Below are 144,179 nucleotides of genomic sequence, written 5' to 3' on the forward strand. Positions count from 1 at the left end.
GAGGGGATGTTAGGAGGTGTGCTTGGGCGGGGAAGGCTTCCCCTTACAAAATATCATTAGGCCAGCTTCTTATTCCAGATTTTATTAAACTCAAGTTTTACCATTTGCCATTATGTGAGTCTTGACATAAAGAGTCAGCACATCCTTTAACTGGCGTGTCATCAGTTCTAGATCTCATATAAGAGCTGTACTCTTCATGGAAGTGCAGGTCACCTGATAGAGACCTCAATGAAGAGACCTCATTGATTTCTCAACATCTCCTTCTACCCTACTTGAGGAGGTATAACAAACTGTACTCTCCTGATTGTCGTCACATTGTTAGGTCTGAAATCTGTTACTCGGACTGTGAAAAGTTGTGCTGGCGTTTTGAACGTATCTAGCTTAATTGAGGGGTGGCTGCTAATTAATAAGAATCGATCCGTATTGTCTCATGGCCCTGGCTTGATCTTGGTCATCGGGAAACAGTGATGTACAGCAGGAGCATGCTGGTAAGGGACTTCTGATTTCCAGATGCTTAGCTAATGTTTCCGTGCTGTATGACTCTTTAAAGGCTCTGTTTTATAGGCCATCACCTGCAATAAATTACTGCATTACATTTAGCTTCCTAATCACTTGCTATACCTGCAGATTAACGTTTTGTGATTCATGGACTAGAATTTTCGGATCCCTAGATATCACAGAGTTCTGCAATGTCCCTTCATTTGAATGGTATGGGCTTTTTTTCTCAGTCTTCCTTGCAAAATGGACAAATTCACATTTTCCTGCAATAGATCAAATTTTTGTCCAGTCTCCTAACCTATCTATATCCTTTGGCAGACTCCTGGATAAGGACCGGATAGTTGGTTTTTTAGTGAAGTTATTTGAAGTATAAACACTAACGAGGATGGCAAGGTGAATTTCCCTGCTTTTCCTTCACAGGGTCACAGCATCCCTTACATCCAAAATCCAGTTTAACAGCATGGATTCTCTGTTCAAGTTTCTGAAGTGGAATTTGAACCTATGATGTCTGGTTCAGAGGCACTACAAAGAGTGCCAGCTGAGGTTGAGGAAAGGTAGAGCACAGACATGTGAGCACCAGGGCCCACAAGTTACCAGTACTGGGTCGATGGGTCCAGATTCATTGTCATTTCATATTCAGCATTGCACGTTTCACAATAATTTGGTGCGTTATATTCAGAATCTTCAGTAAAAATGTTTTTGACGCACCTCTCAAGTGGATGCAAAAGGTTCCACAGTGCAATTTTGAAGTAGATGTTTGACTCCAGAAGTGAAATTGTTAAGACAGATCATCTTGTCAAAACCATAGTGGGAGCTTAGATTTACACAGATTGGTTGAAGTACTTTCTATTTTAGTCAATGATGTGAATCATTAAGGGGTGATCCAACACCATGAAAGACACTATATAAATGCATGTTCATTTTTTTTTCTTGTGTCTTTCTTTCCCACCTTCTGTGAATTTACCCGATCTCAAATGTAGGAAGATGGCATCTTATAATTTTACTTCTTCTGAAAGCAAATGACAGTAAAGGTTGACAAAGTGGCTCTGTGGTTAGCACTGCTGACTAACAGCACTAGGTACCCTTGGGTGACTGTCTGTGTGGAGTTTGTATGTTTTCCCTGTGTCTGCATGGGTTTCCTTTGGGTGCTCTGGATTCCTCCCACAGTCCAAACATGTCCAGGCTAGGTGGGTTAGCCATGGAAAATGCACAATTACAGGGAATGATGTCAAGGGAATGGACTTGATGGGCTGAATGGCCTGCTTCTGCACTGTAAGGATTCTGTGATTAAATTCCTGCACATGAAACTCATTGTGTAAAAGGCAGCTTCCCACGGCACTATGCTCTCTCTGCTGGTTGCATTTAGGACATTACTTGCAGAGATCATTTCATTTCCTACTCGAGTTTTCTTCATTTGGAGGGCAAGTCTTTTAACTTCATTTTAAAACATGCCATCAAAACACTGGTATTCATTTCTAGATGAACACAATGGAAAACCTGAGGAGATACATTGAACTTTGGCTAGTCCACACGTGTAGTGTAGGGTACAGTTCTGGTCTTGCTATTGCAGAAAGAAGGCACTGGAGAGGTTGAAAAGAAGATCTATAGACGAGACCTGAACCCAAATGTTATACCTATCAGAGCAGACTGGGTGCCTTTTTCTCCTGGGAACAGAAGGTTGAAGAAAAGATTTTTTTTATCATATCATGAAGTAGTTTGGTCAGGTCACCTTGAGGAAAGCTGTATGTTTGAAATAATCGCAAATAAATCCAATAAGGAAGACTGAAGAAATACCTTTATCCATAAGACATAGGAGTAGATGCAGGCCGTTCAACCCATCAAGTCTGTTCAATGAGTGGTTAAAATAAGAATAAGGTAGGAATTTACTACCTCATGAGGTGAATAGCGTAAAGTGAATTTCATGGAAAATTATCCATACTAAATACTTTGGAGGAGAAGAGATTTGAAGTCCTTGTGCATAAACCATTAGAAATCATAGGTACAAAATATAACTAAGAAAAGCTGCTGTCCGTTTCCCAGTGGGGCTGGAATGTCACTGGGATGTGACATTGTCTTTTCGCAATGGGATGGGAGCCTTTTCTGTTCCTGGTTTCAGGCTAGTTAAAATATTGGAAGGGATAGGTAGTAGGTGGTGCGATGTCATCTGGTACTCCTTGAGCCCACTTCCCTTTGCACCGTTCCAAGGTGAGTTAAAATTGTTGCTGATAATTTCCCAAAGGGTTTTCAGAGCTAATGTTCTGGAACCTGATCAGCTTTGGTCATCAACATCTTATTCCAGCTTCTAGGTAAAAGACTCCTCCAGAATCAGAACATGATGCATCTCATAACTGTATGGGAAAGAACAGGAGCCCAGCATTGACCCTCTTCCTGCTAGGTATGCCCCTCCATCAGCCTCACCCTTATTTATAGTCAAGGATATCTCAGTTTCTGGTGGAAGCTGAAAAAAATTGCACAGATGGTCATCAGAATCTCTTTCTAGATTTATTCTTGGCATTGGTGAGAAGCGAGTGGTAAGCCACCTTGTTGAACTGCTGCAGCCGTTTAGTAGTGGTTTCCAGAATAGTGCTGTTAGCCCGTTCCAGAATTTGGGCCCAGTAGCAGTGAAGGACTTTTCTAAAGATGTGTGACTTGAAGGACAATTTGGAGTAGGTGATGTTCCCATCCTTTCAAGTGTGAGAATGTGCCATTTATTAGCCTCCATTGGATTGCACACACTGCTGTCATGATACATTACAGGGAGGTATCTAATAGGGATCCCCAAGGACCAGAAGCAGGACTGCTCCTTTCTTTGATTGATTAAATGATTCAGTCTTGATTGTTCAAGGCATAGCAACACCATTATGTACCTGGAAGCATTGTGAACTGTGAAGAGGATAGTGACAGACTTAACTGGACATAGACAGCCTGATATATTGGACAAACATGGCAGATGAAATTTAATACAGAGATGTGTGTTGTGATAGGAGGATATAATTCTAATGTATATGCAGATAGAGAGACCCGCGTGTGTATAAATCATTGAAGTTGACAGAGTAGGCTGAGAAAGTGGAGAAGAAGGCATTGGAGATCCTGTGTTTTGTAAATAGAGCATAGGGTCCAAACATAAAGAGTTAATATTAACCTCTTTTAAACACTTTTTTGGCCTGAAATAGAGTTTTATGTCCAATTCTGGGCAAACGGTTTAAGAAGAATGACAGAGACGTAAGAGATGGAGGTGATGGCCTGATGGTATATTACCACTAGATTATTAATTCAGAGACCAAGGTGATGTTCTGGGGACTGGGTTTGAATCTCCACCATGGCAGATAGCAATTTGAATGCAATGTCTAAAAGAAAATGGAATTAAGAATCTAAATTTGTCATTAGACTGTAGAGGAAAATGCACATTAGTTTCTTTCTGTGGAGAAAGAAACTAATGTGACTCCAGACCTACAACAATGTGATTGGCTTTTTACTGCCCTCTGGACAATTATGGATGGGCAATAAATGCTGGCTTAACAGCGATGTTTACATCTGTGAATGAAATTGAAGGCAGGTATAGAAAATATTTGCAAGCATGGTTCCAATTGAGGAATTTTAGTTACACTGATAAATTGAGAGAAGTTTCAATAGATGTGTTCAAAATCATGAGGGATCAGGATAGAGTGGATAAAGAGAGAAATTGCTTCCATTGACAGGACAAGAACCAGGGGATACCAATTAGTGGCAAAAATGATTGGCAAAAGAACCAGACGCAGCAAGAGGAAAATAATTTTTTATGGAGTGAGTGGGTAGGATCTGGAATGCACTGCCTGAGAGTGTGGTGGAGGCAGATTCAGCTGAGGCTTCTGAAGGCAATTGGATAAAGGCCTGAAAAGAAATACATTTATAAGGCCTCGGACAAATGGCAGGTGAGTGGGACTAGTTCAATTGCTCTTGCAGACAGCCAGCATAGACACAACAGGCCAAATGGCCTCCTTCTGTGCTCTAACTATTCCATGACTCTCCAAACCTATTACAGACACTGAGATGTTGATCAAAAACAGACATCTTTCTTCTGAACGGTATCAATCTCTTGATATCAATATGAGCGGGATTCTGACAAGTGCATTGTGTATGGCAGAGAGGCTTAGGGGAGATGGTAAGTGAGACATTGATCACAGAATTCCTGAGCCGTATTTATGTGGGCTGGTCTATTTGAGTATCTGATCAATAGTGATTCAAGAATGTTGGTGATGGACCTTTGATGAAGGAATATAGTTGAATGTTATGGGTAGATTGTTATATTTTTCTTGTTGAAGATTGTGATTGATTGACAGTTGTGTAGACTGAATGCTACTGAACCAGTCATTAGCCTGAAACAAAAACAGAAAGTACTGGAGAAATTCAGCAAGTCTGGCAGCAACCGTGGAGAGAAAGCAGAGTTAATATTTCAAATCCACTGACCCTTATTTAGTCTAAGTCTGATTTAAACCAAATGACCCAGCATATATTATCAATTTTGGACTAAAAGTTGAAAGTGGTTCAAAATGATGAAGGGTTTTGATGAAGCAAATCAAGAAAAAGCTGTTTCCACCAACCATTGGGAGAATCAATGAGCACTGTTTAAGATAATTGGGAAAGGAACCAAAGAGGAAATATAAATTATTTTTCCATAATGAGCTACTGTGACCTGTTATGCCCTGCCTGAAATGATGGTGGAAACAAATTTGAGAGGATACTTCAAAATGGAAATGAATTTATATTGGAAGGGGTAGGTTGTGCAGGTCTACGGGGAAAGTGAGGGAGGAGTCGGCCATATTAGATAGCTGGCTAGGCACAATGGGCTCTGAGTGCTGGATGGTTCTAGGGAAACCACTGCAATGGACATAGTGAAAGGACAAAGGGTGCATTACCATCAAATTGCAGAAAGTAACTCCTGCCTTTTTCTGCAGTTTAGTAACTCCTGAGGGGTGGTTAGCTCAATTGGCTGGATGGCTGGTTCGTGATACAGGCTGACACCAATAGTATGGGCTCAATTCCTGCACCTGCTGAGGTCAAGATGAGGGTCTCATCTTCTTGCCTTTGCCTGAGGTACGGTGACCCTCAAGTTAAACCACCACCAGTCATCTCTCTCGAGGGAGAGAATGGGATAGTTGGGGGATTAACCATTCAATCAGGTAATGTAAGAACGAAAATGAAAACATGGCCGGCCAAATGCTTGAGTGTAAGGATGAATACTGCGTTCTCTCTGTTGTGCCTATATCTGTGAATGACCAAAAAAGGGTTGGTTACTGTCGGTGGATTACTGTATTACCACACAGTTTGGGCCTCCTTGAGGTTAACCATTGATTTTTTTATGACTGCATTGCAGTGTAGCCAGATTCAACCTGGAAAATATGCCCAATTGATTCTTTGCATAAGCCCAACCCAAAATTAGTAGCAGTAATTTGCATTTTATAACCCCAACATTATAATTCTGTGTATGTTAAGCACTAATAAGCAAATCCTCAGCAAAGTTACACCGTTCAGTAAAATTCTATGTTCTAAAATACAGGGGGCGGGGGGGGGGGAGACGCAGTAAGTGAGCTGTATTATTGGTGTGGGCAACAGTGATTCTTTTATGGTTAATCTGTAGATATTTGATTTAAATTTAAAATCTAAAATTACATTTTATAATTGCTTCAGGTTTTTCTTTTCTTACAAAGTTGTACAGCATGTGTTCAGAAACCAACTTTCACCAGTATAATTTGATGTGAACACAGGGTCAATGCCTCAGTTTTGGGTAAACCTCCAGTGTGTTCATCAGCATGTGAAAAACATCCATCCTTTTCGCATCGCCAACCCAGTTTCAACTATTCACACTTCCCCTTGAGCACCCAATCAGTGCTTACTTGAGTCCCAACTTACTGTCAACAATCCTTTTGTCTGATTCCGTTCTCTCTCTCTCTCTCTCTCTCCCTCTCACTCCATCAGTCTCAGGGCACCATTTCCAACTATTCAACTCAATCCTTCTCTGCTTCCCACTGCAACCCCTAAACCCAACTATCAACAGAATAAATACCACCATTTCCCAGCTGCTTTAAATTCTGAGGAATGGCCGCTGAGAGTTGAAACGTTGACTCTATTTCTCTCTCCACAGATGTTGCCTGACCTGGTGAGTTTCTCCAGCATTTTCTGTTTTTGTTTCAGATCACCTACATCTGTAGTCCTTTGTTTCATTTTAATTTTTTTTTGTCTTCTTCGTGTTTCAGATGCTTTTTATAATTACTTATCAAAGTGTTGAGGAAGGTGTCTTTAAAAATATCTGGTAGATTTGTACCCTCCTCATTCACAGGTGAGTTTCCCACCGTTTATCCACCTGCTCCCACCCTTGCTGGGATTTTGCAGGCAGCTGATATGGCCTAGGATGGCCAACCCTCACTTGCCCTAGTTGAAATCCCATTGGCCACTTGTTGCACTGTTCGCTACTCTGTGGCCAATAGGAGAAGGTCAGAGATGCCGGGCTAGCCGCCTACTTTGTAGCCTCCTTTTTGTAATAAAGTCATACAGCATGGAAACAGATCCTTTGGTCCAACTCATCCATACCAAGTCTCCCAAAATAATCTAGTCCCATTTGCCAGCATTTAGCCCATATCCCTTCCTATTCTCATACCCATCCAGTTGCCTTTTAAATGTTGTAAATGCACCAGCTTCCACCACTTCCTCTGGAGCTCATTCCATACACGCACCCCTCTCCTTGTGGAAAATGTTGCCCCTTAGGTCCCTTTTAAATCTTCCTCCTCTCACCTTAAACCTATACCCTCTAGTTTTGCTCTCCCCCAGCCTGGGAAAAAAGATTGTGGGATCGAAACACTCTCATCACTTCCCCTTTATGCCCTCTTACATAACTCACCACTTGCCTCCCCAGGCCCCAACCCTCCCAACGCACCCAGTCCTGGCCCCACACAGGGCACAACTTCATCCAGTACTTTTCTGTGTCCAGCTCCTGACTCCTCCTTATCTGTTTGCCCTGGTGACCACTCCCAATGGCATTGGTAGGAACAGGGACCAACTGGCCAATATAATGGCTTGCAGCTACGAGAGGCAGACCTTACCCCAGGTGGGGTGAGGAAGGGTGTGATGCTAGGGGTGGAAACCCATCTCCAGCTAAATCATGGGTCCTCAGATGGCCATCCATATAGTGCAGTGGTGACATTCCTGCCAAATATTTAGGTATGGTAGCAGAAATTCCTGTGACCAGTCAAATGTTGCCTGTAGTTTATTTTTAATGCCCCTGAGAATATGCTCCTGACTTGGCTCCCAGGAGTGTCCTTTCAGTTACACTTGATTTCTGGGAGACTCTGGGGTACTTGTGGAGATCCGCAATCAGATTCCAGTCTGACAAAGGCCATATGAAGGGGTTTAGGAAATAAGGGGACTCTTCATGATTAGAGATACCAGCCAACAACAGATGAGCCAAGAGAGGGAACGCTAGAGATTTTGTGACTTTCATTTCTTTCTCTTTAATTTTAAAGCAAGAAGTAAATGGAAAGCACAATTCCCTCGAAAGCGTCCCCATCAAACATTACAAAACGTGCTCTGTAAAATGTGATAGCAATTTTAAAAATCAGTTATCAATTTGAGTTATTGTAACTAGGAGAAAGTGACAACTGCAGACACTGGAGATCAGAGTGAAGAGTGTGGTACTCGAAAAGCACAGCCGGTCAGGCAGCGTCCGAGGAGCAGGAGAATCGTTGTTTCAGGCATAAGCCCTTCATCAGAAAGCCCTCCTGATGAAGGGCTTATGCCTGAAACGTCAATTCTGCTGCTCCTCGGATGCTGCCTGACCGGCTGTGCTTTTCCAGCACCACACTCTTTGACTCTGAATTATTGTAACTTCAGGCCAGTGGAGTTAAATGTTACCTCTGTCTACTGGTTGTAAAACGCCATTTGAAATCAGTTCAACAACAACTTGCATTTGCACGACACTTTTTACTTGTAAGCAAACTCAAAACAGCAGTCAGTCGGTGAAAGAAAATTGATACTGAGCTCAAGAAAGAGATAATGGGATGGGTGGACAAAAATCTTCATTAAAAATGTAAATATTAAGGAGTGTTTAAATTGAGGAGATGGATGGGAAAGGATGGAGAGGTATACGGAGGGAATTCCACACCTAGACTGCTTACAGCATGTTCATCAAAGGTGAGGCAAAGGAATTGGGAAAGGAAAGGCAAGCTGGGATTAGACAAATACAGAGGGTTACAGGGACAGAGCGGGGGGGTTACAGAGATAGGGAGAGGTGAGACCATGGAGTATTTAAACACAAGGCAGAACATTTAAAATTGAAAAGTTGTTGAATGGGAACTGTGCAAGTCAGCAAGCACAAGGACTCAATGGGAGTCAAAGTATAAAGTTTTGGGTGAACTATAGTTTGTAGAGAATGAAAGGGCTGGCCAAGAGACCATTAGCATAGTTAGGACTCTGTAGGTAACAAAAGCATGGGTGAGACTTTCATCTCAGTTGTATAAATTAAGGTCAGGTAGAGGGTAAGTGGTCTCCTCCAAGATATACCAAATGCCTCACTAATGGCTGCTGTTTGGCTAATTTATTTGTAAAGTGACAGGCAGACACGGATATACGAAAGAGGAAAGTGAATTGGACCTGTGGAAACAGGCCTCATTGGCATCACTCCAGCTTTGCAATAAGCCATAGAAACTGCTAGACATAGCCTCACCACAGACTGACACCACTCCAGCTTGTTCATCAGAGAAAGAAAGGAACTGAAGAAAAATAAATGAGACCTTCAGAGGCAGACTTTATGGCACTGTTCCAGAATCCTTCTTAGAGAGAGAGAGAAAGAGAAAATGAGGCCTGCAATGACAGGCCTCACTATGGGGTTAGCTGGCCTTCCCTTGATAGATTTCAGCATGTTTTGCATAAGAATAAATGGGAACGATGGTTTAAATGAATGCTTCAATGCAAATGGACTAAAACCATTGGAGAAGGCCTTTTAAATGCACTGTAAGCCATTGATCTGTAATGACATTTAGGTTATCATGTGGGTCCTAATCAGCCAGCAAAATAGTTTGATGACTTCTCTTTATGCACAATATAAACTGCAGGCCATTTCTGACGTATCCCTTTTTTTGTCCCAACATTTAGATATTTCAAAGTGGATTATATGCAACTTCGGCAGTCTTTCAGTTTCTCCTTCTTTCAACATCTCCCTCAGCCACAGTAGTTTTGATTATTTGACAATTCAGAATTCAAAATGGCAGACTGCGTCATATTGGCAGCATCATTGTGGCAGGAGAGAAAGTGAGGACTTCTTCACTTGGCTGGTGAATTACAGAAAGTAACAGCAAAAGGGACATGCAGATGATTCAGTTCAACAATTTTACTTTCTCTAATTGAAATGTGAAGCCTCAGCCTGCACACTGAACCTTTTTAAATTCTCTTGTTGTAGCAATTGTTAATTTTCCTTGAAAGGAATTGGTAATGGACTCTGCATCAATACAGTATGTGACTTTTTGTGTACCGGAATTTTTCCTAATTTCCAATCAAATTCTTCCTATTTGTGATTAGCTTAGTTTCAAGCTCGTAAACTAATGGAATCAACCTCTCACATGACCCTGCTAGGATCCTTGACTACTTTGAAGTCCTCTACAGATCGTATATTCTGTCTGGCTCTGTATTTACACAAAGTTCAATTCCTAGCAGGCAATAAGATTTTGCTTTTTATCTATTTAGGTACATAGGCTGTTAATCGTACTTGAAAGTAAGAGAATTATTTGGAATTTTACATTAAATGGAATATGCGGCACAGTGACTGTGCATTTGACTCAACAAGATCCATACAAGGAATTACACTCTAGCCCAGAGCCCTCCCAGCCTTCCTCATGTAATACATATACACGGCTAAATCTTGCATTCTTTTGACTAACTGTGAGTTGCATCAAGTTTTCAGTAGCAGTTTTCCAATGAAGACAAATGAGTTTTTTTGCTGAATCTTACCAAACGCCCCACACCTATGGAAACTCTCTTATCCAATTCTAGTCCCATCTTACTACACGTCATTGCTGGAACAACTTGGCACTGCTGAGATATTCTGGAATTTTCTCCAATGCCCATGAATGTGCACCCAAATGAGCCCTGAAAGCCTGGAGTTGCCCTGCTTGCTTGCCAACATTTACCTCCAGCAGGGGAATTTGGTGCCCTGGTATGTGGACAGGGAATGGAGCTCCTGTTGGAGAGGTGTGGGTAGGGGTGGGGGGGGAGGTGGTGGAGGGTGGGGTTTTGGTGATGCATAGATGAAACTTTCTCCACCCTGGTACCAGAAGCGGAGACCATGACACCAGGCCATGCCAGCCTTATCCAAGGTTGCCACCAAGGTTAGAGCTACCATTCTCATTTATTGTTTGCAACATCGCCCCTCACTTATGTCGCCCACTGCAAACTCAACAGGATTTAACCTTTGTGCTGCCTATTCAGTCACTTGGGATCCCCCCCCCCCCCCCCCCCCACCACCCCTTCACCAGCACTCAACTGTGCCACCTAATTTCACAGATATTAATAAATGCCTGTCTAATCCCAGGAAGAAAACAGCCCTCAAGAGGGCAGAATGAGGCGATGTCCTGCCCAACATTCAGTTCCTGACCCTTTACATGGAGAGGATCCTGATTGTGACCAGCTCAGACTGTCTGATTAACCTAGGTAAAAACAATGACTGCAGATGCTGGAAACCAGAGTTTAGATTAGAGTGGTGCTGGAAAAGCACAGCAGGTCAGGCAACATCCGAGGAGCAGGAAAATCGACGTTTAGAGCAAAAGCCCTTCGTCAGGAATTTTGTCTGACTGACCTTGTCCAAGCACCAGGACTGGTATCAGAGGCTGTCCTTGGCTTTAGTGCGCTGGGACTCCCTGAACCAAGCCTGTCTTGACTCATGAATGCTGACATCTATGACAAAAGTCTTGGCTTTGCGCTGAAGGACAAGGCAAGACTGATGTAATATGAGTCGAAAAGTGTGGCGCTGGAAAAATGACAGCCGGTCAGGCGGCCTCCGAGGAGTAGGAGAATCAACGTTTCAGGCATAAGCAGCCAGCTATCTCCTTCTGAGGGTCAATGCACAAAAAAGACAAGGCAAGGCGATCTCAGAGTGAGTGAGGAGCCTGGAATCCAGCCTGGAGTAATCTATGAGCTGGGTGTGTGTGTCCCTGAGCACACAGTGTCCTTGCTGCAGCATCACCATGAGAGTTACAATGAGGTGCAGCACTGAAGTGTCCTAGAAGCGGGTTGGAAATGTGCCGCGAGGATTCTGAGGATATTGGTTAAGGGTAGTGCCTGAGAGTGACCCTAAGTTTAACTCAGAAAGTTGACACTTACGACAGTGCAGCCCCTCACTGTACTGGAGCCTTAAGTTCTGGGATGTGATCTGATCTTCTGACTCCGATGTGAGAGTCTAAGCCTCAACTAAAATCCCGACACAACCAAAATTTGAGTCAGCAGTCATAGTAACTCACTAAATCAGGCAGGTTATTGATGTTTTAAATAATTCATGTTCTCTTCCTCCAGCTTTTCCTGCTTTCAGACACTTCTATCCAAGATTTGCTTTTCCTTCTGCCTCTGACTCGCGCTCTCTCTCTCCGCGCCAACAACAAATTACATTTGTACAGCACCTTTAATGTGGTCAAGTGGCTGCAATCTGACACCAAGTTACTTAACGATGATGGAGGAATGGGTGGCAAAAGGAACTCGCGCAAAAAAAGATATGCTTTAAGGATGGTCTTAAGGAGGAGAGAGATGGGAAGCAGAGAGGCTTAGGGAAGGAGGTCGAGGCAACAAGATAGGCTGCTATTGGCAGAGAGAGGAGAGGGCAAAATCCGCAAGAACTCAGTGACCGAACATGTACAGTCACAGGAGTCTACAGAGAAAGGGAGGGTAAACACCAGAATGAGAATTTTAAGACGGATGTGATCCGAAGTATTAGTCTGGGCCTTCAGAATGATGTTCTTTCTACGCCAGTGCCACACCCAATTGCACGCAGAGTGGTAGCGGGCAGCGATATTAATTGATCAAAGAGCCGTCACAAATGTATTTCTTGTGGTTGTTTTAAAGTATCCACTTCTTCTACACGTTTGTTTTGTTCAATTTTAAACCGTTGAAATGATTGAGAGTCTGGAAACTCTGTACTCCAAGGGTTAACTGCTCTCTCGTTCAGCGCTGGCTATGATTTCACTGGAATATTTCCTCCTCTCGTACTTCGGGGGAATTCCTGGATTGTACCTCGGTGTCTTCACGCAAATGTTTCATGACTGTAACATTATGGAGCTGGTTTTGAGGGGTAGTCCGAGGTAAATTAATGGGAGTTTTGTACAAAAGGGCATTTCCTGAGCAGGGAGGTTTGAGGGACTGTGCGCCCGTCCTTATTTTTGAACCAACGCTTTGATTCACTATTTAGCTCTGGATAAAAAAATTTTTGTCTTCCTTTGATGCCATTTCTTGAGGTTTCCCCATCACATTTTAAGAGTTGGAATTTTTCGAAGGTCAAATGAAGCAGAGGCGAAATATCTTGGTGACGTGAACACAGTTTACTTTGGAGAAATTGAGTGCATTCAGTAGGTTTTATGTGGCTCGAACTAAGTTAGTCAGTCAGAGCTGGATTTGAGGCTTTTGTTTGAGGTGACTGATAGGAGCTCAAAGACCCATTCTGTTGTTTGTTTTACACTCATAAAAGTGACGTTTTAAAAACACAAATGGGTTCCTTGTTTTATGCCGAGAGAGATAAACTCTGTGTGTGCGAGCTGCATTGGGATGGGGTTGGGGTAGCCATATCCCCTGGGAAATTTCAGCGTGTTTGTCAGTACATATTAATGAAGTCAACTTATTATCATTACATCTGGGTCTGCTGTCAATGGGGTCACAGCAGGCGTAATGGGGAGCCTCAAAATGTTATTTTCGCATCAGTGAAGGGCCAATCGAAATATGGATTTTGGAAGAGTTTGAGTTAAGAGCAATACTGGATTAGGAATGCAGAACTTGCGGAACACGGAGAGAGCCCGAAGTGATCTTACGTTGATTTTTTCAGTTCAGAACTGGAGAGCAGCAGCTCCTGCAAATCGCTGACCTAATGTCTTCTTTCAATGGTGATGGAACGATCCGGCTAATGACACATTACCGTTCTCACCTTCCTCCTTCAGTTCTTCCACCTACTCCTCAGAATTACTGCAGACATTCTGTGCTCTCTGGGTTTTGTAATTCCTACAAATCCAGACCTGAGTGTTCTGCAGCACAGTATAGGGCGCAACACATAATGGCCACTCTAGCTGATGCACACAGAACAACACTTTCTATCTATCTAGGCATCTTCAGTGTGCCTCTGGCTTGTACATTTATCTGGTGGTTATTGCCATTTGCTGGGAAACTCTTGAGCTTCATTTGTCAGCATTCGAAGGGTGATGTTAGCCAAGTTTGAAGTGGGTATCCCTCATCCTGTCGCAACCGCCCTTATGTCAAAGAATGTGTGGGCAAGGCTTTCATTGGCACCCTCCACCAGCTGACGCTGTGAATTTGGTGGATCCACTTTCCCAGCCTAGAGTCACGGCACAATTTGGTGAGCACATCTCCGATACATCTCGAGCAAGAAACACCCATGTCTTTGACAGGCAGAGGACTGTCAGAAACCGAATACCAGCTCAGCCCCAGGCAGAAGGAAAGTCCCTTCCTCAGCAATAAATGACTTAATCAAACACGGAGACAGGGACAGGAACATCAGACCTTCATCCACAGAAACCTGTTGTCACTCCCCCGATGTCTGCATCCCCCCCCCCCCCCCCACTTTGTGCTAGTTGTGAAGGGCACATAATGTCATAATAATGGGGGACCTCTTTCTGGGTGATACTTGAAAGCACCACTTGAGTAGTACAGGTATCAAAACATCATCTTCAGGAGGCCTATAGTTTGTCCCAGCATGGCCCTGGAAGTGTGAGTAGCATTGTGTCTCCATTCTGTATCAGTTGTAGGTTTTTGTTTAGGCATTATGACTTACATTTGGAGGGATGTATCTTTGTTTCCCAGCTCGCATTCCTTTATGAGGCTGCGGACCTCAGGCAGGAGCTTATGGGTTTTCACTATGTGCACATCAGGACAAGCTCCTGGGATATCTGGTGCAGAATCAATGGTCACATACAATTTGAAGATTCGGGGAGTGAAAGCCTTGTCTATTGACTAACGCCTCAGGTTTTGAGGGAGGGTGCTTGCAAAACAACGCGGATGCAGTTAGTAGGCTTTACATTTGGGGAAGCTAGGAGTAATGGAGAATCCCACTATCCAATCCGCTTGAGTCTTCTCATCATGGGGGTATGATGCGAAGAGCTTTGCTGTGACGAAAATGTTAGTGACATCCTGAATGTACTTATGGGTCAAGGATTGGGAGATAATGCACAGCTACTCCTTGAAGTGATCCATTTCTATAAAAATTTGGAGAAGCTTATCTTGACAGCCACCGGGAGGGTTTACCATCCAGTCCTTCTGAGCATGTTCTCTTTTCACAAATGAAGCCATTCAGAAAGGATAGGGTGGGACATCCTTAATCAATACCTGCACTGCCTTTCAGATAGTTGAGAAAAATGACAATGTGACCTGTAAATCTGGGATCTCATTGTTCTTTCTTGGTAAATGCTCACCTGATACTTCTCCCTGTCCCTGTGAAGGTTGCTGTGTTTGCTGAGCTTGCTGACAAAGTTATGATTGCTGTCTCCTTTGACATTGTCTTTAGAAACAAAGACTCCAGTGACAGGGTTGTCCATCTGAGATCCATGAGTAAATAATCTGCGGGGACTGTCACAATGGAAACACAATTATATTGAAAGAACTCCTGAAACCTCGCATCCGTCACAATGAAGCTTCATGTTATGCCCACATACAATGTGGCAAGGGGCTTCTCAAAGAGGTGAATGTCCTACCACCATAAGGAGCTCTGAGATATCTGACCTTATCCTGGTGTATGTTGCACAACCAAAGTTTCCATACTATAGCGGGAGTAGAATTATGCCAGTGAGTCATGGTGGTAATATCACACCCTAGTACACCATCACAATAATCCCAGCAAAGAAAAGACACCTTACTGCATTATACACCCTTTTTAGTGTCTTTGCGGTGTCTAATCTAGCAGCTGTGATGCTATATGCAGAGCTGAGTCTACGTGGGATGATGTTTGGAGGGCTGGTGCAGACTTGATGGGCTGAATGGCCTATTTCTGCACTATAGGGATTCTATGATTCAAACTTCAGATTCTGTTTCTGGTGCCCTGTTTTCATTATGATTTGACAAAAGCTGAAATGGTATGTAAGTTGGTCCGAGAACAGGTACAATGAGTTAGAGAGGCTGGTAGTTTGCCAATGAAGGGTCTGGAGGATTGTTTCCATGGAGCACAACAAAACATTGTTCTGAAGAAGCTGTTGGATGGTGTCCAGGATGAGCTGCAGTTGCCAGGTACCTGCTCAGATTTACCTGTCAGGAATTTTCAACTTTTAGTTTCTCAGTGGAGGATATAAATAGGATGACTGAAGATTTTGATGAGCTGCAAATGCATGGAAATACGGTAGTTACTGCTCAATGGCGAGATTTTGAATTCGCCATTTAATACTTGATTGGAAAGTATTTCTTGACATCGAGTATCTGACTTTGTTTATTGTCACTCTATTTCTCGCCATTATACAAGCTGCAAGGGAAAATTCTACCCTTAAAATGTATGATGCTCAAATAATTGTTTTACCATAAACTAAATTAGGAATTGTTCACTATTAATATTTGATGGTAGTCTGCCTACTGCATCATTGATTCGAATGACCGTTCAAAAACCAGCAGTGGTAATGCATTGCCTTTGTCCTGTAAGTGTGTCACAGTGCAGCTGCACATTGTGTAACTGTGAGTTCTGTACCAGCATCACAGTTTGTAACATTGAATTGTATCGTCAGTGTGTCTCAGTTCATTTACACACGATGTAACCAATACAGTTCTTCTTATCAGAGTCCCAGACAGTTGCTACTCTTTGATATTCGCAATTACTCATGATTAGCTCGACACTTTCCAGAGTTTTCAGGCTGTGATGAAAAATGCCTTGACAAGTTCACAATGTACTTAAGATTTTTAAGCATTTATCGTGGATACTTAACTGTTATTGTGTCATAATTAAATGTGGTTAGTTCAATGTTACATCACAGATCATTTTAATTGTTTTCTTCTTGCTCAGTTTAATGGAACCCCTTGCATTTATTCAATCATAGAATCCCTATGGTGTGGAAGCAGGCCTTTCGGCCGATCGGGTCCACACCTACCTCAAAGAGCATACCCCACTCAGGGCCAACTCCCTACTCTATCCCTGTAACCCTGCATTTCCCATTGCTAATCCACCTGACCTGCACACCCCTGGATATAATAGGTAATTTAGCATGACCAATTCACCTAACTTGCACATCTCTGTGGGAGGAAATTGGAGCACCCAGAGGAAACCCACACAGACTTGGGGAGAATGTGTGAACTCCAACAGACAGTCACCCGAGGGTGGAATCAAACCCAGGTCCCTGGTGCTGTGGGGCAGCAGTACTAACTGGTAAGCCACTGTGCTGCCTTGCTTCCTTGACTAGTGCTTACCTTTCCATACATGAAGATCCCAATGGCAATCTAAAGGCCCCATTGCACAAGAGAATGGCAAATACTTTTAAATAATTATGGAACAGAAGGATCCATACATATGGATCTGTTTGATCTCTAACAACTGTGGAGAATTGGATCTTTTCTCTCCCATCCAACTGAATGATTGAAATAAAGTATTGATTACTGGGGGATTGGTGATTTCCTTCAAAGTACATGCTCTTTTACAATATAAAAGTATTAAAAGCTGCTTGGACCAGTTATATTTATTCTGGTCTTTTGTCAAGCAAAATGTCTTTTGCATTGTTTATTTCCCCAGTGCTGGGGCAATATTGGACTCTGTGGAATTGGCTTCTCTAAATTAGTGGAAGAAAATTGAAATGTGACTCCAGAATATCCAGATTTTGTTTTTGGTTTCAGGAAATTGTTCAAAGTAATAGTTTAAGCATAGCTAAAGTACAGTCAAATACATTACTTGATCTGATGAAGGAGAAATGATATGAATTCCACAGGGAGGAGAGAATGATTGCCTTTGGCATCAAGTCAACATTTGACCAAGTATGCCTTCAAGGACCTCTAGTGAAACTGGAGTCAATGGGAATCAGGGGAAATGTTCTCTGCTGTTTGGAGTCATATCTAGCACAAAGGTAGATGGTTGTGATGGTTGAAGGTCATTCATCTCAGTCCTGGTCCATCACTGCAGGAGGTCTGCAGCAGTGTGGCCCAGGCTCAACCATTCCAAGCTGCTTTAGCAATGACCATTGTAAGGTCAGAAGTGCTGGTGTACACTGGATTGCACAATGTTCACCATTTGCAACTCATCAGATACTGAAGCAGTCCCTGTCTAAATACAGCAGTACCTAGAAAACATTCAGTCTAGGACCAATAAGTGGAAAGCAATTTTTGAACTACACAAGTGCCAGGCAATGACCACCTCAAACAAGAAGAAATCTAATCAGCGAACCTGACATTTAATGGCATTACCATCGCTGAATCACCCGCTAACAACATTCTGGAGTATACTATTGACAGAAAATGAGGACTGCAGATAGTGGAGAGTCAGGGTCAAAACATGTGGCACTGGAAAAGCGCAGCAAGTTAGGCAGCATCTGAGGAGCAGGAGAGTCAATGTTTCGGGCATAAGCCCTTCTTCGGGAACATACACTATTGACCAGAAATCAAATTGGACAAGCCATATAAAGATGTGTCATAGAGTCATACTGTATGAAAAGAGACCCTTTGGTTAAACTCACCCATGCTGACCAGATATCCTAAACTGATCTAGTCCGATTTGCCTTTGTTGGTATATATGCTCCTAAATCTTTCATATTCATGCACGTGTAAACAGAGTTAGTTCCTCACTGAAGTGGGTATTATTTTGCTTTTTGCTGGGTTAAATATTACTGTTCCCTGACTGTAGTAAACAATCTCAGATCGAAATGAGCAGATATTTGCAACTGAGGTACCAAGCTAAAGTGAGCAACTTTTAGGGAGGCATAAATCAGCGGTGCTGAGAGGATGTGGTCTGTGAAATCCAGACCTGAAATGAGCAGGAAACTGAGGCTTTGTACTTTTGCTTGCATTTATTTATGTATTTACCCATCTTTCACAAGATGTCTGTCAAGACCAGAATTCATTATTCATTCCTAGTTGCCCTTGAGGAGGTAGTGGTTAACCACCTCCCTAAATGACTGCAGTCTATGTGGAGAAGATACTCCCAAACTGCAGCACTTTTAATCTAACTGCAATGAAAGAATGGTGAAATATATCTTGGTCAGAATGATGTGAGAGTTAGGGAACAATTTGGAGCCAGCTGTGTTCCCACTAACTTGTTGCTCTTGTTCTTCTCGATGGTAGAGGTCACAGATTTGGGAATTGCTGTCAAAGAAGCCTTTAAGTGTTGCTACAGTGCAAACTCTGGATGGAAGGCACTATCTGTAGCATATTGCTTCTGATATTTAACAGAGATTTATGTGGTCCTGTGTGTAGCTCCAGGTAATCACTTTACTTTCAGGTAAAGAATGGTTTTGTTTCCCATGAATTTGCTGGGAGCAGAAAGAAGCTATAAGAGGTGTAGGTGAAGAGAGTGAAGCTGCAAGGAGGGTAGGGGAGAGGGGGAGGCTGATGAGCATTGAGAAAGACTGCAAAGGACAGAAATTGATTTTAAACCTATCAACAAAGAAACACTCAGCTAAATAGAAGTCAGGAAAACTTAAAGTGACAGAGGTAATTTGGAATCTCTCACTGAAGGCTGGACTCAGACTGTATGACATAAACCTTACTTCTGGTTTAACTTTACAACAGTTGCTGTGGTCCTTATTAAATCAGAGTCAACATACAGAAGGAATGGGGAAATGAGGAACAAGTGTTTCAAAAGGGGGAAAAGTGAAATCACAATCCTCTGTGGACAGATGGTGAAAAATATGGAAAATTGTTTTAAAGCTTGCAATCCATCTGTAATACTCATTTAGTGGAAGTCAGATAGATTACATTCCTCACTGAATAACAGTGAATCGAACCATGTTCCTCATTAAGTTGAGGTTAGTCGGACTGTGTTCTTCCTGACGGAAGGTGAGTCGTACTGTGTTCCTCACTGACTGGTGTTTAGGAAGACTGTTCTAAATTGACTCTGCTTATCACTAAGATGGCTACATATGCATGTTTGTGTCTGTATATGTGTATGTGTGTGTCTGCATCTTTGAGTGTAGATATGTGATTTTTCCTATCCTCTGTGAAATGTAACAATCATTCACCATTAATCCTTTTATATTTTAGCTCAACAATCTGCATCAATGTAATAATAAATTTACAGTCTCCAGAATTCATGTGGAGCTCCCAGCTTTTACCACCAACAGTAATTGAAGTGATTATACTTCTCAACATGTTTTTTTTTCAGTCATAGAACTTCAGACAACGGTTTAATAGCTGTGATCAAAACACAGACTGATAGAACCTAAGTTACTAAACATTCCATGCTGATTTATGCCTTCCCAAATGTTGCTCATTTTAGCTTGGCACCTCAGTTGTAAATATCTATTCCTTGAGCATCTGAGATTGTTCACACGGTTAGAAAACAACAATATTTAACCCAGCAAAGAGCAACATAATACTCACTTCAGTGAAGAACTAACCTTGCTTACCTAAAGCACATCTTTATATGGCTAGTCCAATTCAGTTTATGGTCTGCTCATTTAGGCAGGTTATATTTGCTTTGGAGGTAGTACAATGAGGGTTTACTACTTTGGTCTCTGTGTTAAAAGAGATCAAATTGGGGTAATATTTTATTTTAGAAAAATTAAAGGAGAGGGTTTTGACATGGTAGACAACTGAGTGGTTGTTTTTCTTGGCTTGGGAATTTAGAACACAGGGATACAATCTCAGGGGAAGATGCCAATCAATTAAGATTAAGAGAATGAGATGTTCCTTTTCTCAGAGGGTTGTGAATCTTTGGAATTGTCTGCACCAGAGCATTATGGATATTCCATTACTGAATACGCTTAAGGTTAGGGTAAACAGATATTTGGTCTCTTAGGGAAGCAAGGGATACGAGGAGTGGGAACATGGAGTGAAGCAGAAATCAACCATGATCACGTTGAATGATGGAGTAGATTTAACAGGTCATACAGTCTACACTTGCTTCTACTTCTTAAATTCTTATTTATCCCATCATACTCTTTCAACCACTGTATTATAACTTCATGAGTACTATCTTAACCGGGATCATAATTGGGAGCTATTGTAATTTCGGCAATTTACTTCCTGTAAAGTGATTGGCATTCTGACCTTAGCTGTTCCAAAAGGTGTCATCGGGTAGCAATCTCTCTTCTCCCAGTTTATTACATTGTCTAACAATGGATCAATTACTCTATTACATTCAAGGGACAAAGTCAAGTGGTTCTTTAGGAGATCACTAATAGTTCAACTGTGTCCATAGGAAGAGAATCAAATAACTCCAATCAGTGGACATAAGGTAATCAGAAAGAAGAGAGAGAAGCTAGGAATCACAAAAGGTATAAGATTGATGCACACAAACCTTTCCTTATTACCTGAAGGCTCACAATGTAAAACTTGTGTTTATCTATTTACAAGGCACAAGTCAGAAGGATCATAGACTACTCTCTATTTGCTTGGAACGGTATAGCTCCAGTAACACTCAAGAAGTTTAATGCCTACCAGAAAAAGGCAGTCTGCTTGATTGGCACCCCATCTACCACATTCAACATTTACTCCCTCTACCCCCGATGCATAATGGCAACAGTGTGATCAAACTACAAGATGGACTGCAGTAATTCACCAAGACTCCTTTGCTAGTAGTTTCCAAACTTGTGACCTCTACATTTAGAAGGTCAAAGGCAGCATATAATTGGAACACCACTAGCTGCATGTTTCTCTCCAAGCTACACATCATCCTGACTCCCTCCCTGTCACTGGGTCAGAATCCTGAACTCCCTTCCTAACAGCATTGATGTAAACCTACATCACATTGACTGCAGTGGTTCAAGTGGTTACCATCAGCTTCTTAAGGCCTTCTAGGAATGGGCAGTAAATGCTGTGAAGCCAACGATGCTTAAATGTGAATGCATAACAATTATTAATTTATTTACTTCTCTTTTTTTAAGCAGGAGCAAAGGGCAAGACAACTGTGGGTACTCTGCTTAATATGTGTATAATTTTGAAGGACTGACTTTCTTGAAATAATCTTGAAATGGTAAAATGCAACCAGATAAGGGCTACTTGCCTTTGTGTTTACTTCAGTGCTGCTGAAACCCTCCTCCAGGTTTGGCCATGTCAACACCTTCTTTGTCTTTCTCCAATTAGTCTAAAACTCTGTTGCTCATAGTCCCTACGATTGCTGTCTTTGATGTCTTTCAATGGCTGCCTATGTCCAATATAAGAGGTAAAAACAATGACTGCAGATGCTGGAAACCAGATTCTGGATCAGTGGTGCTGGAAGAGCACAGCAATTCAGGCAGCATCCGACGAGCAGCAAAATCGACATTTCGGGCAAAAGCCCTTCATCAGGAATAAAGGCAGAGAGCCTGAAGCATGGAGAGATAAGCTAGAGGAGGGTGGGGTTGGGGAGAAAGTAGCTGTTGAAGTCCACATTGATGCCCTGGAGTTGAAGTGTTCCGAGGCGGAAGATGAGGCGTTCTTCCTCCAGACGTCTGGTGGTGAGGGAGCGGCGGTGAAGGAGGCCCAGGACCTCCATGTCCTCGGCAGAGTGGGAGGGGGAGTTGAAATGTTGGGCCACGGGGCGGTTTGGTTGATTGGTGCGGGTGTCTTGGAGATGTTCTCTAAAGCGCTCTGCTAAGAGGCGCCCAGTCTCCCCAATGTAGAGGAGACCGCATCGGGAGCAACGGATACAATAAATGATATTAGTGGATGTGCAGGTAAAACTTTGATGGATCTGGAAGGCTCCTTTAGGGCCTTGGATAGAGGTGAGGGAGGAGGTGTGGGCACAGGTTTTACAGTTCCTGCGGTGGCAGGGGAAAGTGCCAGGATGGGAGGGCGGGTCATAGGGGGGTGTGGACCTGACCAGGTAGTCACGGAGGGAACGGTCTTTGGGGAAGGCGGAAAGGGGTGGGGAGGGAAATATATCCCTGGTGGTGGGGTCTTTTTGGAGGTGGCGGAAATGTCGGCGGATGATTTGGTTTATGTGGAGGTTTGTAGGTTTGTAGCTTCCTCATTTCCCCTTCCCCCACCTCATCCTAGTTTCAAACTTCCAGCCCGCACTGTCCCCTTGACCTGTCCGGACTTGTCCGACCTGCCTATCTCCTTTTCCACCTACCCACTCCACCCTCTCCTCCCTGACCTATCACCTTCATCTCCTCCCCCACTCACCTATTGTACTCTATGCTACTTTCTCCCCACCCCCACCCTCCTCTAGCTTATCTCTCCACGCTTCAGGCTCTCTGCCTTTATTCCTGATGAAAGGCTTTTGCCCGAAACGTCGATTTTGCTGCTCGTCGGATGCTGCCTGAATTGCTGTGCTCTTCCAGCACCACTGATCCAGAATATGTCCAATATAATCCTACTCTTCATTTCCAATTACTTTCACAGCCATAGCTCTTTTGGAATTCCATTCGTTTCTTTTTGCGAGCTGGCTACTATCATCACATCTATTGTTGTTGAGTTCTAACAGTACCAATAAAAAGAATCTGTCTGCTGGCAGGAGTCTTGGTGATAGGAATGCAAATTTAGGGAAAATGCAAGAGTACAGAAGTGAGGAAGTTACTCTAATGCTTTGAAATCAGTGATTAGGCCACAGTTGTACCCTTGACTCTAATTCTGAACACCACTTTCAAGAAGAGTGTCAAGAAAAAGTGTAGAGCAGATTATTGGAATGATGTTGGTCTCCTCATTTAAGGAAGGATGTAACTTCATTGAAGGCGGTTCAAAGAAAGGTTACCTGATACCTGGAATGATTGGGTTGTCTTTTGAGGATGGATTTAATGCTGTGCCTGTTTTCAGTCGAGTTTAGAAGAGTGAGAAGTGTATAAGATCCTGAAAGCTCTTGACAAATCGACATAGAAAGGATGTTTCTTTTTGTGGGTCATTCCAGAACTAGAGAGTAATCTTTTAAAATTAACTAATAATTTCTAATTGACTGAGCAAAATGATTTACTTCTGCTCCTAATTTGTGTTTGTATATATCAGGATTTGTATATTTGAGGAACTTCAGTTTAGTGGAGAGAGAAGAGAAGCTGGAATAATTTTCTTTGAGCTGAGAAAATTAAGGGGATGGCTTAATAAAGACATTCAAAATGTATCTGTCAAAAGATGTATTCTTATTCCTAGACTTTTATGGCAATTTTTTGTAATCTGGAATGCACTACCTGGAAGCTCATTAATCAGTAACTTTCAAAATAGAATCATATAAATACTCAATAAGTATTTATCGGTAGGGAGAGTAGGGTGATGAGACTAATTGGATAGTTTACACTGAGTCAGCATGGGCATGATGGGCTGAATTGTCACCCAGTGCTGTAAGATTCTGTGAGGCCGCAAAGTCAAGGTGGGAAAAGAGATGAGCTCTCAGGAAAACAAAGAAAAACAGCATTATAGATTGTTGGTGGCTTTCAGTGTCATTTCCTAACCTTTTGGCAATCTTCTGATTAGCACACATTAGGTAACTGGTTAATTGTTGTTTTTTATGCTTGATTAGCGTACAGAGCCGAGAATGTTTTGCAGAAATTAATTAAGTTTGAAAGAAGCCTCATTAAGGTCTCTGTGGAAAAGACTATGTTCCCTTTCTCCTTGAGGACTGCTTGTGAAGTTTATTGTATTTGTTGCAGAAGAGTAAATAATTCTCTGGACCATCCTGTCTTTGAAATTTCCCAATAAAGCTTCAATTCTTTTCATTGTACGCTGCTAATTCTGTTATTCTTTGGCCTGGTAAGTGGAACCTCGGGGGTTCCTCAAGCTCCAAACAGTGGAGTATGTAACTATAGCCAAATGGCATGTTGGACCTCAGAAGAGTACTGCTGCTAGTGAGTTTTGAGAAGATGTGTAGCTCAGGTTGAGGTTCTGGACGTAGGTTTGCTTACTGAGCTGGAAGGTTCAGTTTCAGATATTTTGTCACCATACTAGTGAGCTCACTGGTGATGTTACCCAGTATGGTAACCTACATCCAGTACTGCTGCTCTTGTCTAATATATGTGTACTTGCAGCTGGAATCAAAGATTGGAATTGGAAACCCCAGGTGATCTCTTCCACAGCCTGATTTCATCAAAGTCAATCCTGTGTGTAGAACCCTCATAGACAAACTGTGAATCAGTAACTCAAAAATGGTGTTCACACCTAAGACATTCTTGGATGGAGTGGTTTACAATATCACTCTAATTCATTAAATTTAGACTTGTATTCAAGTACTTTACAATGTGTTATGTGTCCTTTAATACATTGTTGAAATGCAGCAGCCAATCTTTCGACAGCAAGATCCCGTAACGTTATATTTAACCATCAAATTAGTTTTCAAGATTTTGGTCCCGGTATACATGTTGGCTGAGATGCTTGGGATAACTCTTCTTCAAATTATTGCCATGGTAAGACGTTACCTCAGTTTAATGTCTCTTCAGTCCAAGGCTCTCTTTGTTCAGATCTACACCCTCCAAGTGGAAAATTATTTTAACAAGTATCATATCACACATGAAACATTAATATGATAGCTTTCAGCTCAAGCTATGTTTCAGCCTGAAGTCAAAAGTAAATCCTCTATCAGTGAGTTATTATTAAAAATCATCACCAGAAGAAATGTTGTTATCAGCCCATTATGCCTCTTGAGACAGAAGCCTGGCTTTATTCCCTGCATCATTAGAAAATAAATATTACAGATTCTGTTCATACTTACTATCTCAGAAATCTAGCATGCCTGAATTTAGCACTTTCAAAATATATTATTTTTATGGTGTGCTAGGTATTGGGTGTCATAACTGCTCTCTGCAATAGATCACAAACTGATCATTTTCAACTTCGTGAAAAATAGGAAATAGTGGAGGGACTGGAATGGGGGAAGATGGGGAAGCAGCTGGGAGAGCTAGTATTAGATTAAGTTAGTACCAAAAGTTTACTGCCTACTACTAAAGATGTGTTTGTGTTAACATTTCAACTCAGCTTTACCACACACATTCTACTTTCTTTCATCAATTCTCTTGAATTATCTCCATCTAGCTTCCTCTGGTGTTTAATCCAGCTTTCTGCTTCATCTTCGACTATTGTTACCTCGTTATGAATATCTTTTATTTTTCTCTTTGTCTGTCTATCTTTACCTTCATCCAACCTCTTTCTTTTATTTTTTTTCCCACTCCGGATGTTTCTCTTTCTCTGTTATCTCATTCCTCACTCTATTCCTCATTGTCATTTCTTTTAAACTGCTCTCTCTCAAACATGGATTAGCTTTAATATTTTTGTGGAAGCAGGGAGGGAGGTGAAGAATTGTTTGGTTGGAGGAAAATCTATTCTTCCAGAGCCTGATTTCTATTTTGTCAGACTGAATTGCTGGCAGGCAGATGAGTAGTCTGTAGCACTAGGCTGTGGACAGGCAGCAGAGAGGAGGGAGATAGAAATGATGGATCGGGAAGGGCCATATGAGAGAAACAGGAGATGTCTTGAAAATGATCAGTTTGTGATCTATTGCAGAGAGCAGTTATGACACCAAATACCTAGCACACCTTAAATTTGGAAAGTGCTAAATTCAGGCATGCTAGATTTCTGAGATAGTAAGTATGAACAGAGTCTGTAATATTGTTTTTTAATGATGCACATTGATGAGATTGCCGGGATCAGAGGAGGGGAGAAGATTGAAGAGGGCTAGTTGAGTATACCATGGGAAGATTACACGAGTCACATAGAAGGAAATAAGAGGGGTGGAGGAAATCACAGGCTGTGGAGGATTTTAAGAGGGCATCAGATTTCAAGATTCAGAATTAGAACTTGGTCTGATTGTTTGGGGCATTAATAAGGTAGCTTGATTGACTGGGAGAGTGAGGAAATATTCCTTCTCCTCTTCGCCCACAAGTAGTGTGGGAAAATTATTGTTTCATGTGACTGTGCTCCCCTCACTTTAGCTATTGAGTTTCCTAATGCAATGGAAATCCTAGCCACCTGTTTAGCTTAAACAGAAATAAAATCATAAAACACACAGCATTATTAAATATTGAAATGAGTACTATGCTTTCTGAGAATGTGTTGGGTGCCTACTGTAAAAAGCTCCACCTTTGCACACCAGCTTAGTTCTCCCTCCACTATGATCAGAAATAGGTGGATTTAATTTTGTTTCAAATGTTTTAACTTGTTTCCCACCTGACCCAAAGTCGCATGTTTTGGTAGATTAAAATTAATCTCAACTCCTTTCTTAATTTCCTCAAAAGTCAATAACTCTTTAAAACAAAATATTTATTTCTTTGACATATGAATAAACTCCAGAAGTATCTATACTATAGAGATGCCCTCCCCATTGTCATTTGTTAGGAACAAAGTTTAGATGTGTCAGATATATAAATGACATTGCCAAGCAGCTCAAAGTACTCTGTGAAAAATAAAATGTGAGCCAATCCAGTGACAAGTCAATTCCAGCCATGTATGCCCAATTTTATGAATTATATTTACACACAAATCCCCTAGAAATGCCTACATGTACAACCAGGAGAGGAAAATGTACTTAGAGCTGCAAGACTCAGGTGGTGTCCACTGAGGGAAGTTTGCATTGAACGATGGGTAATGAGGGGTCAGTCAGTGCAGCACCCATTTTTGGTGGAATCATGTGGAATCCCGCTTCCCTGTTGCTTGCTGAAGCAATTCAATTGCAAGAGACATTGCAATGTGTAACTTAAATAAGGTGTGTAGTTGGAGTGAATCAGTATTGGTCAGTCTGAGGTTGTTAATTGGTAGGGAAAGGTAATTGTAAGGTATTGGTTAAAAGCAGAAACAGACTACTTGATCATCTAATACATAAAAATTAGGCGACCATCAGAATGTTGTTCTACTTTGATTGAATAGAGATGATTCCAAGAAGGCAGCAAGATTTTAAGATGAGACTTACAGACTTAAAAGCCTTCGTTGACAAAAGGGAGCAATAATGGTCAATCTGGGTGTAATTTGAACTGTAGATGCAGGACTAAAGGCCACAACTTAAATGTCAATAAGTCCAAGGGAATACCAGAGATTACAGGCTTGTATCACAATGAGTAGTGAAATAAAATTCCCATTGTTTAACCTCTTTAAAGAGCTTCATAAATAACTTTAGAATGGGGTTAAAGGTTAAAGGGACTAATCTTAGATGCATATGATCTTTGGATTGTGATGTGGCATATGGTGTTGAGGACATGTGATGGAAGCATCATGGATGCAGATATTATTTTTTTTTTAATCTTTTCATGACCTTATGATTCTGTGATTCTACAATTAAGATGCCCAAATATTTTTCAACTGGTGAAAACAGATTAAAATGCAATCATTGTTGTTGAGTAGGAAATATAGCCTACCAGGAGCAGAGAGAAATATTAGGACAGGTGACCAAGAGGTTAGTCAAAGAAATGGGTGATAAGGAAAGTCTTAAAGAGAGACAGTTGGAGAAGTTTATTGAACAAATTCCAGAAACTAGTTTACTTGCATGGCAATTAGCACCCTTATATTAGCAATCTTTCATGACCTAAGGAGATCCTAAAGCACTTCACATTTGAAGTATACTCACTGTTGCAGTGTGGAAAACAGAGAACATAATAGTTTTCCTCAAGGCACCACTGGCTAGGCCAGCATTTATTGCCCAGAAGGCAATTAAGAACCAACCACATTGCTGTGGGTCTGGATTCACGTGCATTATAAAATCCCTATAGTTTGGAAGCAGGCCATTTGGTCCACCAACTGCACACTGACCCACCAAATAACAACCCACCCACCTATTCCAGTAACCCTGCATTTCCCATGGCTAATAAACCTAAACTGCACATCTTTGAGCTGTGGGAGAATTGCAAATTGCACACAGTGTCTGAGGCTGGAATCAAACCTAGGTGCTTAGCACTGTGAGGTAGCAGTGCTACCCACTGAGCCACTTTGCCTCGTCAGCCACGCCAGATAAGGATGGCAGTTTTGTTCCCTTAAGGACATTCGTGAACTAGATAGAATTTTCTGAACAATCAAGAATGGATTCATGATCATCATTAGGTTCTCAATATACAGGATTACCTGGGTCTCTCGTAATGAGAAAGTGAGAACTGCAGATGCTGGAGATCAGAGCTGAAAATGTGTTGCTGGAAAAGCGCAGCAGGTCAGGCAGCATCCAAGGAACAGGAGAATCGACGTTTCGGGCATAAGCCCTTCTTCTCTCTTGTAATGGTCCAGTGATAATGCCACCCCGAGACTGTCACCTCCCCTAATTTGTTCATGACAACTCCTACAAATAGTAATATGGATGATGATCAGTCAATGATTTTGTGCTGTTGGTTGAGGGATGAATATTGGCCAACACATTGGGGATAATCCCCTGCTATTCTTTGAAATAGTGTCACATTTAGTCACAAACATTTTCAGAGAGTAGAAAAGTTTAATGGCTCCTGAAAGAGGACACTCCTGGCAATGCAGCCCTGGGCGTCCTTGAAGAAGCCTAGATTTTTAAGCTCACGTCCTGAACTCGGAACGCACGCAAGGAGGCGAAAGTGCTAATTAATAGACGTGACAATGTTGGAAACAGGACAATTCAGAAAGATTGTAAGTTTGGAAGAGATAGGGAAAGATCATGGAAAGAAGTGAACATGGGCGATAAAGTGAAGGTAGAAGTAATAAGGTTTAAGCAAAGAAGAGGATACAGGTTCGGAAGCTCAGTTTAGAGAGAGCCAAGGCAATGGACTCTGGTTCAACTTCAGGCAGTAATAGCTCCATAACCGGGGGAGGGGGGAGTGGAGGAGAGGAGGAGAATGAGTCAACATCGAAAAGTCACAGTGGACACGTTATGTAAGCTCTATTTCTCTGTCCACATATGCTGCCAGACCTACTGAGTTTCTCAAGCACTTTATGTTTTTTAAATTTCATTTCTGATCTGCAGCGTCCGCAGTACTTTGCTTTTGTTTTAAAAGATATGTAAATACACACACATATACAGCAGCTAATAGAGTTGCTACAGGGATGGGGAATTCTATCAGTCTAGACAATTCCTGAATTGCCTGGAGGTGAATATGCGGCGGTGGGGACGGGGTCGCTAGGGTTTTCATATCTCAGCAGTTATTTGTCTGTGTTTGTGCGCGTGTTGTTTTTTCTTATTATTATTTGCGCCGGCTCCTTCATCGTGAGTCACTTTTTTTTTCTGTATCACGGGTTGATGTGCGAGTGACCACCAGGACGACGATGTGTTGCCACACGCGGTGCGCTCCAGAGGAGAGAGCCAGAGCGGCCAGGCATCCGCTCTGTCCTTGCAGTTGGAGTTGACCACCCGTCCCTCAGTGCCTCCCCGCTTTTGTTTCTGTTTGTTTATTTCTCAACAACAGAAACCCCCCCGCCCCCCACACCCCAAAAACAAAAAGAGAGAAGAAAGTGTCGTTCGTTAAGACCGCCGTCGATCGAGAAAGGAGCAGGGGCTGGCCGCACTGGATCGAGCAGGTGGAGACTGGTTTTTTTTTGTGTGTGTGTAAATGTTGACAGCCTGGTTTCACAAGCACAGAGAGAGAGAGAGAGAGAGAAAGAGTGGGCATCCTGCTCTCGGACCGTGGCCGTGCTTTGTCCAGATTTTTCCAGGTAACCGGACTCCCCTTCCCTCCCCCTACCCCTTCCCCACCCCTACTTATTCCTTATAATCGGAGCAAGGAAAGGGTGGGGGTGGATGGAAATATAAGAGTTGCATTTCCCCGACGAGCCCTCGTTAGCACTTTATTTTCTCTCATGGTTGCATTCTTTCTCTCCCCCCCCCCACCCCCCCAATACACTTCAGTCGCGTCCAACCACCCCCTCGGAGTGTGCAGATCCTTCGCCGTTGCCGCGATCAGGGATTTTTAAATTATTATTATTTGCGTTCGAGTGATTTTTTGTTGTTGTGTGTGTTTTTCTTCTGCTGAATGTGACATTCCAGCTGCCGGAGAAGTCACGTTCCCGGAAGCGGAGTAGGATGACATGTTCCCCCCCCCCCCCAACCCCCCTCTTATTTTTGTTTTCGAGGACTTGGGGAAGGAGGAGGTGAAGGGAAGGGAAGGGGGGGGGGGGGTGTCTGGGGTCGAGGCTGTCCCCCGGGGAGAGTTGAGCGGAGGGAGGATGTTGCCCAGGTCTGAAGGAGCCGGCCTCGCCGCCGCTGATGGCGATGGCGGCTGTGAGCAGCGGCGACCTTCCAGCGCCAGGTACCGCACCCCCCCCCCCCCCCCCCCGCAGCTGGGAATCCCTCCCCGTTTGCAAAAAAAAACACACACAAACACCCCTTTGGAAAATGCCAATTATAAAACTGACCCGACACACACACACACACAAAACAGGAGTCATCTTGCCGCTCCCTCCCCCACCGTCTTCGATCCAACTTTTCCCCCACTCAAGTGCGGAGCAAGTGGACACGCTCGGCCCCTGTTAAAACACCAAAACGGCCAGCAAAACAAAAACGGGGTGTGTTGGTGGAAGAGAGAGAGAGAGAGAAATGTCGTCTCCTCATCTCTGGAGTACGGGTTGGAAGTCGATTCTCGGAATCGATCGATTATGGCACACGGGAAGTACAGTCATCCCACTCAGTCTTGTTGCCCGGCTCCGCATTTGTGGTTGTTGTTTTTTTTTGTGGGAGACGCCAGGGAAAGCGATCTTTTCATGGGAGGTGTCAAAGTTTATCTGAGCCTGACAAACCACGGCGGAATCCCCCTCGACACTCATTTTGTTTTGAAGAGGGGGAGGGTGGTGGGAAGAAGGGGGTGTGGTGAATGGTGTACTTTTCGCAAATCCACTCCCTTTGCCCACTCTGTCTCCGCCTCCGTCATTATTTATCCATTACCTCGGCCCATATGGCAACCGTTACTTTTACTTTTGTTATGCAAATTTTAATTCCCCCCCCCCACCCCACCCCACACCTCTCTGGCGCACGTAATATTACCCACCACCCTCCAAAAAAAACAACATGGCGCGGGGTAGAGTGCTGAGCTGAAAAGTTGCTGCTTTCACACCAACAACACCCCCCCCCCCTCCACCCCCACCTATTTTTGCTTTTCGGAGAGGAGGAAGATAAACCACCTCTCGGCGAACGGGGAGAAGCAAAAAGAAAGTGCGGGCGTTTGAGGTTGTGCGTTAGCCCCGCTGCTTCGATGTGTGGTCTGCACAGCCCCCCAGGTAAGTTGTCCTCCTGTCAATCAGCGAGTCCCCGGGGCTCGCGGCTGCCCGGAGATCTGTGCTCGGCGCGCGCGGCGCTGGCCGGACGGACGGACGGACGGTGCTGTGCCACGGTTGTTGTTGTTGCTGCTGCTGCAGCAGCTGCATCGGCCAGAAAAGAGAGAGGGAGAAAGGGCAAGGATGCACCGTCTACGGCGGCAGGCGGGCACGATGCAGCGGATCGCGGCTTCTGCGCGTAGTTTTCTTGCAAAGGGGAAGGATGCGATTTTGTTTGTGTGTGTTTTTTTCTCTCTCTCTCTCGAAGAACGCGCACACGCCTACACAAAATGATGGCCGGTGGTTCAAGGACGGGCTTGGGGGGGGGGGGGTGGGGAGTGATTGACACTGGGTGGCCGCGGCGCGCGCGGTGCCTGCTGCCGCTGCCGCCTCCACCTCGCGCCGACCCGCGAGCCCCTGGGTCTTCAACCGTCCGCCGGCAGGGTTAACCTCCGTCCCTTGTCTCCATCAACCATCGGCCCGTTGCCGACCGCCTCCGCCGGGAGATTCGAGGGCAGAGGCGGGGGAAGTTGGACTATAATATCCGAGCACACGGGCGGAGAGGCGCGAGAGCCCGCAAGGCCCGCCTCAGACACTCAGCCCACCCCAACTTTTGTGGAAGACGGGCTTCGATGGCCATCCTCCGCAGCCCAATTTTTGGAGGGGGTTGGGGGGGGGGGGAGGTGACGAGAGCTGTCACGGGTGTTAGGAAGGATGAGAGTTTTTATTTCAAGCAAAAAAAAACTTGAAGGGGTGGGGAAAGGAGGTACCATAGGATGGAGGAAGTGTAATGGGTTTGTGTTTTTCTTTGGTAATATAAATGGTTCCAGAGGGATGGAAGGAGGTGAGGGAGATACCCCCACCCCACCACCAGAGTGGGAAAATGAAACGAAGTGGGAGAGCGATCCTGTTTTGTTTCAAAAGATTGTGGGACGGGGTGCTGGGGAAGTAAGGGGGAAAGTGAGCGAATGTGAAAGCGGATTGAGTAGAGTGGACAAACACACTGGAGGACGTGGTTAACAGGGCAAAGGAAAAGTGCAAATTTAAAACAAGGAAATGGAGGAGAAAAGGGGGTAAAGACAGTGAGCCAAGAGAGAGGGAAGGAAAGTGATGGAATGGAAAGAAATGTAGCAAGGGGGTAAGGGGAATGGATGTGGAAGAGGAGAGAAACAAGGTGGTAAAAGCAAATAAGTGGGGGATAAAGGGAAGAATGAGATAATGAGGGGAGAAGAAAGATAAAATCATAGAATCAATACAAGTCTGCACTGACCCTGTGAAGAATATTCCACCCAGACTCATTCCCCTACCCTGTTATCTTATATGTACCCTTGACCTACACATCTCAGAACATCACCTGATGAAGGAGCTTCGCTCCGAAAGCTAGTGTGCTTCCAATTAAACCTGTTGGACTATAACCTGGTGTTGTGTGATTTTTATCTCGGAACACTATGGGCAATTTCGCGTGGCCTAACCTGCACATCTTTGGATTGTGGCAGGAAACCAGAGCATCTGGAGGAAAATCACATAGACACGGGGAGAATGTCTGTGCGGAGTTTGCACAGTTGCCCGAAGTTGGAATTAAATCTGGGTACCTGGCACTATGAGGCAGTAGTGCTAAACACTGAGCCACTGTACAGCCCCAAAGTCGGATACTGGTAGAGGTTGAAGGGGAAAATTGAGTGGATGGGGAGAGGAGGAGACTTTGAGGAAGAGGTTGCCTGACTGAGTAGTTTAAAAAAAGTCAAGGGGAAACGGTAGGCTACATAGTAAAAGGAAAACGGTAGATACAAGAGATGTGAAGAGAGTTGACACAATGAGAAATTGGAAGTTCAGGATGAGGAAAACCATGAAAGATGGGAAAATAAGAATAGGTACAGTGGAAAGAGAATGAGTAAAATAGGAGGAGGTATAGTAGAAAAGCAAGAGGATGTGATCAGTGAGAAAGAAGGGCAGGCAGAGAAGAATTCAGAAAGTGGGCAACAAATAAACCAAGGGAAAGAAGAATTGGTAAATGAATGATGGAGGTGTATGACGAAGGGAAAGGGAGACTTCATACAGAAAGGAACATGAATAAAGAAAGAGGAATATAAATTCATGGAAAATGGTAGAGGAAAGAAAAGTGAAGAAGTAGAAGTTACGAGGTGATCATAGAATCCCTACAGTGTGGAAACAGGCCCCTTCACGCCCAAGTTCACACTGACCCTCTGAAGAGTAACCCACCCAGACCCATTCCCCTACCCTATATTTACTCCTTATGTACCTACCCTATACTGTGGGCAATTTAGCACGGGCAATTTAGCACGGCCAATTCACTTAACCTGCACATCTTTGGATTGTGGGAGGAAACCGCAGCACCTGGAGGAAACCCACGCAGACACGGGGCAAATGTGCAAACTCCACGTAGACAGTCACACAAGGTTTGAATTGAACCCAGGTCCTTGGCACTGTGAGGCAGCAGTGCTAACCACTGAGCCACCGTGATATTGGGGAGAAAGATGGAAATGGATTCAATGGGTCATGTCGAGTCGAGAGGAAATTAAACATTAGGAGAAAGACTGTGCAGAGCAAAGGCATGGAAGAGGAAAGTAGATTGGAGAGAAAAGTGAGTGAAGGAGGAAGTGGGTAGGGAGGGGGGAAATGGGTAATATGAATATAGAAGGGAAAGAGTGAAATTGTTGAATATATGACCAATAGAGAAATGAGAGAGGAGGAGAGATGATGAGGGAATGGATTAAGGAAAGGAGATGGAAGTGAGAGAGAATGGGTTTAATGGAGAGGAAAGTTGAAGAAGAGGTAAAAATTAGTGGTGAATGCGAGGGGGACAGGAATAAAGTGAGAAAAGGAATACTGGAAATGTACAAAAGATACAAAGCTGAAATGATACCAAGGAGGAAAGAATACTGGAAGAAGTGCAGAAGCAAGCTAATAATTATGAGTTTGAGAAAAGTCAGCACAGTACTGAGTTTTGTAGCCTGTAAAGCAGTCTGGAATGTTGTTTTGTTAGAAGCATTTGGTAGTTGTATTGAATAGGGGAATCTGGTAAACTACTTTAAATTATGGAGAAAGAAAGCCCATAGCTGGATAGGGAGCTGAAGTGAAGGAGTTAGAGATGGGTACATGTACAAATGTAGTATTATTTGGAAATACGTGAATGAGAGATTTGGAAGGGTGGGAATGTGTGATAGAAATGGGGGTGGAGGCACTCGTTTGATGTGGCATAGGGAATGAAGGGCAGTGTTTGATGGGGAAAGGAGAATAAAGATAATACAGTATAGGAGGCCACAGTAATGTGGAGAAGGAATCATACAATGTGTTGACGGTAGGGTGAAGAACATTGTGGTTTGTTTCCAACCAGAACAATATGCTTTTTACTTTGTATAATTAGATGAAGATGGAGAATTGGATGCAGGGCAGAAGGGAAGGGAGAAAAGGATTATTTTTATTCTCCTAGTTTTTGCCATAATAGGAGTGTGTGTCAAAGTGGTTAATGTTATTTGAGGTGGTGGAGCTGTGTCTGATGGTGAGTAAACAGACTAGTCATATGCTGAAGCTGGCGAAGCCTTTGATTTAAAGGCATGGAAATGGTTATTATACCAGCACAATGAGGTAGATAGGAGATTGTGATCTAATAGAGCTGAGGGTATTGAATGCAGAAACTGGATAGAGGGCAGTTCTGTGACTGAGTTGAGGACCACAGCAGGAGTTTGTGAGGGAAAGATCAGCTGAAGCATGAGTATGCTGGGTTAAAGGTGAGTTTAGAGACTAATTGCTCAGGTGAAACATTTGGATGGTAGGAAATGGCATTATGCTGAGGTAAGAGATGTGCTCATTAGGAAAATTGTGGGTAGATATATAGAATAATGACTGTGGGAATGCAGGGTAGTGTTAATGAGGATGAACCACTGCTTAGTGGAAGGTTAAGTGAGCATATTGAAAGATTTCTGGTAAGAAAGTTTCTGAAATGGTGTGGAGGTGAGGACTTTGAAGACCTCCAATGCGAAGTTAATGATGGGATATGAAGATGAGTCTAGATACAACCACAGTAGTTTAATTGTGTGTGTGGGTGGGGGGGAGCTTTATGTTGGTGGACCAGGCAACTTTGTGTTAATTCAGCATTGAGAACAGGAACAAAAGATTGGAGGATGGGGCAGAAAAGCTCAAAAGTTTGTTGCTGAGTTTTAAGCGGGGCTTTAAAGTGAGGAATTGGCAAGGTGTTTGTTTCTTTAAGCATCTAGCTTCAGTGGAAGAGTGAAAATAAGTCGTAAAAGTGAGGTGAGGGGAGAGTGCAATTGTCAAGTGGGGAAAGAACAAAAGTTTTTTTACACTTCTTCCTGACTGACACATTTTACATGGAAGTGTTTTATCTTTACTAATTTGTATGAAGATTTGCTAGTATTTTGCTTTACCCTTTACTGCTCCAACCTCCACTTGTCTTCAACTTAAATAACAAGGTTTTTGGGAAGAAAATGAAAAGTGATGTTCAAGGTAATAAATAGGGGAAAGTCAGATATGTCCTTTACTACTTTGAGAAATCTGTGGAGATAGAAGAGTATGAAGCAAGATGGAACTGGTGACAGCAGAGTGACATAGTGACTCCACGGAGTGGATCGTATTTGTGAAAGAGGATGGTAGAAGTGGGAAGAAAGGGTATGAGACAGAATGAGAGAAAACCAGTAGAGGTGAAAATGTGTAGAAGCAGAAATGTTGTAGATGAAGGGGTTTGTGATGCATTTTAAAGTGGTTCAAGGTGAATTGAGGTTGAAAGGTGAAACTGATTTCGATGCTTTCGAGTTCCACGCTAGTTTGGCCCCCTGGGATGAAAGTGAATTTATGTTGGAGAGGAAAACAACTGGAATTGTGTAAAGTAACAATAGAATAATACTTGAAAAAGACAGAACAAAGACTTGTATCTCCTTTTTTGGAATGAGTTATTGTGCTACACTGATTCAGACAGTGACAACTGAATGCACGTTTGTATTTTCCTGATACCTAATTCTGGTTGGTTGTACTTTTGCTAGTGAGTGTTCTATTGATTGAATGCATATTTAAAATAAGTGGGTGGTGCGAAGGCAAAGGTGATTTTGAAGGGCAACATGTGAAGAAGTGATGACATTTTAATTTCCCCAAAAATGAACCAAAGTTCACAAGTTTGAAGGAAAGGAGTGTTTTGAAAAGGGACCATGCTGGATGTCTTAAAACACATAAAAATGGATAAATCCCCAGGACCTGATCAGGTGTACCCTAGAACTCTGTGGGAAGCTAGGGAAGTGATTGCTGGGCCCCTTACTGTGATAATTGTATCATTGATAGTCACAGGTGAGGTGCTGGAAAACTGGAAGTTGGCTAACGTGGTGCCACTATTTAAGAAAGCTGGTAAAGACAAGCCAGAGAACACTAGACTGGTGAGCCTGACGTTAGTGGTGGGCAAGTTGTTGGAGGGAATCCTGAGGGACAGGATGTGCATGTATTTGGAAAGGCAAGGACTGGTTAGGGATAGTCAACATGGCTTTGTGCTTGGAAAATCATGTCTCATGAACTTGATGGAGATTTTTTTTGAAGAAGTGACAAAGTGGATTGATGAGGGCAGAGTGGTGGACGTGATCTATATGCACTTCATTTAGGCGTTCAACGAGGTTCCCCATGGAAGACTGATTAGCAAGGTTAGATCTCATGGAATGCAAGGAGAACTAGCCATTTGAATACAGAACTGGCTCGAAGGTAGAATTCAGGGTGTTGGTGGATGGTTGTTTTTCAGACTGGAGGCCTGTGACCAGTAGAGTGCCACAAGATTTGTTGCTGGGTCCACTATTTGTCATTTATATAAATTATTTGGATGTCAGCATAAGAAGTATAGTTAGTAAGTTTGCCGATGACTCCAAAATTAGACAGCAAAGCAGTTAACTCCGAATACAATGGGATCTTGATCAGATGTGCCAATGGGCTGAGGAGTGGTTGATGGAGTTTAACTTCTATAAATGTGAGGTGTTGCATTTTGGGAAAGCAAATCTTCGCAGAACTTGTATACTTAATGGTGACGTCGTAGGGAGTGTTGCTGAACAAAGGGACCTCGGAGTGCAGGTTCATAGCTCCTTTGAAAGTAGAGTTGCAGGTAGATAGAATAGTGAAGAAGGCATTTGGTATGCTTTCCTTCATTGGTTAGAGCATTGAGTACAGGCGTTAGAAGGTAATGTTGCAGCTGTACAGTACATTGGTTCAGCCACTTTTGCAATATTGCGTGCAATTCTGGTCTCCTTCCTGAAAGGATTGTGAAACCTGAAAGGGTTCAGAAAAGATTTTCAAGGATGTTGCCAGGGTTGGAGGATTTGAGCTAGATGGAGAGGTTGAATAGGCTGGGGCTGTGTTACCTGGAGTTTCAGAGGCTGAGGGTGACCTTTATAGAGGTTTATAAAATCACAAGGGGCATGGATAGGATAAATAGACAAGATCTTTTTCATGGGGTGGGAGAGTCCAGAACTAGAGGGCAAAGGGTCAGGGTGAGAGGGGAAAGATAACAAAGAGAATTAAGGGGCAACTTTTTCATGCAGGTGGTGGTACATGTATAGAATGATCTGCCAGAGGAAGTGGTGGAGGCTAGTATGATTGCAACATTTGAAAAGCATCTGGATTGGGTGTAGGAATAGCAAGAGTTTGGCGGGATAAGGGCCGGGCGCTGGCAAGTGGGACTAGATTGGGTTGGGATTTCTGGTCGGCATGGACGAGTTGCACCGAAGGGTCTGTTTCTGTGCTGTACATTTCGATGACTGTGTACGTATCTTAAGTTACATTTCTCAGTTTGGAAACCTGCACTATGACTTTTTGTTATTGTGCTGATACTTCTGCCCATCTCTTGTTTTGGGGTTTCTGGCATTAGTTGTGACCACTGAAAGTCACACATCTTTAACAACAAATGTTGTCATACTGGTAAATCTGGTAAGGAGGGGAACACGACAGCTTCACCAGTTCCTGTCTTCACTGACTGACAGCCACACACAGGTATTGTGTACTTTGGGTGGACGGGTTAGGGAAGCGAAGTTGTTCCACTTGATCACAATCAATAGCAGGAATATTGATCATTTTGCTCTTCGTAAAGCAGTGGCACTGAGGCCATTTGTAATATTTTGATTGACTTCATGGAGAAAATATCTGCGCACAAACGTGATGAGAGTTGTACACTGTTGATAATGTCAAGAATACATCTCTTGCAGAAGCCAGTGATGAACTGTAAGAGTTAGTAATCAGGTGAAGATAAGTGAGGGGGTGGGATAATTTAAAGATCAGTTACCACTGGTCACATTTGAAGTCATGAGGGCAGATAAGGGAGGGGTGAATTAAATTAGAATTACTGTTACTTAATCTTTTTTGCTTATTAGCTCCATGTGATATGCATTTGCCATTTCAAAAACATTGAAATATGGGGTAATTCATTTTTGCTAATTCTTTTCAAACCTTGCAGTTGCTATACTGACTTCATGTGTCTTCATTTGATGTGGGTTTTATAATGCTGGTTTATCTGAATACATCATAGACTTTGTCATGTATAGTACAACATACTTTGTGGTGGACACTACTCATTTCCAATGCTCTGTCAGCCTATGGAACAGGGCTGGCATGTGGATTGTTAATCATATATTGTTAACCATATCTGTATGGTTAATTCATTGTATGGATTGTTTAATAGGTTGTTGGTTTGCAATGTTCCTCCTATGGAAAATGCAACAGAGAATTGGTGACTTATTTTCTTCGGAGGAAAAGAAATTGTCAACTTTGCGAGTTGCAACTTTGTGATCAGTTAAAATCATTTTTGAGGGAGACTTTCAAATTAGAATGTTCTAACAACAATTTAGCAGAGATGCCTTAGGGTAAGTGCTTAACATTGTCTGTAATTAGCTTTGTGTTAATCAGTGCTATTTCATAGCGAATGAATATGTTTGTACATGCTGCTGGGGAGAAATACAGAGAGAAGATCAAAAGAAGGACTTTATTTTTGAAAATGTAGCTTGGAGCATGAAGGTGTGACATCATATTTGTTACAAACAGTGAGCTGGCTTTTTGGGAAAGGGATGCAAATCATATCAACTAACAATCTGTTGCTGTTATCACTTATTACATAGAAATCGCAATGTGAAACAAGTGCTCATCTAATCCTAATCCTTTGTCCACCCTTTCCTTAAGCCACTTTTAATTTGTAAATATTGGGTTCACTTTTCAACCACTAATTCTGGTTGCTTACTTCACATTTTCACAATCTTCTATTTTTCACCTTTTGTTCTAAATCTGTGGAGAAGCTGGAGTGTTATTAGACTATAGCAGGTTGAGAGAGGTTAAACTGTAGTATTTCGAATTACAGTATGGGTAGATGCTGACAAACTTTCTAATGAAGAATTGAGGACAAAATTTTGCTCTGAGCTGGTGTCTCTTAATCTTTACATTTATAATCACTGTACTTCAAAGATAATTGCTTGAGAAATGGATTGGAATATCTGAGGATATGATGAAGTATACAAAGCCAATTTGTAAGGAACATGCATTTGTATGGTGCCTTTTATGTCTGTTACAAAGAACTTTACGACCAGTTAACTGCTATTTTTGGAAATGCCATCTCTTTTGGAATGGATGAAATGCAGCTGTTGCTTTATGTGCAGTAGTGTGACATAGACCATAAATTCCATTTTATGATGTTTTTGAGGGATAAATATTGGCCAGGACACAGAGGATAACTCCCATGCCGTACAATATTGGTGCCATAAGATCCTTTACATTTACCTGAGAGGGCAGTTAGAATCCTCAGTTTAACCTCTTGTCCAAAATGGCAGCAGCTTTTAAATTGTAGCACTCCCTCAGTTGAAGTGTTGAAATGTCAGCTTTGATTTTTGTGCTGATGTACTGGAGTGGTACTTCATCACAGAACCTTGTGACTCAGGTGATTGAGCTCAGTCAGTGGCAAACACATACTTAACAAGTTTCATTTTGTTCTTTTGCATAGCTTTGAGCAAATGTGCCACATCAGATGTGGCACTGAGCCTTACAAGACTGGTTCCAGGTTTTATCCCTGCTCTTTGCTGAGTTAGCAAATTTCAACTGGCCTTCAAGGTATTATTGACACATGACACTGGGGTAGGAATGGTGGATGAGCATAATCTTTTGATGCGTGCAATGAGCTTGTTGAATGTCACAGGTCAGGGTTTGGACTGGCCTCAAATGCTTTGAACTCTGCTATTGAATAGTCTACAGAAAATGTTTCGTTGGTCCAAAAGTGTTGAATTAATCCATGTTTTGTATGACTGAAACAACAGTTTATTTGCTGAATCTGAATTCTACAGTTTTGAGTTGTGACACATGTACTGTATTACTCAGACTCTCGGGAAGAAACACTATTTAGACTAAAATGTTAGAGTGCTCTTGGCACCTGTGATGTACACCTTGGGAAAGAAGGCAACGAAGAAACCTTTTGACGTGAATACAGAAACTTCAATGTGTTCTTAGGTCATAGCTGATGTAATATTTACTCTTTTAAAAGCTATGATGTGTTTATGTTATTGAGTATGCATGGAACATCCTCTTCTGGCTTAACTGCTAGTGATATAGCCACTCCCTGTGGTTATGCACACCTTGGTTGACCTATTGTTTAAAAGCAGTTGCTGACATTGCTGTGCTATCTTACTGAAGTAGTGTTGGGTCCCTGCAGTTTGAGGTGGTTTTAAGGAGCATGATTTCAGTGTCTGATTTGTGCTAAGTTGATTTGATTCTGGCAGGTAGGCAGGAATTTGCAAATTCGTTGAGGTGAATTTCTTCAGTGGTTTCTGTGTTGTTTATGTTAGTGCAGCACCACCCTCTTGAGTCTGCAGGAATGTATGGTTCATCGGAATCCTCTTATGCTCTGGTGCTGAAGTGTGTACGCTCCTATGCATTGTAAAGTTGTTAGGATCTTGGTCACTGTTGCCTCAGTCACTGCAAAATGGTTTCAAGGGATATTGCTGAGGCCTAGTTGAATGTAAAAGACATAGGAACTTAAGAAATTAAGAATAGGAATAAGTCATTCAGTCCCTCAAAACTGTTCTGTCATTCAACAAGATAATGACTTATCTGTCTCAATTAAAAATCACATGACACCAGGTTATAGTCCAACAGGTTTGTTTGGAAGCACTAGCTTTGAGTGCTCCGAAAGTGTGTCCTTCCAAATAAACCTGTTGAACTATAACCTGGTGTTGTGTGATTTTGTTTTTTAAACTCTGTCCAGCCCAGTCCAACACCGGCTCCTCCAAGTCATATCTATCTCCGGCCTCCTTTTGTGTGAGCTCATACCTCATCTCCCCAACATTTTAAAACTCATCTACTTTCTCTGTAAGTACTTTGTGATTTAGCCTCTACAAATCTCTGGGATAGAGAATTTTAGGCATCCGCTTCCCTCTGGGAGAAAAAAAAATCCTTTTGCGTTTCCATTTTAAATGAGGTTTCAGCATAACTGGGCAATGTACCCTAGTTTGAGATTTTTCCATTTGTGGTAATATCTTCTCAACATCTACCCTGTGAGGCTCCCTTCAGAATCTTGATTGTTTCAATAAGAATGTCCCTCATTCAATGGAGTTTAGAAAAATAAAGACCTAACTTGTTTCACCATTTTTGATGAACCAACCCTTAACCCCAGTAATCAGATTAGTGAATGCCTTCTGAGCTGCCTCGAATGCTGTTAAATTCTTTTTAAATACAGGGACTAAAACAGTACACTATACAGTTGATGACCTTCCCAACACCCAATGCAGTTCTCCTGACACTTGTCTATTTTTGAACTTTTTGGCAACAAAGGCCAAATTGCAATTGCCTTAATTGTAGCATGTGCATTCTCACTTGGTTCCACACATGAGCACTGAAATCTGTGGTGCACTCCTTTGTAGCCTCTATTCAAATAATTCTACCTTTTTGTTTCTTCCTGCCAAAGTGCATGACCTTACACTTCCCTACAATAAATTTTGTTGGCCAAGTTTTTGCCCACTTGCCCAATCTATCCATTTCCCCTTTCAATATTCCTTATGTTCTCATCACAACATCCCCACCACCTATTTTCATATGTCAATTTGGATACATTACACACTCCTTCGAGTCATTAATGTAGAAGGTAAATAATTGAGGACCGAGGACTGATCCTGTGACACTCCAGTTACAACTTTCCAACCTGAAAAAAAAGCATTAATTCTAACTCTTCAGTGTTTTAACTAAATCTCTGTTCATGTTAATACACAATCCGCAGTACCATGACCTATTTTGTGTGAATGGCACTTGCAGTTTGAAATTCTTGAGTTACTCAATCTTAGTGAAACTTTTTACAACGACTGCAACAGTTGCCAGTTGATGACTCAAAGTAGTATTGGAGACCTTCTTCATGCCAACTGAGATTTGTTTGTATTCTGCTGACTGTCCTGAAGCAAATTTAGTGCATGAATTCAGTTATAAACACCTGACAGATATGTTGAGTAACCTTCAACAGAATTGAGGTTTCCGTCTTGATTGAGCTGCTGTCGGTAAAGAAATGTGTGCATTTCTAAAGGATCTTCCTACAACTTCAGGATGACCACCTATTGAATCGTAAATGTAACAAAGGAAACCTAGCAACTCCGTTAGACCAATAACTCTGACTCTGACTCTGGTGAAAATGGTACTAGCTGAAACCAATGGTTCGTGAATAAGCTGCTGTCAGTCCAGGAACAGTCTGGAGGAAATTAAATAAATTGAGTGGCTGAGACAGTCAACTTGTTTCCAAATGCCAAATATTCTATTTCTTCATGTGAGATCTAATTATATCAGCAAATGTTTTTACAGTTTTATTCTCTTTTTAATGGGCCAAATCATGGACTTTTGACTGAGCGGTATAGGGATTTGGCCTGAAATCCCTGTGTCCCCAAGGTTTGGCAGAGTTGGGTCACAAAACTCTTTGTAACAGAAGCCACAAGGATCGGTGGTGGGTCCACTGATTTTTGTCATTTGTGTAAATGGTTTGGATGCGAACATAGGTATAATTAGTAAGTTTGCAGATGTCACTAAAATTGGAGGTGTCGTGGACAGTGAAGAAGTTTCCCTCAGTACAATGGGATCTTGATCAAATGGGCCAATATAGCGAGGAGTGGTAGATGGACTTGTATTTAGATAATGAGGTGTTGTGTTTTGGGAAGGCAAATCAGGGCAGCACCTTTATACTAACTGGTAAGGTCCTGGGGAATGTTGCTCAACAAAGAGTTCTTGGAGTGCAGGTTCATAGATCAGGTGGTGAAGAAGGCTTTTGGTCTGCTTTCCCTTATTGGTCATTGCATTGAGTATAGGAGTTGGAAGGTCAAGTTATGGCTGTACAAGCTATTGGTTAGGCCACCTTTTGAAATATAGGAAGGATATTGTGAAACTTAAAAGGGTTCAGAAAAGCTCAACAAGGATGTTGCTGGGTTTGGAAGGTTTGAGCTATAGGGAGAGGCTGAATAGGCTGGAGTTAGTTTCCCTGGAGTGTTGAAGGCTGAGGGGTGACTTCAGAGGTTTATAAAATCATGTGGAGTATGGATAGGGTAAATAGGCAAGGTCTTTTCCATGGGGTAGGGCAAATCCAAAACTTGACGGCATAAGTTTAAGGTGAAAACAAAAGATATAAAAGGGACTGAAGGAGTAACATCTTCACGCAGAGGGTGGTGCGTGTGTGGAATGAGCTGCCAGAGGAAATGGTGGAGGCTAGTATGATTACAACACTTAAAAGGCATCTGGATGGATATGTGAATAGATAAGGTTTAGAGAGATGTGGGCCAAATGCTGGCAAATCAGATTAGATTTATATTGAATATCTGGACGACCTGGACCGAAGTATGGTTTATCTTTTTGAAGTACTCAGTTCAGCCAGGATAAGTGTGTTGACATTTGTGTAACTACGTTTATGGTTTGGGTGAGATCAGTACAGCACTACCCTGGTGTGCTAGAAACATGGCAAAGACCTTGCTAATTTGAAGGGGTGGGTTAGATCAATTGGCTGGTCGACTGGTTTGTGATGCACTGTGCTATCAACAGCATTGGTTCAGTTCCCGCACTGGTTGAGGTTACCATGCAGAGCTCTCCTTCTCAACATCTCCCCTTGCCTGAAGTGCAGTGACCCTTGGGTTGAACCATTACCGGTCTTCTTTCTCATTCTCATTCTCTCATGAGAGAGCAACCCAGTGATTCTCTGGGATTGTGGTGACTACCTATCCCTAGATAAAGTCAACTAGTAGGCAGTTTGGTTTGAATGGAATAAAGCTGAATTTTTGTTTTGCTCATTTTCTTCTCTTTGTCTGCTTAGTGTCATTACGATGTCATCCTTGTCTACAAGAGACCATCGATTATGTTATTACTATCCCTAGCTGTAAACAGGGTAGATGTTTAGCCTATTCCTAGGCTTTCTTCAACAGTGCTTTGGCATTAGTTATTGAGAGTTGCCAAAAGTAGCATCTCAGCAGCTCTGTTGTGATCAGGATCTTAGTGGAAATACTGTAACCGTGAGTCGGTTATCTGTTGTTTAGGGACATCACTGCGATGCTGGCTTCTGTGTTATGAGCATTTCATCAGGAGGCAAAAGAAATGACAATGCCAGATCAAAGTTTTAATCATTTAATCAGTGTGTCAAATGAAGTGTTTACTGACATTCTGGCTCATTCCTTGGATCATTGTTAAAGATCGTACGACACTATTTATAGAACAGCAAAGGAGAACATCCAGTATGCTGGCCAATATTTATCCTCAATGGACATCAGTACAATTGATGATAAATACTAGAAATACTGAGCTGAGGAGAAAAACGCAAAGATAACCATTCAGGTTAATGACCTATTGTCAGAAAACCTGTTTGTCCGTAGTTTAGATTTGATCATCGGCACATTGCTGTTTCTGACCTTGGTGTATGTAAATTTACTGCTACTTTTTTTACATCGCATCCAATTAAATGCAATATAATTATTGACATAAAGTGCTTTGGGATATACTGAGGTTATGAAAGACGGTATGTAAATGTAATTATTTTGTTTTCATGCTTACTCGCTCCTTCTTCTGTTATGTGACAAATTCAAAGGATCAGGTTTCTTTTTGGAGTTCTTTTGTAATGGCGAGTGTATTTGTGAAGACATCAGACAGGGATGTACTTAGGCTCGACAAAAATGGCCCTGGGCCTCATTTGTCAAGTTTTGTTCAGGCTTAAATTTGTTTGGGAATATCGGAACACTGTCACATTTTTTAGAGACATGAGCTCTGTGCTTATTCATTTTTAAATCATAAAATGAGATTATTGCTAACACAGATCCAGCCTGTGATGATTTGTCAACCACATTGTGACCTCTGGAATAAATGAATAGAAAATTGCTTCTGTGCAGACTTAACATTTTTATTGTGAAAGTTTCTCAATTCGGAATGACAGTTTTCTAGTTTGTGTGGTCTACATACCCTGATGTAAGATGGTCTCTGCTAGGGGATGTGGGCGAGGTTCACTAGCCTCATTAAATCACAGTCCCTGAATATGAATTCATATGATGCAGGGTAAGCTAATGAAATACAGATCAGTTCCATAAATGGAGAGTTTGAGGGTTCCTGCTTTGACGGGAAGGTCGTTAGCCATGTTTCCCAGCATGTAACATACAACTCTTCATATGTAACTTGTATGTCCTAGTGTGAGAAATACTATTCTACTCCGATACCTTTACCCATATGTCTTAAGATGCAAAAATGTCCTAGTCTGAAGGATTACTTTCAAATTGTGAGGATAATGATACAATATCAGTAAAGAGGAATCCTGGGTTTATTTGCTTATATGGATGATGAGGGCAATCCTCTATAACTGCTTGTATTTATGTAGTGCTTTAAATATAATACACCAACTCTGAGCTTTGCAAGTGCATTTATAATGCAGCATTTGACACCAAGCCACTAAAGTGAGAAATGAGTGTAGATGATCAAAAATGCAATTGAAAAGGTTGGCTTTGTGCTTTTTAAAGAAGGGAAGTAGAGAGATGGAGAAGTACAGTGAAGAGCTGCAGTTTTGTAGACTTGACAGAAATACTCTTGACCAATATAACTCTCAGATATTTACTTTATTTCAGGAAAGCCAACATTAGTTGTCAATCCCTAATTGCCTTTAAACTGAGTGCTTGTTAGGCTGCTTCAAAGGGCAGTTGAGAATAAACCACACTGCTGTCTGTCTGGAGTTACATGTGTACCAGATGAGTTAAGGATGGCAGATTGCCTTCCCTAATAGCATTAGTCAAATTAAATTCCTCCAGTACCATAGTGAACTTTGAACACGTCCACAGAGCTTTCATCGAGACTTCTGGATTGCTAGTCCAGTAGTATTAGCACTGCCACCCACAGCTGAAATAGAGGTTGTGAACCTGTAACCAGTGCATATTTGAAGAGCTGAGTTGACAGTATTGGCAAAGAAGAGTATTGATTAACACGAAAAAAAAAGTTTCTAAAGCATATCTGTGTCAATCTAGTAAGGAAACCGAATGACGAAGGGTCAGGTGGGCTAGAGGCATTAGCAATCTTTTTATCTCTTCTGGGTACTGTTCATTGTTTGGTTAGACGATCTGTCATGCAATTACCTGAACTGCACATGAAAGGCTCAATGTTTTCTGGAATGGATTTTAAATGCAGCATTACCAATTTGAACTGAAACCTTGACACTGCACATGAAGGTGGTTTTGTGGGCTGCTACTGAAATTTGATCAATATCTGTCAAGGTGATTGAGTGTAACATGGTGTCAACAACTGGTGATTGGTGATATTTATTGCTGTCACAATGCTGCCCAATTTCTTCTTGTTTGGAAAGCTTTTCCTGCATTGATACATCCAATTTGGATGACTGACCAGCATAATGCATACAGCTAAAACTTTTTAAGACAGCTTGAAGATGTATTATAAAATGCCATAATGAGTTATACACTTTAGTGTGGGAAATGATTTTGTTTAGATTAGATTTTAGATTAGGTTCCCTACTGCATAGAAATAGGCCCTTCGGCCCAACAAGTCCACATTTATCCTCCGGAGAGCAACCCACCCAGACCTTTTTCCCCCTATATTTACCCCTGATTAATGTATCTAACACTATGGACAATTTAGCATGGCCAATTCACCTAACCTGCACATCTTTGGATTGTGGGAGGAAACCGGAGCACCTGGAGGAAACCCACGCAGACACTGGCAGAATGGGCAAACTCACACATAGTTGCCTGAGGCTGGAATCGAACCTGGGTCTCTGCACTGTGAGGCAGCATTGCTAACCACTGAGCCACAAGAAAAATTTCGTAGTTTCTGTCAAGAAATGGCTTGTTCTGCTGTATTGCTTTTGTCAAATCTGGGACAACCCAAAGTGACTTACAGTTTGACTATGCTTCAGTAGCACTTCACAATGTTAATGTAGGAAGCCCTGGAGCCAATTTATCCATTGAAAGCAGTGGGTTTTTAAAAAAAAAATTTTGTCCTTCAGTAAGAGATAAATATTGGTCAGGGTTTTGTGAAGGGCTACTCTGCTATGCAAGAGGACAGCGCTGAAAATGTGTTGCTGGAACAGCGCAGCAGGTCAGGCAGCATCCAGGGAACAGGAGAATCGACGTTTCGGACATAAGCCCTTCTGATTCCTGAAGAAGGGCTTATGCCCGAAACGTCGATTCTCCTGTTCCCTGGATGCTGCTTGACCTGCTGCGCTGTTCCAGCAACGCATTTTCAGCTCTGATCTCCAGCATCTGCAGACCTCACTTTCTCCTATGCAAGAGGACAATCTGAGTTCCAGCATAGTTTGTCAACCAGCAGATGGCACCTGTAACAGTGGAGCACTCCTTCACCACAGTCAGGATTGAGTTTAAGGTCGAGAATGAGACTCAAACCTTCAGAAAAAACCTAAGTTGTGCCACTGACTTAAAGTCCAATTTTAAATATTAGACATTTTGATCATGTTTTGAAAAGGGGTCAAGGCAATAGGTGATACCTCTGTGTTCCTTGAACAACAAATAGTTGCGTGAAAGTTACATTTTTAGCTCCAGTGTTGCAGTTTCTTGTAGCTGAACAATATAAGCAAGGCATTTAACTCTTCTTTCTGATCTGGAAGTTAATATTTTGAACTGACTGACTTTGAAGTTATGGTTACCAAGATTCCACATGATATTTGAGCAGTTATTTTAAATATGAACTAGGTTTACATTTCATTTCTTAACCATTTTCTAGGAAAGTCAACTGAGGAGCTGAATCTTCCTTAAATGGAAAAAGACTGCAGAAAGCTACAGAACAGCAAGGGGGAGTTGCATTTTTGATAAGGGATAGCATTACAACTGCACTGAGGGAGGATATTCCCAGAAATACATCCAGGGAAGTTATTTGGGTTGAACTGAGAAATAAGAAAGGGATGATCGCCTTATTGGGATTGTATTGCAGACCCCCTAATAGTTAGAGGGAAATTGAGAAACAAATTTGTCAGGCAATCTCAGTTATCTGTAAGAATAATAGGGTGGTTGTGGTAGGAGATTTTAACTTTCCAAACATAGACTGGGACTGCTATAGTGTTATGAGTTTACATGGAGAGGAATTTAAGCGTGTACTACAAAGGGTATGGAGGGATATGGGCCGGCTGTTGGCAGGTGGGACTAGATTGGGTTGGGATATCTGGTCAGCGTGGATGGTTTGGACCAACGGGTCTGTTTCTGTGCTGTACATCTCTTATGACTCTATTTGGGAGTCCTCACCCGTGAATCTTAAGAAAACTAGCGTCCAAGTTCAGTGATTGGGGGAAAGCACATCGAATGTTGGCTTTTATTCTAAAGGGAATGGCGTATAAAAGGAGGGAGGGTTTACTAAAACTATACAAGGCACTAGTTAGACCATAGCTGGCATGTTGTGAAGTGTTTTTGGGCCCTTATCTAAGGGAAAATATACTGGCATTGGAGACAGTCCAGAGAAGGTTCACTCAGCTGATACTGAATTCGGAAGGGCTGTTTTTATGGGGAGAGCTTAAGTAGATTAGGCCTGTGCTTACTGGAATATCAGTAAATGAAAGGTGCCCTTTTTGAATCCTACAAGATCTTTAAGGGACTTGATGCAGAAAAGTGGTTTTCCCTGTGGAGAGTCTAGAACCAGAGGATATGACCTTTGAGCAGAGAGTCACCCTGGTTAGATGGGCTGAATCCAAAACTTCTCCTATGTTTTATAATCTTATGGCTACCTACAAGAACTATCAAAATGATACCCATAGTTAATTAATATAAAACTAAAATGTAAGCCCATGGAGTCAAGGATGCAGATAAAGGCTTCTGTCTATAAATTGGGACAGACAAGTGACCAAACAGAAGATTTAAAAATAAGGAATGTGAAGTGTCAACTTTAACATAGTTAAAAGGGCAACTGATACTCCAATGTCAGATGCCTAGATTCACGTGAGATTTTATACTAAAGTTCCGCATGGCCTTCGGACGAATGTACTACCCAGTGAACAGAAGAGCTCTCTAGTATTGTCGTCAATATTTATCCCTCCACTCTCAAGCTTTGCAATCTGGAGAATGGTTGAACTGTTTAACTGTTAAGTTGACCTGTTCTTTTGATAACTCCATTGCTGTGGAAGCTCCCTGTGAAATTTAGCAGTGGCTGAGAGGTCAACAATTTGAAAATGTTAGCATCCAGATCTGAAACTGATCATTGTTTATGGAACCTTGCTGTGTAATTTAGCTGTTGCACTTCTTGCACTCGAACAATTTACACTCGAAGTATTTGATTGGCTGTGAACTGCTTTAGTATCACCAGATTTTGTGAAAGCATCTTTTGTATAATTGCATGCTCGTTCGTTCTTAGTAGTGTATTTTATTGGGAAAAGGGGTGGGTGTCACACCAAGGAAGGAGTGATGTGGGTGTTAAGTACAGTATTCACTAAATAGAACAGAATCAGCATAGCTTTAGAGGCCTGAGAAAATTGCAGTGATTACTTTCAATTGTCTAGGCTGTGAAGTAATTAAAAAAACTAATTGAGTTTTGTTCAATATGACCTTGATAGAACTATGTTGTGAGTATACGCCAAGTTGTCAGCCCTGTGTACTGCAATGTGGAAACCTGTACTGCATTCTGGTCACTGTTTGAGAATAGAGTACAGCAATAGAAGGGATCATAACTGTGAATAAAGATAGCATCTTCATCTCTACAGTGCTGAATGATGTCTGTTTAAAAAGTAACCTTCTGTAAAATATCAAGAATATATGAAATAGGTTTAGGGCTTCTGTTTAACTCCCAAAATAGATTACTATTAAAATAAGCTACTTTCAATTAAGTGATAAAGCAGATCATTTAAAAATGCAATGAAGCATTGGGGTTTTGGAGGAATGACTCTTCTGGAGCGTATTTATAGCTGCATGCATGGCCTTCAGTTGTTGCTGTAAGTATAGGGAAGATCATGGGGAGGACACAATGATTCAGAATTGGTGATTAAAAGCATTTTGTTTGAAATGGTGTCTTTTTCGGTTGCATGCTCTGCAGAGTATTGGAAGGTTGTGATCAAGTTATACTTCAGAATTTGAGCATGAGCAGCAGTTCAGGGCAGTTGTTTAAGTGGAAGCTTCATTGTGTATTCATTTGAAGTTAAAAGTTCTTGTGAAAAATGCACCTTTTATTTAATACAACTTCAGGATGTTTCAAAGCTCTTTACAGCCAGTAAGGTACTTTTGAAGTAATAACCTCTGTATTGTTAGGAACAGGGCAGCTAATTTGTGTGCAGCAAGCTCCCACACAAAGGAATATGAAGATGACCAGTCAAATTCTTTAAATGATGTTGGTTGAAAGATGAATACTTGGGGGAAACTTGCTTGATTGTCTTCATATCTTACCATGGAATATTTCATTGGAAGGCTGGTGAGGCTCCATTTAATATTGCAATGAGAAAATATCTCCTTCAAGAGACAGCACCTCCAATAGTGCAACATGCCCTCAGTCCTACACTGGAAAATGAATCTAGATTTTATGTTCACTTCTCTGGAATTGGATTGAATCCACAACTTTCTACTTCAAGCATCATCAAATGAGACCAGAGACTTCAAACAAAGCCTATTTCTTTCCATTCATGCTATCACTAAATAAATTAATGGATGAATATCAGTGCTTTGCAGTGAAAGTTGCTGCAAATGTGTAAGTTTTCAAATCTAAATAAGATTTGGTATTTAGTTTGACATGCCCATAATAATGATCCAAAACTGGACAGAAATGAGGATGCAGGGAGGCTTTAAGGTGATTTAGACCAGTTGAATGAGTGGGCAAATACTTAACAGATGTCAGTGAAATGTGGATAAATGTCTTGTCGTTCATTTTGGCGTAAAAATAGAAAGGGAGAGTATTATTTCAGTGATGATAAATTGAGAAGTGTGGATACTGAAAGGGATCTTGGGTGTCTTTTGCTCTTGTTCTATCTGGAAATGCTATATTTCACAGCCACATTCCTTTTCCCACCACCAGTAAATAACCTATGGCAATTTTCACCCATTACCACTACCATTTTATCAGCTGTGTTTCTAATTGTTCATTTTGATGCGTAGAGCCTGTTGTGGGATGAGTGTCTAGGTACTCCAGTCAATGAAATGCAGGCAGGTGCATCAAACAGTCGACCTTCATTGTAAAAAGTTTTGAGTTCAGAAATAGGAATGTTTTAGTGCAGTTATATAGGGCCTTGGTGAAACTGCACCTGGAGTATTGTGTGCAGTTTTGGTATCCCTGCCTAAGAAAGGATATATTGGCATAGAGGCAGCACATTGCAGGTTCATGAGGCTGAGACCGGAGATCACAACACTGTCCGAGGGGGAGAGATTGATTTGACTGGACCTGTATTCAATGAAGTTTAGAAGGATAAGAGGGCATCTGATTGTAATATATAAAATTCTAACAGGACTGAACAAACTAGATGCTGGGAGGATGATTTCCCTGGTTGGGGGAGTGTAGAATCAAGGCCCACAAATCTGGAAACAGGGTAGATCCTTTGTGACTGATTCTTCACTCCAGAGATAGTGGAATTATCTATCTCAAAAGTTAGATAGATAATTGACACTGAATATACTCAAGCAAGAGAGATGCATTTTTAAATTTTAAAGGCATTTAAAAAGCATGGGAAAAAGGTGGGAATATGATATTGAGAAAGGGAATCAGCCATGGTTATTTTTAATGGCAGAGCATACTTGAAGCGTTGAATGGCCTGTTCCTGGATCTATTTTCAATAATGTACAGAACACAATGATTCAGTGTTGGGACATGGATACTTCTGCAGGATATTATGATACAAATGGGCTATAGCTAAATTTTGGACTAGAATTTTTCAGAACCTTTTTGTGTTCTTGTTCCCAATACCCTTTTAATAATGTGTTCTTTCAGATTCGCTTTTTCAAAAGAAAACTGCTTCAACAATTGGAAAGAATTCAAAATCCTTTCGTAAGGAGAGGTTTTCTTTTTGACCATGCAGTCCCAACCTCCAAACACTAGTTCTGTATTTCAGTTTTTGCTGCCTTGCTGTCACTATGCAATGCAAACAATCCCTTCATCTAGTTAGGAACTCCAGTGTTGAAGTTCCACTCTAGAGGCATTTAATTCAGACCAGCAATATTGCTTTGTACTACCACTGCAGGATCACTGCACTGAGGTGCTGCCTTTGGATTGTTAAACTTGTTTTGTCTACCTGCAGGTGAGATTTGAATAGCTGCTGTCATCTGCATGTAATCTTCAATCAAGTTCACAAAACTATTAACTGGTTGTTATCTGCATTGCTGTTTTGGAGAGTGTCTTGCCACTTTTTTTTTTAACATTGGAGTAGTCATTCTCCAAAATTATTTAGTTTATTGTGATGTGCTTTATGACTTCCTGTGGTCATGAAAGAAACATTTACATTTCTTGTATGCTTCCATCGCATGCAGTGGTCAGAGAACTGTTCTTTTCAGTGTGCGAGTATATGAAACTAGTTGAATGAAATTCATAATATTAGATGTTATGATATTATAATAGCCTAATTCTAACCTAACCTAGATTGTTCTTACATGTGAAAAGAGGAAGGCTGATGTGACAGATGATCTGTTATTATACCTTTGTTATGGGATTTGCATTAAGTCAGTGTGTCAGTTCATTGGGCTATATTTTCCAGGCAGTTCCCTGCAGATGATCACTCTGCCCTTTCTTTATGAAAGAAGTTAAAAACCTCAACACCAGGTTATAGTCCAACAGGTTTATTTGAAAGCACTACCTTTCGGAGCTTCATCAGGTGGCTATGGAGTATAAGATGATGAAGGAGCAGCGCTCAGAAAGCTAGCGCTTCCAAATAAGCCTGTTGGACTATAACCTGGTGTTGTGTGATTTTTAACTTGGTGTCCACCCCAGTCCAACACTGGCTCCTCCATTTCATGAAAGAAGGAAGCTCCACATTTGAGAAGATTCTACTTAGGATTCCCTCAGAAATGCAGAACCATAATTGCATTTTGACAGTACTTGTATAGGGTACAACTGTCAGAGGAAAGCAAACTACGCCTTTTTTTTGGTTTTCAACTTCTGTTGGATTTAATGGCCACATTTGTATATGGTCAGGGAATCATAATGGCACAGTCCCTTTCCTTCATTATATTCTGTTGCCTTTGAGTACTACTGAATTCCTTTTAAAATGATTGACTGTCCCCACTTTCACACCCCTGTAGGCGGCGAACTCTAGGTTATTGCCACTCCTATACGTGTAATATATATACACGTGTGCTCATTGTCATGTGTGCATGCACACTGTCCCCATGTCTTTATACCATTAGCTAATAGAAGCCACTTTTGGTTCATAAATCTCAAATAGCTACCATACAAACTCCGGTAAATTCAGAAAGTCTAATAGGTCTGTATTTCAAAAGGCAGGTAATATAAAAATAGGAAAGTTTTTTTCCTAAAATTAGAAAGGCACAATTCAGATCATAGTTGAAACACTATGAGCAGTTATAGTCCCCTTAATTGGTTGTATTGCCAATCCAGGTAATTCCCATTAATATACCTTTGGTTCAGAAAGCAACCATTCACCACAGCTGTTTTCTGTCATTAGCTGAGTTTCTGAATTAGTAGTTTAGCAGTAATACCACTAGGCCATTACTTCCCCTATCAGTTTTTATACTTTAAACTCCAGTGGCTGAGCAGGTCATGCTTACAATGTTTCCTCCCAAAATAAACCTTTCACCCTAGAAATCAGACAAGTGAACCTGCTCTGAATTTAATTAAGGAGACCAGCACTGCACTCAGGACTCCTAATGTGGTTGAACTTGGGCCCTTTACTAGTGAAGAAATACTGCCATAGGTTTATATTTGATTCCCTTTGCAACAAACGTCAACGTTTCATTTATCGTCCTAATTAATTTCTACACCTGCAGACTAAGTTTTGCTATATGTACCGAGACACCCAAATTTTCCCCTCCACACTGAATCATCTCCAGAAAGGCAACCCATTTTATTAGTTTTATGGGGAATTGTTAATGGGGGCGGGGATTGAAGATCAACTTTCAGTTCAAAGAAAGGAACAGTTTCACTACCATGGTGGCAGACCTGAACATCATGCGTGATTTCAGTTAATCAGACAGCTCAGTTCTCACCATATGAAAATGAACGTCCTCCAATTAAGTATTTGTACTCTATATTGCTCCCTATCCTTTTCCATAGGTAACCTAAACCTTCCGATTCAACGATCATTGTTCCCTAAACTTCCCCATATTGACACTTGATCAATTTGGCAAATCCCTGCCCAGAACCCAGAGTCAGGTAGGAGAAAGTGAGGACTGCAAATGCTGGAATACCAGAGTTGAAAAATGTGGTGCTGGAAAAACACAGCAGGCCAGGCATTCCTGAAGAAGGGCTTATGCCCAAAACGTCGATTCTCCTGCTCCTTGGATGCTGCCTGGCCTGCTATGTTTTTCCAGCACCACATTTTTCAACTCCAGAACCCAGAGTCAGCAAAGCTTACTGCTTTGACTTTGGAAACATCAAGACAATACTCCTGAACATATCTCAAGAACTCTTCCCCTTCTTTGTTTTTTCAAAACATTATGCACACAGTGCTGCGGTCATCATTGATTATCTATGCAGGCATTATTCATTTCTGTGCATTGCCAATTTTGGTTATTAACTGCAGAGATTCAAGACTTGGCCCATATCCTAACTTGCACCACGTCCTGTTCATCTGTCACCCTTGTGCCTGCTGACATGCATTGGGACCATTTGTTGAAATCATCAATGGCCCTGTCACCTAATTGTCTCTAAACTTTTAACTTCTTGAGCACCCCTGATTTTCTTGCGCCATTGACAATTGTGCCTTTTGTTTGTCTTGATCCAAAGCTCTAGAATTATCTTGTTAAACCTCTTCACATCTTTCTTCTCTTGTCTTTCTTTAAGATTTCCTTAAAACTTAGCTCTTTGACCAAGCCTTTTAGTTTGACTGTCCCCCTGTCCTAATATCTCCCTAAACCGTTCAGTATTGAATGTTGTTAATACTGTTGTGGTGCTAATGGAGATGTTTTGCTACTGCACTGTAAATTCAAGTTATTGTTCATCTTGACTCTGATTTTGAAAAAGAGGTGGTGAAAGCTGCTGTTCTCTTGTGAACCACCCTGATTTGAGCAACAATGAAGCATAGATGCAATGAAGGTTTAGTGTTGTGCTCTATTGCTGTCTTCCCCTGTGCTCCAAGTAAGAATCTGGATCTCTGGAGAACCTCATTGTGTAAACCTTATTGCTGGATTTGCATATTGACAATTTAATTTGGTCATTGTCAAGTTCTGAATACAGCTAATTGGTTTTCTGATTCAGTTTTGGATAAATAAAAATGACTGCTACAGAATGTGGCACTGCTGTTCAGCTGTCTGATTTATTCAGGATAAGAGTTAATTGAGACATTTGCTTAGTGGTACAGCATTATTTATTTAATCAGCAAGATAAAGGTTACTTGTGAGACTTAATGCAATTGCTGTTTCAACAGGTAATATGTATTTCCTGTATAACTATAGAGTTTATGGTGTCAATAATGATGTGGGTTGACAATTTACGAATACAAGATGACACTATTTAGCTCAGCTTCTGTACTGGTGGTTATGCTTCATACAAACTACCTTTTTGTCTCACCTCCTTGAGCGCATTGCTTTCTTCTTCAAAAGCTTGTCTACTTTACCTCACTTCCTTCTTTTGGGAGTGAATTCCCTATTCTTCTCATTGATCTCTGGATAAATTTAACTTTAATTTTGTGTTTGTATAACTAACTAAATTTTAATTATTGCTTTTTATTTGGCTTTCATCTGCCATCTTTGTGGCCATCTTTTCAAAACCTTTTACTGTCATCAAGATCTCAGCCCTCGGCTTTTGTAGGAGGAAAAAAATCCTAGCCTGTGAAATAATTCTTGGTATAACTGCTGGATTCTGCTATCTTTCTAAGATCATTTTTATATCCTCTTCAGTACCTTTACATCATCATTAAGTATAGAAAGGGAACTGTTTGCACTGTTCAAGTAGTTTCTAACTAGTCTGCTATACAAGTTGAACATGACTTAGTCTTACTCAGTTCTATCCTTCTAGAAATGAACACAGTTATTTTCTTATCTTTGTTCATTCTTTTTAGTCAACTTGTTTCACTACTTTTTATGATCTGTGTATTTATATTGCTGATCCCTTTGTTCCTTTAATCCATGCAGACATGTTTCTTTTCAGAGAAATATTCTTGCTCTTTCGCTTTTTATTCTTGGTAAAATGTGTGCTATATTCAAATACTTTGGCTTTTTGTAATGTTGAGAGATATAAATTGAAGGCAGAATTTGGGATGAACTTCTTTACTCTGTGTTTGGAATGTAATATTTCTAGATAGAGTAATTCAAGGAAATTGCAAGGATGTATTTAAGAGTAAGCTAGATTAACGTTTGTTCATTGACTGTCATTTGCAGATGAGGATGACTCTCCCTCAGGCTGAGTTTTTCGGTGGCTGTACGGACAGATGTGGCTTCTGGAGGCTCTTTACCCTTGGGGCAGAATGTGGTCATGGGAAGAGGTGGATGGGGTGTTGTTGTGGCAATGTGCTTGTTATGCTGTTTTCGTCTGGCTTCTGCTTTTTCCTGACATCAAGTCTTGAGGTGCTCTATGCCTTACCAAGTGGTAGTCCTCCATTTTGGACGTGTCTTGGCCAGTGATTCCCAGTTGTCTGTGGGGATGCTGCACTTCACCAGTGAGGCCTTAAGGGTATCACTGAAGCACTTACCTGCCATTTTGGAACTTGGAGTAGAGCACTTAATTGGAGAGTTGCACGTCAGTCATGTGCATTATGTGCCTAGCCTATCACAGCCGATCAAGGGTAATCAGTGCCTTGATGTTGGCCTGGTTTTGATGTGTCTTTCTTCTCAGCAAATTTGCAGGATCTTGTGTATGCAGGTTGTTGGTACTGTTATCGGTGCCTTGAGGTATCTGCCACAGACATTCCACATATCAGAGCCGTAAAGGAGGCTATGAATCACTACAGCTCTGTCAACCATGAGTTTGGTGTCGGATCTGATGTTGTTGTTTTTGGACACCTTTACCCTAAGGCAGCCAAAGTCTGCGCTAGCACACTGGAGGTGGTAATAAATCTCTTCAGCAATAGTTGCTTTGGCTAACAGGACACACTCGAGGTATTGGAAGTGGTCAATGTTCTGATTTCTCCCCGTGGACCTTGATGATCAGGAATTCATTCCACAATACCAGGCCAGATTGGTGGAGGACCTTCATGTTGTGGATGCTCATTGTGAGACCCAGGCTGTCATTTGCCTCTGTAAAGGTGCTGACGATGGTCTGGAGTACATCTGAGATTACACATATGCAAACATCATCTGCATTCTGCAGCTCAATGACGCAGACACTGATTGGGTGACATTTTGGTTTTGATTTGAAGACCATGTAGGTTGAATAATTTCTTGCTGGTTTTGTAAGTTATCTCCACTCTATTGTGGAGCTTGTCAGTGGTGAGGTGAGGCATTGCAGCGAGGTAGGTAGAGAAGTGTTGGATGATGACATCGCCTGAACAGGGAATGGGTCAGTGGTGGAGCCATTTGTCGTTACCATTACTTTCATGTTGTTAGATGGTGATAAACTTCATGGTGCACCCAAAGCAGAGAGGGATGCTGCAAAATGCTCTTAAATTAACATGTGAAAGTAAAACACATGGGATTGGGGGCAGTGTACAGTGGAAACTCGATTATCCGAATGAGGTGGGCGGGCACTATTTCGTTCGGATAATCGATTATTTGGAAAATTGATTTAATGCCTTTCCTCTGGGGCTCGGAGTTTTAAAGTCTGCTCTCTGTTCAGGAGACTAGCAGCACCACACAGTGTGTGAGACACTACCTCCAGTCCAACCTCTCCCCTTGCCACCTAGCATAAAGCATGTGAGCCCCTGCCCCCAACACAGCCCCTCACCCCCTATCTGGGGCACCCGGACTGCACACCAACAACAAGACTGCTGCTACCTTTTGTGGTGTAAGTCTCCGAAAAGCACACAGACACAGCCACACATATAACTTTTTACTGCAAATTTTTGACAGGTTCCACGTTTGCCTTGTACAGGGCAATGTTGGAGAGATTATCTGGGGATTGGAGGGTTTAGGGTACACCCCTGTGTAGAACTCCAGGAAAAGTGTGGATAGAGGACGGGAGGTCAGTCATTTGGAGATGGTGCCTGTTTAATCACTAACAAAAGACGCGATCACTGTTGGAAGCATGTCTTTGATGTAATTTTTCTATCGGGACCTCGAGATCTCCTCCTTCAGATAATCTGATTTTCGGATAAATGGTATTTGGATAATCGAGGTTCCCCTGTATTTATATGGATAGAGCACTGGTTGGTAAAGTAAAGTAGGAATAAACTGGTCATTTTCCCAGTGTTAGCAGTGACTAGGATACTACAGGACGTCTTTGATTCACAATGTTGCTGATTTAGATGAGGGAACTAAATTAAATATCTCTAAATCTGCGTAGAAGGAACTTTGAGCAGAGATGCTTCAGTGTGATTTGGTCAAGTTGAGTGAGTGGGCAAATGCTTGGCAGATGAAGTATTATGTGGATAACTCAGGGTATCCACTTTAGTAGCAAAGGCAGGAAGGCAGAATTTTATCTGAATTGTGATTTGAGTTTGCAAAGTGGGAGGTGCATCAAGACCTGGGTGTCCTTGGACACCACTCATTTGAAAGTAAGTATGCTGGTGCAGCAGTCAGTGAAGAAGATAAATGGTACGTTGATCTTCATTACAAGAGGATTCAAGTATTGCAGCAAGGATGTTTTTCTGCAATTATTCAGGGCCTTGGAATATTGTGGGTAGTTTTGCTCTCCTTATCCCTTGCTAGGGAGAGAATGCAATAAACGTTTACCAGACTGCTTTCCCAGTAATTAGAACTAATGTAGGAAGAGAAACTGAATCGGTTAGAACTTTATTCACTGGAGTTTAGAAGAATGAGGGGCGATCTCATAGAAACCTGTAAATTTGACTAGTCCAGGGTAAACATTGGTTGGCACCTGAAGAGAATTTGAAGAGCGATAAAAGGGTAGGAGAGTGGGGCTTGATGAATGGATCTTGCAGTGAGTTTGCACAAACTGATTTGTAAGATGCCCTTGTATGCCACTATTCTATCACATCACTCACTTCCTGTGATGTGATACTGACTAAATAAGCTGTGTGATGATGCTTTTATGATGTTTTTCAGAGTTAAATATTAGCATGGACAGCTGGGAGAACTCTCTTGCTCTTTCTCCAGGATATTTAAATTTTTGTCTGAAAGATTCTGGATTCTTTGACTGAAGCCTTTGGAGTGGAACTTGAACAGTCTGAATTAATTGAGAGTATTGATTTATTTCCTTGTTTTTTAGAACTTTGTTATTCTACTTAGATTATTTGCAGATTGGAGAGTATTTTTATGTGAACTTTTTCCTGTTATGGAACTCGGAATTTCACAAGATCTGAAACTGTATAGATCATCAAAATCAGACTGTTGGCCTGCTGAGATGTGCATTTTGTCACCATACAATTCTGAACTATCTCAGACTTGGTGAAACCAGCAGCAAACAAGGCCTTTAAAAACACTGATTATCTCTCTACTGGATCAGAGATGTTAGTAGAATAAGTGAATGGAAAAAATTATAGTGAATGGATTTCATTGCAGCCAAATGTGAAGCCTTTTATATTGGGCTTAAAAAGGACAGATCAAAATTGTTTTCATACGGTCAAAAATGAGAAACCTGGGGACCAGATACATGGATAATCTAAAATGTCGTCAAGTGAAGTGAATGATCAAAAAGGTTAATTGAATGCTGGTCTCCTTTATCTCGGGAATTCAAGGGGAGGGGATAAAACTAAGTTTTAGCTATACTGGATAGATCTTTGGGTTACACTTTCAATGTTGAGTGTAATTTTATTTTCCAGCCCCTGGGACATATTAATATAAAAACTGAGGATTTTTAAAACCTATAAGTATTAAGGCTTGTGAGGCAAATGTGAGTTTGTGGCATTAAGATCATTTGGTGGTCTCTTCATTTGGTGGAGAAAGTGAGGTCTGCAGATGCTGGAGATCAGAGCTGAAAATGTGTTGCTGGAGAAGCGCAGCAGGTCAGGCAGCATCCAGGGAACAGGCGAATCGACGTTTCGGGCATGAGCCCTTCTTCAAGCCCTGTTCCCTGGATGCTGCCTGACCTGCTGCGCTTCTCCAGCAACACATTTTCAGCTCTTCATTTGGTGGAACAGGCTTGAGTGACAAAATGGCCTACTCTTGATTGTACGGTGTTGCAGGATTTCCCAAATTGATAGCAGCAATGGAGGATTTTGGTTTTGTGAAGAGTCTAATGAAATTGTGATTTGATAGAAGAAAGAAGGTTCACAGATAAAATTAATCATGTTCAAAATCATGAAGGTTTTTTATAGACTGCATGAGATAAACTTTGCAGTAACAGAACCACAGTTTTGATTTTTGTTAATCTGGCATTGTTCGACATCTGCCTGCTCCTTGCTGCTTTTACCCCCAAATTCTGTCCGAGCAAATGAAATTGCTTCTAAATATTGCATAGATTTTCCAGTGGTTTTCTTGCAATCTGACTGTGATAAGCAAGTCACAGTCAATTACATTCAGTCTGTATACATTTTGTTCATAAAGCACATCCATCCTCTGCATGCAGACCTTACCAGTTCCCAGGTTGGTTTGCATGTGACATGTAAACCCCTCAGCTGGTGACTGCGCCAAGAATTAAAACTGTTCCAAGAACTGACAACAAGCCAGATGCATAATTTTAAAGTATTTTCTAATCAACCTGTACAGATATTATTATACATCTCTGGAGCAGGTGGGACTTGAATCCAGGTTCTCCTGGCTCGATACCACTGCACTATACCCCAAGAGGCCTATTAAAGGTAGAACGCAATACAGCTCATGATCAGTCGATGTGTCAATGCAGGTATTTAATAACGTCTCACAGCACTTCAGTGTATTTCCTTTCTACAAAGCATATCCAAATCTTTGCTGTTTTCTACCAATATGTTTGTAATGACTCCAGTTGATTTCTAATTGTTTTCATTGCTTATGTCTGCTTAAAAGTTCACCTGTGGCTATGGGAAGAACCTATTGAGTGTTGTGGTGGTTTGTTGGACCTCACTATATATTATTTTAAATAAATCCTAGAAGTGTCTAGTTTAGCTTAATATTTCTCAAGAGAAAGATTCTGCAGGTCTGCCTTTGGTACCGTGAAGTTAAAGCTTGCTCTTGTTTTCCCTTCCCTCCCTGCTCACTACCACCACCAGAGAGTGATATGATTTTGGTTTTCTTATTGCTTTCTAATGGAGTCTTTCTGGCCCATTGCAAGCTTAATTGCTCGATAGCTTAGCATAAAATTGACCATGAAGCTCGTGGATTGTCATAAAACTCCTGTCCCATGTAGTAATAGACTTTAAGGAAAGAACCCTGTCACCCTTACATGGTCTGAAGTATGTGACTTCAGTCCCATAGTTGTTCTGATTTACTCTTGACTGCCCTCTTAGACTGAACTAGCCATTCAGTTCAATTAAATCATTGCAACATGCCGATAGTAAGGAGGAATAAATGCAACCATTATCGGTAATACCTATATCCAGAAAATGACTTTAATAAAAAAATTGAATCACCTTCTTCAGTTTAAGTACTATAGGGATTGTGACAGTGTGTTGAGTTTAAGAAGATTCGGGAAGGTGTGTGTAAATTTTTCTAAGAGTAATTATTTTTAATAGGTCACATTTTCATGTTCCATCAGAATATATCCTGCAGTCAACTGCTCCTGACTGCTTTAATGAGGTTTAGATCTCCTGTGGCTTTCCTGATGCTCAGAACTTTGCACATTCTGGTAATGGCAGGAGGAAAGTTGCTTTTGATCAAGGTTGTGGAGGCAAACCTGATTGCGTTATCTTCTCATGATGTATGGTAAAAACACTGTGCAGGGAAACAGTATTTTATCGAATCGCTACAGTTTGGAAACAGGCAATTGGGCCCAACAAGTCCACACCGACCCTCCGAAGACTGTCCCACCCAGACCCATTCCCCTACCTTTATTACTCTACATTGCCCCTTACACAGTCCTGAACAATTTAGCATGGCCATTTCACCTACACATCTCTGGATTGTGGGAGGAAACCGGAGGACCTAGAGGAAATCTACGCAGACACTGGGAGAATGTTCAAACTCCACACAGACAGTCACCCGAGGCTGGAATCAAAACTGGGTCCCTGGTGCTGTGAGGCAGCAGTGCTAACCACTGAGTCACAGTGCCGCCTTAGATCATTTTGAGGGCAATGGTTCAGGTGGGGTAGTGTGTGATGTATTTCACAGGCAATAATAGGCATGAGGTGTTGTTGATGCTCTCCATTGCTGGTAGCTGCACTTGACTTTATGAACATTATTTGAGTATATTTTAAAAAAGCAACTCATCGTTACCAGTGACAGCCATGAGGGAGCCATTTTAAGAATTCATTAGCCTGATTCCCTCTTTACTTGGGAGAATGCCTGGCCTAATCATTTGAACTCCAATAATGGAGCAAATACTTTTAGGGGAAGGGATGCAAACCTTAGAATTGTGTGAGAAGGCCATCGCATTGAATTCTTGGTGGAACGTCATAAATTTGGGGAAATAACACAACCTATCTATTTTGCATTGCTGTTGTTTGGGATGGTGCTATATTTGATTTTTAAAAATGCGTCTTGTCAAGTGAGTAAAGCTTCCATTTTGCTTTTGTTTTTACAGGTGCAATTATGAAATGTCCTGCCTCTTGATATCGTATGACATGAACTGCACTGATTGTAACATAACCAGGTTAAACAGCACAACTATGGGTAAGATGATGCTGGGACACAATGGTGTCAGAGGCAGCAGGGACTATGAAGAAAGAGTGGCTGATGCTGAGAGCAAACAGGAGTACCATCCCAAGCACCGCAAGATGTACCCGCTCCGGAAGCGCATGCATGTGCAGCCAGGCAATTACTCTTCCCCAGGGGTTGTTCAGCAGCTAGAAGAAACACCAGTTGATGGGGTGAGCTCTGCACAGGCTATTGTTGAGCAATGGGATTATCAGGGCGACCAGGACCCACTTCAAGGGGAGACACTCCAGGCAGAGAGGAATGAAGACACTGGCAAAGAGAATGCCAAGATGGATTCTGTGGCCTCACATACTGCTGAGTCACGCCCACGAAGGCTGGCCAGTCTGAATGCTGAGGCAGTTAACAATCTGCTGCTGGAGCGCGAAGACTGCCCGTCATCCAATAGACGGTGCCGAAAAGGTCCCAGTTGTGGCATGGAATGCACTGAAAACCGGGGAGACTGTAGGACTGGCTACCCGGCGAAAAGACGGATAGGTAGTTCAAGTGGTTCATTCGATGGTGATGTTTTCACCTGTGCAGGGAGTGAGCCAACACCTGCCATGGGTGATTGGGAGAGTGGGCTTGCTGAGCTATCAGGCAAGAAGCGCATGGCCAGTCTCAACGCTGCTGCATTCCTCAAGTTGAGCAACACCAGGGATGTTTCAGCTGGGCGGCGCAGCCGTACAGATGGAGAGAACAAACCAGGCAAGGTAATGGGTGGGACACGACCAACCTGCTCGCACCCGCTGGCTGGGCGCCGCTGTCCGCGAGCCAAAAGGAAGGACTTCAGGAGTGATACTGCAGCCAAACTTGGCCCTGGCACTGACTCAGGGGATAGTGAAGGACAGCACAAAGAGGAGTCAGCCAACGTAGGGCAGCATTCTATATTGCCTGTTAATGCAGATGTTCCCTACCCTTATGTGGACAAGACCAATGGATATTTCCATCGGTTATCAATGCTTATGGGAAGCCAAGCCATGATTCGGCCCAAGTACCAGGCTCTGGAGGAGAACAGTGCTTCTGGTGCTGAATTTACACAGCCAGTGGCTCCATTTCAATCGCACACTTCATTAACATTGGACAACTTTGCATCTGATCCGGACCACTATGAATTTCTGCCTCCTGAAGTCTGCCTTGATTCTCCAGTGGATGACCTCTATCTACACTACGATCGAAGTGACCTGGTGCCCATTGGCTGCAGCTCTACACATGGCTGTCCCATGTGCTCAGCTGCTTTCTCCTGCTGCACGCCACCTGATGATGAAGGAAACCTGCTCATTTCGCAGAGTGCTTCGCCGTCGGGTATGCTGTATTCGCATGCTCCTTGTGTGGCCAGCCTTTGCGTGGGGAATACAACAACTGTGCACTGTGTGGGCATGAATGGCTATGATCTTTGCAGAGTGCTCCATCCATCCTTAAATAGGGATGTGGTCAGGCGGACTTCAATTTCTGACCAGACAAGTTGTCTCCACGAGCTGGGGGCAAAAGCAGGTAAGTGGGTAAGAATGTAGATAAGACTAGCCTTCAATAATGACTGAGTTTAATATAAGGCACACTAAAACTAGGGCCCTAAACATGAGAGAGTTTATGGATAAAACAGTATAAAATTGAGAGGCTACATGGCCAGTGAATAGTGAGAACTTAAAAACTTGTTATCCAATGAGTAATGGAGGAGAATTGTCTGGGTATGTTCAAGGGGAAGCTAGGTAAGAACTGTAAAACAGTTTGAGCATGAGATCATTGGATCTGTTGTGTTACTACTGACACTCTGCAAGAACAACTCCTGCCAGTCCCAGTGTGTCCCATCATTTCTCTGTGGCCCTATGTGCAATTAATAAAATTTAAATTACGCCATTCCTTTTTTGAAAGTCATAATTTAATCTACGTAGTGCACATTTGGCTGTCTGCTTTAGATCCTAATAACGTGCTCCATGTTTAAAAGAGAACTTCCCTGATGTTTTAAGCTGTTGCTGGATTTTTTTGTGGGTGTGGTCATGAGGATGAGAAGGTGAGGAAGTTTGAGCGAAGTCTAAGTACTGCTATTGGCTGGTTGATCTGAGTGGCCTGTTTCTGTACTGCAAGTTTTATTTAATTCTGGAGAAGCATCTTGTACAGTGGCGTCCTCAGAGTCTGGGATTGGAAGGAAACCATAAAGGTATAGTGGTGGAGTATCACTTCATGTGCTCAGTTCCCTGCTACAAGCAAGCATCCTGTACCAGGGAGAAGGGGTAACTTAATGAAATGTGGAAAAGAACATATTTTGTGCAACTATAGTTCATTAGGCTGACAGGGTGATGGAAATATTTGTTTGAATTGTTCACTGCTTAAAGCAGTAGTAGTCATTACATGGGACCTTTTAGTCATTTTTCCTGCTTCTGCCCCACTCTGGCCTCCTGTCCATTCCTTGGAACAAGACTTAAGGAAGCAGCAAGCGTGAGGGAGAAGGCGAGTGGGCAATAAGTAGACAGAATGAATAATTTACTAGAACACTTTAGCTGTATGATTGCTGTACTGCTACAGTTAATCCTGAATTTAATCCCTGTTTTACGTGTCAAAAGAGCATTTCAAAGAAATAACTCTCAATGAATCTGTAAGTATCTTAAATTCTGCTGGCAGCTGATTCAAAAAATTTTCTAATATCACATTGGTCCCCTCAATTATTTTAGTGAGCATCACCGTGTTAAAGAAAAGATTTGTATATGTCGCACCTTTGGCAACCTATTATCAGAAGATGCTTTATGGTCAAATGCTTTTGAATTATAGTCACTGTTGTGATTATAAGGAATATGGCAGCCAATATATGCACAGCAACTCCTACAAGTAGCAATGTGATAAATAACATAATAACCTGTTTAAATGATGGCTCATTCAGTGCTTATTGTTGGCTGGGACACTGGGGTGAAACTTAGTTTTATATAGACTGCTGTTAATCAACTTGAACCATGATATCTTGGGTAAGTGGGATCTCAATTTTATACCTCATCTGAAAGGCAGTACCTCTGTCAGTTCAGGACTTCATGAGCTTTGCAACAGCATGTTAAACTAGATTTTGTGCTCTGCCTCTGGGGTGGGGCTCAAACACAATATTTGGACTCTTGGTAAAAGCCACTGAGTCATAGCTGGTATAAAATACCGATTGTCTGTAAAACTAGGGCAATACTAATTGTGTTATACATGTCTGCAGTTAATTTATTTTGACCATTGGTTTCAAAATTATTTGGAGTACAATGCTAATATATTGCATAATATATTGTAATAGATTATGGAAGTTTATGGTAATGGATCAGTGTATATGATTAGCACTAAATGACTTGGAAATAAATCTATGAAAATGTGAAGTAAGGTTCTACATGTATTCTGACAGCATCCACCTCCATCTCTCCACCAGCCCTCACTCGTGCTTTAGGTTGCCTTTCTGTCACTGAGATGAGCCTCCATTTCCTCAGCTGCTTTGAAGACTAAATGCATTGTATTTGTGTTTCCATTATCCTCTCAATCAATGATTTCTCAAGGTCCTAACCACTGTCTTGAACTGAACCTGACAATTAGTCATTCTTCATCCCTGTACTCACTCACATGGTATTGGCACTCGGTCAACTAATGCATTGAATTTTAAAATTGTCATGCTGGTGTTCAGACCACTTCGCGATATTGTTCCTCCCTATCTGTAGCCTCTTCCAGTCCTACAAACCGCAAAGAAATCTGCATTAGCCAACTATTACCTGTGCTGTGGAATTCCCTTCCTAATCGTGCCTGTCTTTCTGCCATTTCTGCTTTTAAGATCTTGTTCTAAGACAACTATGATCAAACTTTGTGATCTGTCCTTATATTTCCTTCAGTTCATTGTCAATTTTTCTGTGACCAAGCATCCCATATTAAAGGCACTATATAATTGCTAATTGTGTTATCAGCCTCAACTTGAAAATTACTGAGAAAAATAATTTTGTATCCCTTTTGAGATTTTCATGCTCAACAATTGATGTTTGGTTGAAAGTCCAAGGACTGCATGGTGGTAACTAATATTTTTGAGTAAAATTACAGGAACTGAGTGTCCTCTAATGATATGTTGTACTTAGCTGCACATATTACTGTTTTTAACTTGATCTGATTTATATGTTACTGAAGTATTACCAATATTGTTTGTGGGCAATAAAAGCGGAGGTCATCTTTTGAAGCCGTAGCTGGTTTTAACCATGTTGAGGAATGAAAAGGGTATATATTGCAATTTGCTGCTGTGACTTTGCAGCACTTCTGAGGACTAAAGGTACACCAGTACAGCAAGTTAGCAGGGAGGATACTCTTGGGTCACACTTTCACATTGGATATGACTCATTATGCTTTGTTGTTCCTGCTTTGTATGTTTCCATCCCTGTTTCTCTCCCTTTGTTTAAATCGGCTAACCAAATTAGGCAAAGTATGTGAACTATTGAAGAAAGGTCTTAATTTACTCATAAGCTTAATTGAGGCAACAGATGAGCAGCCATTCACGGTGAGTGTAATGGATACCCATTGATCTAATATTCTAAACACACTGCTTGGCTGGATTTACCCCCGATCAAGGAGGTAATCCCCAGCTATATTACTAGCAGGCATTGCATAACACCTGAGAAACACTAACATAAATGTTTTATTTTAAATTGCAGCATGAATTTACTTCTAAGATTTCCTTACATTTTTTTTTTCCTGTTCAGTTGTGTGGACATCTGTTTTTGGCTGGTCTATGTTAATTGCCCATCTACAGTTATTTTTGAAGATTATGGTGAGTTTCCTTCTTGAATCACTTCAGTCTACAAGCTATAGGCTGACCCACCGTGCTGTTGGGATGGAATTCCAGGATTTGACCCAGTGACAATCAAGAAGCAGTAATATATTTCCAAGTAAAGATAGTGAGTGACTTCATGGTTTAGGAAGGTGCTGTCTCAGGATCTTTGAATTTCCACATGCATCTTCTAGATAGTACACACTGCTGCTACTGAACATTGGTGGTGGAGGGAGAGGATGCTTGTGAATGTAGTGCTAATCAAGCAGGTTGCTTTGTAGTGGATGGTGTGAAACTTCTTGACTGTTGGAGCTGCAACCATCCAAGCAAGTGAGGAGTATTCCATCATACTCCTGACTTGTGCCTTTTGTAGATTGTGGGCAGACTTTGGGCAGTCAGGAGGTGACTTTGCAGTATTGCTATCCTCTGACCTGCTATTGTGGACTCTATGTTTATGTGGCAAGTCCAGTGAGCTTCTGGTCAATGTAAACACCCAGGAAGTTAATAATGGGGGATTTGGTGATAGTAACACCATTGAATGTTGAGGGTTGATTGTCATTGCCTGTCATTTGTATGGTGTGAATGTTACTTGCTGCTCTTCAGCCCAAGGCATGGGCATTGTCTGAACTTTCTGCATTCAAGCATGGACTGTTTCAGTATCTAAAGAATCGTGCATGTTACTGAACTTTGAGCAATCATCAGAAAACCTTTTGATGGAGGGAAGGTCATTTGAAGCAGCTGAAAATGATTGGACGTAGGATACAACCCTGAGGAACTCCTGCGCTGATGTCCTGGAGCTTAGATGACTGTCCTCCCCCGTATGTTTGACCATCCTCCTATGTGCCAAGTACAAGGGCAAACAGCAGAATGTTTGCTCCCTATTTCCACTGATTCCTGTTTTGCTAGGACTCCTTGATGTCGTACCCGGTTGAATGTGGCCTGCATGTCAAGATCTGTCATTCTCACCTCCTCTGGAATTCACTGCTTTTGACCCTGTTTGAACCAAGGTTATTATGAGGTCAGGAGTTGAGTGGCCCCAGCAGGACCCAAGGTATTGCTGTGCAGGTGCTGCTTGATGGTCCTGTTGATGAGCTGAAAATGTGTTGCTGGAAAAGCGCAGCAGGTCAGGCAGCATCCAGGGAACAGGAGAATCGACGTTTCGGGCATAAGCCCTTCTTCAGGAAGTCCTGTTGATGAAACCTTCCATCAGATCACTTATAATTGAGAGTAGACCGATGGGGCAGTCATTGGTCGGTAATTCATTGGATTTGTTCAGCTTCTTGTGTATACGGCATACCTGGGCAATTTTCCATATTGTTGGGAAAATGCCAGTGTTGTAGCTATACTGTAACAGGGTGGGGGAGCAGGTTAGGGGAGCAGCAAGTTCTGGAGCATAAGTCTGCAATACTATTGCTGGAATATATCTGAGCCCTTTGCGTTTGCAGTATCCAATGCCCCCAGTCATTGATCATGTGGAGTGAATTGAATTAAAGATTGGTGTCTGTGATGCTGGGGACTACTAGAGGAGGCAGAAATGGATCATCCACTTGACACTGCTGCAAATGCTTCAGCCTTGCCTTTTGTGCTAGTGTATTAAGATGCTCCACTGTTTTAGGATGACTATATTTGTGGAGTCGCCTCCTCCAACCAGTTGTTTAATTGTCCACCACTATTCACGACCGAATATGGCAGGACTATAGAGCTTGGATCTGATCCATTTTTGGCATTACTTGGCTGTATCACTTACTGCTTATGCTAATTGGCATGCAAGTAGTCCTGTATGGTAGCTTGACTAGTTTAACATCTCATCTTTGGTTTGTCTGGTGCTGCACTTGCACTCTCTATTGAATCAGGTTTGATCCCCTAGCTTGATGGGGAAGTGGTTGAATGGGAGAAATGTCAGGCAATGTAGTTTTGTGTTGAAGTTCAAATCTACTGCTGTGATTGCCTTAGTGCCTCTTGGATGCCCAGTGTTGAGTTGCTAGATCTGTTTGAAGTCTGACTCATTTAACACCGTGATAGCGCCACTGAACACAATGGAAGGTATTCTCAATGTGAAGGCATGCCTTTGGCTCCGCAAGGACTGTGCAACGGTCACTCTTACTGACAATGTCGTGGAAAGATGCTTCTACAGCTGGCGGATTGGTAAAGATGAGGTAAAGTATGTTTTTTCCCTCGTTGGTTCCCTCAACACCTGCAGACTCAGTCTAGTGGCTATATCCTTTTGTGATGGAGCTGGTTGGGTCAGAGTGCTGCTGTCAAGAGACTTTTGATGGTAGATGTTGAAATCCCCCTCACAGTATGCTTTGCACCCTTCTTCCCAGCCTCCGTGCTTCCTCCAAGTATAGCTCAACATGGAAGAGTATTGATTCATTAGGAGAAAGTGACAACTGCAGATGCTGGAGATCAGAGCTGAAAATGTGTTGCTGGAAAAGCACAGCAGGTCAGGCAGCATCCAAGGAGCAGGAGAATCGACGTTTCGGGCATGAGCCGAAGAAGGGCTTCTGCCCGAAACGTCGAATCTCCTGCTCCTTGGATGCTGCCTGACCACCTGCGCTTTTTAAGCAACACATTTTCAGTACTGATTCATTAGCCCAGGGAGGGCATTATGTGATGATCAGCAGAAAGTTTCATTGCCCATGTTTAACCTGAAGCCGTGAGACTTCATGGGGTCCAGTGTCAAAGTTGATGACTCCAAGAGCAATTCTCTTCTGACTGTTCCAATGGGACAGGACATATCCAGGGATGGCAAAGGTGGTGTCTGAGATATTGTTAAGTCTGATTCTGAGAGCGTGACTGTGTCAGACTGTTGCTTCACTAGTCTGAGAAAGCTGTCCCAGTTTTGGCAGGGTTGACAGGACTGTATTTGCTGTTGTCGTTTCTGGTGTCTAGGTTGATGTCAGGTGATCTGTCCAGTTTTGTTGAGACTTCATAGCAATTGATACAACGCTATGGCCAGTTAGGCCATTTCAGAGGGCAGTGAGAGTCAACCACATTGCTGTGGGTCTAGAGTCGTATGTTGGCCAGACCAGTTGAGGATGGAAGATTCCTTCCCGAAAGGACATGGTGGCTCAGTGGTTAGCACTGCTGCCTCCCAGCACCAAGGACCCAGTTTCGATTCCAGCCTCGGGTGACTGTCTATCTGTGTGGAGTTTGCACATTCTCCCTGTGTCTGCGTGGGTTTCCTCCCACAATCCAAAGATGTGCAGGTTAGGTGAATTGGCCATACTAAATTGTCCATAGTTTTCAAGGATGTGTAGGTTATGTGCACTAGTCAAGGGTAAATGTAGAGTAATAGGGTAGGGAAATGGTTCTGGGTGGGTTACTCTTCAGAGTGTCGGTGTGGACTTGTTGGGCCAAATATCCTGTTTTCTCACTATAGGGATTCTATTACAGTAGTGAGCCAAATAGCCTGTTCCGATCGACAGTCGGTTTTGTGGTCATCACTAGATTCTTAATTCCGATTTTTAAAAAAAATTGAATTCCAGTTCCATTATCTGCTGTGGTAGGATTCAAACCTGGGTCCACTGAACATTATTGGCTGAGTTTCTGGATTAATAGAAAATACTACAAGGCCATTGCTCTCTGCTTTTTATTTCTGCCTAACTGGGTTAGAGGTCTATATACACCTCAGCAAAGTGCTTTTGTGTTTAGGTTCTTACATATGATCTCATTGGAAGAACTTTTAAGATGTGGATCAAATGTAAATAAGCTTGTGTTGAAGTAATTTCCCTTGGAAAGGAAGTGTGCTGAAGATAATTAGTTATACTGGTGAAATTTATTTGTTGGAAAATTGCTTTAATTTGAAAGTTAACTATATAAATCTGCTAGCATTTTAATATACAATATCAAAAAGTGCCGCATTATCTGAAAACATTTGTGTAACTTTACCTTTTTTAAACTTCTTTTTAAAGTAGCATTTTGCTTTCCAAAAATACATGGATGGGTATATGAATAGGAAGGGTTTGGAGGGATATGGGCCGGGTGCTGGCTGGTGGGACTAGATTGGGTTGGGAATCTGGTCGGCATGGACGGGTTGGACTGAAGGGTCTGTTTCCATGCTGTACATCTCTATGACTCTATATCATCCTTCCTTATCATGCTGTTTGATGCCTTTGTCAATATTGTAACCCCCATTGTTTTGTTTATAACACCTACTGTGACCCTTTGTCCAAGAGGAAGTTGTCAAGTTCAGAGATTCTGTCTGAGAATTTGAGATGTGTGTTCAGATTAATGTAATAGTGTCTTAGCATTCGAAGAATTCCCCTACTTCTTTCTGCTGCCCTGGTCAACAATAATCCCTCAAACTACATTCCAAAAAGAGATGGTTTTATTCATTTATCTTCACTGTATTTGAGACAAGTTTTTTAAAAAATGGGATGTGTGTCATTGGATATGCCTGCATTTGTTATCTGTCTAATTGCCCTTGAGAAAGTGGTGATGAGCACTGAATTCCTGACATTACAACATTTGAATTGTTTCATTGGCTTTGCAGTGCTTTGCCACTTCCTGAGGTTATGAAACATGGTGTATAAATGCAAGTCTTTGAAACTTCATGTTCCACTGTGTTCTAATGAGGAGCCATTTGGGTTCCTAGAAACTGATTCCCATTGTTAAACTCATTCTGGTGGCACAACAGGATTTCTAAAGGTGGTAATCTCTGGATTAAAACCTGCTATGTGCTACTAAATATAGAAAAGATAATGCAAATGAATGCACGGCTGAAAAAGTGATAGCCTAACCCTTTGGGCTTCATTAAGCCTTGTGCCTAACTTCTTTTCCTTTAGAAATGTGCTCTACCTTTCTTGCTTGATATCCCCTTCCTGTGCTAGTATTATCCTTGTTAGTTTGATTTGCATTCTGGTTAATGCCGCTATGTAATCTCCCGACAATTGGTGGCCAGAACTGAACTTCTGCGGTCTAATTCACATTCAGTGAAAGCATACTTAACGGTGTTATCTATCTGGTATATAGGATCATAAGACCAGGAGTAGGCCATTCAGCACATAAAATCTACTCTTCCATTCAGTGAGATCACTGATGTCCATTTCAACAACATTTCTCTAATCTGAAAATCTGTTGATCTTACTGCATGATTTGAGTCTATATAACTCTCTGGGGCACAATTTAAAAGATTTTTCACCTCCTGAAGAAATTCCTCACCTCGGAATTCAAAAACCGGATGTTTATTCTGATTCTAGAAGCAACTAATCCACACTTTTTGCAAGGGGATGTATCCTTCCTGCATCTACCCAGTTGAGCCCTGGAAGAAATTTGCACCTTTTGAATGCGATCACTCACTCTTCCTTTGAACCTCCAGAGAATAAAAGTCCAGTCTGTTTAATCTTTCCTTGCAGCATAATTTCTCCACCACAGAAATTAACTTGGTGAACTTTTATTGAATTCCTTCGATGTTAAGTATACTTTTCCAGAGGTGAGGAGTCCAAAACTGCGCATGTTACTTTGGGTGTGGTCTCAACAAGGGTCTGTATAGTTGCAGTCTCGATTAGAGTGGTGCTGGAAAAGCACAGCATGTCAGGCAGCATCCGAGGAGCAGGAAAATTGATGTCTTGGGCAAAAGCCCTCCTCGGATGCTGCCTGACCTGCTGTGCTTTTCCAGCGACATTCTAATCTAGACTCTGATTTCCAGCATCTACAGTACCCACTTCTGCCTAGTCTATATAGTTGCAGTAAACTATCTTTACTCCTAATTCCAATCTTCCTGAAATGAAGGCCAACATGTGGGTATAGCAAACAATTAACTTTGTGACTCACTAAGAAGGACACCTAAGTCCTTTTCAAGTTCAAAACGTCTCTGGCTCACTCTTGCGCCCCCCCCACCCTCCCCCAACCCCTCCCCCTTTTTAAAAAGGAGTATGTTTTTGTTATTTTGATACCAAAGTAGATACATCTGTATTTCTAGTTAACATTCCATCTACCAAATTTTGCTCCGTGTGATCCTCCCCAGATCTTCAAGAATCTTTGCTGCATCCTCACCATTCCCCTCACTTCCACCTAGTTTTGTCATCTACAAACTTTCCTTTCATAAATCCCTGCTGATTCTGTCTGATCCTGTCATTGTTTTCCAAGTATAGTTCTTTTCCACCTTTTATACTGGACTCTGACATTTACTCACTATGGATGTCAGGCTAAGGGTCTAGAATTCCCTGTTTCTGTTTACTTCCTTTTCTAAGTAGATTTACAAGGTAGCTAATGTTAGCTGTAGGAACAGCTCCAGAGACTATGAAATCTTGAAAGATGACCACCATGCAACTTCTTTTTCTAGGCCCACTTCATTAAAGTATTCTGGGATGTTGATTATCGGGCCCAAAAGATTTTTCAGCCTTTAATTCCATCCATTTCCCCTACATGTACCAATTTCCTTTAGTTCCACCATCGCCTTCCAGACCCTGTGTTCTCCAACATGCTTAGGACATCCTTTTTATAAAGACAGATTCAGTATGTGTTCTGCCACCTCTTTGTTCCCCATTATGTATCTTCTCCTGTTCTTGGTATGTGGAATTTCATTGAAATACTTGGAAATCCAATACATTACCATCATCTATTTTGTTACCTCTTGAAGTGATTGTGAAATTGGTCAAGCACGATTTTGCCTCTTGAAATCTGTGTTGTATGTTTGATTTCCTATTTTTTTTCTGATGTCAAGAGGTTTGCATTCTCCCACCAGATATTAATCTTACAGTACAGGGGTTATAAACAGTGTAATACAGTATTAAGTCTTTAGGTAACAATGTTGTCTGTCTGTCTTTTGCAACTAACTTGAGATTACAGGTTGAAAAACGGTATAATTGAGTTCTACTATGAATATAGGGTGTAACAGATAATACTATGAGGGTTGGTATGTAACATTTCTTTAGCAGGCAGCGCTATTGTGAAGATAGAATTAGAAACTTGGGCAAACAGAAGCAGTCATATCATTTGCTGTTGCATAGGTGAAGTAAAGTCGGGTAGGAGAGAATCGGTAGTTAATCCTTTTTGTCCCTTTTCCTTTCCAGATTCGTATAGGTCCGTGAAACCGCCCAGTGTAACCATCCCAGTCACAGGTCATCCAGTATCTCCAGCAAATCCTGTCTCAGGCTGCCCTGTCCCCACAGCCCCTCCTGCTGCTGAACCTGTTCCTCATCTGCAGCGCCCTGGTTTGGACACACCAGCAACATCTCGACCTCAAACCTTGTCTGTGCTGAAACTGAGTAAGGAGTGTCCTCAGAGCTCCAAACCTCCCAATAGCTCTAAATCCAACCTCCGCAGCACAGCCAGTTCGCCAGCTCAGCAAAGTAAAGTGGGTGCAGGACATGTGGAGAGCAAGCAACAGAGAATCAGCAGACGAAGAGCCACGAATGGTTGGCTCCCTGTAGGAGAGCCCTACGACAAACCTGTCTATGTTGTGGTAAGTAAATATTGTACATGCTTTCTCTAATCAAGAAACTTGAATCGCTCTTTTAAAGAAAAAAGTAACCTTAATACTTCAAAATGTCAAATACATCTCCTTACAATAACCATTCATAGTATCTTGAAGAAAAATGTGCAGTGATTATAGTGTCTTTGTCTCAACATACATAAACCTTTTAGTTAGTTACTTCGAAGCTTAATCATTTGTAACATAGGAAATGCAGATGTAATTTATGCCCAGCAATCTTTTGCAAGCAGCTATGTGATAATACTCCATTTACAGTGCAGAATGAGGTCATTTGTCTAATGGTGCCTGTGACAGACAAAAGAGAATTTTGTCCAATGCTGCTTAAATTTTGAGTTTCTGATTCACTCAGTCTTTAAGGCAGAGAGTTCTAGCCTCCCACTACCTTCTGGGTAAAAACATTCCTCTTCAACCCCCCTCAGCATTTTTACAAGATACTGAATTGTTTTAAAACAAAATCCTCTTTGTAAACCTAGGCAGAATCCTGGTAAGTCTCCGCTGCAAACCTTCAGTGTGGCCACTTCCTTTTTATAATGTGGCGATCTGAACTGGAGGCAGTACTCCAGTTGTGGCCTAACCAGAATCTTGTATAAAGTCCCAGTATAACATGATTGCCCTTGGTATTCTGTGCTCACCAGTTCCAGTTGATCAGCTTTCAGGTGTCATTTGAGGGCTAAATGCTGGTCAGGACATGGAGTTTCCATGCTGCTGTTCAAAATCTAGGCTGATAACTCCAGTGTGGTTCTTGAATTCCTGCATTGTCTGATCTACTGCGTTTCTGATAAGACATAAACTCAGGCTCCAGCTGCGCGCTCAGGAGGATGTGGAAGATTCAGTAGTATTATTTTGAGAGGGAATAGGGGGAGTCTTTTCTACTAACCTGTCCAATATTTATCCCTCCAACAACATCACCTCAAAATAGAAACAAATTAGCACCAGTCAAACATTGTAGTAGAAATCTGGAACTCTTCAAAGAACGTTTTGAGGGTTGGGTGAAACATTTAAGATATTGATTACAATTTTAAAAAAAAACATAGGTGTAAAAGGGTCTCAAGTAGGTAGATCAGCTGATTGAATATTGGAACAGGATTGACAGGTTGAACGATGTCTACCATGATCCAGAGCTTGTTTATCACAATACAGACCTCAAGTAGCATTCAGAAAAACTGCACTCTCCTGTTGACCTGGAGGGTCTGGTCTAGTGTTCACAGTTGTGGAATGCCATTTGCAGCACTTAGAATGTGTGTAAGTTGAATTTTCTTTGTGTAGGTCTTTGGTTATCCATGCAGTGCACCACACATGACACTTTGTGACCATTTTACCAGTCAGATAATCTATCTGTGTGCTGGTTGACCAAATGAAAACATGAACTACTCCAAGTAGGAGGCCTTGGTCCCAGAAACCCCAGCCGGGTGCCTACCTGCGCGAGCAGCAGGTCACTTCTGATTCCAAATCCCTGTATGGTAAAACTGATGATTAACTGTTGAACTAAAATTCAATCCCAACATAGTGTTGGCTGGCAGCATTTTCCAGGCACCAATGTGTTTAAAAAAAGAAATTGCCTTGCATGTTTTCTTTAAATGTTCCTCCTCTTACCTTAAACCTATGTCTCCTAGTATTTGACATTTCCACCCTGGGGAAAAAGACATTGACTATCCATCCTATCCATGTCTTTCATAGTTATATATTCTTGTATCATGTGGCCACTCAACCTCTGGTGCTGTAGCGAGAACAATCCAAGTTTGTCCTTAGAGCTAATATACTCCAATCTTGGCAACATCGTAGTAAACATCTTTTGCACCATTTCCAAAGCCTCCACATTCTTCCTATGGTGTGATGGCCAGAACTGCGCACAATTGTTCAAATGTGGCCCAACTGAAGTCTTCTACAGTTGCAACATGACTTGCCAACTTTTATACTCAGTGTCATGACTAATAAAGGCAAGCCGCTTTTACCACCTGTGCAACACCCTGTCCAGTAGGAGCTCCAGGATCCTGTCTGAAAAGTAGGGTGTCGATTTGAACTGTCCGCCATACCCAAGGCAAATAACCATACAGGGCAGCTCCAGAATGATTGTGTTTGTCCAGGCACACACTGACCTTTTTAATAATGGTATCTGTATGAAGGATACCAGTCAATTTTGGAATATCTGGTGAGCAGTGAGTCACTTCAGGAACTGCATGTATTAAGATGGGATGGAAATCCCACGCAATACATGCCAAAGGAGTGGGAATGGCAATTAATGTGGAGAGTTTGGTAAGATTCAGTGAGTAAACTCACTTGGCCTCACTGCAGAAATCCCTCCAACAAATTCCATGTGACTTGTACTGAGCCAAATAAATCATAAGATTCCACCCTGTGATCCATTTTAAATTTTTTTAATGGTTTGTTTGCCTAGGTTTGGATCTTCCACCTTTTTAATATTTTTTCATAGTTGTATTCAAATCTAAAACTTAAGAACTGATATTTGGTCTTGTTTGGGCATCCAGTCAATTCGGTTATACAATTAGACTTTATCATTTCTTCCATTTCCATTTTGAAAGCAGCTTTGACTATTAATCATGAGGCTAACATTTTCCAAAAGGAATTACTGACACAAAATGAAGTAGCAAAGCTCTTTTCCCAAGGGTAGGAGAGTTCAAAACTAGAGGGCATAATTATAAGGTGAGAGGAGAAAAGCTTAGAAGGGGCTCGAGGGGTAACTTTTACACATAGGATGGTGTATGTATGGAATGAACTGCCAGAGGAAATGGTAGATGCAGGTACAGTTACAGCATTTAAAAGCCATTTGGACAGGTTCCTGAATAGGAAAAGTGTAGAGGGGTATGGGTCAAATGCAGGCAAATGAGACTAGTTTAGGGACACTCGGTCAGCATGGTTAAGTTGGACTGAAGGGTCTGTTTCCATGCTGTATGACTGGGTTTGTTATCGCCATGAAATTGATTTTGAGCTCACTTCATCCAAATGATTTTGGCAACAGCCCTGTTCAATAGGCACATAGTTCAGCTAACTGTACAGTCCCTTTTTGGTATTGTCAGATCAGGTCAGTATAGTACAGGGTGTTCTTTCTTTTAATTACTCTTATCAGGTCGTCCCTAGTGAAAAGAACCCCAGCCTGTTCAGCTTTTCTGGTTTGGTGGTGTCCTGTATAAATATGTTTTAAATGGTGTTTAACTTCCTTTGATTATATTTAGTACTGCAAGTAGCCCCCACCTTCGGCATTTATATCTTTAAATAGCCCTTTTATTGGTGTAAGTAAAGATTTGAGCATCGGAGATTGTAATAAGTCTGCCTATGGATTAATATATTTGTAGGAGACTATTGTAATACTGCGCATAATACTGAACATGAAGTTAAAATATTGTCCAATAATGTTAAATATTGTCACGTGTAGTTTGACCCATTGCATTTCTCAAATGACCAGCAGCCTTCTGCCTGCTGTGTGATGATTTCTGTCACCATCCACAACCTACTCTTTCAGTTCTGGACTCCTATGCAGACCCCCCTCTCTGTCTTTATATTAGTTCACCCTTAGCAATCTTGCCTTTAGTTCCTTGGTTCTTAGCTCTGGAATTCCCTGGTTAAATCTTGCTTTAAGACCCACCTTAAGATCTGTCCTAATCTGTGCTTAACTGACTTTTCCTTTAGCCCACCAAGCCAGACATCATGTCTATCCTAACATGAACTTACATCTTTCTCAAATTTCTTTCTTCTGCCCTTTTTGAGCTCTTATTTGTGAGATCTGTCTGTTGTTTTGTACATCAATCTGCTAATCATTCAACATTACTTTCTGGCTCCCATGTTAGTTGATATTTCTAATTGGTTGTTCTCTTCATATGCTTTTCTGCTGTCTTCATTCCTGCTCTGCAGTAAACCCATCCTTCATATACTTTGATCGCCAAACTTCCTTTCACTTCAAATCCTTCAATGGATTGACATTTCCTCAATCAGTGATTTTATCTTGTTTGCAACTCTAACCCTGTTTAAAACTTCATATTGGGTTCTGCCATATCACACCATAATGAATGACATTCAAAGGATTGTGACTGTGATAAAGCTTTTAATGGTTGACCACACATCCTCCTTGAGTGCTTCTCCTCAATTTTCCTGCTGGGTTGGGTGGTCTTTGCCTGGTTCCATTCCTATCACGTCAGTTATCAACAGACAATTAAACGTAATGGGTTCTCTTCCTGATTCTGGAATCTGCTTCCCCATTCCTTAAGTATGTATTCCCTTGTCCCTCTATTTGTCAATATGATATTGTTGCTCAATTCCATCATCTAAAAACACAACACAAGTTTCCAGTGTATACCGACAACACTTAATTCTTCCTCATCATCTCTCTTGGCCATTTAATTCCACTGATTCATTAAGCACTTTGTCTGACATTAAGTCCTGATGAGACAAAATTTTCTTCAGTTACATATTGCAAAGACCAAAGCAGTTGTCTTTAGTTGATGCCGTAACATCCATTCTGAGGCAATCTACTGCATCCCTCGCCTTTTGTCACTGTCTGAGAATGAAGCAGATTGTTCATAACCTTGCTGTTCTTATTGACACACCAGCATCAAGCAACATGTCCATTCTATCGCCATGAGCACCTACTTTTACATCCATAATATTGCCCATCTCTGCCCCGCATTAGCTTTTTTACTTTAGAATTTCTGACCTAAACTTTGACTTAATAATTGCAACTATTCCGATGCTGTCATTGCCAGTGCTTTTTTAAATTCTTTCATGGGATTTGGCATGTCAGTGGCCAGACCTGCATTTACTGCCCATTCTAAACTATTCTTGAGGACCTGGTGGTGAGCTGCTTTTTTTCAACTATCGCAGCACATCTATGGTGCAGATAGAACGGATTCCAGGATTTTGATCTAGCTGTGGTGAAGGAACAGCAACATTCTCTTCCTTGGTGCTAGGACTCATCAGTTTGGAAGGTGCTGTTGAAGGAGCCTGGATTGAGTTATTGGAGTATGTCTTGTAGATGGTACACACTGTAACTGTGTGCCAGTGGTAGCGGAAGTGAATGTTGAAGGTGTTGATGAAAAGGTCTGCTTTGTCTTGAATAGTGTTGAGGTTCTTGTGTGATTTTTGGAGCTGATGTTATGGATAGTATTCCATCAGACTCATAACTTCCGCCTTTTAAATGGTGGACAGCCTTTGGGGAGACTGGAAGTGAGTTACTCACTGCAGAATTCCAGACACTGAACTTTTTTAGGTGCAGAACCTGAATTCTTCCAAATTCTATTGATACTGTGATCACCTGTCGCTGACCTGTATTGGTTTTGGGTCCCTCAAGACCTCAGTTTTAAAGTTGTTATCCACATGTTCAAATCTCATTATAACTTCAGCCCTCCCTATATCTGGAGCTTCCTGTAGCCCTGTAATCCTAAAATCTTTGCACTCAGCAAATTCTAGTCCCAAGAGCGATTCTGACTTTATAGCTGCCCAGAGTGCGGCAATAATCTCCAGCTCTCTTGGACGTAAATTTTGGAATTCTCTCGCCTCTATCCGTTTTTACTTTTTTGAGATACTTTATCAAACTTAACTGTTTGGGCAAATCATCCTGTGCTAATATTTCTATATTTCGAGTTTCAAATTTTGCTTGTTAACTGTCTTGGAAAACTTGGTAACATATTATCAGAATCAATTCAATCCATACCACTGACCAAAACATCAGATTTGTTGGCCAGCAAGAATACCTATAGTAAATAACAAGCTTGCATTTCTGTAGTACCTTTCATGATGTTAGGAGATCATAGAGTGCTTTATGGAGAAAGTGAGGTCTGCAGATGCTGGAGATCAGAGCTGAAAATGTGTTGCTGGAAAAGCGCAGCAGGTCAGGCAGCATCCAAAGAACAGGAGAATCGACGTTTCGGGCATAAGCCCTTCATCAGGAATGAGGAAAGTGTGTTCAGCAGGCTAAGATAAAAGGTGGGGAGGAGGGACTTGGGGGAGGGGCGTTGGAAATGTGATAGGTGGAAAGAGGTCAAGGTGAGGGTGATAGGTTAGAGTGGGGTGGGGGCGGAGAGGTCAGGAAGAAGATTGTAGGTTAGGAGGGCGGTGCTGAGTTCGAGGGATTTGACTGAGACAAGGTGGGGGGAGGGGAAATGAGGAAACTGGTGAAATCCGAGTTCATCCCTTGTGGTTGGAGGGTTCCCAGGCGGAAGATGAGGCGCTCTTCCTCCAACCGTCGTGTTGTTGTGGTCTGGCGGTGGAGGAGTCCACAGACCTGCATATCCTTGGTGGAGTGGGAGGGGGAGTTGAAGTGTTGAGCCACAGGGTGGTTGCGTTGGTTGGTCCGGGTGTCCCAGAGGTGTTCTCTGAAGCGCTCTGCAAGTAGGCGGCCTGTCTCCCCAATATAGAGGAGGCCACATCGGGTGCAGCGGCTGCAATAGATAATGTGTGTGGAGGTGCAAGTGAATTTCTGGCGGATATGGAAGTTTCCTTTGGGGCCTTGGAGGAAGGTGAGGGGGGAGGTGTGGGCGCAAGTCTTACACCTCCTGCGGTTGCAGGGGAAGGTGCCGGGAGTGGAGGTTGGGTTGGTGGGGGGTGTGGATCTGACGAGGGAGTCACGGAGGGAATGGTCTTTATAGCTTTATAGAGTGCTTTATAGCTATGAAATACTTTGAAAGTGTAGTTACTTGGAGCTGTTGAGGTAGGTGACTAAAATCTTGGCCTGAATGATAACTTCTCAAAGCCATCTTAGAAGTGAGGTGGAGAGTCTTGGGGAGTGAAGTTTGGAACTTCAGATCTGGATGGCTGAAAAGGGAGTAGGGGATGAGCAAGTGTCATGATTTTGAGAGATGCAGGTGTCTTGGAGGGTCAAATGGCAAGACAAAGTTAGATTTTGGAGCTAGAAGTTGTTTGCGTGAACCTGTGGAAAAATTTCAACATGAGGGTGAGAATTTAAAAATTTGGTGTTCTAGATTAGCTGTTCATGAGGCTGAAGTACAGTGATCATCTCTGTCATGGGGGAACACAACTTCGTATAGATTAGGATATGTAAAGCAGAGTTTCAGATGATCTTCAGTTTACACAGTGAAAGTAAAAAGCCAGCAAGGCAAATGTTGAAGTAATCTTGATTGGAGTTAAGAAAATCATGAATCAGTTGAGACAGCAGATTGGCTCGACCAGGATCAGAGGGGCTGTGCTCCAGAATTGGAGATATATGGTCTTTGTATTGTTGACCTTGCGAAATTCGGAGCTTGGTTCTTGGTTAAATAGATTAAAAGAGTTTGTAAACAGACTTGTGTACCATAAGATGGTGGCTAGAAAGGAATGGAATTTATTGGTAAAGGTTTCAGAAGAATTAAAAAGTTACTTGCAAGCTGTTAGTATACCAACTTCAGTAAACTCTGCAGTCATGAAATATATACCAGGTTTATTTTCAAGTTCTATATTGTGAGTTAAAACTCTGGATTTTGTACCCATTTGAAGAAAGATTTCACCCAAAAAAACAACAGCCTACTAGGTTTTACACCATCTTGACTTAACTAAGTATTGTCCTTTCTTCATAGCCATTAGGTCATAGTGCCTGGAACACTCTCTTCACACAATCATGGGACTCTGTTGTTGCTAGGACTGTAATAGTTGAAGAAAGTGACCTATCATCTTTGGTCACCAAGATTGGCTAATAACTGTAGCCTTGTCAGCAAAATCCATGTTCTGCAAACAGTGATTTGTTTAAACATTAAAAAAGCAGCCAGTTTCATTTGTTGTATTTGAATGACTAGAGGTGCAAAATCATTTGGGATTGGATTTCCATTGGAATGAGGGAAAGAGAAGGCAAGAAGTGAAATTGTCATGCACAGATATGAATATATTCCAATCAAAGAGGTAATATCCAGTTTAACTTTTAATGAGAGCCTCTCTGGATTTGACACTTATTACCCAAGTGGCTAAAAATTGCTGAAGTTTGAAAAATGCTTTGCAGACTGTAGCCATTAAGTATAGTACGATATTTGCTCTTCACCACCCATGTTGCATTAAAAACGATAAAGGGGCCGGAAAGCTTGAGATGAGCATCCCAGTGATGCCTTCAGGTTAAAGTTTTAACCTTGATTATAGCTGCCACTCCTTTACAAACTATGAATTTAAATATTAATAAATATGTAGCTATTAGCTAGGTGTATCTGTGCATGTCTGTTTTGTTCTAACTGGTATGTGTCATATACTACATATGGAACTATTGATGATAATTACAGTCTATATCTTTCAACAGGCTCTAAATTAATGCTTGTAGATTTTCTTCCTTGGAATGACATAAAATGCCGTGTGCTGTGAGTGGTCAAATCTGAATATTCCTGCATGTTGATAAGAGCTAACAAAAAATTGCCTCCAAGCTCCTCAGGAATCTGATTTATTTTGACAAAGATGATTCTCAGCATGTTCTCATTGCCCATCTCTCTCGTTCCTGAAGTGATGATAGTGTGCTGTTGCTGTCAACTACTGGAATGTAGAGATTTGGTACAACTGGGAGGTTTGCTGGTTCATTTCAGATTTACTCTTAAATACTGTCAGTCACATTGTAGAATTGGAGTCACGAATAGGTCAGGCAGCACAAGGGTGTTGTGTTTCCCTCCCTAAAAGATGTTAATTAACCAAACTTAATCCAAATTGCATCAAGCATTCATGATGTGAACATGCTGGAAAAACTCAGCCAGGCAGCATTTGTGGAGACAGATATAGTTAACCTTGTAGATCAGGTTTCCATCATTTGCAACATATTGTTTTCATATTATGAGGCAAGACTTTTGGATTACTCATTGAGTAACAACCAAAAATGACTGCATCCTCCTTGTGTTTAAGATTCTTCAGTATCATTGCAGAATAACTTCCTTCCACCTTATTGTTACGTTAGGGTTTTAAGTGTAGTCGCAATGGTAATGGAGGAAATGCAACAGCAAATTTGTATGCAGCAAGCTCCTGCAGATAGTTATGTCATGATTAGAACAATTAATCTGTTCTGTTGGTGTTTGTTGATGGCACAATAATGACCAAGATACCCGGAGAATGCCCTAATCTGTGAATAGTGGCATGAGCTCTACTTGTTGCCCAACAAAAAGACAAGACCATGCTTTAAAATCAACAAGGAATGTATCATAGATCATAGAATCCCTACTGTGTGGAAACAGGCCAAAAGGCCCAACAAATCCACACCGACCCTCCAAAGAGTCACCCACCCAGACCCATTCCACTACCCTTTTACTTTACGTTTACCCCTGACTAATGCAACTAACCTACACATCCCTGAACACTGTGGGCAATTTAGCATAGCCAGTTCACCTAACTAGCACACCTTTGGACTGTGGGAGGAAACTGGAGCACCTAGAGGAAATCCAAGCAGACAGGGAGAATGTGCAAATTCCACAAATCGCCTGAGGCAGGAATCGAACCCGGGTCCCTGGCACTGTGAGGCAGCAGTGCTAACCATTGTGCCATCACTGTGACACTCCTTCATAATACTTTTGGACTGTTGGCTTTGGTTATTGGTGGTTCAGTTCTTGAAGCAGAGTTGCCAGTTGAGTCAGACTAGAGTCAAACAATATGCTTGTCACAGATTTTTAGATCTGATCGGGGTGGGGTTGTGTTTGGCCTTAAAACCCTCCAGGAGAGAAAAATGAAGCGGAACTCCAGATTACTCATCCTAGTAATCTGTACTATACCTACCTGATTTGTATCACATCAAGACAGTCACTCGCACTGTAAATAGGGATCTGAGAAAAACTAGCCAGAGTGTGATGAAAATATGGAACTCCATACATGAAGTAGATGGGATGAATAACAGAAATGTTTGAAGAGTGGCATGGAAAAGAGACATGTGCGAGGCAGAGCCGCCAGCATGGGCTTGTTTAGCTGAATAGCCTGTTTTGTGTTATGTCATAAAGCATGTGGATGCTGGGTGAAGAGAAGATTGCATTCTACTTCCATAGCCTGATAGGTGGTCAAATAATGTCACCACATGAAGAATAGCCCATTTTCCTGGAGAGGAGTAACAGTATATAAGGAAACAGTGTTGTGGCTTCAGAGCTGAGGCCAAGTGTTAGAAATGCTGAAAATATCATCTGACCGTCCTGCATAAACAGGGCCTTCAAAACTTGTCTATTGCAATAAAAATATTGGGACTAACAGGTACAGCAGGTGTTTTTCTTTAAAAAAAAAAATTCCTTTTGGTGGTATGTACAAATCATAATGTCTGTCGTTCTTCAAAGTTGAAAAATAAACCTAAAGTGGGATTGCTAAATGGATATATGCTGGAAATTTGGATGCAGTCCAAAATCAGAGCAATTCTGGCTGTTGTCTTCAAATTGGTGCCAATTCTTTTATGCCTACCTATACATATAATTCCATTCAGAATTTTAGACTACTCCCTTCTACCTCTCTAGTAAATCATATTCTGCAGCCAATTTTTCAATTTAACTATTTTTCAGTTCAAATAGTCACTTGACAGCACTATTCTTGAACATTACTGAAAAGAGAGATATGTTGCGAGAGGTTTTTTTTTTAAGTTCTTTCTCCCTGTTTGCAGCCAAACCAGACAGAAGGCAATGTGTTGTAGGTAATATTGAGATTGTAGTTGACTCCAGTTTTTTAATTAGTGCTTACATTGTACTTTCTTCTTGACTGAGCCTCAAAGCGAAATGCAAGTGAAACTTAGTCTGTAAACCCATGTCTGCGTTGTTGTCTGAAAGTGAAGTTATAGCTGTTTACTCCATTCCATCTGGAAATTTTTATATATATAGTAAGCCTCTTCTGCTGACTGACTTAATGCTTCTGTCCAGTATGGTATTGACTCATGGCCCACCAAGCACAAATTGAGTTTAGAGTATGTTGCATTAACTTCTCTCAACCAGACTGCTGGTACTGAACTTTAGCAGCAAGGTGCACTTTCAATTAAAACAGTGACTTAAGCTGCAAGGATTTTTAGGACCCTGCTACCATGTTCCTAAATTGTAACAAGTCCTACTTACCCACTTTAGTCATTTGTCTAAGTGGGCTCACGTCTGGCAATCACTGTCTTCATGATCAAATGTTTGCCTTTAGCCTTCGAGTGCATTCTCTCCCTCACTGTTCCCTCTCTGTTCCCCCCCCCCCCCCCCCCCCATGCACCCTCTGTCATACTCTCTGATCCTAAAAGTTTAATTGCTGAGATATCAACATTGTGATATATTCTACATGTGTTATGGTTGTCAGCTTGTGTTCCATCAGAAGAGGAACTATTACGCAGCATTTTACTGGTATTAGTTCAGACTCCAATAATGGGCAGCACTGTGGTTCAGTGGTTAGCACTGCAGCCTCACAGCGACGGGGACCTGGGTTCAGTTCCAGCCTCGGGTGACTGTCTGTGTGGAGTTTGCACATTCTCCCAGTGTCTGCGTGGATTTCCTCTGGGTGCTCTGGTTTCCTCCCACCGTCCAAAGACGTGCAGGATAGATATATTGGCCATGCTAAATTGCCCAGAGTGTTCAGGGATGTGTAGATTAGGTGCATTAGTCAGAAGTAAATATGGGGTAGGGGAATAGGTCTGGGTGGGTAACTCTTTGGAGGGTCGGTGTGTACTAGTTGGGCTGAAGAGCCTGTTTTCCACATTGTAGGGGTTCTATGATATAATATTTTGGAGTGCGTATGGAAGGAAGACATTGTGAAACTACATGCATTTCTATACAACATTTCATAACCTCAGAATGGCCCAGAGCACTTCAAAATCAATAAACGTTTGAGTGTAGTAACATTTGGTAGTAATATTTGAAAACAAATTTGCCCATGTACAGAGCAAGATCCTACAGATGGTGTAATATGATCAGATTTATTTTGATGAATGTGATTTTAAATATTAGTTAGGGGATGAGAGAATTATGTCCTTTTGAATTAAGTCATGGGAGTTTTTTATGTATTGAAGATGACATATAGGACCTCATTCTAACGTTGCATTTGAAATGTAGCATATCTGGCATTACAGTGCTCTCTCAGCATAAGTGAAACAGCCACCCTAAATTTTGTGTTCAAGATTCTGAAGTGGAATTTAAAATACATCTGATTCTGAGGAGGGAGGCTTGAAGGATTCAGTTGGCTATGTTCATATTTTTTTAACATTTCTTCTCCAATCCATTTTCCTTTTCAGGGAGAAGTGGAGCTCCTGATTCGTAAGTGCTATCCTGCAGTTGAAAGGGATGGTGAAGTGATCAAGGTTCGGGACACTGTTTTATTGAAGTCAGGACCCAGAAAGAAGTCCATTCCTTATGTTGCCAAGGTTTCTGCGCTCTGGGAGGACCCTGCATCAGGTTAGCCAGTTGATTCAATGAAATGCAAAGCAAGACCTGCAAGGAATACATAGTGCTGCTTTTAGGACTTTGGAATTCACACAGCACATAGCTATTCCAGATGTTAGCTAAATAGATTTGTTTCTAATATCCTGTCTAGTCTGCTAGTCCTAGTATGGGAGAGATCCTGTCTGTAATTGGTGCTGGGGTGGGGGAACGCAAAGGAGAGACAAACTATAAAACTGTTTGGCATTGGGATGGTGGCTGGAAGGTAAGAGTTCCAGCATGCACTCAGGCTAACACTGCATTTAAAAGAAAATAAAAGCATTGCTAAGCAAAAATTTATTTGTATGTGTATTTTCTCCCTGTAAAAATAATGAGCAGGTATTCTGACCAAAGTGCTCTCCCCTTGGCCCAACTTCCCCTTCTATTTTTTTTCCTTTTCTTTTATATCCAGAAATTCTCTCTCAACTGGAAGGTTTATTTCCCCATCACCAAATCACCTGTGGTAATTTTTTTAATCTACGAACCGGCAACATTTTATCACGCATGTTTCCAATTGTATAAATTTCATGAAAAGCCCATTAAACTTCCCCAGTCCATTTAATTCCCTTTTTACTTAGAACTAATGGACTTGGACTGGAAATGGATCTGTGCTGAGAAGTCCTTAAATTGGTATCTCTGAATTTTGTATTTTATGAAGGGCCGTGCCTGTGGGAATCTACTGGTGTGTGGTCTGCTATGTAGGGGTGGAGTGTTCCTTTATTACAGTGGGATTGTGGTCTGATAACCCATTTGCTTTCCAGGTTTTCCTGACTTCTCTCCCCCCCCCCCCCCCCCCCCCCCCCCCCCCCCCCCCAAAGGAAACCTATGCTATTGTAAAATAACGTGTTGTGGAGGGGGTTGTAAAATAACATGGTGATGGGGGTTGTTCCGTGGTGGGTGGATGGGGGTGAGGAGGGAGGTGATTGTCATCTTTAGGTATCAGTTTGGCATTTCCATCTGCAAGATATTGCTTCAGTATCTGGCCTAGAGGCCAGTAAGAGTCGGCCTCTGCTTTTATAGCCAACAGTTTTGGTTTTTGCAAACCTAAGACATGGCCTTTTGTATTGCTTATGAGGGGACAGTTGAGAACTTTCCATAATTGATGTTTCTCCAATACTTCAGTCAGTTAATGGTGGCTTGGGGGCTGTGAAGTGACGTTTATTGCTTGGGAGGGTTATTGTACTTGTAATAAGATGTCAGGCGAGTTGTGTGAAGCAGATGGCCTGTGGAGTATCACAGTGATTGATGATAATCTGGTTTGAGCATTAAGGAGAGCATGAAGGAAATGACACCTCTGCCTCCACGTCCTATTTCTCCCCCCTTTTGTTTGAGTGCTGTCAGTGTCAAGCATGTTGTGGAGCTTTTGGTTCCTGCATGATAAACCACATTTATCAGCAAATTTGTTGTCTCTCCTCCATATTCTTTTAAGTCCATCCCCTCCCTTACACCTTGTGCCCTCATAAGCCTTCAACATCTAGTTCTTTTTATTTTGCCAACACCTGAAAGCTAGAGATGGGAATACAGTTTCAGCTCTGCTTTGAATCTGATTCCAGAAACCTGGCATTATGAGCCTACTCCCAACGTGTGCATGACTGAAATCCAGATTCCGGTTTCTCATCGGTCGTCTGGAGATATGCACTAATGAAATGCAGGTTGACCAGATTCCAGGACTTTAGTTATGTGTCAGTTTAAAGGTGGTGTGTTGAACTGTTATCATAAAATGATATGACTCAGAAGGCCTACTGTGCCTGTCCCAGCACTTTGAAATAGCTATTCAGTCTGTTCTACTCCCCTACTCTTTACTGTAGATCTGCAAATGTTTCCTTTTTGCTTCACATGTATACCAAACCTTTCCTGAAGGTTTGTAACGTGTCTGCTTCTACTAACCTTTCAAGCAGTGCATTCCAGGTTGTAACAGCTCGTTATTTTTTTTTTAAATTCTCATCTCTCTGGATTTTAATGTGCTGAGGTTAGTTCAGTTCCCTTGAGCCACAAACAGCAAAGAAATCTGCAGTTGCTTAGTCGTAAATATTTGACACATCTGGCCCCTATGATGTTAAGTGGTACTCTCTGCTGTTCAATTGGTAATGTTAAGTATTCATTATAAAGGACCTTATAAATCACTCAGATCTTTGTCAGGATCCAGTAGATGGAAAAGCCGACGGACCCAGCCCGAGGTGGAGTTGTATAGAGTTTACAGCACAAGAACAAACCATTCAATTGACTGGTGTATGCAACACATGAGTATTCTAATCCATTTAAATTAGTACATATTCTTGTGTTCCTTTCCTCCTTGTGCTTGTGTAGCTACAGCATCTAGCTATTCATTTCAGTTATTCCATGTGGTAGCAAAGTAAACATTTTGATCTTTCCTTGGTGAAAGATGTTTCCCCTGAATTCTTCATTGGATTTATTATCATCATTAATTGTAGTATGTAGTTTTCTCCCTACTGATGGAAAGTCTTCTCTGTCAGTACTATCAAACACCTTTTATTATTTTAAAGACTTCTGTGACTTTCAACCTTTTGGGGACCCAGTAGTTATCTGATGGTCGGTCTCTCACCATCTCTCCTCTTCCACCTCCCCAAAGTTACCTTCACTTGTAAATCTAAACAAAATGAACTGCTTTGATGCAGCTGGCCACTCCCTTTTTTTCAGTGCTGCTTCAAATGGATTTGCTACCTCCTGTTCTGACATGTGGAATTTGTTTGGTTAGCTCTGTGGTAGTCAGAAATGAGATCCCATATTCTTAATTGGCTTAGTGTGGCAGCAGGTGAGCTTTGACCTCTGCTGTCAACAAGTTTGTCAGTCAGAGGATGCTGGGGATTTGCCTCCAAGTCTGACCTTAACCCTAACCCACCACCACCACCACCTGATGTGTCATGCTGCTGTTATCATCGGTAGGAGCAGTGACTGCCTAACCATCTCTCTATCTTCATTCTCCCCACATGCTGTCCATCTCTTTCCTTTTCTCTTTCTCCTCCCCAATTGCTATCAAAAGCTCAAGGTTTTTGTTCTTATGGGTTTCTTGGTAAGCTTGTTTATAATAAGTACTTAAGCATTTAAAAATCCATTGTATAAATACATGGAAAGGAGAAAGTTGCATGCTTCTGGGCAAAGAACAAATGGGAATGGGATTAGTTAACTTCAGGTGCAGTGGACTGATTAGTCTTCTGTGCTTTGACTTCTGTTTCGTTGGCAAGTACCTGGATGATAAATATAAAGCCCTTTGATGTGCAGGCTAAATGCAGATCAATCTAACCCCCTGGGTGAAATCTTGTCCATTTCTATTGCTGTACCTTGTTTGTGCAGAGGGTTAAGTACCCCACCCATGTATTTTCAGATTGAACCAACAGGGACAATTTTCCATTACAAAACTTAAATATGTTGATTGAGGCCCTTTTGCTTTTTGTTGCTGAGCTATCTGGAATTGTAACTTGTGCCTAGTGAAAGAGCAAGTGATTTAATGCACCCTACCACCTAAGCACAGGTCTCAGGCATCAAATGCTAATTTTCCTTGTCTGGTTTGGTTGAACATTAGTATTGTCAGCTCCTAATATGCAGGTCTCATTCTATTGAGTGAACTTGCTGCTAGGAAAATCTAATTCACTGCACTGCCATCTGTGGCTCTGTGAATAGCATTCTTACCTCTGAGTCAGAAGGTCATGGGTTCAAGTTTCACTCTAGAGACTGCAGCACCTAATGCATGCTAAAAATCCCTATGCCAGTATAGAGAGACAATGCTGTGCTGTGAAATGGTCAAACAGACAAATCATGTTTAACCAACTTGAGTTTTTAGTAGAATAACAAAGGGTTGATGAGGGTAATGTAGTTGATGTGCTCGCTTAGCTAAAGTGCCATGCAATAGGATTGCTCACAAAGTTGAAACTCTTGTAATAAAGGGGAGAGTGATGGCATGGATGCAAAATAAATCCTAAAATTACACGGTAGGTCAGGCATCATTTCTAGAGAGAACCTAAAAACTTAACTGTTTAAGGTAACTTTTTGGATGCTAAGTTAGCTTGGTGGCAGGATGCAGTTGTGCGTAATTGTTTTTTGTGCAGGAAGAAGGTACCCCAGAGGTCAGTACTATACCCACTACTTTTGTTGATACACATTAATGAATTAAACTTATGTACACAATACAGTTTCAACATCTACACATGACACAATTTGCAATTAGTTTGAACTGTGAAGAGGGTAGTGATACACTTCGCGAAGGCAGAAAGGTTGGTTTATTGGAAAGACAAATTACAGGTGGAATTTAATCCACGTAAGCGTGTCAGGATATATTTTGTAGATGAGTTGTGTTTTTTGTATGCGTGTGCATATACACGTGCACCCTGAAAGGGCTCAGACCATATTGTGTAGTATATATAACTGTTCTTTATCTCCATTCTGCCTCCCTGTTCTCTTGCACTCCCATGTTATGAAGGTGAAGAGCAGGCGTGGAAGTGATTAGAAACAAACACTGAGCAGGAGTAGATCTGTGTCATGTGTAGATGTTGAAACTGTATTGTGTACATAAGTTTAATTCATTAATGTGTATCAACAAAAGTAGTACTGACCTCTGGGGTACCTTCTTCCTGCACAAAAAACAATTATGCACAACTGCATCCTGCAACTTTGGACCTGCTCCACAATTCAACATGATTATGACTGATCCTCTAACTCAATACCATATTCCTGCTTCCTTCCCGTACCCATGATGCCTTTAAAATGGCTTTAAAGATCTATCTCTTTCTTAAATATTTTCAGTGAGATGGCCTCCACAGCTTTCTGTGGCCAAGAATTCCACAGGTTCGCTACTCTTTGAGTGAAGGAATGTTTCCTCATCTCATTCCTAAATGATCTACCCAATATCTCTACGACTGAAAAGACACACTGAATCCTGGAGTTTATAAAAGAGGCAGAGTACAAAAGCAAAGTTATTATAATTTTTTTGTAAAACGCTTTCACCCTCAAATGCAGTGTGTACAAGTCTGGGTGCTGCAGTATGGGAAAGATCTGAAGGCTTTGGAGGAGGTGTAGAGAAAACTTACTGGATTGGTTCCGAGGATAAGGGACTTCAGTTAGGTGGAGAGATCAAAGAAGCTAAGGCCGTTCTCCCAGGAAAGAGAAAAGTTTGGAAATGGGTCTGATGGAGGTTTTCAAAATTTCTAGAGACTTTCCAGTCCATCTTTCAGACATACCTTGGGTTTATGATGAATGAAGGTCAAGGAGAGTATTTCTTTACAGCAGTGTAACACCCGACTTTGTGAACTATTTTCTCTTGATCTTTCTTGAGCATGTGTTCCTACTTGCAGCCTCTCCTGAATATGTCACTAAAGAAGCTCCTGATGTCAATCGTAGGATTGCATCTGAAGTTAATTGAGTATTTATCAAAACATAAGATGGACGTAAAGATAAAGGATATGTTTGATAAACTGTATGGAATGTACAAACAATTTATACATGTCTGGCATGATTTTGGAACTGATACAAAGCAAATGTAATTAGTGTAACTGTCCAAATCAACAGAGTAAATTGGAAATATTCAGTATATTTTTCACAAGGACATCTATCATGTATTGAATGTGTATCTCAAAAGATGAACTGGATTATAAGTAGTGGAGTGGATATCTAACATGAACCATATATTGAATATGTATCACAAGATGATGAGTGATCACAACCCTTGTCTTGTATTTAGTTTGTTAATTAGTAATTTGTTACGTTCCAAAATCTCCATTGATTCAGTGTTAGCATCTTTATACTGTCATGTAAATGAGTATCCCTTTTCTATGGGTTTTATTGAGTACATGATGTTTGCTCTGTGACTAAATAATTGACCTGAGCTGTCCAAATGGACTTTTACTTTCCAGCTTTAAAAAATGGCATTCCAGTCCCCACATTTTATACAAAAAGAGGCAATGTTTCAACCGTGTCTATTGCACATTGCATTCTTGAAAATAAAAAATTAACCACTTTTGGATTTCCAAAAGCCATTGCCCTTTGTAATATCCCTTTCTCCTTTCAACATGTCTCACCACAGTTACCATCAAAGTGTGCCAGTGATCTGAGGCCACTTTAGTGATTAAACCCATCACCTTCCTCTGATCTGTTGTGTTAAAATGCACCACAAATATAATTGCTGCATAGCAGTGTTGAGTTGATAGTTTACTGCATTCTGTATTGTCTAGTCTACAATGCTGTAGCTTCAGCAATGACTAAAACTAAAATCTTATCCTTGTGTTCAAACCTATGCACCATCTCACCCTTCCCTTTTACTTTAACCTTTTCTAAGACTTGCAGAATCTCTGAATTTATTTAGCTGTCTCAGCCTGAAATTCTGAAGTCATCTCCCTAGACCTCTCTACATATCTTGTATCCTTGAAATTTGCTCCTAAAACCAAGCTTTCAGTCACCTGCCTTAATACCAGCCACTAAAGGATCACTTGACAGCACTTCTGCGAAAGACCTTGAAACTTGTTTCAAATGCTAGTTGTTAATACAGCTTTAATTAAGTTGACTGTGAGCTTAGCTTATACAAGAGCACCCATCTACGTGGGAATAGTTGATTGACTCGCTTTCCAAGTGGTCCCTTTGTGCAAGCATGATGTCTACTTGGCAAGAGATATATCTTTGTGGATAGGATGTCACTGTGCACTTACTCTATGGTCAAAGCCGTTTCTCAAACAATCTGGTTGACTGTAGAGTTCAAGCTTTAACTTGGTCTCAGTAAGAATCCTGAGGCTAATGTGTATCTTATTTATATGAATGAATGGATCATACCTTTTAAAGGTTGTGAGGTTTCTTTCCTCAATTACCCCCACCCCAAACCCCTCTAAACAACTTGCCTTTCATATTCAGACAATGCCCTTTGCTGTTGACTTTCTACAAGGGGCACAATGCTCGCAATTAACCCTGTGGACTTACTGGGTCAAATGGCCTGTTTCCACGCTATAGGGATTCTTCTTCTTCGAAGTAAAATGCCATCGTTCCGGAAGATGGGAATGGGGTTTCCAGTGGAAATTAAGAAATAGTTTCAAAAGGGTGGCTGAGTGGTTAGCACTACACCCTCAGTGCTAGGGGCCCGGGTTTGATCCCAGCCTCTGGTGACTGTCTGTGTGGAGTTTGCACATTCTCCCCGTGTCTGCGTGGGTTTCCCCCGAGTGCTCTGTTTTCCTCCCACAATCCAAAGATGTACAGGTCAGGTGGATTGGCCATGCTAAATTGCCCGTAGTATTAGGCGCATTCATCGGGGGAAATTTTAGAGTAATAAGGGAATGGGTTTGGGTGGGTTACTCTTCGGAGGGTTGGTGTGGACTTGCTGGGCCAAATGGCCTATTTCCACCTGTAAGGATTCTTCTTCTTCAATGGGGCACAAGGCTTCCTGTTAACCCTGTTCATGCCTCTCACAATCTTATGCCCCTCAAGCAGGTCACTTCTTGGTCTTTGCTTGAAAGAAAACAACTCTAGATTACCCAGCCTCTCTTCATAGCTAAACCACTCCATCCTGGGCAACAGCTTAGTGAATCTTCTCTACATCCCCTCTAGCACAATCTTTCTTATAGTGCAGTGACCAGAACTGTGCACAATACCCAGTTGTAATGTAATCAAAGTTCCGTACAGCTTCAACATAACCTCCGTGCTCTTATAATCTTACTCTAAGTCATAAACGCAAGTGTCGCGTATGCTGCCTTGACTGCCCTACTAACCTGTCCAGATGCTTTCAGGGATCTGTGGATAAATACCTCAAGATCCCACTGTTCCTCTTATGTCCTGCCATTCATTGGGTGAATACTCCCTTATATTTTATTTGTCACTTCCACCTGTCACCTTTTTCAGGATTAAATTTCATATGCCACTGATCTGCCCATCTGACCAATCAGTTTATATTCTCCTCCAATGTCAGACTTTCTTCCTAACCATTGACCACTGTATAAAAAGGGAATTGGAAAACATGTATTAAAACTACTTTTTTTCAAAAATAAAAATGTGCAAGGAAAATTAGTGGGACATAAAGAAAACCCTTGGCCCTCCTGATCCATGTCCTAGAGTGTTGAAAACTGTCTTTTGAGATGACCAAAGCATTGATGGTCATCTTTTAAAATTCTGTAGACTCTGGAATGACTCCCTGCAGATTGGAAAGTGGCAAATTTAACTCCACTCTTCAAGAAAGGAGGGAGGGAGAAAACTGAGAAAAACCAATCTGTTAGCCTCGCATCAGTCATCAGGAAAATAGAGTTTGTAATAAAGGATGCAAGAACAGGGTACTTGCTTATATTAAAAAAAATTGAAGGAGTCACTCTGGATCTATGAAAGAGAAATCACGTTTAACAAGTCTTTGAACCTAGTAGATTAGCTTGGGGGAACCAGTGCATGTGGTCTATTTAAATGATTTCAGAAGGTTTTTGATAAGCTCTCTCACAGGAAATTAACAAACAAATTTTGGGCACAAAGCATTGGGAGCACTGGAAAGAGTTTAAAAATTGCTTAACAGAAAGCAGACAGTAGGGGGAGAGTCTAGATCAGGGAACCCACAGTCTCAAAATAAAGGGCAAGCTATTTAGGGTTGAGATAAGGAGGGATTTCTTTGCTTCAGATGTTGTGAACCTTTGGAATGCTTTGTCTTAAAGGGCTGTGGAGACTCTGTTATGGAGATATTCAAGACGGAGATGAGTAGATGTATAAATATTAAAAATTTCAAAGAATTCGGTGCAGAAAAGTGATGTTGAAGATGATGATCAGCCAGCATCTTTCTGAATGGTGGCATAGGCTTTAAAGGCTGAATGGCCTACTCTTGCTTCGGTTTCTATGTTAATAGTGTCCTGAGTATCAGGAACTTGATACTTCAGGACTGCAACTGGGAAGAAAACTGAGCCGTTTATAAAAGTTGCATACAATCCAAATAAATGATAGCAGCAGAGCAGGTCACCCAAGTTAAAGCATTAGGAATTGGAAGTGATTAACACAAACCACCTGAGTTAAATGTATTTCAGATTTTATTTTTAAATTTAACTATTTGATCTTAAGCTGAAGGTGGCTGTTATCAGTCTCCAAGCGTCCTGCATTAGATGTGGTTGTGAGCCTTCTATCAGCATCACTGACATCCTTGTTTCTCTCTAACGTCTGAGTGACCTTGTCACCACCTCCGTCCAAATATCCTTCCTTGTCATGTCAGCCTTACATTTGCACCATTTTATTGCTGGTCTCTGGAATTTGCTGGCAGACAAGTGCAGTATGTAATAACGTTCAATATACCTTCAAGATTTCATATATTCTGTTTCAGGGATGGTGTGGTTGCTTTTTATGCCTTGATTAGCATGTCCTCTGGTTGAAATGGATTGCATTTTGTTTTCCTGCTTATATCTATACCCTGAATGTTCACATTGGAAAGACCAATAAACCTTTTGTATAGTTGCCCTAAGGTAGTGGTTTTGGGCTGTCTCTGTAGTTTAGTGATTTGGTACAAAATCATGATTTGTCAGGCTACATTGAAGGAAGTTTAAAAATTGATATAGATCTGAGGTCACATACAGGCCAGGCAAGTAATGTTAGCAGGAGAAATTGAGGACTGCAGATGCTGGAGATCAGCGCTGAAAATGTGTTGCTGGCAAAGCGCAGCAGGTCAGGCAGCATCCAAGGAGCAGGAGAATCGACGTTTCGGGCATGAGCCCTTCTTCAGGAAAGTAATGTTAGCAGGTTTTCAAATCTAAAGGATGTGTTAGCATTCTGGGTTTTATAGTAATCTGAAATTTCATGGTCAGTTTTGCTGATAGTAATCTTTTTAAATAAAATTCCTAAATTCAAATTCTCAAGTTGCCTTGGGAATAACACTTGTGTTATTTGGATCACTAGTTCAGTAACACAAACTAGTAACAAACGCATCAGCGTTCCCAGCCAGACCAATCTAGTTGGTCACAGAGAAACCTAGTGATTCTCTGAAGGCAACTGAAGTTGCTAAGAGCATTATGCAAGTTTGAGTGGTTATTAGGGCCTTCACCTGAGCCCACACTCATTAAAGTATTGCTTTCTTCCTGTAGGGGAACTTATGATGAGCCTTTACTGGTACTACAGGCCTGAGCACATCCAGGGAGGCAGAAATCCAAGCATTCACTGTGAGGTGAGCATCCACAACCTTCCCTACACAGTCTGTAGGCGTTCACTTCTAAATCCTCTGTCTCTGCCTCTTGCTCTGTGCCTCTGCTGCCCTGTACTGGCCTCCTGCCCTGCTCCTGCTCCTATCTCATCCTGCCCTCTGCCTCTTGCTATATTAGCCTTTCACCAGCCCCTGTTTCTTGCGTGTGCATATCTATATGTATATGTGTGTGTGTGTATACGTGCACTCGATTCAGCATTGTTTTGGCTTTTAGTCATCATTGGTGCTTCTTATTTTCAAACTATTGTGACTTTTTAAAATTTGTAATGAAACAATGAGGTAGAAGTCGCAAGTTTGTATGTTTAGTCTTGGTTTGATGATGCAAATGAGAAAATTCAAATGTATAAAGCGCGCTTTAACACATCCTGAAGTGCTTCACATCTTACGAATTTTGCAGTCTTGTTGATCAACGCAACAACCATTTTTGAATGGAGCAGAATCCCAGAAAGTACAGTGCAATAATTGACATGTTGATCTTCATTGGCGCTGGAAAAATACCATGCTGTAATGTGGTGCCAACGAATCTAAATCAGAGCAAGGAGAGAGAGCAGTAGTTCCATGCCCATCTTGGAGGTTGGCATCACTAATAATAGAGCACTTATTTGAACTTGCGCTTTTGGTGGAGGAGTAAGAAACGGTTACCTATCAAACTTAGCAACACATTTTACTTTGCCTGTATCTTAGTGTGAGGTGGCTCCCTTGGGAAAGTTACAGTCTCATTTTGCCAAAACATTTTATGATATGGTGATCTAAAGGATAATATCATTTGGAACCAAGGCTGGGGCTTCCTAGGAGGAGAGAATTTATCAGCTGCAGACATTGCATGCTGTTCATGAATCCAGGCACAGATGCAAGTTAAAGCATGATGGATAAATTCTTCAGATCAGAGGGCCTTCTGTAAAATATACTGTCTGATTGTTGATCAACATGAGGAAGACTTTCTTTATTTACCTTTCTTTAAATGATACTCACCTCTCCGTCTCCTCCCTCTCTGCATTTGCATCTTGTTTCAATTCAAGTTAGTATGATCCAGGGTTAAGCATACGAATGGGTATCTTAGAATCACTATGCTGCTGAATGGACTGGAGTACTAATGAGATGGAGAAGACTAAATAGACTAGTGCTTTTGTGTAGTGCAGGTTTTTAAAGTTCTGTCTCTACTTTTCTCCTACAGAATGAGATCTTCGCTTCTCGACATCAGGATGAGAATAGCGTAGCCTGCATTGAAGAGAAATGCTATGTTTTGACCTTCTCTGAGTACTGCCGGTGAGTAATTCTAGGCTTTCCGGCTCTGGTGCTAGAAAAATACATGGAAATGGGACACCGTTGAAGCTGGATAGAGTGTCAAAATCTAAAGGCATTGTATGTAGAATAGTCACTAGTAAATCCATATGGGATTTTAGGAGAGCTCAGAATTATTATCCAGAGCTTAGAATGTGGTACTGCCTAGCATGAATGAATGGCCTTGGATGTATTGAAGGGGGATGTTAGATTAACATGAAGGAGAAACCAGTACAAACAAAAACTGAAATGAAGTAATAGAAAGGACAGCAAATGAAAATACAAATAATCTGTTGTAAGAAGTTGATGAGCAGTTGGAAATAGATGAGCAGAGGGGACTCGAGACTGATGATTTTACTTTATTTACAGGTTTCTAAGTACAGTTTTGCTTGCAGAATCTATTCTGGCCTTTGGGCTTGCTCCACTATTCAGTGATATCATGGTTGATCTGTATTTCAACTAAAATCCCAACAACATCCAATCTAGTCTTGAAAGCTCTAGGTTTTAAAAATTTCATTCATAGAATGGAGGCTTCGCTGGCTAGGTCAACATTTATTGCCCATCCCTAACTGCCCTATGTGCATTAGGAGTCAATCGCATTGCTGAGAGTCTGGAATCACATGCCAGCGAGACCAGGTAAAGATGGCAGGTTTCCCTCCCTAAAGGACATTAATGAAGCAGGTGGGTTTTTCCAGCAATTGACAACAGTTGCATGATCATTAGACTCCTAATTCCAGATTTTTATTGAATTCAAATTCCATCTATTACCCATCATTACCATTCAGTCTTTTGTGGCAGGCAATTTGTGTGATAAAGTCCTGCTTGGTTTTTAGCCTGTGAATGGTTTGTTCCTAATTTTAAAATTGTCTCCTAGTTCTCAGCGTTTTCATGGGAAAGTATCATTTTAAGTATCTAAATCAGATTACCTCTCAATGTTCTAAAACCAAGTTAATGCAGTCTGACCTAAATAACTTTCCAGGTGCTGGTATGATTTTGGTGAATGAATTTCAGCACTTATTCAAAGGTTACAATCCTTCCTGCGTTTTTGTGTCCCAAACCCCCAGGATGGGGTGTGACCAAGGCTCTGCCCTGCTGAAATTTAACTTCCCCTCTTTGCATTCCAACCTCCTTAAGATAGACTGAATGGAAATGGTTTAAATTAGTTCTCTGACAGTGCTGAAGAGTGTTAATGTTATCGGGATCATCTGTGAGAGGTGTTAGTGAATACTAACGTAAATGTGCCCATCTGATGATGTACTTCTATCTTCATTTTAATTCCTGTTTCTCCCATGCTCTTCTGCAGGTTCTGTGCCTTGGCAAAATGGCGAGAGGAGGGGGCTCCCGATCACAGACTAGTGGTCCCTCCCTCCGAAGAGTACTCCACTCCTCCTCACCGCAAAGTCCCTGAAAACACGGACCCAGATCTGGTCTTTATTTGCAGACATGTGTACGACTTCCGCCACGGCCGAACTCTTAAAAACCCGCAATAGTATAGCACTTCCCGAATTCTATGGGAACTCAGGCTTAGAAAAGAACCAATATGATATCAGAAGAACGCATATGATGGATGTTGACTGGAGTTATGATTCCACACAACCTTCCTGGTGGACAACGGACACACACTTCCTTTTGCCTTATGTACATAAATTAGAGAAATTTTTAAGATCCGATCAATCACACTGACTGCATACCAAAGGACAGTGACCAATCTGAAAACTGGCTCCTGGAAAATAGCGCTGGTTTCTGCACTAATCAATTTGATAATGTCATCATGACACTCGAGCCACTTTTCTCATGCTCGTTCTCCATCACCACTAATAACGGGTCCTGCTCCCAAGCGAGTGATGACCCACTTTGCGAATTTTAAAAATTATAAACAGTAACAAAAAAAAATTGCACTTGTATTCCAAACTGATCTCTTTCTTAAATAACCCTAGCCCGATTTTCCATTTTGGCAGATAATGCCAGCACTTAAATGTTTACGTCTGAATTGGGATAACATTCCAAATTCGTTTTCTCTTCCCTCTTTTTGTTTTTAATATTATTTCAAAGATAATTACTTGTTGGAATTAAATTTCATAAAAATTGTATTGAGTTTTGAGAAAGAAAATTTAATATATGATTTAAGTTTGATATGTTTGAAGAGACTGTTTTTTAAAAAACAAAGTTCATTCTCTACTGATATCCTGATGTTTTCACTTGAAAGGTTTTAATAATGTTTTGAAGTGTTAGGCCTGATGGCCACATAGAATTAAAGATGTTTCTGCCAATACCATTGGAATTTATTTCTGCCATTTCTCCCATTATTCAACACCACAACTCAAGATCTTGTCTATGATTTACTAGAAAAGCCCAGTAGTCTTTTTTTTTCTTCTTGAATCGAAAATGGTCATTATCACAGGTAAAAGTCTGACCACCAAACATTAACTTAGCATTGGTAGCGTATATTAGAAAACCTGGGAAAGTTCTGCACTTATATAACATCTTTCAATGTATTGCAAAGTACATTGCAGCCAATGAATTACTTTTCAGTTGGTGCTGTAATACTGGAAACAGCAGCACAGTAAAATGTCACAGACTGCAATGTGACGATGGTCAAGTATGATCTGTTCATTGAGCAATAAATGCAAATAAAACAGCCCCTGCTGCTCTTGCTAGTGTGGGGGATCTTTCCTTTCCAACTGAGAGTGCAGATAGAGCCTCTACTTTGCATCTCCCCTGTAAGATGGAGAATCCAACAATGCAGCACTCCCTTCACACTGTACTGGGCTATCACTCTGGATTATGTCTGGAGTGAGGCTTGAAAACGACTTGGTGACAAGTATGAATGAACTAGAACTGACATTTGAAGATTCAAAATAACGTGCAAAACGCTGGTCAAAAACCTGACTAAATTCAAAATGGAGGAAAGGTGGGTTAATCTTTGCTGGAACCGGAAGACCAGTATACAACTGATCAAAACAGAGGGGGAATGGATAACGAAGAGAAAGTTGACCACTCACATTAAAGTCTGCTCTCTGAATATCACCTAGTCATTTTTCTAAAAATATTTCCATGAAATGGTTTCAGGTTCTATTTCCTAGATGCTGCTGCTGTACACTGGAGGGAAGAAAAATATTGTATGATTTGCAATCTTAGAACAGGAGAGTTGTGAACACAATTGGGGGAAATATACCAAATGGAATGGTGACTGAAATTTCAAGGAGAGGAAGGGGATGTGTTATGTAACTTAAACCTGTAAAAAGTTTACATACTTAATGACTTAGTTCCAAGGAGTTAAAATTTAAATTAAGCCAAGGATATGTACACATTCTTTTGTGTGGATAGACTATGCACAATGATGGAACAGTGATGATCTATTGCCTACACTGCTGTGTTATTTGAGAATTTCAAAACACTTGCATGTACTCTGGATAGGGGCTGTATAGAGATACAGCGGTGCAGATAGCCTGAGAATTTCCCAGATATGTTGCAAAAAGGGTAACCTCAAAACTACAGAGTACAGAGGTTTAGTAAGCAAATGGCCATCGGTTGGCTGGGGAAAGCAAGGGAAGTGTTTCATTCTAACAGGTTTTTAATAATGAGTGATCAGACTAGAGATGTGCAGCTTATGTTTGCATCCATTGCTTCATTGGTCAAATGACAGATGGAGGTTGGTGTTGGCTGAAAGGGTATGTGTGCTTGTAATAAAGTGTGAAAAGGCAGTTCTTGTAGGGATTTGTTAGTAAGAGAGTGTGTTTCTGAATCTGTCAATCTGAGTCCTGCACTCAGTTGCCTCCCTACTGATCGGGCATCACTGGGTGCGGAACACTTTGAAGGTTGTAAGAACCAATGATGTCTGAAAGAGAGAGCTGGTGGTCTTGGAATCAGACCATCTGGAGCTTGGTAGGAAATGAAAGTGCAGGACTTCACATTTGCTCATCTATAGATTAATCCCAGTTCTATGTGGCTGTTGGGAATAGAAATGGAATAAAACAGAATAGTATGTGGCTAGATAAATAAAGTAGAGGGGAATGACTTCAGATTCCTTAGGCATTGGAATATGTTCTAGTCAAGGTAGACCGGTTCCACCACAGCATGCTTGGGACTATCTCTCCCTACGTGCTGCCAGAACGGCTTAGTTTTTTTAGAACCAATGCCTTTTTTTCAGATCTCCAAATTCGCAATACTTTTATGTGCTTGGGATCAATATCCTTGCAGACGACAGTTTCTTTAAATTGTAATAGAAATTAATTTGGAAAGGGCCCCTGAAAAAATATTTGAAATGTGACAACAGGATTGGGAAGGTAATGAAGAAAAGAGCAGATTAAAGTAGGTGGTGGTGAGGATCAGGTAGGAGTAGGACGTAGACAAAGACTGGTTTGAATGTGTTCAGGGAGAGTGAAAATAAGATTGGGTGCAAATAATCATATAGGAGTACGAAGTAGTAATAAGTGGGGTTCAAATAAATGAAGAATTTGTACTTTTGGATGCAAGTTATTTAAGAAAATTTGGATAGGATGAAAAGATTAAAGAAGCAATTTTAACATTGAATGGGATCCTTTACTGGAAATATCAATTTTCCATTGATTAAGGAACAACAGAAGTACCTTTACTAGTTGGGTGGGGGCAAAAGACCATCATGATGAAAAAACAGATGGTGGGGAGAAGCACATTTGAGAAGAAATTGACAAAAGATGCAAGGTAATGGAAAACTAACCCAATATAGATGAGCGAAAAGAGGGAGTTTCTGAAATACAGAAGAATTTTCTTGCACTTTGACAGTATATCAGCATATTCCTCAGTTTCTAGGGAATGAAATAGGGAATGGAGCATTTTCACTGGGTAGTTGTGTATTATTCAGTATCATTAAAATAATTATGCAAAAGGACAAAAATCAAATTTGAAAATACTGAGTTGGAGGAGAGCTAATTTCAACGAGCTAAAGGTGGGCCTAAGGTGGATTAGAATCAAAGATTGCTGGAAAAGCGCAGCAGGTCAGTCAGCATCAAAGGAGCAGGAGAATCGACATTTCGGGCATAAGCCCTTCTTCAGGAATCTGATCTCCAGCATCTGCAGTCCTCACTTTCTCCTAGAATCAAAGATTGACAAGTAAAATAGTAAATGAGCAATGGGAAACCTTTTACCGAAGCAAAAGTTGGGATATATTCGGCACATTCTAATGTGGGGGCAAGAAATGGCAGCTAAAGCTGCAGCTTCATCTGACAAAAGTGAAATGGAAGGTTATTGGCAATGTCAGATTGAGCACAATGCAGACAGAACTGAAAAAGAGGCAAGTATGAGACTAGATTAGAGAACGGCTGAAATAAGTGAGCCCAAAACTTAAACAGTTTTCTTTAGAAAACAGTCAAAGGGTGGGGAAAGAAGTATGGAAAATGAGGAGGCTCAGGCTTGGACTTTCCAACTCTTTTGTCTTGCATATTTGGAGATTGCTAAGATTATATCCCTCTGTGTGAGACAGATGGGTCAGTCAACTTGAGCAAAAGGGAACTTAGATCAATTAATCCAGGATAAAACTAATTGTTAATGAAATAACAGTTAATAAGGCCAATCATGCAATTAACATCATTGAGTTCAACAAAAAGCTGGTGATGTTAGCGCAGTTAATGTTCATCTGCACTTCCAAAAGGTATTTAAGTACTGCATAACAATGTGTTAACAAAATTTAAGCCCATGTCTTAAAGGGGCTGTGGCTTTGTATATACAAGACTGGTTAAGAGACAGGAAAAGAATGTGTGGAAGGTTTTTTTTGGATCAAAAGCAAAAATGCAGTGGTGTTCCCTGGGACTGGTTTTGGACCATAACCCCTTTTTTTATATATAATGGGCTAGAACATAACATGGCTTAACTTAGATTTGTGCTTTGGTGCCATTGCAAAATTTTATCAAAATAATGAAGTGACGAGTAAACTGAGCAGATAAGCAAATTGTATAGAATTGTGAAGTAACTTCTATTGTTGCTAGCGCCAATGAGGAGGGACAGGATAAACCAAATTATGATTTTAAAGAAAGTGTATGAGCAGAGAGGCCTATGGATTGTGTGCACAAATCTTTAAAGGCATTTGTGTAATTTGAGAGGGATATTAAAAAGGACTAGAAGATACTTGACTTATGCTGAACCTTTTATGTTTAAGTTAGGCACGAGGTTGGAGTATATTGAAAAATTCTGGGCATCATGCCTTGGAACAGATAGGGACAAATGAGCTAGGGATGAAAATCCTTCGTTATGAGGAGCGACTACAACTCTGGAGCAGAGTAGGTTGAGGTGATTTTAAAGATATTGTCTATTATGAATGGTTTTAGTAGACTGAGGAATAATTGCTTCTAGTCTCAGAAGCTCAATAACCAGAGGAGACAAATGTATGGCAATTGATTAGAGGTGATGTGAAAAAAAGTAATCAAATTGTGATCTGAAAAGTCCTGTCTGAAAGAGCAACTGAAACATATTCAGTGATGGCTTTTTAAAAAGTGTACTGGTTACTTGGAAATAAGTTAATTCGGCAGTTAGGTAGGCAAATGAAATGTAAGTACTCCTTTCAAGAGGGCTACAACATTATGAGCAAAGATGTATTGCTGAGGATGCATAAGCTTTGGTCAGACCACTTGTGGAATATAGTGAGCAGTTTCGTGCCCCAGATCTAAGGAAGGATATGCTGGCATTGGAGGGAGTCCAGAGGAATTTTACGAGAATGTTCCCAACAATGATAGGCTTATCATACCAGGATCGATCGAGGCCTCTGGTCTGAACTTAGTGGAGTTTAGAAGGATGAAGGAGGATCTGATTGGAACTTACTGAGAGGCCTGGTTAGAATGGATGTGGAGAAGATATTTCCATTAGTAGGAAAGACTAGGACCTGAGGGCAAAGCCTCAGAGTGAAGGGGTGACCCTTTAGAACTGAGATGAGGTTGGTTAATCTGTGGAATTCATTGCTGCAGAAGGCTGTGGAGGTTAAGTCATTGTGTGTTTTAAGATAGCGATAGATAGGTTCTTGATTATAAAATGGATCAAGGCTTACGGGATGAAGGCAGAGAATGGAGTTGAGAAACATACCTGCCATGGTGGAGCAGACTTGCTGGGCCTAGTTCTGCTGCTAATCTTATAATATTTTGGTTTAGATTAGATTACCTACAGTGTGGAAACAGGCCCTTCGGCCCAACAAGTCCACACCGACCCGCCGAAGCGCAACCCGCCATACCCCTACATTTACCCCTTCACCTAACACTACAGGCAATTTAGCATGGCCAATTCACCTGCCCAGCACATCTTTGGACTGTGGGAGGAAACCGGAGCACCCGGACGAAACCCACGCAGACACGGGGAGAATGTGGAAACTTCACACAGTCGCCTGAGGCGGGATTTGAACCCAGGTCTCTGGTGCTGTGAGGCAGCAGTGCTAGCCACCATGCCGCCCTAGTTGCTGGGCTACAAGTTTTTTTAAAAATAAAGTGAGCAGGGCTAATTGGATAGTTCAAAGATACGGGGAATCAAATGGATATTTATTCTGGGATCCTCTAAATAAGCCAATCAGTTCCTTCTGCCATTTAGTTAAGTCAAAGGCTATCTGTAGTATAACATGCAGTATCTGTCTTGATTCAACTGACTTAATATTCTTCCTATTCAAAGACCCAATGTATATCAAACCAGGAATAATGGAAGGATGTGTGTTTGGCTAAGAGGTTGATGCTGAAATGGACACATTGGAACTTGAATAATTTGAGGTAATTCTTTGTTCTAAGGTATTGCTTCACGTGATGTTGAACAGCAGATCTTTACAGAGCAGGAGAGATTGCTGTTGGTCTATTCACTCGAGAGGTGGTGTAGCTTCTTTTCAGAATGGAGCGAGTTCAGCACTGTTGGAGGTGCTGGTCTTCAGTTACAAGTTTGAACTGAGCCATCATCTGCTTTTGCAGGTACAGGTTGGGGAAAAAAAAATCTGTGGCACTATTTTGAACCAAAGCAAGAAACCTCTCCCTGATGTTTTGACAAATAATTATCCCTCAACCAATATCTCAAAAAAATTAGCCCATTGTTATTTATGGGATCTTTCTGTGTGAAAATTGCTGTGACAGTGCCTTTTAAGAACTCTTTGGCTGTTCTTGAAGGTGCAAGCTTTTTAAGTGTCTTCTGTCATTTTGCTACAAGATGGGAAGATTATTTTAAACTTGCAACTTTCAGTTATTAATTTTAATGGCATAATGGTAGCTTCACTTCTAATGTAGGAATCATGCAATCCAACCTCCTGGAACTTATTAGCTAGAGTTCACAGCCCTAATTGCAGCGTTTCATTCATTCACAAGTTCCAGAGAGAAGAACATTACGTTCCAGTTCTGTTGTGGGTTGGTCAGTATCATGAAAAGAAGTGGGTTGCAAATGTCAAACTTGTCAGAAAAGCTGAAAGTTCACTCCCTGTTGAAGTGTTAAACCATTTCTTGCAAAGAATACAGATTATGTAGCACCTTTTGACAAAACAAGATGCCCCAAACTGCTGTACAGCAGCAGTATCTGAAGTAAATTGACACTGAGCCATGTAATGATAGATTAAGATGGTAGAGCATCTTAAAGGAGAAGCAAACTGGAGGTTTAAGGAAGAAATTTGAGTGCTTTGGGCCTAGCTGGCTGATGGTATAATGCCAATTGTGGGACAAAGTGAGCGGAGACACAGAACAGACCAAACTCGCCAGGATGTAAGGCGGCTGTGTCTTTTTGATTCAACATGCACAAATTTGGGGGGAATCTGTTTTGGTGTCTGTACACAGTGAAGTGTATCTTTTGCAGCACTGTTGCTTTTACAGTAATGAATTCCTGATAGAAAAGTTTGAGACTGAAGAAAGGGAAGGGGGTGGGTGGGGAGGAGAGGGAAGGATCTGATGAGGTTGGACAAACCTAATGATGAATCTGTTAGGTAATTGTCATGGCAGTTGGCTCGTGATTGGTTTTGTGAAAATCATTCTCATTTGGGTGTGGTTGACGAGGCTGATATTATTGTCCTTTAAATGCCCTTGAGAAAGTGATAATATCTTGAACTATTGCAGTCTATGGTGAAGGTGCTTCTGCTGTTCTGTTGTGCAACGAGTTGCAAAACTTTGACCCAGTGACAAGAAAAAGCATTATATTTAGGACTTGGGCTTGTATGGGAGTATAAGGGAACTTGTGGTGGCATTAGATTACATTACAGTGTGGAAACAGGCCCTTCGGCCCAACAAGTCCACACCGACCCGCCGACGCGCACCCACCCATATCCCTACATTTACCCCTTACCTAACACTACGGGCAATTTAGCATGGCCAATTCATCTGACCTGCACATCTTTGGACTGTGGGAGGAAACCGGAGCACCCGGAGGAAACCCACGCAGACACGGGGAGAATGTGCAAACTCCACACAGTCAGTCGCCTGAAGCGGGAATTGAACCCGGGTCTCTGGCGCTGTGAGGCAGCAGTGCTAACCACTGTGCCACCGTGCCGCCCACAGTTTTGATGCCCTTGTCTTTCACGGCCATGGGGTTTGGGACATGCTGACCAAGATGCCTCAGCAGGTTGTCGCAATGTATCTTGTAGGTGTTGCACACTGTCACTGTTTTAGAAAGTGGGTGTTTAAGGAGTGGATGGCCCCTTAAGAGACTACCTTGTCCTGGCTGCTTGAATGTTGTGTGGTGAGCACCACTCCAGTGCAGATAAATGGGATTAGTATAGTTTGCTGTTTGCTGGTCAGTGCGGTTATGGTTGGGTGGAAGGGCCTGTGTCTATGCTGTCTGACTCTGTGACTGGTCACCGGGCACATCCATTCTCCCACTTGCTTGTTTTCCATCGTTTCTGGTAAAATGGCAGTGGAGCAGTGCTTCTGACGTAAGGCTTGCCTGCTTTTCTTTTTGTTTTTATTTTTCTTTGTCTCATCCCTTTTTTTTAAACTTACCTCTTATTGGAGAGATCGGTCACGGTGACAGCATTGCCAGCAGTGAGTAGGCCCAGCAGCATGGACTTGTATCAGTGGCATTGGAAGCGTGTTTAGGTTCCCAGCAGCATCTGCTTCCAGGACTGCTGCTTGGTTGCGGCGGCAGAGGTGAATTTGAGTCCATTACGACGGCATCAGTAGTGGCTACATTGGTGAGGTGCGCCTGAAGCAAACTCATGGTGGCGGTAGAGTTGAGTTTGGGCCAGTGTGGTACCCATGCCAGGGGCATCAATAGCATCTGCATTGAGGAGGTCCATCGAGGACACACAGTGGCGCGGGCGTTGGTGGAGGTGATATGGTGCCAAAGAGTGGTGACTTTTGTTCCAATGGCGGTAATGTTGAGAAGGGGACTGATGCCTGGCCACTGGACTGGTGGTCCATGCCAGGTCATTTAACAAGAAGGACTGTAAAGTTGAAACACTTTCTTTTGTTTCTGCCTTTATATTCTATGTTTTAGTTTATTTTTCTGTGTTTTGTGATGGCATTGGAAAGTGGCAATACCAAACAACACTTCACTGTATTTTGTAACAAAATACACAGGACAAATAAATAATTGGGAAGCTCTGTTATACACTGGATGATGAATCATGACTGTCAACCAGGCTTTTCCTCCCCACTAATCACATCCAATATTTTTTCAAACAAACACAAAGGCTTAACCTCTGCCTTTGAGTTTTTACTCCAGAGCTGTTATGGATAGTGCTGTGGAGAATGTCCCTCAATTCCTGGAAACTTGAAGTAATTCCACATATTGGGAGTAAGTCCAATGGACTCTCAGGATTAGAACAACCACAAGACCTGTTTAAGGCCACTAAGTGTATAATGCACTCAGGCTTGTGGTTGAGTAGATGTCTCACTGTGGATGGACTGTGTGAAAACAAATGTGTATAGCAGCGATGACAGGGAGTCATATAACATGGAAACAGGCACCTAAGGTCCAATCAGTCCATGCCGAACACAATCCCAAACTAAGCTAGTCCCACCTACCTACTCCTGGCCCATATCCCTCCAAATCTTTCCTATTCAAGTATTTTGTAAGCCATAACATGCATTCCCTCTAGAACATACTGGATGATGCAAAATAGCAATGTTAGTGACTAGTAGTTTCTTTCCTTATGTAGGTCTATGTCCAATGAAGGCTGAGGAATGGACTGGTCAGGGTATAAACACATACAAGCAACAGTGGGAGAGTGATCGAAGGTGATGATAATTGCTCTAACTGTAGCCCTCTGTCTGACCCCTGCATCAGAGGGCTGTGGGTTCATGAATAATTCCAGAGAATTGTGCACATAATTTAGGCTGGTGCTTTTTGGGCAGCACTGAGATAGTGCTGCATTATTGGAGGTACTGCCTTTTTGGTCAGGGTGGCACAGTGACTTGGTGCTTAACATATCTGCGTGGGTCTCCTCCCACAGTCCAAAGCTGTGCAGGTTATGTGAACTGGCCATGCTAAATTGCTCAGTGTTCAGGGATGAGTAGGTTAGGTGCATTAGTCAGGGGAAAATGTCAAGTAATAGGGTAGGGGAATGGGTCTGGGTGGGTGACTTCGGAGGGTCGGTGTGGACTTGTTGGGTCAAAGGGCCTGTTTCCACACTGTAGAGATTCTAAGATTTACACTGCTGCGTCAGGTCCAATTCCACCTGCGGATTTTGCATAATCTCCCTGTGTCTGTGTGGATTTCTCTGGTCCACAGTCCAAAGATGTGCATGTTGGTAGACTGGCCATGCTAAAATTCCCATGGTATCCAGGGACGTGTATCCAGGTGAATTACCTGTGAGGAATGCACGGTTACAGGGATAGGATAGAGGGGTGGGGAAAGTGGAATGCTCTTAGGAGGGTTGGTGTGTAGTCGTTGGGCCGAATGGCCTGTTTCCACACTGTAGGGATTCTATGATGTTAAGCTGAGACTTCATTTGCCCGTCGAAATGGGAGTAGTAACCCGCAGCACGATTCCAGAAATGAGTAGGCAGTTCCTCTCAACTAAAACCGATTAGCTGATCATTATCACAATCTCTGTTTGAGCTTGCTATTCTTTGTTTGTCACACTTCCGACATTTTATCTGCAACTGCGCTTCATACGTACTTCGTTGGTTACAAAGCATTTTGATCCTGAGGTCACGCAAGGACGCTCTATAAACATGCTTTTATTCATTGAAGATCGAGACTTACCCCAGTGCTACCTTTAAATAGTTGTTACTTGTATTCAAGTGAGTGGCAACTAGACCCCCAAGTTTGCAGCTCCCAATGCAGTACTGAGAGAACATCCCACTGTCAAGGTGCACAAACATTTCCCCCATTTGCAACATTAACTACACTTCAAGAAGAATTTAATTGGCTGCAAAGCGCTGTGTCGGGTGGTCGTGCGAAAGCAGCAACCCGGCTATTTCTGTGTGGTGTCTGCTGCCACCAATAGGTTGGGTCTGAACATCCTGCAACGAGCAACTGAAGTTTGGAAGAATCACTCCACTGTGAAACTTCCTTCTTTCTCGCTTTCTTCTTCTTCTTCTCTCTCACGCATGAGAGATCTGGTCAGTGCGTGAGGCTTTATTTGTACTAATTTCTGCAGACAGCGTGTCGATAACTTGCCATTACCGGCTACAGATTTTCAGTCTTTCCTGAAGATGTTTACTCAGCGGTTACGAATTTGCAGGTGGCCTTCCTCGGTGTGTAGGTTTACAAGTTCGTCCACACCCCACCTTTCAGGTTGCTCTAAATTGGATTAAGGGTGTTGTTACTAGTCAGCATCATCTTGAGTGGAATACCACATGCAAGTGCCTCAGCAATGAAGAAACTGCATTTTCTCGTCTGAGGACTAACAGCATTGAGAATATTGCCTTTGCAATTTATATGAAGACACGCACTTGGGGTGACAATGACTCTTAAAGTTTATAGTTTGACTTAAACCATAAGGACGTAGAGCAGAAATTAGGCCATTCGGCCCATCGAGCCTGCACCACTATTCAATCCTGGCTAATAATTTTCTCAGCTGAAAATGTGTTGCTGGAAAAGCGCAGCAGGTCAGGCAGCATCCAAGGAACAGGATAATCGACGTTTCGGGCATAAACCCTTCTTCAGGGATGAGGAAAGTGTGTCCAGCAGGCTAAGATAAAAGGTAGGGAGGAGGGACTTGGGGGAGGGGCTTTGGAAATGCGATAGGTGGAAGGAGGTCAAGGTGAGGGTGATAGGCCGGAGTGGGGTGGGGGCGGAGAGGTCAGGAAGATGATTGCAGGTTAGGAGGGCGGTGCTGAGTTTGAGGGATTTGACTGAGACAAGGTGGGGGGAGGGGAAATGAGGAAACCGGAGAAATCTGAGTTCATCCCTTGTGGTTGGAGGGTCTCTAGGCGGAAGATGAGGCGCTCTTCCTCCAACCGTCATGTTGCCATGGTCTGGCGATGGAGGAGTCCAAGGACCTGCATGTCCTTGGTGGAGTGGGAGGGGGAGTTAAAGTGTTGGGCTATGGGGTGGTTGGGTTGGTTGGTCCGGGTGTCCCAGAGGTGTTCTCTGAAACGCTCCGCAAGTAGGCAGCCTGTCTCCTCAATGTAGAGGAGGCCACATCGGGTGCAGCGGATGCAATAGATGATGTGTGTGGAGGTGCAGGTGAATTTGTGGCGGATATGGAAGTGTCCCTTGGGGCCTTGGAGGGAAGTAAGGGGGGAGTTGTGGGCGCAAGTTTTGCATTTCTTGCGGTTGCAGGGAAAGGTGCCGGGAGTGGAGGTTGGGTTGGTGGGGGGTGTGGACCTGACGAGGGAGTCACGGAGGGAGTGGTCTTTTCGGAACGCTGATGGGGAGGGGAGGGAAATATATCACTGGTGGTGGGGTCCGTTTGGAGGTGGCGGAAATGATGGCGGATTATACGTTGTACATGGAGGTTGGTGGGGTGGTAGCTGAGGACCAGTGGGGTTCTGTCCTGGTGGCGATTGGAGGGGCGGGGCTCAAGGGCGGAGGAGCGGGAAGTGGAAGAGATGCGGTGGAGGGCATCGTCGACTACGTCTGGCGGGAAATTGCGGTCCTTGAAGAAGGAGGCCATCTGGGTTGTACGGTTTTGGAACTGGTCCTCCTGGGAGTAGATGTGGCGGAGACGAAGAAATTGGGAATATGGGATGGCGTTTTTACAGGGGGCAGGTTGGGAGGAGGTGTAGTCTCGGTAGCTGTGGGAGTCGTGTCGATTTGGTCACCCGAGATAGAAATGGAAAGGTCTAGGAAGGGGAGGGAGGAATCTGAGATGGTCCAGGTGAATTTGAGGTCGGGGTGGAAGGTGTTGGTAAAATGGATGAACTGTTCAACCTTCTCGTTCGGAGCACGAGGCAGCGCCGATACAGTCATCGATGTAGCAGAGGAAAAGATGAGAGGTGGTGCCAGTGTAGCTGCGGAAGATGGACTGTTCCACATATCCTACGAAGAGGCAGACATAGCTGGGGCCCATGCGGGGTGCCCATGGCTACTCCTTTGGTTTGGAGGAAGTGGGAGGATTGGAAAGAGAAGTTGTTCAGGGTGAGGACCAGTTCAGTCAGTCGAAGGAGGGTGTCAGTAGAAGGGTACTGGTTGGTACGGCGGGAAAGGAAGAAGCGGAGGGCTTTAAGTCCTTCGTGATGGGGGATGGAGGTGTACAGGGATTGGATGTCCATGGTGAAGATAAGGCGTTGGGGAACGGGGAAGCGAAAATCATGGAGGAGGTGGAGGGTGTGGGTGGTGTCCCGAACGTAGGTGGGGAGTTCTTGGACTAAGGGGGACAGGACCGTGTCGAGGTATGCAGAGATGAGTTCGGTTGGGCAGGAGCAGGCTGAGACAATGGGTCGGCCGGGGCAGTCAGGTTTGTGGATTTTGGGTAGGAGGTAGAAACGGGAGGTGCGGGGTTGTGGGACTATGAGGTTGGAGGCGGTGGATGGGAGATCCCCTGAGGTGATGAGGTTCTGGATGGTCTGGGAGATGATGGTTTGGTGGTGGGAGGTGGGGTCATGGTCAAGGGGGCATTAGGAGGAGGTGTCCCCGAGCTGGCGTTTAGCCTCAGCGGTGTAAAGGTCGGTGCGCCAAACTACTACCGTGCCTCCCTTGTCTGCAGGTTTGATAGTGAGGTTGGGGTTGGAACGGAGGGAGTGGAGGGCTGCACGTTCCGAGGGTGAGAGGTTGGAGTGGGTGAGAGGGGTGGAGAGGTTGAGGCGGTTAATGTCGCGGTGGCAGTTGGCTATGAAGAGATCGAAGGCGGGTAAGAGGCCAGCACGGGGTGGATGGGGTGTTTTGGAGGTGGGAGAAGGGGTCGTCAGAGGGTGGGCGAGAGTCTTGGTTGGAGAAGTAGGCGGCGGAAGAATTGTTCGATGTCACGCCGCATGTCGAACTCATTAATCCGGAAGCGTAGGGGGATGAAGGTGAGGCCTCTGCTGAGTATTGATCTTTCATCCTCAGAGAGGGGTAGTTCTAACCTGCAATCATCTTCCTGACCTCTCCGCCCCCACCCCACTCCGGCCTATCACCCTCACCTTGACCTCCCTCCACCTATCGCATTTCCAAAGCCCCTCCCCCAAGTCCCTCCTCCCTACCTTTTATCTTAGCCTGCTGGACACACTTTCCTCATTCCTGCAGAAGGGCTTATGCCCGAAACGTCGATTCTTCTGTTCCTTGGATGCTGCCTGACCTGCTGCGCTTTTCCAGCAACACATTTTCAGCTCTGATCTCCAGCATCTGCAGCCCTCACTTTCTCCCTTAATAATTTTCTCAATCCCAATCTCCCATTTTCTCCCGGTAACCCTTGATCCCCTTGAGAATCAAGAACCTACATATCTCTTAATTATACTTAATGACCTGGCCTCCACAGCCTTCTGAGACAATGAATTTGAATTCAGTTGAAACTTGATCTGCAGGTGCTGTAACTTTAGTCAAAAGTTGGTTATTCCTGTGTGTTCCAATATTTCGAACCATGTTACCTGATTGAAGCTCCTTTTGTTAAATGTGAATTGTTACAAGAAGCAAAACAAGACAGCAGCTGTATTATTCCAGAATGTACATCTCATTACTTCCCAGGGAGGGAAGAATTTGTTCATGTGCAGTACAGTGGGGTGGTTTCCACACTTCCCTTTATGTTGGAAACGCTTTCCTTGCAATTGTGATTATTGGGATTTCATCTTTATTGTTGAATTTCCTATTTTTTACCCATAGAGTCATAAAGGTTTACAGCATGGAAACAGGCCATTGGTTTTCACAATTAATCTAGTTCAATTTGCTGTGTGAGGTACATAACCCTCATAATCTATTCCATCCATGGACCTGTTCAAATGTTTCTTATTTGACGAAATTGTATTTGCTTCCCACTACCTCTGGCAGCCCATTCCAGACACTCACCACCCTCTGTGTGAAAAAAACCCGCCACTCTGGACTCTTTTGTATCTCTCCTCTCTCACCTTAAATCTATGCCCTCTGTTTTAGACTCCCCTGCCATAGGGGAAAGCTTTCTATCTTATCTATGCATCTCATGACTTTAAAAACCTCAATAAGGTCACCCCTCAGTTTCTTACTGTTCAGGGAAAAAAGTATCAGCCTATCCAACCTCTCCTTATAACCATCCAGTCTGGGTAGCATCCTGGTAAATATTCTGCACTCTTTCTAGATTAATGCTATCCTTTTTATAATAGGGTGAGTGGAGCTGCAATCCATAGCACCATGGAATGTGTATTGATACAAAAGACACCTTCACACAGCACTGAGAGTGAGTTTAATAAAATCTCAGTTGCTACTGAGTTGGCTTTCACAACCAATGGGAAAACATCATAGAATCCCTACAGTGTGGAAACAGGCCATTTGACCTAACAAGTCCACACTGACCCTTCAAAAAGAAACCCATTAAAACCCATTCTCCCACCCTATTACTCTACATTTTCCTCTAACTAATGCCTCTAACCGATAGGAAGGAGACCAGAATTGCACGCAATATTTCAAAAGTGGCCTAACCAACATATTGTACAACTGCAACATGACGTCCCAACTCCTATACTCTGACCAATAAAGGAAAGCATATGAAATGCCTTCTTCACTATCCAATCTACCTGCAACTCCACTTTCAAGGAGCTATGAACCTGCACTCCAAGGTCTCTTTATTCAGCAACACTCCCCAGGATCTTACCATTATGTGTATAAGTCTGGCTCGGATTTGATTTTTCCAAGATGCAGCACCTCACATTTATCTAAGTTAAACTCCATCTACCATTCTTCAGCCCATTGGCCCATCTGATCTAGATCCCATTGCAATCTGAGGTAACCTTCTTTGCTGTCCACTACACCTTCAATTTTGATGTTATCTGCAAATTTACTAACCATACCTTCTATGTTCACATCCAAATCATTTATATCAATGATGAAAAGTAGTGGACCCAGCACCGATCCTTGTGGCACTCCACTGGTCACAGGCCTCCAGTCTGAAAAGCAACCCTCCACTACCACCCTCTGTCTTCTACCTTTGAGCCAGTTCTGTATCCAAGGCTGGAATCAAACCCAAGTCCTTGGTGCTGTGAGGCAGCAGTGCTAACCACTGAGCCACCGTGCCATGGTTGATCTCAGCAAAAACCCTTTAAGAATCGTTCAGTGCATTGAGTACAGGAGTTAGGATGGAAATGTGTTGCTGGAAAAGCGCAGCAGGTCAGGCAGCATCTAGGGAACAGGAGAATCGACGTTTCGGGCATTAGCCCTTCTTCAGGAATCAGCCCATTCCTGAAGAAGGGCTAATGCCCGAAATGTCGATTCTCCTGTTCCCTAGATGCTGCCTGACCTGCTGCGCTTTTCCAGCAACACATTTCCATCTCTGATCTCCAGCATCTGCAGACCTCACTTTCTCCTACAGGAGTTAGGATGTCATGTTGCAGTTGTACAGGACATTGGCTAGGCCACTTTTGGAAACCTGCATTCAGTTCTGATCTCCTTGCCATAGGAAAGATGTTGTGAAATGTGAAAGGGTTCAGAAAGTATTTACAAGGATGTTGCCAGGACTGGAGAATTTCTGCTATAGGGAGAGGCTGAATAGGCTGAGGCTGTATTCCCTGGATGTTGGAGGCTGAGGGTTGACCTTATAGAGGCTTATAAAATCATGACAGGTATGGATAGAATAGATAGACAAGGTCTTTTCCCCAGTGTCTTTTCTCCAGACTGGTGCAATTACAGCATTTAAATTACAGCATCTGCATGGATATATGAATAAGAAGGGTATAGAGGGATATGGACCAAATGCTGGCAAAGGGACCTAGATTATTTTAGGATATCTGGTCAGCATGGATGAGTTGGACCGAGGAGTCTGTTTCTGAGCTGCACGTCTCCATGACTCTAATTCATCCCATTTCGCCCTGGCTTTGCACATCTATCAAAAGTTGGCCTTCCCTTTAACATTAATACGCTGCGACATAAAAAAAAATTGCAGGTTCTTTATAAAACAATGTGTTGCAAGAGGAGGTAAGAGATACAAAGATGAGATGTGAGCATAAAGAATTCGGGTTTAGATGTTAAGACCTTTAGAACAAGAGTTTGGGATGGTTATTATCATTAGTTGATAATCCTCTGCTTTTAAGCATTTCAACGTCATCTCCATTCCCAAAAGTCACTGTGATTTTCCTCAGCCTGCTTGATGCGTACAATTGGAGTGAACTCTGTGGCACAAATCATCGCAGATTTTGATTTAAAGTTAATGGCTTTAGATGATATTGTTTCTGAGGTGATTATTAACTGAGTGATTCTCAGTGCTGCGTTCCCTGAGGATTCAGAAATATTGCAGTCTGCAGAGTATTATCATGTTCCAGCACTGTGAATGATAACTGAACACTACATTTGAAGCAAAGCTTTTATGTCTAAAACATGCAATCCTTTGAAAGACATCTTGTGTTATTCGGACTGACTGTATCCTATCGAATTCATATTACTGTTCCCATATGACTGTACCCTATTGTACCCTGTGTCCTCCTGTGATACCCTCAGAGATAGTGCCTTGTTACTGTATCCCATCTGATGGGTTTCCCTGACTGGATTGAACGTATCGTAGAATCCCTACAATATGGAAGCAGGCTATTTGACCCATTGGTTCAACATCGACTCTCTGAAGAGCATCCCACCCATACCCCCTCCCCCACCCTATCCCTGTATCCCTGCATTTCCCATTGCTAATCCACTGAGCCTGCACATCTTTGGACTGTGTCCATATTTTTGTGCATGTCTGTTACCCTTGTGCTTGTGTACGGGTCAGTGTGTGTATTTGTATTTGGGCCATGCCTGTGTATATGTGTATGTGCACACCCTCTGTGTATAAGGATTGATGTGCATTTTATAAGTGTATTAGTTTGAGTGCGGGAGTATGTCCCCTTTGTAAGTGTGACAGTTGCTAGCTGTGGCACAGTCAGCCACCTTTCCACCTCAAGGTTTTGAGTTCAAGTCACAATCCAGGTCCTGAGCGCAAACACAACATTCCAGTGCAAAGCTGTGGGACTGCTACACTGTCAGAGATGCTGTTTTTTTGTGTGTGACATTAAACTGAGGCTCTAGGTGGATGCAAATGTCTCTATTTGAAAAAAGAGGAGGGCAGTTTTCTCTGGTGTCCTGACCAATATTTATCCATTATTATGATCCCAGCAGATGGTACTAATGGATATATAATCTCACAATGAACTCTGACTTGATGGATCATTTGAAGTTAGTTAGCATGATAGTTAATCATGAAGCATATTCACATGAGGCTGCAACTGTTCTTTAACAACAGAACTTAAGTTTAGTTCACTATAGAATAAACCTACCACAGCCAAGAAGATCTTAACATGGACCACAAAACAATGTCTCATCCTGTTTCCCAATATTACCCATGACAGAACCTCAATCACAGAAAAATTATCCCCTATCTCAACTCTATAAGTTTCCATTTAACTGACCCCTTTCCAGGTTCTTTTTCATGGACTGAGAAGATAATTTGATTTCTTCTCAAGTCCACTATCATTAATGTTTCACAAATCCAAGCTCCTAAACTTTATTCATTCTAATAATTTGGGCAGTTCCACTGTGATGATAAAAGCTACCAGCAGGGGTCCCTGTCAGGCACAGGAATGGGAAATGGATCCTGTGTGGAAGGACTGATGCTTCATGTATTGACTAGATAGGTTGCCCTGTTCTTTGCTGAAACGAAAGCAGGTCAGATTTGGCATCAACAAGTTAGGTTAATTGTTCCAATCAAGTTCTTCAGTTCTGGAAACTTCACAAACTAGATAGTTTTGCTGGGGTGACTGGCTTCCAGGAGAGAAACTCAAACTTGCTTCGGAGCTCAACACTGATATTTCTCAAACTGCCACAGCTACTTGTTTTAAATGTGTTCACTCTACCTGTCATAAATGTAACAGTACAAACATCTCCCTATACACCACAGGAGTCACATGCTTTCTGGGCTGAAAATGTGTTGCTGGAAAAGCGCAGCAGGTCAGGCAGCATCCAAGGAGCAGGAGAATCGACGTTTCGGGCATGAACCCTTCTTCAGGAATGAGGAAAGTGTGTCCAGCAGGCTAAGATAAAAGGTAGGGAGGAGGGACTTGGGGGAGGGGCGTTGGAAATACGATAGGTGGAAGGAGGTCAAGGTGAGGGTGATAGGCCGGGGTGGGGGTGGGGTCGGAGAGATCAGGAAGAAGAATGCAGGTTAGGAAGGTGATGCTGAGTTCGAGGGATTTGACTGAGACAAAGGGGGGGAGGGGAAATGAGGAAACTGGAGAAATCCGAGTTCATCCCTTGTGGTTGGAGAGTTCCTAGGCGGAAAATGAGGCGCTCTTCCTCCAATGGTCGTGTTGCTATGGTCTGGCGATGGAGGAGTCCAAGGACCTGCATGTCCTTGGTGGAGTGGGAGGGGGAGTTAAAGTGTTGAGCCACGGGGTGGTTGGGTTGGTTGGTCCGGGTGTCCCAGTACTTGCAGTCTTCTTCCTGACCTCTCCGCCCCCACACCCACTCCGGCCTATCACCCTCATCTTGACCTCCCTCCACCTATCGCATTTCCAACGCCCCTCCCCCAAGTCCCTCCTCCCTACCTTTTATCTTAGCCTGCTGGACACACTTTCCTCATTCCTGAAGAAGGGTTCATGCCCGAAACGTCGATTCTCCTGCTCCTTGGATGCTACCTGACCTGCTGCGCTTTTCCAGCAACACATTTTCAGCTCTGATCTCCAGCATCTGTAGTCCTCACTTTCTCCTCACATGCTTTCTGAGTAACATTGAATTTACATCACTGTTCCAGAGTGACTTGCTGACCTTTTCCAAAAACAACATTTTCACACTCATCTGCCTCTCTTTCTAAAAATAATCTAAATTCCAAAAATGGGGCAGCATATATTGCAAGTATTTCATCATACCATCAATCAACAATATATATCCATTCATTATCACATTGATACTTGTAGGGGCTTGCTGTGCATGAATTGGCTGCTGGAATTCCTGCATTATGCAATGGTCTCCATTTTACGCCCTACAAAATATGTGTAAAGCAATTTGGAACAAATGTCCTGAAGTTGTGAGAAGCCTTGTACAAGTGCAAGTTTTTCTGTCAGTAGGCATATTTCTATGTGTGTATTTGTGTGAACAATCTTTGTGATTTGGGCAAGATTTGACCAGTGGATGTACCACCACCATCTAAATAGGATGCCAGGAGAGAAAAAATATAGTTGCAGGAAACTGGCGGTAAAAGGTATGTGACGTTGCATTACATGAGTATTAGCCATTCTTCCACTAGATGGACCTCTACTCCAATCAATACAAACGTCAAGCTCAACTTTGGGCAGTTCCACTGTGATGATAAAAGCTACCAGCAGGGGTCCCTCTCAGGCGCAGGAATGAGAAATGGACCCTGAGTGAAGGACTGATGTTTTATGCATTGATTGACCAGCTCAAGCAGGTGGTCAAGCAAAAGCAGCTCAAATTTGGCATCAACGAGTTAGGTTAATTGTTCCATTTGCATTTTACCGCTTCCTGTGAGTTAGCTTAAATATTTCCAGCTAGTTTAATGGGGCTTCTATCAACGAAAAGAATTAAACTCAGGAGTATGAGGTTAATGGAACTGCTTTGCAGTTTTGCTAACCTATCACAAAACAAGCATGCACTGCCTTCGGTTTAGAAGATTAAGTCTGGTCTGAATGGGGTGTATAAGATGATTAAAGGTATTGTTAGGATAGATACAGCAAAAACTAATTTCTGTGATAGGAATTGGAGTTGAGAACAAGGAGTTAAATCCTTAAGATTAAATATGCATTCTTTAGGGATGATATCTGGAAATACTCCATCACGTAAAGCACTGAAGGAATCCAGAATTATTTGGCTCAAAGGGCATCTGATGTTGATTCTACAGCCAATTGAAAATTTAAGAAGTGATGTCGTAGGTTTCTGATAGGTTGGAGTTTCAAGGGATATCAAGCAATGAGTTATAAGTGAAGTTTGGTACAGACCAACTGTAATCTAACTGAAGGTGGAACAGACTCGGTGTGCTGATTGATCCTGTTCTGTTTCTGTAGTGGGCAGGTAGCTTGGCACATCCAAGAGTGTGGTGCTGGAAAAGCACAGAAGGTCAGGCAGCATCCAAGGAGCAGGAAAATTGATGTTTCAGTCATAAGCCCTTCATCAGAATGGCACAGCACACACCAACTGAGATTTCTACTTTGAGTCTGTCCGTGTACTGCTTGAAGCCAACTTACTGCTTTTGTGGTATAATGACCTGTTGTTGAAAGCACTACCCTCCTAATCCTTTTCACTCTCTCATTCACTTGTTCTGTTATATTGTTGAATTTTGCCAACATGACCTAGGAATTGTATTTGTAATGTAGTACTGTGGACAGGGGTCAGTTAGCTCAGTTGGCTGGCTTGTGATGCAGAGTGACACCAACAGTGTGTAACCTGCCGAGGTTACCATGAAGGTCCCACCTTCTCAACCTCAGGTTAAACCACAACTCAACATCATCTCTGTCTGACTAGAAAATGTACATGTTCAAATGTTATCATTTTGCAGCACACAGAGAAATACATTCATTGTCATCATCAGTATCTGAAAAAAATGTCATTATTACAAATTTATGCCAACCATAACACATAGCACTTGCTACCTCTCTATCTCTCATTCTTCCCAATTCTTTCTCTATCCCTCTATCTTTCCCTATTGTTTTCATTCCCTGTCTCACATACACAGGTACGGGAAACCTTTCAACCAACCTTTTGTGATGCATGCAGTAAATAACAGTGTAGCTAAAACATTTCCAAATGGGGTAAATCCCTCTTTTACATAAGTAGTCACTTGAAAGATACAAGAGCAGTGAAAATGATTCAAAATGTGTAAGGAACCTTGCAAAATAACCCTGCAGCTGCCATGAAACCAAGTGAATGACAAAGTTTCTCAGAGTGTGCTTGATTGCTTCACTGCCTTCTGCAATGATTAGAATGCTATGTTGTTATGGATACCAGCCTTAGTGATGGTGATTGTGCAATGCACTTTCTATTTTTCTAGCATGCAATCTTCTGATATGTTAGATATGGACATGGATGGATTAATCAAACAGCGACTGGCTTTTCAATACTGCTCTGTTTTTGTTGAGAAAATTGATGTGTTTTATATTACAAGGAGCATTTAAGACCACAGCATTTATATTAAGCTGAGAAAAGCAGTTGGAAACTCATTGCGTGAAATTATATGAACCTCGTGGCATCACAGACAGCCTTACAATAAATTATTCCTTTTGAAGGTTAGTGAATGTTGTTTTGGAGAAGGCCACTTCAGATGTTTCTGCACGCTGCAAGATCTCACCATCACAATGAGTTCATTTGATTTGGAAGGTTAGGAGGAAATATCTTATATTTATGCGATATCAATCCTGACTTGGATACTTTTAGTGTAGTCAGTGCTGTTAGGTGGAGAATTGTGGGTGGCCAGGTTTTGTACAGGACGTTTTCACAAGCAGCAACTTAATAACCTGTCTTGAATGATGTTGATCGAGAGATAAATATTGGGCCAGGTCACTGGGGGAGGACAGTGCTGTTAAAGAAGGTGTTCCAGGATTTGTATCCAGGAATGGCGATATATTTCTCAGTCAGGATGGTGTGGGGCTTGGACGAAACATGCAGGTGGTGGTGATCCCCTTTATCTGCTGCCCTTGTCCTTCAAGATGAAAATGGTCATTGGTTTGGAAGGTAATATCTCAGATGAATGTCTGCAGTGCAGCTTAGATCCTGAACTGGAAGGGCTGTACTATAATGGGAAGCTGATGAAATTGTGTCTATGTTCTCCAGAGTTTAGAAGGACATGAGGCAACCTTTTTGAATCGGAGGTTCTGAAGAGCTTTGACAGGGTAAGTGCTGAGAGACTGTTTCCATTGGTCAGGAGTTGAGACCATCCAGCCATAGTCTCAGGAAGAGGGGCCAATCACTTTGGACTGAGAGGAAGAAAATGTTCTACATTGAAAGGGTCATGAATCCATGGATTTCTCTACCCCCACAGGCTTGTGGATTTTCCATCGTTGAATATACTTCAGAGAGAGATTTTCAGAGTCTCAGGCTGTTGAGAGAGCAAACATGTGGAATAGAAATCCAAATCACCCAGAATTAAATAGTGGAACAGATTTGGTGGGCCCAAGGTCCAATTCTCTTTGGTTGACAGTCCTTTTGAATTATCCGCTCCACCCTCCTCTCTGACCTATCACCTTCACCCCCATCTTCACCTACCTAATGCACTCTCAGCTACCTTCCCCCCACCCCCACCCCATTTATCTCTTACTCCCTTGGCCCACAAGTCTCATGAAAGACTTATGCCCAAAACATTGATTCTCCTGCTCCTCGGATGCTGCCTGACCTGCTGCGCTTTTCCAGCAACACATTCTTCACTCTGATCTCTAGCATCCGCAGTCCTCACTTTCTCCTAGTTCTTTTGACAGTTCCTGTGACTTATGCACATATTCTCATCTACCTTCTGCAATCACAAAGCGTATCTAACTCCTCCGCACCCCACTCCACCCCAGCCCCACTCTAGGGCAGCATGCCTAGGACCATATCCACATGGGTAGCTCTCCTCCTCTGGACTATCCATCCGAAAAGCAATTCACTGAAACCGACCTGCTCTAACATTCTAATCCCAGGTAGCATGGAATGTCAAGTTGGGTTTTAGATGGAGACAAACTGATTATTTAAATGACTAGCTGTTTCCCCGAAATGAGCCTGCTCAAAGCCCAGGCCATTCGCAAACACATCCCTGTGAAAATTGGAAATGATACACGTGGGGGAGTACGCCACTCTCGATTCTCAGGGATTCTCGGCATTTTCGCTGTAGTCAAGAGATTCTCTGTCACGGTGGAAAGGTAGGCCTTGATGTCAAAGGTAGCCACCTCTAGAATTCTGCTTTTCTGTCCTAGTTAAAATGAGCTTGGGAGTTGTGTAGCCCTGGTGGATTCCTAACTGAGCATTGGTGAGCAAATTACTGCTGATGGAGAGCCACTTGACGGCATCTTCAATCACTTTGCAAGTTGAGAGTAGACCGAATGGGATAGGAATAGGCAGGTAGATGCTAGTGTTGTAGCTGGGAACTACATAATTAAAATCCCATTCACAGTATGGAAATCCTCTGCAGATTAATTGACCATTCATTCTTTGTGAAGTCTTACTGTGCGTGATATGACCAGTGCATTTGCCATTGTAGCAACTTTTTTTAATTTCAAAAATATACTTTTTTCATAAAAATATTTTGATGATCTGCACAATTGGTCATGCCATACATACATAAACATTCCATTTCTTTGCATACAGAGATCAAGTAATCATTTGTATATACAGGTCTGTACGTTTACTGTCCATATTTCGATATATTTAGCAGAGGCGTCAGCGGAGCCCACTTATTGCATGGACCCCCTGTTCTTCTTTAGGCAGGCAGACGTTACACGGTGGTCTTTCCCCACCGCACCTTGGCGGCAGCTGCCCCAAGCTTCAGCGCATCCCTCAACACGTAGTCCTGGACCTTGGAATGTGCCAGTCTGCAACACTCAGTCGGGGTCAACTCCTTCAGCTGGAAGATCAACAGGTTTCGGACCACCCAGAGAGCGTCCTTCACCGAGTTGATGATCCTCCAGGCGCAGTTGATGTTCGTCTCGGTGTGTGTCCCGGGGAACAGACGTAGAGCACGGAGTCCCGCGTCACGGCGCTGCTCGGGATGAACCTCGACAAACACCACTGCATTCCTCTCCAGACTTCTTCTGCATAGGCACATTCCAGAAGGAGGTGTGTGACAGTCTTGTCCTCCCCCGCAGCCGCTTCGAGGGCAGCGTGCTGTGCGGCTGAAAGTCCGGGCGTGTATAAAGGATCTCACAGGCAGAGCCCTTCTCACCACCAGCCAAGCCATGTCTTGGTGCTTGTTGGAAAGTTCTGGCGATGAGGCATTCTGCCAAATGGCTTTGACAGTCTGCTCAGGGAACCGCTCGATAGGATCCCCCCTCTCCTTTTCCCGAAGGGTCTCAAGGACACTACGTGCTGACCACTTCCTGATGGACTTGTGGTCAAAGGTGTTTTTCTTCATAAATTTCTCCACGAAGGACAGGTGATATGGAACGGTCCAACTACTCGGAGCGTTCCGCGGCAGCGAGGCCAGGCCCATCCTTCGCAACACCGGGGACAGGTAGAACCTCAGTACGTAGTGACACTTGGTGTTTGCGTACCGGGGATCCACGCACAGCTGGATGCAGCCACACACAAAGGTGGCCATCAGGGTGAGGGTGGCATTGGGTGTGTTTTTTCCCCCGTTGCCCAGATCTTTGTACATCGGGTCCCTTCGGACCCGGTCCATCTTTGACCTCCATATAAACTGGAAGATGGTCCGGGTGACTGCAGCGGCACAGGTTCTGGGAATAGGCCAGACCTGTGCCACGTATAACAACACTGACAGTGCCTCACACCTGATGACCAGGTTTTTACCCGCGATGGTAGCTTCCATCTGCCCAGTTTCTGCCTCACTTTCTTGATACGCTCCCCCCAAGATTTGGTGCACGCCCCAGCTCCTCTGAACCAAATATCCAGCACCTTCAGGTGGTCGGTCCTGATCGTGAAGGGGATCGAGGATTGGTCGGCCCAGTTCCCGAAGAGCATGGCCTCGCTCTTGCCTCGGTTGACCTTGGACCCCAAGGCCTGTTTGAACTGGTCACATGTGCACAAGAGTCTGTGCACGGACAGTGGATCCAATCAGAAAATGGCGACATCATCCCGGGGTCAACAGCTTGGTGTTCAGCTTCCACATTCCCTTACCAGCCCACTGCTGGTCCTGTAGGTGACAGTCGGCCGACACGAGGCAGTGGTCAGAAAAGAACACCGGCTTGACGTCGGTGGATCTGACCGAGAGCATTCGGGACACAAACAGGTAATCTATCCTTGAGCATATAGACCCTAACAACTTTTTTTTATTATTTCAAAATATACTTTATTCATAGAAATAAATCATTGGTACTTGTACAATTTGTCATGTCATTCATAGATATATACATTGCATGTCTTAACATTATAAAGAACAGATTGAATTACTCGAATTTACAGTTATCCTATTTACAGTTCCCTTTATTAACCATCCAGTCTCTTGTTATTTTGCTGTGGCTTCAGCAGAACCCACCTACTGAGTGGGTGCCCTGTTATACGATAGCAAATGAACCTTTTTTAATCCCAGTTTATGGGGTTACCGTTGTCCATTTGACTGTCCTGTCTCTGGGGAAGCTGTCTATATCCCGATGGTGAGCACGAACTGCTGGACCCTTGCTGGGCTGAGGTAGCTATCCAGCTCCTCATTGGGGTCATTTACCTGCTCTGGAGTCATTGAGCCAAGGCAAGGGTCCGCACCGTCCAGTTCTGTGTCTGACTATGGGACTGTCAGAGGATCACAGCTCTCAGTTGTCTGTAGTTGTGGGGCAGTGGGTACCCCCTGGTTCTCACTGGGTGGAGGGTGGACTTCGGGGGGTCCGTTACAACACTCTGACTTGAGAGATCTCAAAGTGCCTCACAGTGTCTATATTTAATGGGGTTGAACCTGGACCAGTATTCTGATGGGAGCATCTCAGTGTAGTTTACTGAAAGTAGGCAGCATTATTTTACAGTCTCAGGCAAAGGGGCAGTAACACCCTCAGCCTTCTCAAAAGTCATACTGTTTCACACACAATGCCTTATGTCAAAGGGCGTCATATTGAGTCAATCAAAGTGCCAGTCTAGAGCAGTTGTAAATTAGATAGCATACTGTATGCAGCACAGTCCTTAATCAGCCACTCAGAGACAGTGCTTCATTATGTCAAATTATTTGATGCTAATGTCTCTCCAGGGCTTAGGTGGAGGCATGCAGTAAGCTGATATCATCAAACTGTTTTCCTAGAATCAATTACAGCAAGAACATTGCACTGATAATGCCCCCTTTCTCTGCTCACTATACAGAAGATCTTCCAGAGTTTCAGAAATCAGGAGGAAGGTATGGCAAAGTAACTGTGCCTCTGGAAGATCTTTGAGGTAATATGGAATTTTATTTGAAAATGGGGGTTTTGCACAAAACTGGATGCATGAATCCACTTCTGAAGAAACGCAGGGCCAGTTGGAAAGACAAGACAGAAGGGCTGGAAAAGAGGGGAGTAATCAGGAAAGTGACAACTCCTACCGAATGGATCAGCAGCATGACAGCGGTGAAAGAAAAACTGACAGTATGCATCAATCCAAAGAAGATCATGAAGAGAACTCACTACCCACTGCCCAACCACTGAAGGAATTTTGCCACAACTTGCAAAGGCACATATCTTCACTCCCCTAGCTGTAAAGGATGGTTACTGCAAGTGAAAGTGATTGAAAGCAACATCTTTCTAACTGCATCCTGGATGCCATTTGAGAAATGCCAATGGTTGCACATGTTTGCATGTTATGTCCACAACTCTACAGGAGTATCAAAGCAGACGGTATGAGATGGTTGGTGATGTTCCTGGACTATAATAGATGATCTGCTCATTTGAGGGTGCAGAGACACAAAGGAAAGATGTGATTGTTGACCATGATCCAAATCTAATGTAACCGCACGATAGAATTCGCCAGAAGATCCTGAGAGAAAAAAAGTTGCAACTAAAATTCCCGAAGTCAAGTACAGAGGCCAGGTACTGATAGCCAAAGATCTTCACCCTGATCCAGGAGAGGTAAAAGCTGTCGCAGTGGTGCAGTGACCAGCAGATTTAAAAGCAGTGCAATAGTTTGTTGGATTTGTTAACTACTTAACAAAATTCCTGCCCATGTCACTGGTGGAGTGTGAACTATTACACCAACCACAGACATGGATGTGCAGTGGTATTGGGTACGGAACGAGAAGCAGCATTCATTCAAATCAAGCAACCAGCGACAGTGACACCAGCGCTGAAATTGTCTGATGCAAATAATGTAGTCACCTTACGCTGTCACACCAGTGAGGCAGAACCTGGAGCAACACTAATGTAGCAAGAACCACCATCTGTACCTTAACAGAAATGGAACTGTACTATGCTCAGGTTGAGGAACAGGCTCCAACCACTTGCTGACTTGTGAACATTTTCATCAAAACATACTTTCAAGAGACAAAGTGACAGTCAGATTCAATCAAAAGCAGTTCAAAGCTGCGACTTTCTGCTCCGGATCATCTTGAAAGAATGTCACTCTGGTTACAGAGATATTATCTGGATGTGACGCATGAGCAAGGAAAGTGGATGCACATTACAGACATGTTGTCGAGGGCAGCACTCCCAATAAAGGAAATAGAATGCGAGCTCTTCCAGATTCAGCTTGAAGCTGCAACTAGCCGTACACTGGAGGCCATCGATCCAGCAGAGATTTTGAATATGACAGAGGAGGACCTTGGTCAAAACAAGCAAACAAGATCTAACTCTCCAAAATGTGCAGAAGGTAGTTATGAAAGGATAGCTTGACATCATCCAGACAATTCCAGCCTTGGTTGACTGTCTACGTGGAGTTTGCATATTCTCCCCGTGTCTGCGTGGGTTTCCTCTGTGTGCTCCGGTTTCCTCCCACAGTCCAAAGGTGTGCGGGTTAGGCGGATTGGCTGTGGGAAATTGTCCAGTGTCCAGGGATGTGCAGGCTAGGTGGATTAATCTTGAGAAATACAGGGTTAGAAGGATAGTGTGGGGGGCGGGGGCAGTGGATCTGGATGGGCTGCTCTTTAGTGGATCAGGGTGGCCTGCTTTCACACTGTAAGGATTCTATGTTTTTATGACACTTGAATAATACAATGTACGTTGGGTACACGGAGATGAACTGACAGCTCAAGGTGGTATGTGTGCAAAGAAAATGGAGCCATTCTGCCGAAGGTGATGGGAGGAAAACTAGACATTGTAATGAATGACAATGGGCCTCTGGTCATTCCTGAAAAAAAAATCAGCTATCTTGTAAAAGACTGGGAAATCCAGCACTCTCCACCCCCCCCCCTCCCCCATCCCATCCCCAGTCAATTGGAGAAACTTAGCTGGTGTGCAACTCAGCAAAGGAATCATAAAGAATCAAGCAAGTCCCACACAGATGTTTAGAATGCAATCACAGAAAACATGGAAAGGTAGTTCAGTACAATAACTAATCTCACATTGCCCTCAAAATACTGTGCAAATAGCACTAGAAAAACAACTGAAGCCAGAAATAGCAAGTGGTGAAATGACAGGAAGCTAAATTTCATTTCAACAAGGCTGCCGGCCATTTTCCTGATCTAGGCATTTGAAAACCAGTCAGAGTATGAATCTTTAACACTCAACAAGAGTCAGCCCAAGTGGCGACTTGAGTCCTGCCACAGAGTAGTTGCCACCTCAATCATGCAAGTCAAAGATCAGACGTGCCACCACAAGCTTAGGGACATCGGCACAGCTGGAGAAGCTGGACCTCAGCTGCAGTTGGCTGATTGGGAAGAGGTGCACCCACCAGCCTACAGAGTCCTCGGACCATCCATCAGCACAGAGCTGCACGGCACCCCAGCTTCGGAAACTGAGCAGCAGCAAGTACCATGGGAGCAACAAAAGACATGGGAGCGCCGTGTAATCCCTAGAGTAGAGACCTCATTGAGATGAAAAGCTGACAGGATTGCACATGGGCACCGTTAATACACTTCATGACTTAAAGTTTATGGGCAGAACCCTAGAGGGATGAGCTGTGTCAAGATTTGTGACAGAATCATATGAGAAGAATGGGAAATTCCTCCAGCCATTTAAGCCTGCTTGAACCCAGGTGGCAATCTCAGACCAGGCTGGCATGGTCTAGCATTGTGGGGAAGAGGATGTTCCATCTTTGCCCCACCCCAACCAACAAGACCATCCAAAGATCCTGCACGTTCCTCATTTCTTCTATGTCTGCGGTAAATGTCAGAAACCATGCAGGGCAACTCCAGGCTGGGGGTTTAACCAGAGCTCAGTAACGCTGCACCATAACTCATACCCCTCTGTATTCCAGCCCTCTCTAGTTCAAAGCCAACTTACAGGATGCTAAGAAGCCTGGATGGAGTGGACATGTTTCCATTGGAGAAAATGTTTCCTCTAGTAGGACCCAAGGTTACAGCCTCAGAGTGAAGGGATGACCCTTTAGAACTGCGATGAGGAGGAATTTCTTCAGTCACCAAACATTGTGATGAGTGTTAATGGGCCTGTGGTCATTCCTGAAAAAAATGACCGTTTCAGGATGGTGGTGACTCTGCAGGATTCATTGTCGCAGAAGACTGTGAAGGCCAAGTCATTGAGCATATTTAAGATAGAAATAGATAGTTCTTGATTAGTTAAAGGGATCAAGGGTTAAGGGGAGAAGGCAGGATAATGGGGTTGAGAAATATATCAGCCATGATTGAATGGCAGAGCAGACCCATTGAGCCAAATAGCATGATTCTGCTCCTTATCTTACGGCCTTAACGTTCTATTAGTCTGCAAATCTTTCAATTAGTTCTTCAGAACTGGGGTGACTGTACTCGAAACATTCACTCTGTTTCTCTTTCCACAGATGCTGCCAGACCGGTTGAGTTTCTCCAGATATTTCAGTTTTTGGTTCTTTCTATTAGTTTTTCTATTACTTTTTTTTCTGTACCTGTTCTGTTGGAGTAATGACCTTTTTCATTCGAAAAAAAGAAACACTCTCTAGAACAGCAAGGCAACACAGGAAGGAGAGCTGAACTGTATCCCCTTGGAATGGTGGAGCACTCACTTATGTGGCTGACATCTTTGGCCTGTGTTCTAATTATATCCTAAAGAGGAAAAGCTGACAGCACATCACAGTTCTTGTACACTAGTCAGAGGTTCTCACGTCACTTGGGATATCTGTGGGACCCTTGGGGCAGTGGTTAGCTGTGACCTGAAAGAACTAATTCACTTTAGGTTATATGTGAGATAGTGGGAGATCATCACGAACCAGACAGATGAGTACTTTTGTATTGGCAAGTGTAGCCTTTTGAAGTTGATTGTAGCAGAACATGGCTTTATTTAAAAAGAGCCTCTTTCTGAATTCCCAAGATTTATTTCATCAGAGTCATTCAGCACAGAAACAGAGCCTTTGGTCCAAATTGTCCATGCCGACCAGGTCTCCCAAACTGATCTAGTCCCATTGCCTGTGTTTGGCCCATATCCCTCTAAACCCTTTCTACTCATGTACCTGTCCAGATGCCCTTTATAATTGTACCCGCCTCTACCACTTCCTCTGGCAGTTCGTTCCATACTACATAAACTTGGGAGTCTAAATTGTTTGAGAATACAATCTAATGAATCGACTGTTGTTATAAGTAATGGTGAAGTGTTGTGCCTTTCTAGCTAGTATCTTATTTGCATTGCTCTGTATGTATGTGAGCTGATCAGATATGTCTGGATCCCTACTATATGTTGATGTTTTTCAATAAATCAGAATTTTGAACAGGACTGCTATAGGATGGGATTAAGGTACATTGTGGTCCTGCTGGGTGGGATGCTATCACCTTGTTCAGTTCTTATTGATGTACTCATAGCCCGAGTATCAATCGCAAAGTCTTCTTTACCTGCTCCAACATTTTTACCTCTGGCAGGCCCCCCAAGGATATATCCTTGCCATGATGATGGAATGAGAGGAGATCTATTTGAGATATATAAGATTTTAAAGGGATTGACACGGTAGGTGTAGAGAGGATGTTTCCCCTTTATGGGGCAATGCAGAATGAGTGGTTTTGGGATAAGGGGTGACAGATTTAAAACAGAGATGAGGAGAAATTATTACTCTCAAAGGGTCATGAATCTGTGGAACTCATTACCCCAGAGTGCAGTGGATGCCTGGATGCTGAATACATTTAAGGAGGAAATGGATACATTTTTAATTGGTAATGGGTTAAAGCGATATGGGGAGCGGGCAGGAAAGTGGAGTTGAAGTCGAGATGTGTTCAGCCATGATTGTATTAAGTGGCCGGGCAGGCTCGAGGGGCTGAATTGCCTACTCCACTCCTAATTCTTATGTTTTTATATTAAATTCTTGTGTCTTTCAATGAATAAGTCAGGGAAATTTTATAAGTGGAAATCAGTTACCTTATGCTTCCTGCTAAAGAATGAAAACATCCAAAGGAGGAAAACCGAGTAGTAGAGTTCTGATCAGCACAAGAATCATTTCAGCAAACCCCGTGTAAAGGAAGCACTGATCTGCCTTCCCAATCTTTCCATCTGCCCATAACACCAATGTTTCTTTGCTGTCTGTGTGTGCAAGGGGTGTAGCTTATAAGAGAGTTAGAGTTTGTAGCTAGTAAAGTTATAAACTGACAGTTTATAATTGTTTACCTACAGCAACAGCCTATTTATTTGTAATAATAAAAAGCTCTTATTAAGTAAATGATTTGATTTGATTTATTATTGTCAATGTACTGACATACAGTGAAAATTGTTGTTTTGCCTGCTCTAGCCAGATTGTACCATACAAAGTGCATCAGGATAGCAGAACAGAGTGCGGAATACAGTGTTACAGCTACAGAGAAGGTGCACAGAGAGAGAGAGATCAACATTAACATTTGAGAGATCTGTTCAAAAGTCTGATATCAGTGGGGATAAAGTTCTGATAACAGAAACCTTGTCTGTGCTTTCTGTCAACCTGGGCCTGAAGGTCAGGTAATTTGAGGAATTCTCTGTACTTTTTGAAATATTTAAGTTTTGTGATGATTCCAGGAATAACAGGGTTTGGTACCCAGTGCGCTACCCCAGGAAGGTGTGACAGAGGGACATCCTGGATTGTGTATGAAATGTATTGTGATGAGATCTCAGGCTCCTAGAATTAGGCAGGAAGACAAGGTGTCTATGAAACAGATAGGTGGCTTGCAATCTCAGTTATTAGATACAATTTTTTGAAAATTTAACTAAAAAGGATTAAGATAAACAGTATGAGAGTACCATATTTAGCCCATTTCCTTTAATAGAAATGTAACAGATAGATTTGTAAATAGAAGCCTTAAACCAAACAACTGACTCAGAAATTGAAACAAAAAAATACAAAGAATGAAAGACAAAGTACTAATGAGTAAATGTAGACCTCTCCAAATTCTATTTGATAAGGAATGGACAGTGGTCCCTTAGACAGTATGAGTACCATAATGAAATTTTACCAGTGGCTCACAGACAACCAATAGCTGGCCATTTAGGTATTAAGAACTTACAGGCTAAAATGCTAAAATATGTTCAGGATTACATAAAGTTAGTAAAGTTTTGCTTGATGTGCCATGCATGTCAGACAATGAGAGAACTTCAACCCTCAATTAAACATCCATTTTTAATTCCGATACCAAATTTTGAAGACGAGTTTAGTAGGATCTTAATAGATTGTGAAGAATCCCTAGATAAAAAAAAAAATGGAGTCATTATCTTTTAATGATTATGGATGTTTCCATAAGATTGCCTAAAGCATTTCCTTTAGAATAAAAATTACTGCAAAAGTGTCAGTAGAAATATTACAGAATATGGATTACCCATAGAAATACAATCAGATCAATGCTCAAATTTTATGATGCAAATATTGATGACTGAAATGATTAGTTGGGGAATCAAACAATTTACATTTTCTGCAAACCACACAATTTCATGTTACTTTGGAAAGATGTCATCAAGCCTTGAAGGCCATGATTAGATATTGTTACCAAGTATGCCCCAGAGTTTGAGTCAAGGGAATGCCATTAGCAACCTGCCTAATTAGTCTCCATCATGTTGTTTTCATGAGTAATATATGGACATGAAGTAAGAGGACCTTTTAAATTGATTAACAAACAGTTGATTATTGAATGATTTCGGCACGCACAATTTGTCACAAAAATTGACTTGCACAAATGATATCGGCAAGTTCCTTTAACTGATAGAGCTAAAGAAATAGCAGTATTCGTGACACTGGATTGACTTTATCAATACAATTTGGAATGGTAAATGAACCAACAATACTCTAACAAATAAGGAATACTGTCATTGAAGGATGCTGACATTGCTGATTTGATTGCTGCAGCAAATGTGGGAAGAACAATTTTAGACCACTTGGCCGAGCTGTTTGATTGTTCCAAAAAGCCATTTTTGTTCTAAATTTGGCCGAAAGTGAATTTGCCAAAGCATAGATGGTTTATTTGGACCACACTGTGGAACAAGGACAAGTAGCAGCTAGGACTGAGAGTGAGGACATTTGTCGATATTTTCATATCTAGGACAGGTTGTGAAATTTTCTATTGTGTTAGGATGTTGACATTTTATCGCAAGTTTGTTCTGACATGCAAGTTTGGTACTCCATGTGCTATACATGTATAAATATAGGGTGACTTGGCAATGGGATACTGTGCAGTTATTTCTGGGTACTTCTGGGATCTGGAAAATAATGTTTTAGGGATTATGGGGCTGTACATTACCATAGGTTTCTAAGTCTTTACATTTGTATTATATGTAAATAGTTCAGTTTATTTTGTTTTATGTTCATTTATTTTGCATAATAAACCTTTGGTTTTGTTAAACCTGAATCTACAGTATTGCATGCTTATATTTCAGTGAGAGACACCCTCTTTAAAACCAAAAGAACAAAGTATGATCTATCAAGCTGGCTTTCTATCTGGGATCTGGGATCAGCTCAGATTTTAATACTCCCTCAATTTCTTACCAACCTGCTACCCAACAGTGACATCATCCAAAAGCAGGGTGTTAGTTTTCACATGTACAATTGATGGTTATTTTGTTTGTGACTTTGGTCCGAGATGATTATCCAACCTCATTCTTGTCATCAGTGAAACAGCCTATTTCTGTCATTGCCTTGTTTCATCCTGGTGCCTTATTACCTTTCGACACGACTATTCCCAGCTTTCTTTACTGCTGTCTTATGGTTAACAGTCCACAAACTTCAGCTCATCCAAACCTCTGCTGTTGTGTTTAACTTTATAGCAATTCCCTAACTTTCCTGTGAGAACATGTTTCCCAACTTCTTGTGCTTTTCGGAAGACTTTTGATTTTAAATTTGGGTCCTATACTTAAGTTTCCAGTTGGTAGAAGAAGTTTCTCTTCATCTTTCCTGTTCAAAATTCCAAACGTTTCACTCTACCCCTCAACCATTTAAATTCTCAGAATTCAAGGCTAGTATATGACAATTTTCCCCATAATCTAACCTTTGGAATCTGACCAGCATTTTGCTGGATTTGAGTCATATTCATTCCAAGGACAATAGACAATAGACAATAGGTGCAGGAGTAGGCCATTCTGCACCACCATTCAATATGATCATGGCTGATCATCCTTAATCAGTATCCTGTTCCTGCCTTATCTCCATAACCCTTGATTCCATTATCCTTGAGAGCTCTATCCAACTCTTTCTTAAATGAATCCAGAGACTTGGTCTCCACTGCCCTCTGGGGCAGAGCATTCCACACAGCCACCACTCTCTGGGTGAAGAAGTTTCTCCTCATCTCTGTCCTAAATGGTCTACCCCATATTTTTAAGCTGTGTCCTCTGGTTCGGCACTCACCCATCAGCGGAAACATGTTTCCTGCCTCCAGAGTGTCCAATTCTTTAATAATCTTATATGTCTCAATCAGATCCCCTCTCAGTCTTCTAAACTCAATGGTATACAAGCCCAGTCGCTCCAGTCTTTCAGCATAAGGTAGTCCCGCCATTCCAGGAATTGACCTCGTGAACCTACGCTGCACTCCCTCAATAGGCAGAATGTCCTTCCTCAAATCTGGAGACCAGAACTGCACACAGTACTCCAGGTGTGGTCTCACCAGGGCCCTGTACAGCTGCAGAATAACCTCTTTGCTTCTATACTCAATCCCTCTTGTTATGAAGGCCAGCATGCTATTAGCCTTCTTCACTACCTGCTGTACCTGCATGCTTGCCTTCATTGACTGGTGTACAAGAACACCCAGATCTCGTTGTACTGCCCCTTTACCTAAATTGGTTCCATTTAGGTAGTAATCTGCCTTCCTGTTCTTGCCACCAAAGTGGATAACCATACATTTATCCACATTAAACTGCATCTGCCATGCATCTGTCCACTCACCTAACCTGTCCAGGTCACCCTGAAATCTCCTAACATCCTCCTCACATTTCACCCTGCCACCCAGCTTTGTATCATCAGCAAATTTGCTAATGTTATTACTAATACCATCTTCTATATCATTAACATATATTGTAAAAAGCTGCGGTCCCAGCACTGATCCCTGCGGTACCCCACTAGTCACTGCCTGCCATTCCGAAATGGAGCCCTTTATCACTACTCTTTGTTTCCTGTCAGCCAACCAACTTTCATTCCAAGTTAGTACTTTGCCCCCAATACCATGTGCCCTAATTTTGCTCACTAACCTCTTATGTGGGACTTTATCAAAAGCTTTCTGAAAGCCCAGGTACACTACATTTACTGATCTCCCTCGTCCTTTGCAAGATGTTGTCCCCAGAACACAGCTGCTCCAGATATAGTTTCACCAGGACTTTGTTTGTTGTAACAAACTCTTCTCCCCCTCTACATCTTCCACTTTTAGTTACATTTGAAAACTTCCATTAGCCTGTTGTTTTCCCTTTGTACCTGATCACTACGTCGTAATGACCTGTGACCTGCAAGAGAGTGCTTTTTCTCACAATATTGTATCTCTTTGGTCCAAATTAGCTGACTTCATATTTATCGAGTTTAACATCTGTGTGCCCAGTTTTGCATCTCTCATTTCTCTTCTTCTTGAGTGTTAAGCAGGGCCACAATCTTCACCTTGAGACAGGCAAACAGGCAGATGCCCAAATTTGCCCCAACCAGGACGGGCCAGTATATCAGTCTGCATGCTAATGGCACCAGTCTGATCGACTCTGGACATCTGACCATCTGAGCCAACAGCTCCTCCCCCCCCCCCCCCCCCCCCCCCCCCCCATCACCCCTGCACTCCAGGAGTCCGAGTTTACCTGCACGCTGCAGCCTAAAGCTGTCAGTAGCGATGGTAGGGACACCAATTCCTTTCTGTCACGTGGCTGACCATGAATCTCCCTTGCTCTCCTCTTTTGCCATTGTGTTATATTATGAGGACTCTGGCCTCAGCACTGACCCAGCGAAGCGTTCTCTTAGCCAGCATCGGTGTCCTCTCAGGCCAGTGTGGCTATCTCTCGGCCCAATGTGGTGGTCTCCTGGCCCGGCGGCTCGACGTGGTAGTCTTTCGGCATCTCTTGGCAGTCTTTCACCCTCAGCGTGGACATCTAACCTCGAGGTGATTCCAGACCTTGTGTAAACTGAAGGCAAGTGGACTGGGATGGAAGGACTGTTGTTCTGAACTTTTTTATTTCTCTATTTTTCAAATTTATTCCTACAACCTGTAATGCTGAACTTCTTAATTTCTTTATTTTTAATACTGCTTTTTTCTCTACGACCTTATACTGAAGAATCTGTACCTAGGTACCTCGTTCCAAAGATGACACTATAAATGGAGCCTTGTAAACTTTTCAGCGTATTCATTTGAATACTTGTAATGATAAAATTAATTCAATGCAATGTTGAAAGGATTGACAAAGTTAATGCTCCAGCCTCAATGGCCATGCTAAGAGCGTACCTTCCTTTGTCACCTGGAGTGGGATTCAAACACCAAGCTCCTGGTTTGCAGGCAGCGGTGCTTGTTACTGGACCACTTGAACAATCTATCTGTATTCCCCTGTAATACTTTGCTCACGTCTACCCTATTTGCTGTGCAAAATATTGCATTGTATCTTCGGTCCAACCTGCCTCCAGATAACCTGACCCCCTAACCTTTGCCCTCCTTGTGACCTGAACCAAATTGCCTGAATTCTATACAAAGCACTTTGCTGAGACCCTCAGGCCTTGCACAAAATTCCACTGGAACTCCCATTTCTGGAACCAAAACAAGTGAATCACCAGTTGCTACGCTGATGACTCCTCGTTGGAATTTACAATCTGAGTTCTTCAGATAGAAGAAATCAATCTGGTCGCTTCACTGGAAATCCTGTTAGACCACAGAAGAGATCTTGTTGATTTAAAGCCAATTGAAAAGCTGTCAGCCTTGGGTAAAGCAAGACAGGGAAAAAAAGATGTGCCTGATGGGAGGGCTGGGAACGACCAGCCGTGAGAAATGAACTTGTCAGTGTTCCACCCTCTCAATGATTGCTGGGATCATTAAGGTCGGTGACAGAATATGGGGCGTTCTGAAGACCAGGAAGCCAATGCAGTTTGGCGGGGTTGTCCTCTCTGCATTTGTCAAAAGCAAATGTGAACTGCATTTATTCTGCCACTTACTGTTGAAATATACAGCACAGAAACAGACCCTTTGGTCCAACTCATCCATGTCCACCAGATATCTTAAACTGATCTAGTCCTATTTGCCAGCATTTGGCTCATATCCCTCTAAATCCTCCCCAATCATGTACCCATACTTTTAAATGATGTAATTGTACCAGCTTCTACCACTCCCTCTGGCAGTTCATTCCATACACGTACCACCCTCTGCATGAAAGAGTTGCCCCTTAAGTCTCTTTCCTCTCTCACTTTAAACCTACGTCCTCTAGTTCTGGACTCTCCCACCCCAGGGAAAAGACCGTGGCCATTTACCCTATCCATGCCCCTCATGATATTATAAACATTCCAGTCGGAGATGTGTGACATTGCTGCAGCCAATGCCCTACTGCCATTTCAGGAGCTCATACATTGGGCCTACAAAGCCAGAAGTCCCCACTGACACCTCTACAGCCTCCCAGCGACGTCAGTGAGGTGAAGACAAAATGAATATTCTGCATCGGTTTTTACTTCATCCTTGAGAAAATCTCTTCGGTGCCATCTGCAGAAGCCAGAAATCCCACTGTATTTCCATTGCGTCCTGTGCCAACACATCAAGTTTATTTGCATAATGTCAAGAGATGCCCCAAAGTAATTTCTGTTCTAACAGACTGTCACAAAGGAACACATCCCATTTCTGCTCTGCCACTGGTATGGTTTTGTTTGAGTTTATTGAAATATGCTTGTTTTCATCTAAAAAAAGTGAGACAGACTGAAGGAAGGTGAGGTGGGGTGGGAATGTCGAGCAATCAGATCGGCCATGAGCCTTATTGGATGGCAGAGCAGGCTCGGGAGGCCAAGTGGTCAACTGCTGCTCCAAATCTGCACATTGGTAAATTCTCGACATTGGCCCTGAATAGGCTGACAACCCATCCCTGGATCGGCTCAGCCCATCTCCAGGACACATTGCAATCCTGAAGAAAAACTTCAGGGACATTAAAAGATTTCGCCTTTTCCTTGGAACATTTCTCTTTCCCATTTCTTGCTTCCTGATTGGTGTAGGGAGGCAGTGTGTCATGAGGATGGACCTGTCAGCCGACCAATGGTTGCAGTGTTGGGGTACGTCACGAGATCAAACCTCCAGAAATTTATTTAATCACTGTTGGCAACTCAATCACTAAACAGCTGAGCTGTCAATTTTATAGCTGAGCTCCTTTGTTCTGCACTTGCCCCTCTGTCTGAACTATTTGTGGTGGCCACCATAATTGATCGACCTCTGCCACGCACTGTTCAGCTGCACATGCGGCAAGTGGTAAGACATTCGGGAAACGAGTGTGCCTCAGTAGTTTCATAGAGTCATACAGTGTGGAAACAGGCCCTTTGGCCCAACTTGTCCAGGCCAAGTTTCCCAAACTAAACTAGTTCCATTTGCCTGCATTTAGTCCATATCCTTCTAAACTTTTCCTGTCCATGTACCAGTCCAAGTGCCTTTTAAATGTTACAACTGTACCTGCATCTACCACTTCCTCCGGCAACTTGTTCCATAATTCCACCACTGTCCATGTGAATATGTTGCCCCTCGGATTCTTATAAATCTTTCCCCTTTCACCTTGAACCTATGCCCTCTAGTTCCCTATTTACCTTATCTATGCATCTCATGATTTTATAAACCTCTATAAGGTTTATAAAACCTCAGCCTCCTATGTTCCAGGGGAAAAAGGTCCCAGCATATCCAGCCTCTGCTTATTATGCAAACCCTCCAGTCTCAGTAACATCCTTGTCAATCTTTTTTGCATCCTTTCCAGTTTAATAATGCCCTTCCTTTAGCAAGGCAACCAGAATTGTATGCAGTATCCAAATGTAGCCTCACTAATGTTCTGAACAGCAGAAGGCCATCGAGACAAAAATCCCGGAGATGAAAACACCCACATTTGAATTCTATATGGCTATGTTCTTTCTGATTGAGATTCAAAGCCAACAGTGGAATGAGTCATGCTGGTAGTCAGTAAACACATGAGATAACGGGAAAAAAATTGATGAACAATCTACAGCCAGAGTTCATACACAGAGGGACAAAGTTTTGATGCATGAATGTTGAATCCACATTGATCTAACCCACAATGAGATTAAGACGGATCGATATACCATAAAAGATCTCAAAGGTTCTCATTACCCATGTAGGAGAGGCTGCAGAATTATTAAAGTCTCTTGATGCTCTATTTTACTGCAACAGCCTGTGTGAGTGCTGTGAGAATGGTGGGGAGCGGGGCATGGTTATCTCAATTCTAGCCTGCTCGCTTTCAGAGCCTCAGTTCATTCTCACGCTATCTCTAATTGGTACTTACAATGCTTGAAATTGCAATGCTCGACATGCAATAATTTTAACTTGCAAAAGGTAATGGAAAATGTAAAAGCAATTTCAGAAAAGAGATGTACGAAGTTAAAAATCACACAACACCAGGTTATAGTCCAACAGGTTTAATTGGAAGCATTAGCTTTCAGAGCGTTGCTCCTTCATCAGGTGGTTGAGGAAGGAGCAGCCGCGCTCTGAAAGCTAGTGCTTCCAAATAAACCTGTTGGACTATAACCTGGTGTTGTGTGATTTTTAACTTTGTACACCCCAGTCCAACACCAACACCTCAAAATCATAAGAAAAAAGGTGTAAACCTCAAGTGTCCAATAGATCTGCTTTAAACTAATCCTTGCAAAGTTGATATGGAATATTTGAGTTTGTGATGTGCGAAGAGGGATCTTGTCAGACAAGGTCTCACTAGGTTCACTCTCCATTCTCAGTCAAATCGGCATGGGCCCAAGCCCCAATCTTGAGACTCGGGGTTAATCTCTAAGCTGACACCCTGATGCAGTACTGAGTGAGTGCTGCACTTTGGGAGGTGTTGTTCCTCATTCAAGGTATTAAACTAATCTCTTTTAGTGAGCTCCCCACCATCACACGTGCCTGTCTCCCAACAACTGGATTCACCCAATGGCCAGAATCTTAGAAAGGCCTGAAGGGTTTGGGCTATGCCAAGATTTGTGGCAGACTCACATGAGAAATCCATCGAGGCCTATCCCAACATGGGAGACAACTCGCTCCAACGACTTTACGTCTGCTGGGCGGTGAAGCGAGTTTCTCACCAGACAGTGCCAAGGTGCCAATCGTTGCTTACTAACAACACATCTTGCCTCATTGATAAGCAGCTTCCTGTGTTCTCAAAAGCACTGAGCAAACGAGACACTGAGGATTCTTGAGCTGGAAGTCAGAGCGGCTGCCTGGTGACTTCACCTCACTACTCATTCCTTCAGCCTCCATGTTGACATCGTGGCATAGTCCATGGGCACCAGCATGAACATTGATGTTTGATATATGCCAGCCTCTAAGACCCCTTGCGGCACATCTCCAATCCATTTATGCTTCTCCACCTCGGTCTGCCCCACTAACTCTCATTGCAACACTGTGTGCTCATGGACTGGACCAGGCTGTATCCCCAGGCTCTTCATTCACTTTTATAGCCTTCACTCACTCTGAACCTGCCTGGATGCCCACCTTGCCCTTCCATTGCCTTCCTCTTTGTGTATTGCCCCCTTAGCCAGAGTTCTGCAATCCTTCCTCCCGCTCCCACCACCATCATTGAGGATATAGATATTTTTTGACCCTCCTCCTCCAATGAGTTGTTTAATTTTCCACCACCGTTCACGACTGGATGTGACTTCAAGGACTGCTGAACTTAGGTCTGAGCCGTCGGTTGTGGGAATGCTTGGCTCTGTCTATCACTTGCTACTTATGTTGCTTGGAATGCGAGTAGCCCTGTTTGGCAGCTTCACCAGGTTGATACCATCAGTTTCAGGGAATCACGGGTTGTGGGAGAAAAGGCAGAAAAATGGAGTTGAGGATTATAAGATTAGTCATGATTTCATCGAATGGCAAAGTAGACTTGATGTGCTGAACGGCCTACGTCTGCTCCTATGGTCTTAAAGGAGGAATAGGAGTGAGATGGAGTGGCGTATGAAGGGACTTAATGAGTTTAGGGGCGAAGCAACTTGAACTCATGACAGCAACAGTGGAGGAAGCAAAATCAGGGTCTGCACAACAGATCAGAACATGGACATCGTTCATCTAGTTACTAGAGAAAAAAAAACTACTAATTGGATTGAAGCAGTCCTAACAACTCGTTCCTTTAATTGCACATTGATAATTGATTCATTAATACAACAGTGTTAATCACCCAGGTTCACCCGAGCAACACCTCCTGAGGATTGCAGTGATGTTACTTCAGTACTGGATCATCTAAAGTGCAATGCAATTATAACATTACAAATTGACT

The 144,179-nt window shown here is 42.3% G+C and overlaps 1 protein-coding gene across 3 annotated transcripts; it reads left to right on the top strand.

Moving 5' to 3' along the window:
- Nucleotides 1-31,737: 31,737 nt before the first annotated feature.
- Nucleotides 31,738-102,501, top strand: bahd1 (bromo adjacent homology domain containing 1). Of its 3 annotated transcripts, none has more exons than XR_015757981.1 (7): nt 31,738-31,890; nt 62,241-62,376; nt 64,189-65,792; nt 76,077-76,468; nt 88,623-88,782; nt 100,125-100,216; nt 101,535-101,577. XR_015757981.1 is itself a non-coding variant. In XM_087990114.1 (7 exons), exons 2-7 carry the CDS (start codon nt 64,202-64,204, stop codon nt 101,719-101,721), a joined length of 2,502 nt encoding a protein of 833 aa, XP_087846240.1. In that variant the 5' UTR covers nt 31,746-31,890; nt 64,189-64,201; the 3' UTR covers nt 101,722-102,501. The 3 variants fall into 3 exon arrangements, 2 of the variants coding, with proteins under 2 accessions (XP_087846240.1, XP_087846239.1); XM_087990114.1 differs by lacking the exon at nt 62,241-62,376 and adding an exon at nt 98,835-98,914 and having other exon boundaries at nt 31,746-31,890; nt 101,535-102,501; XM_087990113.1 differs by lacking the exon at nt 31,738-31,890 and adding an exon at nt 98,835-98,914 and having other exon boundaries at nt 62,348-62,376; nt 101,535-102,501.
- Nucleotides 102,502-144,179: the final 41,678 nt, after the last annotated feature.

This window comes from Chiloscyllium plagiosum, unplaced genomic scaffold (genome assembly GCF_037043375.1).
Source record: "Chiloscyllium plagiosum isolate Xiang-an unplaced genomic scaffold, Cpla_swu_hap1 HiC_scaffold_8, whole genome shotgun sequence".
Classification (NCBI taxonomy): domain Eukaryota; kingdom Metazoa; phylum Chordata; class Chondrichthyes; order Orectolobiformes; family Hemiscylliidae; genus Chiloscyllium; species Chiloscyllium plagiosum.

Bases quoted from the DNA above. Each gene is read 5' to 3' on its own strand.
- bahd1 (XM_087990113.1), top strand. The intron at 65,793-76,076 runs GTAAGTGGGTAA...TTTCCTTTCCAG, and splicing joins CGAGCTGGGGGCAAAAGCAG to ATTCGTATAGGTCCGTGAAA. The intron at 98,915-100,124 runs GTGAGCATCCAC...TTTCTCCTACAG, and splicing joins ATCCAAGCATTCACTGTGAG to AATGAGATCTTCGCTTCTCG.